Source organism: Cyprinus carpio, chromosome B12 (assembly GCF_018340385.1).
Source record: "Cyprinus carpio isolate SPL01 chromosome B12, ASM1834038v1, whole genome shotgun sequence".
Taxonomy (NCBI): Eukaryota; Metazoa; Chordata; class Actinopteri; order Cypriniformes; family Cyprinidae; genus Cyprinus; species Cyprinus carpio.
In genome coordinates, this window is record NC_056608.1 from 11,551,370 (window position 1) to 11,673,784 (window position 122,415).

General features: G+C 37.3%; 12 protein-coding genes across 17 annotated transcripts in view; 6 read left to right on the forward strand and 6 right to left on the reverse strand.

The window, feature by feature from the left end:
- Positions 1 to 23,319, reverse strand: part of LOC109053226 (trinucleotide repeat-containing gene 6B protein-like) — a 34,875-nt gene extending 11,556 nt beyond the window's left edge. Inside the window, exons 1-10 of the mRNA XM_042735356.1 lie at positions 23,039 to 23,319; positions 21,832 to 21,919; positions 17,204 to 17,225; positions 13,717 to 14,067; positions 8,770 to 8,796; positions 5,824 to 8,631; positions 4,254 to 4,418; positions 3,963 to 4,132; positions 3,792 to 3,863; positions 1 to 91 (exon numbers count right to left, since the gene is read on the reverse strand). The exon at positions 1 to 91 is cut by the window's left edge and continues 116 nt beyond it. Coding sequence (XP_042591290.1) covers positions 1 to 91; positions 3,792 to 3,863; positions 3,963 to 4,132; positions 4,254 to 4,418; positions 5,824 to 8,631; positions 8,770 to 8,796; positions 13,717 to 14,067; positions 17,204 to 17,225; positions 21,832 to 21,888 — 3,763 coding nt within the window. The 5' untranslated portion in view covers positions 21,889 to 21,919; positions 23,039 to 23,319. The remainder of the gene's footprint in view (positions 92 to 3,791; positions 3,864 to 3,962; positions 4,133 to 4,253; positions 4,419 to 5,823; positions 8,632 to 8,769; positions 8,797 to 13,716; positions 14,068 to 17,203; positions 17,226 to 21,831; positions 21,920 to 23,038) is intronic.
- On the forward strand, positions 22,194 to 26,737 carry si:ch211-141o9.10 (probable endonuclease 4). Of its 2 annotated transcripts, none has more exons than XM_042735357.1 (8): positions 22,194 to 22,334; positions 24,080 to 24,263; positions 24,336 to 24,545; positions 24,723 to 24,902; positions 25,022 to 25,153; positions 25,845 to 25,949; positions 26,372 to 26,501; positions 26,593 to 26,737. In XM_042735357.1, the coding sequence occupies exons 1-8, from the start codon at positions 22,209 to 22,211 to the stop codon at positions 26,660 to 26,662; spliced, it is 1,137 nt and encodes a 378-aa protein (XP_042591291.1). In that variant the 5' UTR covers positions 22,194 to 22,208; the 3' UTR covers positions 26,663 to 26,737. The 2 variants fall into 2 exon arrangements, with proteins under 2 accessions (XP_042591291.1, XP_042591292.1); XM_042735358.1 differs by having other exon boundaries at positions 22,264 to 22,611.
- A 15,840-nt stretch (positions 26,738 to 42,577) lies between these two features.
- On the forward strand, positions 42,578 to 51,318 carry cdc42ep1a (CDC42 effector protein (Rho GTPase binding) 1a). Of its 2 annotated transcripts, XM_019066589.2 has the most exons (4): positions 42,578 to 42,770; positions 45,102 to 45,534; positions 46,484 to 47,296; positions 49,278 to 51,318. In XM_019066589.2, the coding sequence occupies exons 3-4, from the start codon at positions 46,843 to 46,845 to the stop codon at positions 49,886 to 49,888; spliced, it is 1,065 nt and encodes a 354-aa protein (XP_018922134.1). In that variant the 5' UTR covers positions 42,578 to 42,770; positions 45,102 to 45,534; positions 46,484 to 46,842; the 3' UTR covers positions 49,889 to 51,318. The 2 variants fall into 2 exon arrangements, with proteins under 2 accessions (XP_018922134.1, XP_018922135.1); XM_019066590.2 differs by lacking the exon at positions 45,102 to 45,534.
- A 746-nt stretch (positions 51,319 to 52,064) lies between these two features.
- On the reverse strand, positions 52,065 to 61,417 carry sh3bp1 (SH3-domain binding protein 1). The gene is made up of 18 exons (XM_042735359.1): positions 61,141 to 61,417; positions 58,986 to 59,028; positions 58,737 to 58,841; positions 57,993 to 58,069; positions 57,780 to 57,891; positions 57,631 to 57,707; positions 57,408 to 57,495; positions 56,437 to 56,505; positions 55,840 to 55,930; positions 55,619 to 55,755; positions 55,374 to 55,485; positions 54,883 to 54,964; positions 54,709 to 54,789; positions 54,509 to 54,622; positions 54,313 to 54,410; positions 52,858 to 52,963; positions 52,481 to 52,749; positions 52,065 to 52,405 (listed from the first exon to the last, which is right to left on the reverse strand). Exons 1-18 carry the CDS (start codon positions 61,185 to 61,187, stop codon positions 52,119 to 52,121), a joined length of 1,995 nt encoding a protein of 664 aa, XP_042591293.1. The 5' UTR covers positions 61,188 to 61,417; the 3' UTR covers positions 52,065 to 52,118.
- A 3,047-nt stretch (positions 61,418 to 64,464) lies between these two features.
- Positions 64,465 to 67,795, reverse strand: LOC109048935 (28 kDa heat- and acid-stable phosphoprotein-like). Its single transcript, XM_042735360.1, has 6 exons — positions 67,560 to 67,795; positions 67,115 to 67,197; positions 66,923 to 66,991; positions 65,578 to 65,699; positions 65,344 to 65,495; positions 64,465 to 64,576 (listed from the first exon to the last, which is right to left on the reverse strand). The coding sequence occupies exons 1-6, from the start codon at positions 67,570 to 67,572 to the stop codon at positions 64,542 to 64,544; spliced, it is 474 nt and encodes a 157-aa protein (XP_042591294.1). The 5' UTR covers positions 67,573 to 67,795; the 3' UTR covers positions 64,465 to 64,541.
- A 598-nt stretch (positions 67,796 to 68,393) lies between these two features.
- On the reverse strand, positions 68,394 to 71,612 carry slc16a8 (solute carrier family 16 member 8). Its single transcript, XM_019066586.2, has 4 exons — positions 70,860 to 71,612; positions 70,617 to 70,760; positions 68,910 to 69,740; positions 68,394 to 68,793 (listed from the first exon to the last, which is right to left on the reverse strand). The coding sequence occupies exons 1-4, from the start codon at positions 71,074 to 71,076 to the stop codon at positions 68,618 to 68,620; spliced, it is 1,368 nt and encodes a 455-aa protein (XP_018922131.1). The 5' UTR covers positions 71,077 to 71,612; the 3' UTR covers positions 68,394 to 68,617.
- A 723-nt stretch (positions 71,613 to 72,335) lies between these two features.
- On the reverse strand, positions 72,336 to 74,311 carry LOC109049495 (protein chibby homolog 1-like). 2 transcript variants are annotated; one of them, XM_019067176.2, is made up of 5 exons: positions 74,194 to 74,311; positions 73,753 to 73,858; positions 73,560 to 73,665; positions 73,368 to 73,480; positions 72,336 to 73,258 (listed from the first exon to the last, which is right to left on the reverse strand). In XM_019067176.2, exons 2-5 carry the CDS (start codon positions 73,828 to 73,830, stop codon positions 73,235 to 73,237), a joined length of 321 nt encoding a protein of 106 aa, XP_018922721.1. In that variant the 5' UTR covers positions 73,831 to 73,858; positions 74,194 to 74,311; the 3' UTR covers positions 72,336 to 73,234. The 2 variants fall into 2 exon arrangements, with proteins under 2 accessions (XP_018922721.1, XP_018922720.1); XM_019067175.2 differs by having other exon boundaries at positions 72,336 to 73,265.
- A 2,710-nt stretch (positions 74,312 to 77,021) lies between these two features.
- On the forward strand, positions 77,022 to 92,540 carry zc3h7bb (zinc finger CCCH-type containing 7Bb). Its single transcript, XM_042735361.1, has 23 exons — positions 77,022 to 77,269; positions 78,237 to 78,297; positions 78,405 to 78,441; positions 78,555 to 78,752; positions 78,868 to 79,026; positions 79,119 to 79,128; positions 79,209 to 79,279; positions 79,370 to 79,429; positions 79,536 to 79,578; positions 79,703 to 79,953; positions 80,054 to 80,354; positions 82,163 to 82,221; positions 82,337 to 82,436; positions 82,545 to 82,706; positions 85,227 to 85,432; positions 85,538 to 85,638; positions 85,768 to 85,949; positions 87,233 to 87,309; positions 87,467 to 87,705; positions 87,915 to 88,020; positions 89,154 to 89,262; positions 89,383 to 89,516; positions 89,620 to 92,540. The coding sequence occupies exons 2-23, from the start codon at positions 78,239 to 78,241 to the stop codon at positions 89,656 to 89,658; spliced, it is 2,703 nt and encodes a 900-aa protein (XP_042591295.1). The 5' UTR covers positions 77,022 to 77,269; positions 78,237 to 78,238; the 3' UTR covers positions 89,659 to 92,540.
- Positions 92,541 to 93,369: 829 nt separating this feature from the next.
- Positions 93,370 to 98,321, forward strand: tefa (TEF transcription factor, PAR bZIP family member a). Of its 3 annotated transcripts, none has more exons than XM_019066584.2 (5): positions 93,370 to 93,629; positions 95,796 to 96,152; positions 96,357 to 96,565; positions 97,893 to 98,104; positions 98,235 to 98,321. In XM_019066584.2, the coding sequence occupies exons 1-5, from the start codon at positions 93,554 to 93,556 to the stop codon at positions 98,254 to 98,256; spliced, it is 876 nt and encodes a 291-aa protein (XP_018922129.1). In that variant the 5' UTR covers positions 93,370 to 93,553; the 3' UTR covers positions 98,257 to 98,321. The 3 variants fall into 3 exon arrangements, with proteins under 3 accessions (XP_018922129.1, XP_018922127.1, XP_018922128.1); XM_019066582.2 differs by lacking the exon at positions 93,370 to 93,629 and adding an exon at positions 94,899 to 95,300; XM_019066583.2 differs by lacking the exons at positions 93,370 to 93,629; positions 98,235 to 98,321 and adding an exon at positions 94,899 to 95,300 and having other exon boundaries at positions 97,893 to 98,108.
- Positions 98,322 to 100,542: 2,221 nt separating this feature from the next.
- On the reverse strand, positions 100,543 to 107,272 carry phf5a (PHD finger protein 5A). Its single transcript, XM_019066581.2, has 5 exons — positions 107,137 to 107,272; positions 103,197 to 103,363; positions 102,783 to 102,806; positions 102,520 to 102,686; positions 100,543 to 100,731 (listed from the first exon to the last, which is right to left on the reverse strand). The coding sequence occupies exons 2-5, from the start codon at positions 103,246 to 103,248 to the stop codon at positions 100,642 to 100,644; spliced, it is 333 nt and encodes a 110-aa protein (XP_018922126.1). The 5' UTR covers positions 103,249 to 103,363; positions 107,137 to 107,272; the 3' UTR covers positions 100,543 to 100,641.
- A 535-nt stretch (positions 107,273 to 107,807) lies between these two features.
- aco2 (aconitase 2, mitochondrial) lies at positions 107,808 to 117,777 on the forward strand. The gene is made up of 17 exons (XM_042735362.1): positions 107,808 to 107,930; positions 108,923 to 109,065; positions 109,257 to 109,515; positions 109,692 to 109,784; positions 110,144 to 110,302; positions 110,408 to 110,558; positions 111,420 to 111,524; positions 111,614 to 111,705; positions 111,791 to 111,896; positions 112,011 to 112,168; positions 112,272 to 112,345; positions 113,085 to 113,196; positions 113,314 to 113,592; positions 113,666 to 113,857; positions 115,192 to 115,324; positions 115,407 to 115,528; positions 116,388 to 117,777. The coding sequence occupies exons 1-17, from the start codon at positions 107,895 to 107,897 to the stop codon at positions 116,520 to 116,522; spliced, it is 2,349 nt and encodes a 782-aa protein (XP_042591296.1). The 5' UTR covers positions 107,808 to 107,894; the 3' UTR covers positions 116,523 to 117,777.
- Positions 117,778 to 118,144: 367 nt separating this feature from the next.
- On the forward strand, positions 118,145 to 121,080 carry LOC109048930 (cold shock domain-containing protein C2-like). Its single transcript, XM_019066580.2, has 5 exons — positions 118,145 to 118,364; positions 118,454 to 118,483; positions 118,971 to 119,185; positions 119,968 to 120,090; positions 120,346 to 121,080. The coding sequence occupies exons 3-5, from the start codon at positions 119,010 to 119,012 to the stop codon at positions 120,506 to 120,508; spliced, it is 462 nt and encodes a 153-aa protein (XP_018922125.2). The 5' UTR covers positions 118,145 to 118,364; positions 118,454 to 118,483; positions 118,971 to 119,009; the 3' UTR covers positions 120,509 to 121,080.
- Positions 121,081 to 122,415: the final 1,335 nt, after the last annotated feature.

Here is a 122,415-nt window from a genome sequence, read left to right on the forward strand (position 1 = left end):
TTAAGCCCATGCCACGCTTTTCTCCTTCTATCTTTTTGTCCTGTGGAGGACCAGGGGCCAGATCCAAAGAACGACCACTGGGGTCCTCTCCCTATTAACAAACCACTACATTGGTAAACCTTATTCAAACTCAAACTTTATTCAAACACGTTAACCCTCTGGGGTCTAAGCCAGGGGTCTGTGTGGTCTGTCTCGTATTTTCTTGATGACCACAAAAAGAACTAAAAATTCTCCTTCATTTTTGATCGTATAGATAAGAACAAGGTATCCTTTGAAACTGCAAAGGGTCTACTTATATTTGTGTATAGTAATAGGGTGCTTTCACACCTGGCCCGTTGTTTCGGAACCTGGCGTGTTTCCCCCCTTAGCTCTGTCCGTTTGGGCATATGTGAACACGGCAATCGCGCTTGGATCCACGCCAAAATAATCGGTCCGAGATCGCCTGAACAACAAACCAGGCTGTATACAATATATAATGGGTAATTTTGTAAGTTCCGTGAAAAGCATTAACTTTGTTGTTTTGCTAATACTTCAAAATGAACCTGTTAATGTCTGTGGGTGAGCACGTCTTCGCTAGGGCTGGGCAAGATGTCAAAAATATCTTAGCGATAATCACCTTTAAAAATATCGCGATATCTGATATAATCATCTGCCCCACCTCCACCATGCCCCACCTCCGCTGAGACAACATTGCCGACATGCACCATAAACACACACAATGTTCAGTTTGGTCTTAATTATTGCCACAAAGTTTGGTTTTACTTTTCTTAGTTTGTGCTTAAACTAACAGAAAACATTAGCTTTGCTGTTATTTTGGTGTTGCTAATAATTTCCACTCTGATCTTATCAAATTTGTGTTTCAGTTTGTGAGGAGAAATGCTGAGGAAAAATAATAGAACCCAATTTTAAGTTCATCATGGTGAAGTTGGACATTCTGGCAGTGATTGTAATAATGCTAAATGCAGGTTGATGTCATATAATAATGTCTTGAATAAAATATGCCTCTTTTCCAATGTTTCTCTATTTTTGGCATTATTGCCTGTGTAGACACATTTCATGATGGTAAGTTTAAATTTCTTAATTATAACTATTGCAGCATTAATTATAACAATTGCAGCTGGTAAAATAATGTGTAGGCTGAACTCACTGTAAGTCGCTTTGGATAAAAGCCTCTGCTAAATGCATAAACGTAAATGTAGGCCTATGACTAAAATCATGCAGGGATTAAAAACTAATTTTGAGCAAAAACGTTAAGGTTCTGAACCCTCCTACTAAATTATGTCATTCTTGCATGCACCATTCTTGCATGGTGACTATGGTGCAATGTAAAAATTGTTTTTGCAATTTACTAGGTTTATAATTTGTCTTTTTTTTTAATGTCGATAATCGTCTGTTACCTGACTGTTGACATCGACATCGTGATAGTTATGAGACATTGTTGTTATATACGATAATATGATCATATCGCCCAGCCCTAGTCTTTGCCATTCAAAATCAAAGTGCACTTTTTCATTTTATAATGCTGTATTATTGTTCTTCTTCCTAATAGGTGCATTTTAAAAATGTTTTCCCGATGAATCCTGCACTGCTGCTCAAAATTAAAAATTAATATAACGACAGCTACAAAAAAAAAAAACAATAAGCCCGCAAAGCTGTTATCGTTCTATATCCTTACGGATGACAGCCGTGACAGCTTTGTGGAATCCCGGAAAATAAACCGTGGAACTCTGACCAATGAGAGAACAAATTTGGTCAGTTTAAAAACTTTGCTGTGAATAAAAAGCAACATTGTAAAACCTTAAATCCCTGTTTCAGAACAAAGCACTCAATCTACAGGTGTGAAAGCACCCATTATAACAACAAAACAATGTGCTTTTGTAAAATAAAGAAAATAAACAGGGAGCTCTCTCTGCAGTCTCGGTCTCCATCACCTCTCTTCACAGACACGTAAATAAAACAACCTGATCTCAGTGAATACTTGCCTCAAAGACATGAGAAATATATGTATACAAAGTTTGAAATGTCTACTTTTAAATGAAGCAAGTCGCGTCACATCCAAAACAAATATTCTATGATAAAATAAACCATACAAAACCAGCATGATGTCCAGTTTTTCCCCATTTCAACTCATTATGTCTAAAGCGATCACGCCCACAAGCCGTTCGCGGTTTTCAAATTCTAAAGATCCATACATGCACATGTAAATGCCCCCGTCACCGCCATAAACAAACATGAAGATTTCATCCTAGCTACTTTTTGTTTCTGGAAGACGCACTGAGAGGAATACCCCAAAATTTACGATGTGTTGGGCAGCTGGATCCAGTGGAGGATATCATTCTGATGAGTGGCCTAAGATTACTTGCATCTGTTGTTATTGTGTTATTGTGGCATAACTTGTACACATAAATTGTAACGTGTGTCATTTCATTGTCTAAATGTCTCAGAACGCCAGGATGTTTCTAAGATATTAAACTACAAGCTATAAAAGTAGTAGTGTTAACAATGAATGTTTGGCACAAAGGTGTGTTACTGTTCAAGTCTCTGTTCAGAGTAGTATGTTCAATCATGTGTCCTTGACCTTCACGGTGTATAATTTTATTATACTGTATTTTAAATAAAATACAAATAATACAAATTACAATACAAATACAAATTAAATACTAAACATAAGCACTAAATATTCATAGCCATTGTCACTCCCTCGCCTACACCTTTCTAACACAAATCATGTCTTAGAAAAGTTAAACCCATATATTGTTTTCTGTGAAAGATTGGACAGGATGATTTTCTCGTCATTTTGTAGCAAAAACCACGTGATTATCACATCCAGTTCTCAAAAATCTTGTGAACAAATGCTCTGTATGTGTTTTAGGGCCTTATTTCGGTGATTTAAACATTTTAAGTTTTTCACTAACCACGCACAGACAATGTTTTCTCAAAAATACAAACATGTACATTCATGCTGCTCACATATTATTGCAGCCCAGTCAGTTTTATCAGACTTTAGCCATTAATATGTTTTTAAGATACTGAAAAAAAGCATAAATGTCAGGGCATATCAAAACTTCTCAAGGGGCCCTAAACCCCCTCATACCCCAGAGGGTTAAAGTGACCTATTATGGATTTTTGAAAATTACTCTGAATCATTAAAACGAGTTGTTTTTAAAACGAATCCCAAGCCGTTTCATGTTGATGTCAACATGAAACATTAGCATATTGCCTACGCACATGTTGGTCTTTTCGTGTTGGTCTGAATGAAAATGCAAAGTCATTCTTTGCCACTAGGTACAGCTTTTGGAGCTGTAAAAATAGCGGTTTCCCCAGTAACACTACACAAAACAGCACTGTGCGCACAAACACTGCTTTATCAGGCATTACAGGCATGACAAAATAAAAAAAAAATGAAAATGAGACCAATCACCGCAGATTAGCCTCATGCAAAGGAGGGGTTTGGAAAAGTGAATTGTTGAGCTAATCATTTAGGAGTCGCTGAGCAAGTAAGGTAAAAATAAATGCGTATTATAATTTAATGAAAGTGTTTTTTGACCTTGCATGCATGTCAACCTGTTGTTGGGGACTCCCAAAACCAAAATATGAACCTTTCATTACCCATAATAGGGGCACTTTAATATGGATGCATGATATATTAGTGAGCAATATACTATTTTTGCCTATAACTAGGAAAAATTTAATGGTTATTAAAGCTACTTAATGGAATTAACTGATTACTGTGATTACATTAAAAAAAGTCTAAATTCCATATCTAAGACAATTCTTTCATAATTTCTTACCAGAATCCCCATGTTTGAAAACTGTCTTGTCATTGGGTTCATCCAAGAGTCTCCTGCACCCTTCAAGGAACCCTGAAGAAAATTAGACAGAAAGCTCAGTAAGTAGTAATCAGGAGTAACTTAGGTTTCAGATTTGCATGAATATTGACCCTATCCTGACCACTGGCATACCTTGTTGCCCTTCTTGGCTCCCCAGCCTCCAGAGTTGTAGGAGGAGCTGCTGCCTTGAGAACCAGCGCTGTTCCATACACAACTCTCATCCTCCTCCTCCCAGCTGGAGTGACGTGAAGCACTGACTGATCCATCTCCTTCCCCCCAACCTTCTTGCATAGACTTTGAACCTGTAAAAATAAAAAAATACTTTAAAACACTTAGTATAAATCCGTCAAAAGTATAAATTTGGGAACAGTTTAATTCCAAAGACATTTCCATTATTGGTAGAGCAAAATTATCCAGACTCACCAGACTTCACTGGATTGGGAGAGGGATCCCCCCAACCTGGTGCCTTGCCAGTGTCATCAGGGTCGCACCAACTAGTGGGTGCTTCAGTAGGTTTACCCCAGGCTGCAGTACCGTTGTCCACACATGGACTGGAAGGAGAGCTACTACCTCCCCATCCAGAAGAAGCTAATAGATAAACAAAGGAAATGCTATAATCAATATGGTTCTATGGAATGCAACAGTGTTGTCAAAAGTACCGACTTCTTAGCGGGAAATGGATGGTTTTAAAATTGCAGTACTGACTGGTACCGAAGTCGGAACTTTTGACAACACTACTATGCAACATGAAAGCAAAGCGAAGAGCAAGAGTCAAAAATATCTAATGTTGTACTCTTTACTCTTTAAATATAAAACCAAATAACTTTTCAAGTTTGGGCTTCTGTTGCAATGACAATGATTTAATGCTAAAACAAAAATAACCATGAGGTAAATAAAAATTGTGCCTTTTAGAGTTTGATAAAGTTTTCATGTTTCACAAAGGGTTAAAAAAAGCAGCAGTGAATTCCCATTAAAACAGACATTTCAAAGTAGGGGTGTGCGATATGACGATTTTTGATCATGGACGATAAATATGTCTCCACGATCTGCTTTTGAAAAAATATTGTATTATCGTGCTATAGTGCATATTCTATCAGCTGCAGTTATGGCACCTCCATCTCAATATACTGTTCAAGACAGTACTAAACATGTAGCCGACTGTCATTAAAGGGATACCTCACCTTAAAATTTAATTTCTGTCATTATTTACTCACTCACACATTGTCCCAAACCTGTATTAATTTCTTTCTTGTGCTGAACACAAAAGAAGATATTTTGAAGTATGTGAGCAACCAAACAGTTGCTGGTCCACATTAAATTTGATAGTAGGAAAAATAAAATAGTATGGAAAGTCACTGTGGACCAGGATGTTTTTGGTTTTATTCGTTCTTCAAAAAAGCATTTATTTTCAGCAGAAGAAATAAACTCCTTCAGGTTTAAAACAACTTTTGAGTGAGTAAATGATGGTATAAAAATAAAACACTATGACAATTGACAGACAGATGACAATTTTATTTTGAGTGAACTATTCCTTTAACGATAAAACAAAATGCAAAGAGAAAAATCACCCAATATTCTTGACTGAAGATCTTAAAAACAGTTTTCAGTTAGGAATCAGTCTATATAGTGTTTTATTTTTATATTTGTTCATTCAATTTCTTGAATGCTACTACTACATACACCTAGTGTACCTGAAAATAAAGCACTGTTTGTTTTATTTGCATATTATGTGTAGTTCTAATGTGTATCTTTGTTCTTATTTTTTAATAACAAAGATAAAATAATGACAAACATTTATCTTCGCCCACTTTGGACTAAATATCTGCCTTTTTTATTTTGTAACCTTGAAAGGCTGTCTTTATAATAGGGTAATTAGTTTGGCTGTTATGCTCAGACAAATTGCAAAATAAACCAACATGACAAAGAATCGTGATAAAACCGTGAATCGTGATATACGCCCACCCCTACTTCAAAGGAAAGCACATGTTCTTACCTATTCCTGGCCCCTTGTTTGTTGAATGTGGAAGGTTCATGTCCCTATTCCCAAGGCCAGTTGGCATTCTTCCAGGTGGCTGCTGCTGTAGGGTTGGGGGTCCTTGCTGAGGGGACACTGATTGTGCCTGGCCAGATGGGGCATTGTTCTTATCCCACACACTTTTGTTGTTGTATTTGCTGGGGTCACCCCAAGCAGATGTTCCATCATCAATCTCCATTTTCCTGCTGATGGACTGTGGAGAAGGCTCCTCCCAACCACTGGGCTCTGATGTGTTTCCAGAGCCACTGGAAACTTGGGGTATGGGCCCTGAAGTCCACCCTGAACTTTGGCTCTGGGCTGAAGGACCTGCTGGTCTTCCCCAGCCCCCTTGCATGGCCCCTGTGTCCGCCGACTGACACTGCTGAGGCTGTGATTGTTGTTGCTGCTGCTGTTGTGCCGGGCCTTTCTGTGAGGCCGATTGGCTGTTTGGCATCTGTGACGGGTGCATCTTCCCACCCCAGCCTTGGTGAGATTTGCCACCCATGTCTCCACCCGCCCCTGTACCTCCAGTTCCCCATGCCCCTCTAGGAGCTCCCTCATCCCAATTACTCCATGTACCCACTTCTGAGTCCCCACTAGTACCTCTACCGCTCTTCCCATCCCCCCAACCCCCACTGCTTGATTTGGGCTCATTCTCTCCCCAGTCGCTGCTACCTCTCGTTCCCCAATTGCCCGCATCCCCCCGTCCCATTTCTTTCCAACCGCCTGTTCGTTTCTCCTCCTGACTGTCTCCCCAGCCACTTCCTCCAGTTGATGGAGTACCCTGTGTTTGGAAATCTCCCCACCTGCCTGATGAGCTTCCTGCTTTACATTCTCGCCACTCATGTCCTTCGCTGTCCCAACCTTTCCCTTGGCCTTCTGATGAAGCAGTCCTTCCCCAACCCCCTGATGGCTTGCCTTGTCCACCGACTGAACTACCTACACCACCTACAGATTGTGAGACGCCAGGATTTTGGATATTGACACCCGAGGGTGGAGGGCCTCTGGCATGCAAAGAAGAACTGCTGTTGCTACTACTGTTATCCCAACCTTCACCAGGTGAAACAGCTGGTGGCCCGAGGGTGGAATTTGAGTTCAAGTTGGCATTTAGAGCTGCACCTTGCAGCAGAGAGGAGGAAGATGGATCAGTAGTTGTGGTGGCAGATGAACCAGAGTACGGTTGAGAGTGGGCAGGTGCACTCATTGTAGATGAGGATTCTGCTCCACCTGGTGCCGCTGTTCCACCACCTCCCTCCAAATCCCATGCCACATTCTGACGGATTTGTGTCTGACCCCAACCAGAGTTGGACAGCACTCTGGGGTCCAGGTCAGACCGGCTAAGCAGATTCTGTAAGGTCACTTCAGGGTTGGGAGGTTGATGAGCGCGGTGGTGGCCATGGTGCTGAATGCCACTTCTAGAGTTTCCTCCACCACTAGAGGATGAGGTACCTCCCCCACCTCTGCTACCCTGGCCTCCCCACTCACTCGAGTCTCCTGCTCCTACATCCCCAACTCCTTTCTGATTGTCCCAAGCTCTTGTCATAGTTGAAGGTGTGGAGGAGGAAGTCGTCGGGTTACCGACACTGCCACCGCTGCTGCTGTTACTGCTCGAACCATCTTTCCCACCTGGATTGCTGACACCCCCAACACCACTGGACGCCCCCCACTCCCCAACCAACATATGGTCCCCACCCCACGCTCCCTGAGATACCCCGGGGGTCTGACCCCCACTTCCAGTTCCCCACGCACTTGCCCCCGTCAAATCTCCTCGATCATCCTGACTGGCATAACCCCACCCTTTCCTGCCTTCAGCAGACACGGAGCTCCCTCCTGCTCCATCCTCCCAAGATTCAGTCCTTGAGGCACCCGTTTTGGAGTTTGCAGGGAAAGGCTGAGCTCTCCACAATGATGAGCTGGTGGAGGAGGAAGACGAAGTGGAGCCATCCCCTCCACCTGTGCTTCCAGAGTCCATATCAGCCCCCTCTGTCACCCCTGTGTTTTTTGGTCCTGTTCCTGCTTCCAGTGCTGCACCACCCCACTCTCCACAGGATGGCTCTCTGTCTCTGGATTGCATTTGGTGAAGTTGGTGCTGATGAGAGGCTTGATTCACAGAAAGAGGGTTGCTGGCAGACAAAGATGAGCTTTGGAGGGAAGAGGAGACACCCTCTGTTGCAACTGTCCCAGCCCCTTCCTGTACCAGGGCTGGCCAAGCAGAGGGATTGGCATTAGGGGTAAAATTGGCACCTGGAATCCCACAGCTGACACCAAGGGAGCTGTCGGAGCTCCCTGGGAGAGGGGCAGCTTTGGATATGGGGGGCAATGAGCCTGCTGCTACTGCATTCCCCCCTATGAGTTCATGGGAGGACGAAGCCCAAACACTACCAGACTGCATACATTCATTGGGTGAACCGGAGGATGTGGGTGGGGAGGGGCTGTCAGAATTCACTGCTTTCCTCCCGTTTCCTCCTCCCACAACTTTCGCTTGCTGCTGGAGATGCCTCTCACCCCATGAGGTGCTGCAGTTCAGAATTCCGCTACTGTCCGCACCTCCGGTACCTGATGTATCCCCTGCCTTTGACCCATCTCCAGCAGCAATACTGGGCCATTCCTCCAGGTCTGACCGGTCCACTATCACCTTTTCCCTGCCCTGAGAGAGGGGTTGGCTGCCAGAGCTGTTCCCCCACATGGTATTTGCATAATTTGAAGAAGAAGAAGCAGCGATTGATGAGGATGACGACGTATGGGGCAGTGAGGGAGCAGCTGGACCCACGAGGCCCTGGCTTGGATCTGGAAACAAAATACCAAACTCTTCATGAACCTCCAAGATTCTTTTCTTATGACACACAACCTATATGTATATAAACTAAGCCAATATGATACAAACAAGTCTCAAAGTCTTAAAGGGATGATTCATCATTTACTCACCTATGCCATTCCAAACCTGCATGACTTCTGTGAAACACAAAATAAGGTATTTTGAAGAACTGCTTTTGTCCATACAATTACATAAGTTCACTTTCAAATGAAAATTTCCTGATAATTTACTCACCCCCATGTCATCCAAGATGTTTACGTCTTTCTTTTTTCAGTCAAAAAGGAATTAAGGTTTTGGATGAACAAGTCGAAAATGTGCTGAATGTTTCATTCCAGGATTATTCTCCTTACAGTGGACTTCAACGGCTACTAAATGGTTGAAGGTCAAAATTACAGTTTCAGTGCACCTTCAAAGGGCTCTACACGATACCAGACGAGGAACAAGGGTCTTTATTTAAATTAAATTAAATTTATATGCTTTAAAAACACAAATGCTCAACCTTGCACTGCTCTGCGATGCACATCCATGACTTCACGTAATACGTAATCAAAACTTTTTTTTTGTAAATGGCGTCTGACTTAGTCTTTGCACGTTCGACTTGTAAACACTGAGTTGGTACTTCCGACCTATGCCACACATGAACATTTCAATGTCATTTTGTATTACGTGAAGTCATGGAAGCGTATCACAGAGCAGTGCAAGGTTGAGCATTTGTGTTTATAAAGCACATACATTTTTTTTTTTTTTTTTTTTAGAAAATGACCAATCATTTCGCTAAATAAGACCCTTATTCATTGTCTGGTATCGTGTCAAATAGCCCTTTGAAGCTGCACTGAAACTGTAATTTTGACCTTCAACTGTTTAGTAGCCGTTGAAGTCCACTATAAGGAGAATAATCCTGGAATGTTTTCATCAAAAACCTTAATTTCTTTTCGACTGAAGAAAGAAAGACGTAAACATCTTGGATGACATGGGGGTGAGTAAATTATCAGGAAATTTTCATTTGAAAGTATACTTATCCTTTGTCATTGAGTTTCAAAACAATACTGGACTTGCAACACTTGGGACGTGGACTTTCATTGTACTGACAAAAACACAGATATTTATCAAAATATCTTTATAGAGTGTTTCGCAGAAAAAAAAGTGCATTTTTATGAACTTTCATTTTTGCAGTAAGCTGTAACCTCCCTCCAAAGAAATGTGTACACTACAGCGTGCAAGTTTACAGGATAGGGCTGTGCGATTTGGGGAAAATATCTAATTGCGATTTTTTTGACAGATATTGTGATTTGATTTGCGATTTTAATTTTGCAAAGTCAAGCTTCAGCTTAATATTGTCAATAGTTTGCGGCACAGTAACTTATGGGTATCGTTACCCTGCTGAAAAAAAAAAATAATTGAAATAGTAATAGATATTATTATTTTTTATGTTTTAAATTATTTCAATTTTCCTTTTTGTAGTGTGTTTTGGGCATTATTCCATTAGGAATTACTGTTGTTCTATTGTTTCCCATCTCCTATATTACATCCCACCAATATAATCCATCAAATACCAGTAGACACCATTATAGTTTACATTAAACACCATTATAGTTTACATTACACACCATTATAGTTTACATTAAAGCTATTATAATTCCCATTACAACCCTTAAATCCATTAAATGTTCTATTGTGTTTTAGGAGGGGTTCTATTGTTTTTTTTTTATTTTTATTATTATCAGTGAATATTATAATTGTATTACTACTTTTACATAATTTACTTAATTATTGAATTTCACAGAAAAGATTAGTTTATTTTGTGGATATAAAGAACTGTATTACTTATTATTAATTATTAAATTATTAAAGTATTACATAGGGTAATGATTTATTAATTTTTAAGTATTTGGGATTTTATGAACAAGTCGAAAATGTGCTGAATGTTTCATTTCATCCAAGTGAAATTAGCAAAGCAGTTAGACTGAATTTACACTCGTTTTAAATGCGGAGTTTGTTTGCACAAAAGTTGACACAGGTTGTGCACGTGCGTCAAGCCTCGTCCATGTTGCCAGATGCGCTCATGGAGACGTGCTATGCAGAGCTGCGCGAGAGTATAAACGAGCATTACGAGACAGGCTGCGCGCGTGCGGCAAGTGTAACGTTAAACGGCTCCTCCGTGAGACGCGGCAGAGAGGAGCGAGTATGAGAAGCATAGTGTGCGGTCTTCTGAATAGGGAATAGCGAACATGCATTATAAACTTCTTTCAAATTAGAATCTGTTGGAGAGATAAAATGTGCAAGATAATGTTCATGTACTAATAAAAACATCCAAGAATAAATCTTTTATTCTCCAGTACTGAAAGCAGAACAGATAAGGGAGCTCTTGGTATGTGTTGTGACACAGCTTTTGCAAATTAACATAACCTTTTTTTTTTGTTTGATATGCCATTTCGAAGCCGAAATAATCTCATATTAGGCTTCATAAGTTTTTCTTTAGTATTAATTTGCCTAAGTATAGATCTGACCCTGTAGACGCCATAATTACACACACACACACACACACACACACACACACACTCTCTCCCATTTTCTTTTTCTTTTCTTTTTTTAATTGTGGGCGTTTATGCAGTTTGTTAGAGCAGAGCTGATTGGGGAGAACGGAGGTGTGCTCACTCTATTGATTAGTAAGACTGCCACTCAGTCATGCATGTGCTCTGGAACAGAGTAATATCTAGGGATCGACCGATATGCATTTTTCAGGGCCGATGCCGATACCGATTATTACAGATCAAGGAGACCGATAACCGATATTTTGAACCGATATGTGTCTTGTGTAAAAACGAAAATTAATGTCAAAATTAAGAATAAAAAGGCCTCTGACAAAGACTCTCTTTAAATTATTTTAACACATCTTTAATTCTGAGAACTGTTCATAATAACAACATTAATATTAATAATAACAACAAACATAAAAAGTGCTGGGACCATCCATCAGCAGCATTCTGTAAACTAAGTACAACTTGCATCCAGCAGCAGCATCCTATAAACAAAGTAAGACTTAAAGCAAATTTAAACAGCAACAAATGAACAAATAATGGAAAATAAATGTAATCTCTATATATATGTATATGTGTGTGTGTGTGTGTGTGTGTTATATTTAGCATTTTATTTGCAACCCAGAATTGCATTAAAATCACACACAACCCATATTGTAAGAGTTTTTTTTTTGATGTGTAAAATGTTTGTTTGACTGTTTATCACGGCGATACAAACTAGGAAGTATACAGGACAGCGTCATCCAGAAACGTGCAATGTGATATTATTGACAATTTACGTTTTTAGCATAGGGTTATTAGCAGGGTGCGATTTGTGAAATAAACAAAGGGGGGGATGCTTTTGAAAAATTTTATGAAATGTTTTTTAATACGACGGAAATTGTATTTAGTGTGATCTCAGTTTAATAAAACAAAAACATTGTAAGCCTACGTTAGGCCTATTAATTGTAATGATTTAATGTCCACGGTTATTCAAACAACAAATTACATCGAGAAAGCGAGCAAAGAACACAACGGAGCTTTCGGAACTCCGAATCAGTTAAACCATTGCGTCGCAAAATGATTCACTGTTTCGATGCGCTTCAATCGGATCGCGTATCGCGAATCATTTGATTCAGATCTGGACGTCAGAGCGGGTTTGCATGATGTTTTTATCCCCACCGGGATAAAATTATTCAAAAGTTATTCAGCAGAGGCAGGGATGCATAGACCAGAAGGGGGGGAAATCCCCCCATCCCCCCCGGCAAATCGCACCCTGGTTATTAGTCAAATGAGAGAGCGCGGCTGAGGAGATAACTAAATCAGGAATAGGGAGCTCGCGTCGCGTCAGGGCGTCAGAGCTCGCGCTTGATGCCCTTTCAGCTCTTCAAAATTGCATAATGGTAATTCTGAATCTGTATGATAAATTATTTTGCAATCATATTAGAATAAAGCAACATTTCTCCAAATATGCGCAATTTATTTGACTAAGAGCCCTAACGGAACGGACGCTGTTCAGTGAAGCTATGTGAACAACACACTATAAAAAACCGCAGCAGACGTGAGTGAATTCATTCGTGTTGATAATCTATTCACAATATAACGTTAAGTTGGCCGAATGGTGAGAGAAGTAGGTTTTAGTTTCACTATCTCAGCACTGATGTGATGATCCGTTAGAGGCATATCACTGCAATGACGGACATTGACCGGGAATTCACGGTATAATAACTGAACGGGGCTTGTCATCATAAATCGATTATATTTAGGTGTTTTGCAACTTCAGTGTAGTGATTTATTGCAACTTCAGGAACGTTTACTGCATTCTTACCTTCGAGAGATAACTTATTGATGTGTGATGATGATCACTGAAGCAGCTCCTGTGATTTCGGTGTGAGAGCGGAACATTTTCCAGCCGCGCCAGCCGTATTGATTGGCCAGGCTCGTGACCATAGACAGTAACTATGACTCGTGACTCCCAACAAATCAGACGGACGATGGGCGGGGCTTAGTCTAGGCCACAGAGCAGTGCGCTCTGACTGAGGTGGCTGGATCAGTGCCAGATCGCGCATTTCAAAATAAAATGGTTTTATCGGCAAATCGGTTTTGAAAATGGCCGATGCCGATAACAATAAAAATGCTTAATATCGGCGCCGATAATCGGCCACGCCGATAATCGGTCGACCCCTAGTAATATTGCGTCCTCATCACAGGCTTTGCGATCAGCAAAATCGCAACGTCTCAAAACGCGATTGCGATTCGATTTCGATTAATCGCACAGCCCTAATACAGGACACTATGAGTATTCTAAAATTTGATGCAGAGTTGTACAATACCTTGCATTGTGTTTGAAGCTGAGCAACATTTACATCATTTATTAACATTTACATTTTAAAAAGACAAGTTACTGTTTTAGTCTAACTGAAATCAAACCTGTATAATGCATGTGAAGAACTTGTTTGTGATCTCTTTCCCATATTTCTCTAATTAAAAACAAAGTTTCACTTTTTCCGTTAGTCAAATGATTCAGTTGATGATTCTTACCTGAGGCAGAAGCCACTGTTTCATTGGGGCTGTCTCCCCCGCTGTTTCCTCCCCCCAGCAGCATGGAGGACAGTGGTGGCTGGCCCCTCTTCAGTAGCACTTTATGGTCCTGCTGGCAACGGAATCGAGGGGGCACTTCACGGGGCATGTAGCGCTGAGAATTCTGTGTGCCGGGTGAGGGCGTTCCGTTGGCCACCGCCGGCCGCTTAGCATTGTTCCCACCCTGAGGGAGGGCGCCAGCAGCCGGGGTGGCAGCGGATGGGGTTGAAGAGGGGACGGGGCCAGGGCTGGGGGAAGCTGAGTTGGGGGTGGCAGGAGACTGTGCAGATGGAGGCTTGGTCAATTCTGGCACTGTGTAGTGGAAAATTTAGGAGCAAATGAGAGCAGAACTGCAGAAAAGCTACATTCAGGTAAAAGAAAGAATAAATAGATTACGCACATTAACACACCTTTTCATGTGCCTGTCAACACAATGACACACTATCTTTGTAACTTTCAGGATATCAGTAGGGCTGAATTTATTCCTCGAGTCCCTTAAGTAACTTGATTAAAAAAAATAATAATTGAGGCAAACAATTTGCCTCGAGGCTTCGTTTAGTCCATTTACTGTAACTATACATGGAACACTGGGTTCTCCCCGGACCATTATCACTGACGCACAAACCGATAAATGCTGGACATATTTAAGACCGCACATCAATATATGGTGGCTAATTATGATGTCCCTAAGTTAACATTAGCTATGTTTTGTGAAAGAATAAGCGCCATTCATGTTGTTTCATTCTCTCTCTAGGGCTGGGCGATATAGCGAACGATATGATCATGCACATCTTGTCAGTAAAGCCGGTGATTACCGCTAAATTGCCATCACCTGCTTTCAAATGGAGCGGCATTTAATAGACAGAGCCGTAGATCACTGACAAGCTACACGATATCGTGTTTATTATCGCAGATGAATCACCTTCGATAATGAACGTGATATTGCGTAGCTTGTGCAGGTGATGGCGATTTAGCGGTAATCAGGGAACCGACTTTACCGATGAAATGCGCATGACTATCGCATGCGATATATCGCCCAGCCCTATCTCTCTCTATGAAACACACACAGACAAACTGCCCATACAGTTATGCATAAAAATACCACAAAAATTTGTTAATTTTAAAAAAAGGAGTGCCAGTTTTCACCTATTCAGCATGATTACAAATGTTGTATTGTGTTTATGTTAGTGTTTATTAAACAAGAAGTTAATATTAAGAGACTTACGTTTTAGACACCGTACTACCTGTTTTTGTTCTATGTCGCCACCAAAAAATAATTCTAACCACAGCCACAGTACTGTTTTGCGTCTCTGAGCAACATGACTGTGTTTCATTCCTAAATGAATCAACCGTTTAAATGATTGAGTTCAATCGCAATGAATCACTTATTAACAGTGACTTGCTGCCACCTACTGGTGGTTTTAATTTCACATTTAAAGCATCTTTTAATTTTTTAAGTAACTGTAAATATCAGTATTCAATGTTTTAGGTTTAAAATAACAAAACAGTGTATAAATAAGCCTTCATCTAAATGCCTCTTCAGATGCAGCTTCTGTGTTTCCTCTGCATTGTAGGACTAGCCCAAATATCATTTTTTGAGCTTCGAAGCTCCGGTATATTCAAAGCTTCATAAGGAGGGGGCTGAACATATTCTACTCTCAACACCGTGTCTACACCAGATGCCAGCACTGCGACAAAATACTACAGAACCTATAATGCTGTCTACCATGGATGCTGCGCAGCGTGGTGCAACAAATTATGGGCTTATATGCTTCGAGAACGGACACTGCACTAGTGATACAAAAACACACAGGTCTTTTTAGAGGAATAGTTTTAATATAGACAAATTATTATTAGGCTGGGCTACTGTACGTTTTATTATGACTGCCATATTTGCAAGTATTTTCCAAGCAAATTAAGTGCACGTTTTTATCAAGTGCAAAATAACATGCCGGATAAAAGGAGCTCGTTTCTTTTACACCAACAATATACTATAGGCGTACTACCTACAGAACTGGGGTGATTTTTTAAACTAGATGTCCTGTTGTGGTAGGCCAGTTTCAAATCATATCTGGCACAGTGCCTTTGTCTTGTCCTCACTCAATTTAAAGTGCTCCCACACAGCTAAGGTCTTCAGCATTTTTGTCTTTCCTTCCAGATGAACTGAATCATTACGTTCACTCGTGGGCGATTCATATTCAAGCGTGAATGAAAACCGTTTCACGGCGGATGCCAGGTGTTTGAAAAAAGAAAAAAAAGAAAAAAAAAGAAAAAATTGACAATCGAATGCCAACCCACCGAATGAATAGTCGAATAATCAAATATTCTGGTCCAGCCCTACTGCATTGTAAAGATGAACTTTGTTGATACTGATTTCATTTGTTTGGTAACAGCCCTGATGTCTTATTATTCTAACCGACTGATTAAAATGTAAGAATTTGACTCAAATGATGCACACTTTTACAAAATAATGGCTTTATAAAGGTAAAAAAGCCCATAAAATGTAAAAATCTATTTAAACTTACTGGAAAATAATTGATTTCTATCACTGCTGTGAACTGACCAGCACAAAGAATATGAAGGATATCAAAAACAAGTTTTACACACACACACACACACACACACACACACACAAGTACATAGAGAAACATTTAAGAGGGTTTATTCTCCAAATAACTCTAATTTCATGTTGCAGAAAAACGTGTTTAGAAATTGTGTATGGACTCTTGTTCTTGTTCCAAGGCACCTTCCTGTCCAATGATTTTTGCCTCTTACAAAAGCCACAAAGCCTTCCAATAAGACAGCAAAGGCTTCTGTCATGTTTGAGCTTTGATTAGGCTGAAACTTGAAAGTTAAGTTGCACGACATAAATGCAATATTTAGGTATTGTTATTATTTATTATCAGTTTTGATTTATGCCTTAGCTTTAGTTTGTAAAGGTTTTGCTTACCTTTTTTAAAGTAATGTGAAATTTATTTTTATATTTCTTGTTGTATGCCTTAGTTTTAGACTGTAATGATTACCTTTTTTAAATGTGAAATTTATTTTTGTATTTTTATTTATTTTATTTTTTATTTATATTTTATTGATATTTGTATTTTGAATGTAATTTGGCAATTAAATGCATTAAATGGGTATAGTTTTTACAGTTATTAATGTATGCAATTTCAGCAATAAACATTTTCATTTTTCTATAAAGAAAACGAATTAAGAGACCTATTTTATTTTCTCTTGTATATTTAGTATTGCTCTTTAATAAAGAAAAATTACTTCTTATTCGATTACTCAATTAATCGATGGAATAATTGCTAGAATACTCGATTATTGAAATAATCGATAGCTACAGCCCTAGATATCAGCAGATAGTACAAAAAGGAAAGACGAAAAACACAATTAAAAATGCAAAAACTATTATAAAACACTTCACAAGACAACAGATTGTAGTTACCTTTATTTTTTTGCTCTGCAACCTGAAACAAGGAAAAAAATAGTCAGTATGGATATTTAAAATTACTCAAAGTACAGAATAATGTTTGCTAGGACAATGCCTGAGTTTTATTCCCCCATAGATTTGTGCCATGCATGACTTGTTCCCGTCGCTTCATATAACCCAGATTGCACATCCGATGGCAGATGGAGTTTTCAGACGACGACTTTGATACCTTTTATGAACCTTGACACTCTTATTTACTTGGTAGTCTATGGAACAGTCACAGGCCTCCCGGTTTTCATCCAAAATATCTTAAATTGTGTACCAAGGATGAACTGAGCTTTTACGGGTTTGGAACGACATGGGGGTAAGTGATTAATGACAATTTTCATTTTAGGGTGGAGTATCCCTTTAAGGAAACTTGTCTCGTCTCCCGAGGCCACAGGAGGGCACAATGAGTAAAATAATGCAGTGCATTTAAATTGTAAACATAAGGAAGTAACTCTATAAATACCGTGCATTACGTCTAAATTAATTCATAAAAATCAAAAATAATTTCATAAATTGCATAAACTATGAACATAACAGCATCATGTATTTATGCATTGCTTAATACAAACCGAATCGCCCATCACACAGATTGCATTTAAAAAACTTACAAGACGCAGTCAAAAGGAATAAACCTCCACAAATGTGTGACGTGTTTTCTAAAAGTTTAAACCGTTTTAACTCTTCATGGCTTTCTATACATATCTTGCGTGAGATGCAAGTGCAGCGGTCTATCTGTCTAAAAAATGCGCTGAATATGCGTTCTGTGTGAATGGCTTGGTTTTGGTTTTAACCTAATCAAGATCTTCTCCGCATTGAGCTTCTATATTTCTCTAAAATTTTAAACGAATAACACAGCAGCGGTGCATCTCGTGGGCTAGACTAACAAAACATTAAAATGCAACAACGTCACTTACAACATCACCGCATCTCGTGCGGCACTGATGACAGTCCCTGACACACACCTAACATTTAAATGCAAACGTTTATTTTTAATTCAACTAATATTCATTCTTTATTCACAATCTCCTCATCACAGGCAGGCACAGCACTCAATTCAGCATGTTCTTGTTTGTGTGTGCTTTCTGCGTCACTCATAGCACGTTCCTATATCGTGCACTATATCAAACATTTTTTATACCGTTATCGAAGGTGTACCGTCGATAAATATCAATACCGTTTTATCGCCCAGGCCTAGTCTACCCACAGCAAAAGAACGAGAAAAACACAGACAATGGCTAAGCAAAAAAATTCTAGAAAAATAGAACAAGATGACAAACCACTTTATATCCAATATTACTTTTAGTATCTCTAGTTCTAAAATAACACTTTGACAAACTAGTAACAGTGGCTTGGATGTCTTTCAGAATATTAAAGGGGTCATCTTGGTGCATAAAGAAGATCTGTAAAGTTGCAAAGACTAAATTCTCAAACCTCAAATTCTCAAAAAAGAGACTTAATAAAAGTTCAGAGTCAACCACACCCACCTAAAATGGCTGGTTCTAATACGCCCCCACGATTATGTCACTATGTGGGAAGATTTGCATAACGCCACACAAATGTTCACGCAAAGAAATAAGGCATAACTTTGATTCTTGCTTTTGCCGCCGGTGCCATGTTGAGGAGATGCTGTTTCATTATGAAATCGAAAATACTTTGTTTGGCCTTCCAAAAGAGGACACAACTAGAAATCAGTGGTTAAGTTGTATTTACAACACTGTTCCATAGGGCTGCACAATATATCGAAATGATTGAAATATCGCAAATGTAAATATCGCAATATGCATATTGCAAGGGCATGCGATATCTGAATAATTTTAATAATAGGCTACTTAAAACATTGCAAAATGTCAAAATTTCAGTTCGATGCATATAGCAGAGAATAGCTAGACGTTAAAAAAAAGAGTTAAGTGCAATAAGTTGCAGAAAACTACTCTTGCTGTCTGACTCGCACCTGAAGTGCACGCACAAGCCACATCTTGCACAGCGTCTCTTCAGTACTACCACACACATGCAAAGCGCACGGATACACAAAGAGAGAGACACGTTTCAGACGAAGCACAAACACTGAGCTGATTCATCTTTCGTGTCTTCTCCTCATGTTTGAACAGACACATACACACAGAATTGTCAATAGTAACCGTCTCGACGATTGTTCTTGGAAACGCAGACAGTTATGTTTTAAATGAATGTAAACAGCTGAGAAATAAATCGGATGTGTATCATTATACTGGATCCGTGCTGTCGGTTTTAAAGGGACAGCAGCCTATAAATACCTGCTGCTGAATATGTTACTAATGTTAATCAAACAACAAAACAGCTATAACAAAGATTAATCTAAATTTAATTCATACAGTGAACACAATACAGTGTTATTTTACACTTAATCATTAAATTTCTGTACCTGAATACAACTGTTTATTTTATTTATGCTTTTAAATTGTACTTTATTTTTCTTTCTTTTTTTTTTTTTTACTGTCTGTTCACTTGCCTTTAATCATGTTTGAACTTTCTCAGACTATAGTTTTTTTGTGGTATATGAAGAAGTATTTAAAGTGTATGGAAAGCAAAGTTGCAATGATATGAAATTAGTGTCATTTTTTTGTTTGTATGTTTACACTTATGTTAAAATGACATTTTCTGATTTGTGACATTACTTTTTATGTAATACTGTTGGTCACTTTCAGAAGTTATAATGATTCTTTCTTTTCCAGGAAAGGAAGTGAAACAAATTGGTTACATAATTTTCATTTTTAAATATTTTAAAATATAATTGAAATTGATTTTACACACTTTAATCAATATTGTATCGCATATCGCATTTAACAAGGTATCGCATATCGCATTTTCTTCAATATTGCACAGCCCTACTGTTCCAGAACAGTTCAACCCAAATATTTAGTGTGCAGTACATTTTATGGAGGACTGTTTCCTGATCCTGGGAGAGAAGACTACAATGCCAGCTGTTCTGACCGAGCGGCAACCTCCCGCTCTCTCTCGTGAAGCCAATGAGGAAGTGAATAAAACTGCAATTCATCGACTGGCTGCTTGAGTTTAATGAGTTTTCTTGTTTGTGTCTTGTCTCTGGCCAATCAGATCACACCTCTCTTATCAGACCGATGAGCTTTGAATAAAACAACGCGTTTCAGAAAGGCAGGGCATAGAGGAGAAACAATAATGTACAGGATGTGGAAAATAATGTGTTTTTTGAACCTTAAACCACATAAACACAATTACACCAAATACACAAAATAATGTTATTTTTAGCAACATCATATGACCCATTTAACAAGATGCTAAATCAATAATACACACATAAGCCGAAAAAGTGACTCCAGAATGCACACCTGCTAGGGTTGGGTGATGTCTACAAATTTGGCATCGGACCACGTCTACAATGATAAATCATGATGGACAATGACATTGGCGGGGTGGGGTTGGGTCTGGATGGGGGATCGGTTGTGCCTGAAGCGTGAATTATAAGAGAAAACAACTAACGATTACTAACACCGTGTCTACACTAAATGCAAGCAGCACGACAAAATACTATAGAACCATTGATCTATAATAGAGATTCATAAGGGCCTCTCGCACCGCAGGAACCTTTTCATAGTACAAGAACTAATTGTGGAACCACCGACTTTTTGGCATTTTCGCACCGCCGGAACTGGGTACGATTTCCAAACACATACGAAAACGCCCTCACCCACCATGATTTAAAAAGCCGTGTACACATGCTGTAAACATTGTGTCAACTTATTTCGCAAGTATGGAGAACAGCGATAGATGGACGAACACTGAAGTGCAGGCACTTGTAGCAAATGTAGCACTGTCAGTTGTCGTTGGAGAATCTTAGTCCTCCTTTCCGTTCTTTCAATCGCTTTACATATACATTGAAGTTCCATGTCCATTATTGTAAAACCCGCGAGACACAACAAAAACACAGCTCCGATCACAACGTCCCCCATCCTCCTGTTGTAAACGTTGTTCTTCTTTGTTTTTTGTTGTTGAACGCCGTGCACAAATGAAGTCACTGTCGACCGGCTTACGTCACTTCCTAGTACACACTGTCGGTGCAAATGCAACCCTTTAAATGGTACTGGGAAATAGTTTGCGAAAACTCATCCCAGTAGTTTAGTACCGTACATTTAGTTCTGGAACTAAAGCGGTGCGAAAGGCCCTATATAGAGATCAGTCAATAGAACTCATTATAATCAGTGACGCTGTCTACACTGGATGCGGTGCGACACCACAAATCCCCCGAAAGTAAACTGCTGCTGTGTTCTACTTATGACTTGCTGACACAAATTTTAAATGATTTTCAACAGTCACGTTTTATATGCAATTCCAAATCTCGAAAGTGAAAGTGAAACTAAAAAGTGCATTCAAAAAAAAGGGCGGGGTGGGGGGGGGGTGATCCCGATGCCAGCTGAACACCGTGATGTCTATCAGCCATCGGCAATGGACGATGGCATCATCTATCGGCCCAACCCTAACACCTACTTTGTAGCCGCATGTATTACCACAACAGGATGTGCATTCATTTACTATAATTTAACAGTCCAACATAATTAAATCATACCTAATATAACAATTACCTTCTGTGAGGTTTCCCGTTTCCTTTTATCTTCCTTTTTCCTTTTCTTGTCTTCCATGAACTGCTGTTCCCTTTCCTGATGCTCCTTTCTACAAAAATCATTAATTACTGTTTAAAAAAAACAATTTTTGTCAAAACAAACATGCTGAACTGAAAAAGCTTCTCAAAAATATATATAGGCCTATTTTTTGTCTATGTAAGCACAATCAAATATCTGAAAAAAACAGTTTCGTTGAGTATCACCTTCAACCAGTCCAGTTGGCTGTTACCAAACCAAATGCTTAAGTGCGGGAACAAACACATTATCACTAAATCACAAATCACTGGTATGCTGTTTTAGGCTCAGCCTGAGTTTGCATATGCCATGCATTAAAAGGGATGCCGATTAAAATCAAACATGATCTTCATAATGGGAGAAACTCCTGCTGCTATCCGTCTGTGAGCCTGCAGTTGGCAGGGCAGAGTTGTCGGACAGGGGCTCCCTTCACCCGCCCATTTCCTCCGGTGCAGTATTTGATATGATATTAACGTTACATACATTCCATACGTCAGCTATTCGAACGATTCGTGCAAAAACAAGTATCAAAACGAATTTAACGGCAAAAACTTCGTATGTCGTATGCTTTTGTGGTCCTGCCAAACTCGGAACACGTTACCGAGTTAGCTAGTTTGTTAGCAAGATAAAACCGACACATACGAAACGTAAATTTCAGGTAGTTTTGTTAATTCCCGTCAGAAGCCGCCGGCTATTTGCATACGGATCACAAGAAAAATCAAAAGGGTAAGCAACTGTCAAAACCAGACATGCATAACGCATTTGGTCAGATATTGGAAGCAGTAGCGAGCCAGGACTATAAATCGAGGATACACTGCTTACCAAATCATAAAGCCACCTCATATTTGTTTACATCTAATGCCAACATTGTCTAGATTAATTAGTAAGGTACTAAATACGCACGGGTATGTTTTTACGATCGACCGGCGGAAAGCTAAACTTGCTTTCCAGACCAGACAGATGCTAACTAGCTGGCTAGCTAACGTTAGTTAAACTAGCAACCGAGCTAGTGGCTAACAGATGTCGACGAGGAAAAACTGTATCACGCATAAACGCTTTCACGCTACTGCGGTTTTTCAAATGCATGCGACTGTCAATAGTAATAAACAACATGTTATATAATTTTCTCTTTAAAACAAAGGTCTTAACTTACCTCAGGAATTACATCCACCGCAGCTAGTCTTCTAGCTACAGCTAAAGTGCTTAAGTGCGAATTTCTGGGGTTTGAGGCAACGTGAAATACAACACTCCATCAAAATCTAGTAGCTAGTCATGAAAACACTCCTTCTATAGTCTTTAAATATGAAATACGATAATGTAAACGAATGAGACGGAATCTATGTTTAAAGCGATGTGAATTCAGTTGGTTGTCGGTCGGCCATCTTACTGCTCGGTGTGAATGTGTTGTGTGTCTGGACAGATCTGACGGAAGGGGGGCAGCCGAGGGAGATTTTTGACCTTCAATATTAAAAGTCCAGTAACTCTTTAATTGGCAGTTTCTATAATAATAAAAAAATTAACCGTTTATTTTGAAGTCTAGCACTTTTTGCATGGTTGTTCATTGCGCATAAAGTACACAAGGCACATAATTTTCATGCATCATGCATGGCTACCTTCGTCTATTTACCTTTTTTTTGTTGCAAAAACATCCATTTGATGCGGTACAATAAAAAAAAAATTAAGTACAACAGATTTACAAGCACATTTAAAAAAATAGATTTTTATTTTGACATTGTAATAAAAATATTAAAGACAAAAAGAAAAAAATACTTATTTAATCTTTTGCCTACCCACTGTATAAAACTGTCCACTGTATAAAACAATCATGATTAATTCATGGTTTCCAGTCATGTTTTATAACGCAGAATGAAACAATAATAAGGCCACAATCAGTGTTGTTGGTTTTTTTTTTTTTTTTTGGTTTTTTTAGACTTTTATTTCAGCTGATTTTTATGCTCTTGTGGTGTCTTGGGGGTCCCTGGATCCAAGTTTCAGCATCATTTTAAGCATAAAATGTTGTTTGAAATATGATTTTAGTGCACTTTAAATATCTGAGTTAAAAAAACGCAAACCAAGTTTTGGTACATCATTAGTAATGTTTTCATCAGTACAGATTACATTGTTTTCATGAGTATAGTTTATTTTCCATAGTGTTCAACAAGAATGTTTAACCACATGTTTATTCTTGACTCAGAAAAATATGGCCCCAAGAAAAAAAGGCGAGAAGAAAGGGAATACAGAGGAGGTTATGGAAACAAAGGAGCCACAACATTCTGGTGCAGGACCATCAGATGGCAGCAGCAGAGAAGAAAAAACGTCACGGAAAAGGAAGATAAAGCCAAAGAAAAAATACATAGGTGCTCACGTCTCAATATCAGGTGAGCATACAAGCTTTTTTTCTAAATACGGTGTTTGTGCTGAACGCATATCAATTTTAAAAATATTCTTAGGAGGAATATGGAAGGCAGTCGAATCAAGTGTGGCCATAGGAGGTCATGCTTTTGCCCTTTTCTTGGGCTCCCAGCGCTCCTGGACGAGACCAGCCCTTGATACAGCAGCTGCAGTTAAATTTCAAGAAGCCTGTGCTCAACATGGCTTTGATCCGATACACATCCTTCCACATGGATCTTATTTGATGAACTGCGGTTCCCCCAAAGAAGGTTTGTGCGCTGACTGTACCCAATGTGTGGTTCTGTGCATGCGCCAAATACTGAAGCCACATATTCAAAAACAGCTCAGTTGATTAATCAATTTTCAGTCCTATAATAAGTACTCTAGGCTGCATATGTTTTGTATATAAGACTGTATGTCAGATGACTCTGCGTTTTTTAATCCAGACGTGTTCAGTAAGAGCCAGACCATGCTTGTGGATGAACTGAGTCGCTGCAGTGCACTGGGCCTCAGCCAGTTTAACTTTCACCCTGGAGCTTCTCTAGACTCCACCCCTGAGAAATGCATGGAGAAAATTGCCCAAGCTATTAACCACGCACACCAGCAAACCCCTGCTGTCATTACAGGTCAACTATACAATCCTGATGATTTCTAGAGAATGTGCAATTGTGCACATGCTTTCTGGTAAATTTAGCTGGATAATGTTCTTTCTTTCTTTCTCTTGTGCTTAATTTTCCTTCAATAGTACTTGAGAACATGAGTGGTCAGGGCAGCACTATAGGTGGACAGTACAGTGAACTGAGAAGTATAATAGACCGGGTACGAGACAAGACACGTGTTGGGGTGTGTCTGGACACTTGCCATGCTTTTGCAGCAGGTATGATACGAAGTCCCATCGATATAGCTACAAATTATTTGGGAAAAGATATATTACATCAGATATTTTACATAAACAATGTTTACATGTTCACAAGAAAAAATAATAGCTGAATTCCTAAAAATGACCCCGTTCAAAAGTTTACATATACTTGATTTTCAATACTGTGTCTATCAATTTTGTCAAAATCATCCAGGTCCTGCAAATTCTTTGGTTTCCTAGCATCCTTTGCATATTTGAACTCTTCCCAGCAGTGACTGTATGATTTTGAAATCCATTTTTTTTACACTAATGACAGCTGATGGACTCATATGCAACTACTACAAAAGGTTTAAACATTCACTGATGCTCCAGTAGAAAAAGTGATGCGTTAAGAGCCAGGGGTGAAAACCTTTGAGCATGACGAAGATGTGTGCATTTTTCTTAATTTGTTGAAATATTCTATTTTTTCCGTTTAGTACTGCCCTTCAGAAGTTACAGAAGATGTTGTTTCCCAGAAGACAAAAAAAATAAAATAAAATACAAGTTCAATTTACCCTGATCTTCAAATTAAAAAGTTTTCACGCATCATGTTTCCCTCTTGAGCATTTGCATATGAGTCCTTCACTTGTCATCTGTGTGACCTCTTATTTTGGTAAAATAATAAAAATATATATATATTTGGGATTTGAGATGATTCTCTTCTGTATAGGCTACGACATTTCACCACCTGGAGGGGTGAAGAATATACTTGATGAGTTTGATAGTGTGGTCGGGTTGCAATATTTGAGAGCCATTCACTTAAATGACTCCAAAGGTATGCAACTCATTTGAACTTATCAATATAGAGTGCTGCTGGAATTTGTAGGCCAAACCCAGAAACAAGTTAGCACTTTAGGATGTTCCCCTCCCCCTTTTTTAATAGGTTTTTGATTAAATGCCTGAAATAAGGTCTGTGGTTAACACAAACTCAATATATTTTCACATTTCTACATCATGAAATAAATCAGTAATGCACCCCTATGATTTTTTAAGGTAAAGCCAACAGAAAAATCCTATTGGATTTTTGTCGAGGAGAACTTCTTGGTTGGCCTACAAACATAAAAAGTCTTCACCACAGCACTCTATTGCTGTAATTGTTTGTGGAGTGACTTAATTTATATATAAGTTTAGCTATATATACAATATTTAAGTAGTTTTGTTACTTCTTTTGAGATTGCGTAATTTTTCTTTAAAAAGGAAAATTAGGCTGCCATCTGGACCGCCATGAAGACATTGGATGTGGCCAAATAGGCATTACTGCTTTCCGAGAAATTGTTAATGAGCCTCGACTGGATAATATCCCTCTGATTCTAGAAACACCTGGTCGGTAAGTTTCAGGTTGGATAAACAACATTTTGTTGTAAATTAAATAAAAAGGCACCACTGACATGCATTTAATCTGCATCCTCTCTTTATAGACCAGGTTTTGAGTATGCCGAACAGATAGAGCTCCTTTACTCCCTTTGTGAAAAAAAGACGAAGAATTGAACATCTGCTTGGTGCCAGCTTCCATGGTGGAGTTATTATTGGTGAAGCATAATAAAGGCTGCATCTTTAATTATCGAGCATTTTTAATGAGCTTATCTTTATTGCTGTTCAAATACTGATTTATTTTTATTTTTGGTCACAGATGTGTTTATGACAAAGTTTCATTTTTTTTCTGTTAATTAAATAAGTGATTTAATTTAGAGTATTTTAAACATTTCATAAGACTACATTTTGACCATAAGAGGGAGCCAGAAGCCAGAATATGGACACATATGTCAGAAGCTGCAACTGTAAGCCTGTTCATTACGCGGCATGATTTTTCAATGTTGTACATATTTTGCTCATTCTCCCTCATATCTTTCTTGTAAGTTAGAGGGAACTACTTTAATTTGTTGACCAGTTGCTGAGTCCCACCTCAGTACAGAGGGTACAGCTCTGCACATTCACAGCCCATCATTAGCTGGACCACACAAGAATACCACATGCAGTCTTGCAAGAACACATTTTTAGTAAAGCTGCCATCTGTAAGTATGAAAATGCCATTAATGTGATGACATTGGCAACGGTAGGATTTTGGGAAGTTTAACATGCCAACGCCTATAGAAGTTGTTTTAGACTTTTAAAGTAGCAGTAGGAAGGATGTGAATTTCAAAGTGTGAATTTATACAGGAAGACAGAAATGCCTTGCACTGGAATCTGCTACTCCTGTGCCAGCCAACAAGAAATATCATTCAGGGAGATAATAAACCACAGGGCATAGCAGAGGTTTTGAAACATAATCATAAGAAGTATGTGAATGAATATGTATTCATATCTAATGTTTTGGCCCTGTTCTGTGTTGTTTTGGTTCCTCTTTGTTTCATCCAGACGATAACTGGAACACATGTGGCACGAAAAATGTTTCCAGGTCTCATTTTTACCACATAGGCTTTACCTGAAATGAACTTGGCATTGTTAAAGTTAATTAATAGAGCCTGAGGTTTAAAACTCAGAGTCTGTTATACTTAGTGTTAAATACTCGATTCTATATAAAAAGGGCTATAATGTTCTGTAATACCTCATTTTTTAGACATGCACAATTCAGCTTATGTTAAAAACAGCTAAAGACAAAGTCAAAGAAGAACAAACTGTTTCGAGGCTGCAGGACTCCTGCTAAGCAAGGGTTGGGCCTTCACATAATATCAGATGTTACTGTTTGAACAGTAGTTTACCCCATGTTGCACATTTGTTAAGATCTGTCAGAACAAATATTTCACATGTTGGCTGTGTGAAATGAACAGCACAGTTTCTGAGTGTCCTTAAGAACTGCAAATGCCAATGTTTTGGTAAGCGCATGTAACATCAGGCTTAGCAAAGCCTCAAATCAACAGACTGAGAGCCTTGTGAGCCAGATGACGCAGTGCCAGATCATGAGCAAAATCCACGGACCACACAGACCTTTTCTGCTGAGTTTCTCACAAAGCACAAACCAACTGCAATTTCTCTAATTTAGTTTTAGTGTAATGTTTGTCAGCACGAAAAGACAAATGTAAGGTTTATTCATATTTATGTCGAACCACATGAATGTGCAGCCTTTTTGACTTGCATTCTTCAGCAAACACATTTAATGAGGTAACCATTTAATGGTGCAGTTAGTGAAATGGCTGTATATGGCTTTGACTGCGTCTCCGCTGCTGATCCTTACCAAGGAATTTTCCGGAGTGGTGGCTGGGCATAGAGCCACAGAGCGACAGGACTTCACACACAGCGGCCCAGCGGCCACAGGCTCCAGCCTGGTCCTCCAAGAGTCCTGTTGCTCCGGTAACCACATAACAACCATATAGTCTGTGCCTGCCAGTGAATATTTATTTTCCTGAAATTTAGCTGAATGATGCAGATGGATATTTTGATGCAGTGCTAATGAGATGATAGATCTGTAATAGACTTGAGACTCAAACTCTGTCAACCTTTTAAATTTGGGGTGCTTGTATATCAAATTCATTAAACATTCAATAAAGGGATAGTTCACCCAAAAATGAAAATTTGATGTTTATCTGCTTACCCCCAGGGCATCCAAGATGTAGGTGACTTTGTTTCTTCAGTAGAACACAAATTATGATTTTTAACTCCAGCCGTTGCAGTCTCTCAGCTGTATAATACATGGCAATGGTAACAAAATCTATGAGAGTTAAAAAAACATGCACAGACAAATCCAAATTAAACCCTGTGGCTTGTGACATTGATGTGTAAAGATACAAAATGATCAGTCTGTGCAAGAAACTGAACAGTATTTATATAGTTTTTTACTTCTGATTCACGCAATGTCCGATCTGTTAGAACTCTTATGAACGGGCATTCACAGCAGCAGGCACCTGAGGCATCTTCTTCTTCTTCTTGCTTTATGGTGGATCGCAGACTTATACATGCATTACCGCCACATATCTCTCAAATGGAATATTGACACTCCTAATTGAGATTGTAGATAGAGTGTCAATAATTTCGTAATTTTTTTACTCTCATTGATTTTGTTACCATTGCCATGCATTATACGGCCTAAAAATCATAATTTATGTTCTTGGATGCCCTGGGGGTAAGCAGATAAACATAAATTTTACATTTTTAAGTGAACTATCCCTTTAAGCTATTGTGTGGTCCCCTGTTCTTTTTATTTATTTATTTTACTTTTTTGTGCACAAATCCCCATTGCGTTAAAATGATTTGAGCAGTAGGAATTTACACCTGAAAAGACTAAATCATATGAAAGTCAATCTTAGATTACTTCTAAGCAAAGCAAAATACTGAGTGTTAACTTTCCCCCAATTTTTTTTTACTTTTGAACACATCTATTCTCACTACAGTAATGTACAGAGAAAAATAAATAATTAATTTATCCATCACACTAGCTTGCACTTTAAAATGCTACTACTGTATAAAAACACAAATGACTAAAAGTGCCACGCTTTATGCCCTCCTTGACACACTCTACCATTAAGATCCCACCCTTACCACAAGTGTAATTACACTGAGATATGTGCACACACTTCAAATGCACAGGCGAAAGGATCCAAGAGAAACAGACTGGAAACCCCAAGTTTGCTCAGACAGACACAAACATTTATTGGCAATACACACACACTGACTATGCTAACTGCAAAAAAAAAAAAACGACGGATACATGCAACACAATGGTCCATTTGTTTGTTTTAGGAAGCGTACACTTTCATGTGTTTTTCTTTTACTATGTGTCTAGTCTTTGTCAAAGGCCAAAGGTAAAGATTTCAGATCTTTTAAAGCGTGTGTGTGTGTGTGCACGAGTGGAGACAAGCAAGGTGTGGACACACAAACACACAGAGGGGTCAGAGGTCAGACTACAACATTCCTCACAGCTCTGGACACACACTCTCACACACACACACACTAGACCTGTGTTTTTGTCCTTGGACATACTCTAAAAACAGGCTAAACACACACACACAGTTATATAAGCTGTCCTCCTCTAAGTGTTATCACATCAATCAGACAGATTCAGGATTAGGGAATGGGATGACATTTTCCATGAGATCCACAGCAGTCTTTTCATATCACATACAAACAGGGCTCTTAATAGTGCTTGTAGACTGGTAAAAGAGAAAAAGTATAGTTTTGAATCAGCTACTTTGGCATCAGGGGACTAATTTAAGTCACTAAAGTTGATTCTGACACTATGGGCATCTATGTGTGTGTGTGTGTGTGTGTGTGTGTGTGTGTGTGTGTGTGTGTGTTTCTTGCTAGCTGAGGTCCAGCCTCACAATTGCCTATTGTCTGGGCCGAGTCACACTTCCTGACAGGGCAGAATTCACGGAAGCAGGGACATAGTCCAAACAAATTCTTAGGGCTACACCTCCACCCCGGTTTCATCGCACCCGCTATTCCAAGGAGCTGTGTGCCAAGAAAAGGCATGTTCCCAACAGGATGTTAATTAGCGTCAAGCTCCTCGGGAAAGGTGGGGGGAAGCAGGTGGAGTCAGGAATATGACTGGCTTCTCGTGTACTTACTGAAAAAAATATGGATGTGTTTATCCTAATTATGTGTTCATTTAGTCTGTAAGGTCATAAAGATGCTTTGTCTTTAGTTTCTAGGTTAATTTTAAATGCTAAAAATTCTCTAATAGTCCCCGACCCACACATTGAACACCCCATCCTCCATCCAACCCGACACCCACCCACAAGAAAAAAACGCTTTCCTTTTCAGACGGCAACATCTGGCTTTCATAATCCAAGTCAATGCTCCTTTCCAGCTACTAATGGACTTTAAATAGGAGATCTGACCACTGGGATCTGTGTCTGTGCCTTGGCGCAACAATTAAACAAATATTTGCTTTTAGGGGAAAATTGGATGGAGAAATATAAGAAAAATATGTTAGAATTTGTGAGCATGACATGTAATGGCAGATGCTTGTGTAATTGAGAGTTTCTGAACCCCTCCATTGTTCTTGTCAGTCACTTAATATCCATGCACACACAGTATCCCACATAGTGTATTCTCCAGAAATGGAAAGGAAGGTGCAGATCAGGAAACAAACCATTAAAACAAGACAAGACAAGAGTAACGTTCGGCAAGTTAATCATTCACTACATGGATTCCAAAATCCTAAATTTAAAGCTCCAAAATAACAAAAAGACATTGAACACGTTCTCATCTTCTTGGTGACTTAGAGATGGAAACTTCAGTTATACTAACTCAAATCTATTTAGTCTGATCAAGAAAAAGAAACTTCACAAGCTCAATCAAAACAAACCTTATGTGGTTTGCAGTTTGATTAAAATCTGATTTTCACACGTAAGAAAAAAAACATACTTTTTGACATAAAAAGTAATAATTATGAGAGAAAAGTTGAAATGAGATATTATGAGATACTAAGTCATAATTAAAAGATAAAAACTCAAACTTATGACATACAAAGTTTTAATTATGAGATACTAAGTCATAATTAAAAGATAAAAATTTAACTTATAGGGAAAAAGCCAAAATTATTAAATAAAAACATAAAAACTAACATTTAAAAAAAAATTAATAATTAAAAACTGTAAATTTTTATCTCACAATTTTGAGTTTTTATGTCATAGTTATGACTTTCATGACATAATACATCATTGTAATTATGTCATAATTATGATATTATAATAATGACTTTTAATTTCATAATTCTGACATTTATTGGCTACTTTGACTTCAGGTGACTGTTTTAAGTCGCTAAAGTTGATTCTGACACTAAACCTTTTCACATGCCACCTTTTCCCATTTTTTCCTCTGAATATGTTCAGATTTCAGACTGTATTCATGAAAAACATAAACAATGGTAAAATATATATTGCTAAAGTCTCCCACAGTGAACTTACGTAAGTTTGCGTTATCACTATAATAAACAAGGACACGCTAAACAAAAGCGAATGCAGTCCCCCCCAAAAAAAGATCTGGCCATATCTTGTAGTTTAAACAGCTGATCTAAAAAATGGATTTTAGGATTTTTTTATTTACTTACTTGACCAAATTGGAAACTTCTGTATAACAAAATATAAAATGGATTGCTCTTTAGTAAGGTTTATATAACTAACTTGCACTCTCAGAAAAAAAGGTACAAAAGCTGTCACTGGTGTAGAAACGCTTTCAAGAGGTACATCTTTGTACCTTATTTAGAGACATATTAGTACTTTTTGAAAGGCTACAACAGCAGCGACAACTTTTGTAACATTTTTTAAAGTGTGTAGAGTATAGAAAATATTACCAAAAAGCAGATGATACTTGAATTGGATTTGTCCTTGAAAGACTTGAATTGGACACTACCTCAGAGAATTATAAACATGCCTGTCATTGCCTAACAGCATAGAGCCGAGAAAGAGCAAGACTGTGTTGCTTTGTAGGACTGAAGGAATTTTATTTCACACCCAGACAGGAGTAGTCTAACTAAATAGGTCACTACACTTTTGGTTTTCTGTTTTTCTAAGTTTACTATGTGGATTAAATAGTTTAAACATTTTAAAAAAAAATGAAACGCTGACAGAGTTTAAATCCTTGGCAGGCTTTGTAACCTATGTGAAAGTAATTTCCTGAGGAGACATCTTTTTTCACTGGGAAAAATGTATCCTGTTTTACTGGCCCCCTTTCCTCAGCCTCCATCTCCCTTCCTCTACCCCCACTATTTTAAAAGTGCTCTTGATCCTTATCCCTTACACTGCATTATCCACCTGTTTCTTGAAACCTGAAACATCTGTTTTCTAGTGATATCACTGTCTGTCTTGTCTTTCAAATGCATATTTGTAGGATTTAACCAAAGCCCTGTTACACTGATCCAGCCAGATAACATTATTGACATCTAATGGCCTAATGGTATTTTGCCGTAAGCAAAAAACACAGTTCCAGTCACACTGACAAAACACTGGACAAAGTGATCCACCCATGTGAGAACACAAATGTGTCTACCTAAAGGAATAGTTCACCTAAAATGTACTCACCCTCAGGCCATCAATGATGTAGATAAGTTTGTTTCTTCATCAGAACATTGTTGTGGATTATTATTATGATTTTAACAGCTGTTTGGACTCTCATTTTGACGGCACCCATTCACTGCAGAGGATCCACTGGTGAGTAATTGATGTAATTTTCTCTACATTTATTCTGATTAAGAAACTAACTCACCTTGGATAGCCTGGGGGCAAGTAAATTCTCAGCAAATGTTAATTTTGGGGTTAACTATTCCCTTAAGGACATGCCCTGCAGAATCTCTGTGGATTGGGGTAATTAGTCTCTCATCAAGCTCTCATCATGGAAAATACAGGATGATCAGTATCACTACAAAGAGATGATGGCCCCTAGACTAAACAGAGAAGAGTGATATTGTAAAAGAAGCGGATGCAAGAAGGCACACTTTTAAAACAGTGCAACTCAAGAACAGGATGAGACTGAAGTGAGTTTTGAGTACAAACATGTCTGAAGTCAAAAAGGAAATAAACCAAAAGCCCAAAGCAGAAAATAACTCAACGCACAGGAGAGCGGAAACTCTGATAACATTAGACTTGCAACAATGTGTACACTACACTCAATTACAAGCTTATCTTACATTTCTTAATAATCACCTCACTATCAAGAATAAGCATCAAGTGTGGGAAAGAAAGAATCACATTGTTTTCTCAAAGGCATTTGTCATCATCAGATCATGTGTGAAAATAACTCAGCGCATGTTTAAATGCCTTTGTGGACTGTTTGAAGCTTTTGAAGCGAAAGAAGATATTCCGAACTTCAACACTCGCTATTTGTTAACCATGAGTTCATTACGAGGTAGCATACGTAGAGAAAAGCCAGCCGTAGGACATCGCTCAAATCTGAGCTCCGTAAACATTGCCACGATAAGCTAAGAATTCTCTGCTGGATCCGTTCCCTTTTTGGAACTGATCTCAAGACAGGAATCACAGTTAACGGGTCTGAACACCAGCAGTTTCTACACAATCATGGGAGACTGCAGAAAGAACGCAGGAAGACAAAACACATGGATATGGTAGACACAAATAGCTATGTATTTCTTTGAATTTACTTTTTTTTTTATTGGAAGAGTTATGTAAGGCTGTACAGACAAAAAGCTTTAAGACATGGGACAGGATTGGTGCAATGAGGATTGTTTTATAGTTTATACACTTTACAATTAGTGCATTAACATTATTTTTTTTTTTACCGTATTTATTTGTTTTTATGTTAATAAAATACAACTGCTTATTGTTAGTTCAAGTAAGCTTGTCCATTAAATAATATTAACAGATACATTTTATTTTAATCATGTGTTACCTTAAGTGTTCAAATTTATATTTTTACATTAATAAATACTTTAGAAGTATTTGAATTTTTAAAAAATAAAACCTTAAAGTGTTACCATTTTGTTATTATTTTGAATTAGCTTTTATTTTTAGATTTCATTTGAATCCTTTCTTTTAAAAAGTAAGTTTTAATGTGCTTTTGTCATTTTTATTAGTTTTTAATTTAATGTTTAATTAAAAATAAAATAGCTATTTTTGTTCAGTTTATTTTTATTTGAGTTTTAGATTTAGTTTTTATTTCCAGTTCTTCATTTTAGTGCTTCGGCTTAAACTTCAGTTTCATTTAGTTGCCCATGCAATTTTTTCATTTTTGTTTACATTTCACAACTGAACACTTATATTATTTATATTCTATAAATGCTTTAACAGTATCTGGAAATGTTTAATAAAGTGTGTTTTTTGTTTCATTATTGCATTTGTATTATACAATATAATAATAATAATAAAGTCTATTGGACTTATGTGAAAAGAAGAGGAGGGAAATGGGGGGAAACAGATTGAGAGAGAGACTTAAGGTAAAAAGGAAAAGACAGACTGTTTTTCTGACAAAAAGGGGAGAGAAAAAAAACTAAAATTATATCCCTGCCTCCCTTTTGGGACCAGCATCTGAAAAGTATCCAAAGGCTCCATGTTATTCACAGCAAATAGCTGGCATGCTTGAGCAGAGGGGATTGTTTACTCTAGGAAGAGCAAGATAGAGCAGCTGATGGGACAATGAAGGAGCAGAGAGAAAAACAGAGAATAAAGATGAAAAGATAGAAAAGATCAGACAAATAGACAGACAAAAACACATTTATAATCCATGATGACTATAGAAACTTCATCTCCCCAAATGGCCTTTTTTTTTTTTACCAATCCATATTTCATTTCAAACAGCAGCAGCAGTGTTTTTGAATGGATCAGCGTGTTTTCCAGGCTATTTTCCCTCTCAATAGAGGGACTGTACTGAATCACAATCAATTTCCAACTGATGCTCATGCATAGCTCTTGGATACAAACTGCAGGACTCTCATTGATCTACTGATCTGCTTACATCAACAACACTGCTCTGGGTTATGAATTATTTTGACCCAGTGGTGACACCAACATTAAAGCCATCTAGACTTTGATCACAGGCTTTTTGTAGTTTATGCAATCCCTGCTGAAAGCAAACATCCTCAAACAGGGTTGCATTATTTACATTTGAAAACGGAAGACTTTATAATTACAATTCCTGAGCACAACACATGCTTCGATAAAAAAAACGCACGGATACTTAAAATGGAATCTTGTTGCTGAGCTGAACAATTCACCTTTAAAATGTATTTTTCTATAACTATTTAACGTTTTATTACTAAATTAATTACTAAATTAATACTGTTAGTTATTGCTGTTACTTATTCTAATTAATGATGTATTATTATGACCAGTGTTGGGCAGTAAATAGTTACTAGTAATACATTACAGTACTAATTACTAATAAAATTTAAGTAATAATATTACAGTTACCATACAAAATAATGACTAGTTACTTTTTTTATCACAATCGCTAATGATTTGAAATTCAAAAATTCAGTCATCCCTATCAGTTTTCAAAATCATTGACACCAACGCAGGAAGCTAGATTCATCGGAAGATGGAGAAGGCCACATCATAGCAGCTGGAAATATAGCCATTATTTTAATTTTGTAGGAAGAAAGGATGACATAAACATCAATGTCATATGTAAATAGTGCAATGGTACTAAGACTTTGTCTACTGCGAATCCCAACATGTTTGGTTGGTTCTACCTGCTTGAGCCCTGTTGTATATTTCATATTGTTGCTTTATTAAGTAACAGAAGTTGTTTAAAATATTGTGGCTTGTCATACCAGTTTGAGCCAGATGTACTCTTCATTTGTCTGTAACGTTCATGGATTCTGTTGTATTGTGGCTTGTCATACCAGTTTGAGCCAAATGTACTCTTCATTTATCTGTAACGTTCATGGATTCCAAAATTACTGTTGGCTGGAAGTAATGTAATAATATTACTTTTCAAAGAAGTAACCAGTAATGAGTAATATATTAAATATTTTAAGTTACTAGCCCAATGCCGATTATGACTATAATGTATTATATGTTTGAAAATCATCTCGGTTATGTATGTAACCACGGTTCCCTGAACTGGTGTGACAAATGTCTGAAGCCCTGTACCATCCCACCAATCCTATTAGCCAAATATCACTTGGCACCGCCTTACGCATGCGTAAGAATAGTATACCTGCGTGTCGTGCACTATTTCGCTCAGATTTCATGTAATAAGGAAACGCTATCAAATGTATGGAACGGCCTGAACAGCAGCATCTTGTTTCCTATTCAGGAAACCGTGGTTATATACGTAACCAAAATGTTCCTTTTCATAGGTTACTTCAATGCTTCAGTGACGTCACCATATGGGAACGCTATACCATCACACCTGACGTACCTGAGATAGCTGGGATCCGAGAAAAGCATCTGCTCAAGTGGAAAGAGTCCTCACATCCAGGCTGTAAAATTTTACAAAAGTGCTTGGTGAGGACCATCCTGCTGCAGCACATATATTGTCCATAGAAGATCCACTAAGGAAGGCTTTCGCCGAAACCACCTCCCTCGTGGAATGAGCTTGGATTCCTAAAGGCGAAGTGAGCCCACGCGCCTCATAGGCTAAGGATATAGCCTCCACCAGCCAATGGGACATGCGTTGCTTTGTGACAGCACAACCTTTATTTTTACTCCCAAAACAGACGAACAGCTGGTCGGACTCACGCCATCGGGCTGTACGACCAACATAGATCTTCAGCGCACCTCACAGGACAAAGGCATAGACCTTCTAACCCCACCTCCATGGGGGAGAAAGCCTCCAAGATCACCTGCTGGAAGCGAAAAGGATTTGAAGTGACTTTAGGAACATAATCAGGCTTTGGTCGCAGCAAAACCTTCACCAATCCTGGTGCGAAGTCCATGCACGAAGGTGAGATACAAAGAGCTTGTAAATCCCCAACTCTTTTGAGGGAGGATAAAGCTAACAGTAGGACTGTTTTTAGAGTACGAATTTATTCAGTCACAGTTTCCAAGGGCTCAAAAGGATGTCCTGATAGCCCTTGTAATACAATGGACAGATCCCATGATGGAACTTGCGCAGGGCGGAAAGGCCACAGCCATCGCAAACCCTACTTTAAGAGTGGCTGGCTTACTCCCTCTGAAAAACGGTCTTGAAGAAACTCCAGTACTGAAGCGACGGGGCAGTAAGCTGGATCCATATCACGATGACTACACCAGGTAGTAAACAGTTTCCATTTGAAGGCATATAAACATCTCGTATAAACTGTTCTAGAATTAATTATAGTCTTGGTGGCCTCCGCTGAAAGACCGGGACATATTAACTCACTCCGCTCAGAGGCCATGCCCACAGTTTCCATAAATCTGGCCATGGGTGCCAGATCATTCCCCGTGCTTGCGATAGCAAGTCCTGTCTGAGGGGAATCTCCCAAGGAAAGCCCGCTAACAGACTGATCATTTCCACAAACCACAGCTGAGTGGGCCACCACAGAGCTACCAACAATAGTCATTCCACTCTGTCCGACCATATTCTGGATAGCACCGCTGGAATTAGCCGAATCTGAGAAAAAGCATACAAACTGGTTCTGGGCCATTCTTGGGCTAGAGCATCCAGTCCCAGGGGCGATTGGGGGATAGGGAGAACCATACCGGGCAATGCGTAGTCATGCCCAACACGAATAAGTCCACTTCCGCTTCTTCAAACACCTGCCACATATAGCTCACCGTTTGGGGGTGCAACATCCATTCCCCTTTCCCACGCTCTGTCTCGAGAGCGTATCTGCTCCGAAGTTCAAGTGTCCGGGGAGATGAACTGCTCGGATTGACAGAAATGTGTTCTGAGACCACAGAAGGACATTCCTTGCCAGCCGGCATAGGGATCTTGTATTTGGAGAGAGTAAATTCAAGATGTTGACGGTGAAATCTATTCTGTCTCAGATTCAACCAAATGGCTGGTTTGTCACGATCTTCCTGAAGGATGCATACTTTCGTATTCAGATCATCAAGAGACAAAGGAAGTTCCTCAGATTCGCTTTAGAGGGCAAAGCGTATCAGTACTGTGTTCTTCCTTTTGGATTAGCCCTGGCTCCAAGAATCTTTACGAAATGCATGGACGCAGTTCTTGCCCCGTTGTGGCTCCAGGGCATTCGTGTGCTAAATCGCTTTAGAGGGCAAAGCCCTGAATTTCTCCACCCCTTGGAGATCAGGGCATCCATAAGAAAAGACTTGTCTTTTTCTTTTATATTGGTGAGGTTGAGACAAAAGTGGTGCTCAACTGCCACCATAGCCGCCATCGAATGGCCGACTGCTCGGACAGTGTGCTTGGTGGCATGTAATGCCAAGTCCGTTGCCTGCCGCAGTTCTTTCACAGCCTCTGGGGTGATGCCTTCCCCTTCATTGAGCTCTTTCAATAGCTCCGCCTGGTAGGCCTGAAGCACCACCATCGAGGGTAGTGTGGCCACCGCCTGACCTGAAGCCAAGTATGATTTCCCACCGAGGTTAGACGTGACTCGACACGCCTTCGATGGAAGGAGAGGGCGAGACTTCCAGGCCGCAGCCGAATTCGGCGCAAGATGTTCGGCTAGAGTCTGTTCCACAGGCGGCATCATTGCATAACCATGGTCCACCATGTCAACTATGGTGGCAAAATCCGCGGCCGCAGCTTTGTGATGCGTGCCAAATATGGCTGCTTCCAGGACCTACGGGGCTGAGCAGGTGCACGACTAGTTAGGAAACGGTCGTACAGCTTAGACTGAGATTGGGCCTGGGCCACGTTTGCTTCCCAATCCAGACCCAGCTTATCCACCGCGCAGGTGACCACATCTAACAGCTCGCTGTAGGAAGGGGAGATGTGTCTCTCCTGTCCGCCAGGAGGGAGAGATCCGCATGTGTCGGCCAGTAAATCCTCCGAGTCCGAAGCCACGGTGGACAAAACATCTTCGTCATATATGCAAAGGAAATTGCATTGCAGGCCTCCAGGGTGGGTCTTAGATCCTCGTCGGTAAAAGCAACGGGCTCCACAAAGTTTCTGCCAACTTCTTGCACTCGAGTGAAGGAGAGCAAGCAAAATGGAAAACTCCAGCGCAGAACTGTCCTCATGGTCCAGGTCGCAGACGTCACCCCAAGCCATCGCCTCTTGCGGCGCCTCGAAAACCGCAGAAGCGACACGGCGGGGGTGACCTTTGAGAAAACTTCTGCCCCCGAGCGCAGAACTTTCAGCCGCAGGCTTTCACAGTGAGGACATGTCGCCAGGCTGCTAAGCGCCGCTAAGCACCGACTGCATGTGATGCAGGCCCAGGCACACAACGCACCTTTCATGAGTGTCCAAGTGCTATTTGGCCAATAGGAATGGCGGATGATACAGGGCTTCAGACATTCGTCACACCAAATGGTGTTCCCATACGGTGAAGTCACCGCAGCATTGAAGTGACCTATGAAAGGGAACAATATCATAGACATTTGACAAGGCTGGTCATGTGATTGCACCCATGAGGGATTAACCTGTTTAATGTAAAATAAAAAGCTTTTTCTGCAAGACTATTATGTTAAGAGACTTATATAGGTGCACAACATTATATTATATACATTATGTATACAGGTGCTGGTCATATAATTAGAATATCATCAAAAAGTTTATTTATTTCACTAATTCCATTCAAAAAGTGAAACTTGTATATTATATTCATTCATTACACACAGACTGATATATTTGAAATGTTTATTTCTTTTAATTTTGATGATTATAACTGACAACTAAGGAAAATCCCAAATTCAGTATCTCAGAAAATTAGAATATTACTTAAGACCAATACAGAGAAAGGATTTTTAGAAATCTTGGCCAACTGAAAAGTATGTACATGAAAAGTATGAGCATGTACAGCACTTAATACTTAGTTGGGGCTCCTTTTGCCTGAATTACTGCAGCAATGCGGCGTGGCATGGAGTCGATCAGTCTGTGGCACTGCTCAGGTGTTATGAGAGCCCAGGTTGCTCTGATAGTGGCCTTTAGCTCTTCTGCATTCTTGGGTCTGGCATATCGCATCTTCCTCTTCACAAAACCCCATAGATTTTCTATGGGGTTAAGGTCAGGCGAGTTTGCTGGCCATTTAAGAACAGGGATACCATGGTCCTTAAACCAGGTACTAGTAGCTTTGGCACTGTGTGCAGGTGCCAAGTCCTGTTGGAAAATGAAATCTGCATCTCCATACATTTCGTGAGCAGCAGGAAGCATGAAGTGCTCTAAAACTTCCTGGTATACGGCTGCATTGACCTTGGACCTCAGAAAACACAGTGGACCAACACCAGCAGATGACATGGCACCCCAAACCATGTTGGACCTCAGAAAACACAGTGGACCAACACCAGCAGGTGGATTGTGTGCCTATACTATGTTATTGTAGTCTCTGGGACCATGATATCCAAAGGAAATGCAAAATTTACTTTCATCAGAGAACATAACTTTGGACCACTCAGCAGCAGTCGAGTCCTTTTTGTCTTTAGCCCAGGTGAGACGCTTCTGACGCTGTCTGTTGTTCAAGAGTGGCTTGACACAAGGAATGTGACAGCTGAAACCCATGTCTTGCATACGTCTGTGCGTAGTGGTTCTTGAAGCACTGACTCCAGCTTCAGTCCACTCTTTGTGAATCTCCCCCACATTTTGAATGGGTTTTGTTTCACAATCCTCTCCAGTGTGCGGTTATCCCTATTGCTTTTATCTCATCTATCAGTCTGTCTTCTGTGAAACTGCTTCACTGTGGTCTCACTGCAACAAGAGTGCAGTTTTGGGGCAGGAATTGTGGGTGGGGGGAGTGCATGTACAGCTCTCTCTCCACCTTCAATACCACGACTTAGGTGCCCTTGAGCAAGGCATCGAACCCCCAACTGCTCCCCGGGCGCCGCAGCATAAAATGGCTGCCCACCTGCTCCGGGTGTGTGTTCAAAGTGTGTGTGTGTGTTTACTGCTCTGTGTGTGTGCACTTCGGATGGGTTAAATGCAGAGCACTAATTCTGAGTATGGGTCACCATACTTGGCTGAATGTCACGTCACATTGATGGGTTTGTTTGTTAGCACTAATTCTTTTTATTGGTTGCGATTCTCTATTAATGTGCTTGGACACAGAGCTCTGTGAACAGCCAAGCTTCTTTTGCAATGACCTTTTGTGTCTTGCCCTCCTTGTGCAAGGTGTCAATGGTCGTCTTTTGGACAACTGTCAAGTCAGCAGTCTTCCCCATGATTGTGTAGCCTACAGAACTAGACTGAGACACCATTTAAAGGCCTTTGCAGGTGTTTTGAGTTAATTAGCTGATTAGAGTATGGCACCAGGTGTCTTCAATATTGAATCTTTTCACAATATGCTAATTTTCTGAGATACTGAATTTGGGATTTTCCTTAGTTGTCAGTTATAATCATCAAAATTAAAAGAAATAAACACTGAAATATATCAGTCTGTGTGTAATGAATGAATATAAAATACAAGTTTCACTTTTTGAATGGAATTAGTGAAATAAATCAACTTTTTGATGATATTCTAATTATATGACCAGCACCTGTATATGCCCTATAGTTAAAAATACTTTAAATATCTTGCATATATTATTCAACGATCATACAGTCCTCATCAATAGGGATATTAAAACACATTTTATGCTTAATATTAAGAAATGTGCATTGGGCACAAGTATAACCTAATTCAAATAAAGTTTAATTAGCATATAATGTTATCAGTAAGTCTCAAAGTGATATGTATAGATTTTATAAATATGAATAGATTTAAACTAGCCTATACTTAGTAAGAACTACCTGTATTTTAAATATATTACTGTTTTACTAGGGATGGCATGCCCACAAAGTGCTATTCAAAAATACATAAATAGACCTAAATAAACACAGCTTTAAACGTCCGATATGTAACATTTCAACACATAGCACGCGATAAGCAAGTTTAAACGTCGGAAAACTGAAAACGAGAGATATACAGACTCGTGGCACTGAACACACTGGGAATATGGAACTTGTCCAGTAGAGTTGGAAATGCCCGCCCCCCGTTTCTCCCCCGGACCAAACGCGCGACACTGACACGGAGCTTCACACTGACCGCTGCCTCTCAAACTGAAGACTGTACAAAAGAGAAAAGTTTTATGGTGGACTGCAGGATCTTACTATATGTGGAGATAAATCTCATTCAGCGCTATTTTAGGGCATGGTAAACTTGTATTCATCAACCCACGAGGTGAGTGGTAGGCTACTGGTTTTCTCAATTGTCACTTTAACGACAAATTATTTTTGTCTCAACATGTTGAACTGTGTGTGTCGAGTTATTTAAAATCATACCATATTAAGTATGCTAAATTCGCGTTTTGTTTAGTGCGTACTATTAACAGCATAACTAATGTTACTTTAGTCAGCAAGTAGGCTACCCTATGGTATATAGAGAGACTAGTCGTCTGTTATTGTGTGCATGACGGATGAAACCTAATCTGTGCTGCTGTAAAATTAGTATGCGCGCTCAGCTGCATACTCACAGTTCATGCCCGTTATGATCAGAGGATTTTGGTTCATTTTATTCTTTATGATAAATTAATTTAACTAGATGTTGGAATGTAAGGTTTATACACTTGTTAATGAAGTTGATCAAGATTTGGCTTTGGTAACTGATCAGGAAAGCATGCATTTTCTTACAAATCTACTTTTATATGTTAACTGTACCTTTAAAAAGCGAATAAACTGGGATGACATTTCTATGAAGCAATGAAATCCAAAGTTCACACATGACTAGATCAGTTTACTGTAGGGAAAACTGCTCCAGTAATATTTTAGTTCAGCAATATTGGTCTGTCCTTGTCCTATTTAGTTACTCAGATTTGTCAATGTCATTTTTTTTAACTGAAAATTAAAATGTACTTTGCATTACAGGGTATTGGAGGCCTGTTAACTAGTATTCATTGTGCCACTGTGCTTTTTTAGATTAGTTTAGATGACGTAGCTGTTCGGTAGATAGCAATTAGATTGCTAATCAAAGATAAAAAAAAATATGTAAATAAGATAATGAAAGGAGTAAAGACAAGAGTAAAGCAGACAGAGCCAGCTGCTGTATATTTTCACACAAACCCACTGAGATTGTGTTTCATCTGTGGTATTTTCCATAAAGGACTCACTCTGCCAGACGGTCATGCTGAGTGCTTTGAGTAAAAATAGGATATGTTCAGATGATGAAATGAGTATATTTGTAATCATGATTTACGCCTTGGCAGCCCCTTTTCTTCTTTAGACTGCATGAGATGAGAGAAAAAAAGTGTAGGTCATTGGGTGAAAAGGAAAAATGAGGCCTTATCTTGAATGTTTGTTCACCTAGTTAGTTAAGTTATACAGTAGTGTATCCTAGCTGATCAAGCTGTAGTTTCAGTGGAATGAGAGAAATATTTTAAGAAACACCTTTTGAACCATTTTTTAGTTTAAAAGAACAAATGATCAGTCAGTGTGACTGATGTTCAAATCACTTATTTTAATGACATCATGTGAATCTGCACTGGACAGCTGCAAAGACCAAGTGCTATTAAGATCAGACAGATCAACTTTTCTGCCCACATGAAGGAAAGCCGACATTGCCGCAGAGGGAAAGAAGAGAAAAACCCTAAACATGTTTCCAATCTGGTATGTGGGTACTGTACTGGATGTCTGTAATTGACAGAGATGTTTCCCCAGGAATGCATTCACACACACGGGATCTATTAGACTGCGGTTTATGAGTTGACGTGCGCATCTCCTCTCAAACAATGCACAGACATAATTGTTTGCATCCACTAAAAACTGCTGCAAGAATTATTAGACGGTGTGTTTTGGTTTATTGCTGTTTGTGATGTCAAGAGGCAGCAGCAGCCCTGCTAAATGTCAGTTTATTAGTAAGTTATGTTTTGTTTGGCACATTACACGACATATGCCACCATTCATTCCCATTTCTCAGAAGATGTTGGAAAAAACAGTTATGTTTGAGGACAATGTTCCCAAAATACCCTTTGGACAATAGATCTTAATATGGACACATGTGATTCTATGTTTCACCAGTACTTACTAAACATACTAAATATTAATACTTTGAAAATGTTATAACAATGTTATGTAATATTATATATACTACCATTCTAATAATTTAGTACTTTAGCAGCCTTTGTGAACATAAGAGATGTAATTATTAATTATTAATTATTCCAAACTTTTGACTTGCAGTGTTATTATTATATTATTTAAAATTTATATTATGTAAAACAAAGCCATATAAATAATAACTTAAAAATAGACAATAAATTATCAATATAAGATTTTATACACTATTTCTAGGTCATTCAAAATTGTGTTACTGATCATGACACCTGAAAATCATATCATTTCGTATTTCAAATCATTCTAATTTAAGTCAAATTGTTATGCTAATAATATCATTTGTACTGCAAATATGTATTAAATTAGAAACTTATTTTCACTAGTGGTCTTAGACTTTTGGACTTTTGGTCTGCTTTGATGGTGATCTGTGTTACACATCCACCTGTTTCACTCTCTCATACAGGACCCTTGTTGATTTTACAAGAACCCCTTCAAACTGGGATGCCTGAGTGGAATAAGCCAGCAGAGGGGGATTCGGGGTGAAGGAAGAGAAGAGGGATTAGGGCCTTATCCCGGACATGACAAATCCTTAAGGAGCCTCCGTCAAGCTGTACTATTGCCCAGATTATTACATTTAATTTATTGCCTTTTAAAGACCCTTTATCTCCCCTGGGAGATTCCTGGCGAGTGGGCCGCTGGATTTGAGTATCTTAAAAAAAAAAAAGGATCAGGAGCAGAGGCCGGTGGAAGTGGAGGAGCATGGGAAGATACATGCAGGGATAAAGCAACAAGCCTCCCTGCCGCCTTACACTTCAGCAGGGTGCAGGTCAAGGGTCACTGAATGAACTTGGATTAGGAAAGCATGCGATCACATTGATTACACAAATTTGATTAAGGTATGCGGCTTTTGTACATTTTCAGCAGTATAAAATTAAATATTTTAGTGTTTTTTCCTAGGTCCAAACTGCAGAATGTATATGATTTATGACCTGACAGTTATCAGGTAAAGGGTTTGGCTAAATAAATTCTGCTTATCACACATGGTAAGTCTTTACTGGTAATTTAGCATGAAATGTGCAACAAGTGTGTTGTGGTTTGATGGAATGAGACATCGCTCCGTTTAAAATGATTCTTATGACTTTAACTACAGTCAAACACAAATGAAAAGTCTGAGCTGACCCAAGATCAAATAAACTACTAATAAAATCAGACTTAGTGTTGTTATGCTAATTTTTATTAGCTTAACTGTTCGTTACTAATAGTTTATTTATTAATTAAAAATATTAACAAATTATTAAGAAAACTTATTTTAATAAAAAATAGGGCTACTTTTTTCAAACTTACTGTCATTGTAAAATGTAGCCTTAGCACTTCTTTGCATTTACAGTCTGACAGTGGAAAAATTCTCTGATAAATGCACATACTTTGGTAACAGGATACCCTTAAAGTGAATGACTTTACAGTTGAATGACTGAGGAATCTTAGATTGATTTTGGATTTTTGAGGGAACTACACTCAATAATTCAATACAAGACTCATTAAAAATTTATTAATAAAATTGGCTGAGTTTTACAGAACATGTCATTTTAAAAATACATACACATCTTTACAGCAAAAGTTGATTATTAGTGTAGCATGTCTGTGCCTATGTCTCATACTATATTACTTTTTAGCAACTGAATTGTTTACAGATATTTTGTTAATATTTGCATCTTCCAAAGCATGTAGCAGCAGTCTCTCTGGACCTTACTAAAGAAGGAGCACATGGTTTTAGTCCTAAACCACAAAGATATCTGCAGCCCAAGCTGAATTTATTTCTGAACTGATTTTTTTTTTTTTTTTCAGAAGCACAAACACAGAACAACTGTGAAGCCCAGAATCTTTGACCACATATGCAGCAGAGGTTTTCAGGAATTGGAGTCATGCATATTTTCAGCTCACATTTATCTTCACAGAATCTTCCTGGATACGAACAAAGACCGATGGCCAAAATGGGACATAGCTGAATGCGTCTGCCTTTTGAGAAACTGTGCAAAAGAAACTTTCCACTAAACTGCGGTTGTTATTCTGCCGAGATATTTTAAAGCTTGAAGGGTTATAGGTGTATAGTTTGCTTTCTTATGGTGTTCTCACCATTTTTTTGAAAACAATTTTTGTGGATATTTTCTTTCTGACTCAATTTACAGTTTATACCCAGAGAAACCATGAACTTGGGCAAGCTCGCTGGCCTGAAGGGCCTGGTTTCCCACTCCTCAGGAAAGCGTCGATTTAAGGGTGACATCACCCCGGACATGATCAGCCCCCCATTGGGTGACTTCCGCCACACCATGCATGTGGGCCGTGGAGGGGACGTGTTTGGGGACACCTCGTTCCTCAGCAACCATGGTGGAGCAGGAAATAACGCAGATGGAGACTCCTCCTCCACTTCAGAGAAGAATGAGGGATTCTTCTCCCGCACGCTTCGTCATGTCCGCAAGACCCCCGACAGGCCCCGCGGCGGCTCCAAGGACCTTTCGCCACCACCTCCACCCATTTCTCCAATCATTAAGAATGCCATTTCCCTCCCCCGGCTGGACGTGGACTCACCCAACGGCTGTCCTGTGAAAGTGCTTTTCCCTAGTCCACCCAAAACACCGGAGAGCTCCACGTACTTGTATGGTGAGTCCATTAGTGTTCACCTTTGTCAGATTCAGATGTAGAAGTGAAGTTATGGGCATTTTGTGTGTGCACAGAAGTCACTCCAGAAGGCAGGGCTAATGGAAGATACTACAGTCACTACAGTGTGAGATATCTAGGCTTCAAAAGATCATGACAATGAATGAAATCCTTATAAAGCTTGGAAAAATCATAAAATGTTTCCATGATGAACATCATATTGTGCAATTTTTTTTGTAGCACAACATCTGAAAGAACATCATGAAAGAACAGCATCGGAAAGGATACTTGCATCACTGCATTAACTAATTAATTCAGTTCAGTTCAGTTGTGAATGTGCAGTTTTGTAAGCAAATTCTTTTGTAGAATGCAGTAAAAGAAAAAAGAAAACAAAATGTTACTAACTAAAATGTGTGTGTACCAGACAGGATTAACCAATATAAGAAATTGTTCAGCAAGGACATATATTAAATTGATCAAACGTAACTATCGCCGCTGATTGGGACAGGCGTCCCAGGTTTGAGTCCCAGCTCATGGACCTTTCCTGATCCCGCTCCCTCGCTCTTTCTCCCACTTCGCTTCCTGTCGTCACTCAAAGTAAAAGCAAAAAAAGTTACTGTTAAAGATATTTTATGACGTTACAAAAGATATTTTATTCACCAAAATATGCTAAAATAATGCTAAAATATAAAAAAAAATTGTGATAAATAAATGTATAAATATTAATTGATAAGTGTTTTAATAAAATTTTACTTGAGCACCAAATTAGCATATTAGAAAGATTTCAGAAACAATCATGTGACATTGAAGACTGGAGTAATTGCTGCTGAAAATACAGCTTAGTAATCACAAAATAAAGAATATTTTAAAATAGAAATTTGTTATTTATAAATTATAATATTTCATAATTTTACTGTTGTATTTTTTGGTCAAGCATGTTGATCATAAGAGACTTCTTTCAAAAACCGTTTTTAGGTGTAGTGTAAATAGCAACTGTATCTCATGCATGTTTTGTCTAATTTAAATATGTTTGTTTGCTATTTTTTCTGTCCTTCTGGGAATCATGAGGAAGATCAAACAGAAATAGTTTGATAAGCCATCTAAACACCTGTGGCAATCCCAGACTCCTTAGAGCCAGACATTACAGTTCAGTGATCAGCGTCTGCCTCACCCATTCAAATACCTCAAACATGCCTCACTGGCTGCTCTACAGGAGAGCCTTTTCAAAAACAAACCCCCTGCACACTCCCCAAAAAAAACACCAAACGCAAACCCAAACAGTCTGATTAGTTTGATTATCAATATATGGAAAGTTTTAGTTAGCAAACCTATGTGTTAAAATCAGCTGACTGAATGACTCACTGAAGACTGAAGGCTATAATGTTGTTCTGACCGGGAGCTATGAATGAGATGTTTCAGTGCTGAGCGCACATCCCATCTTAGAGCCATGTTTTCAATCATGTGAAGAGTTTCTGTATCCACAGTTTTCCTGTAATTTGTAATCGCTGCCCTTTCTGTGCCAAGTGTGCACTGTTACAGAGCTCTGCGGTCAGAATCACAAATCCTAAAAGGACAGTTCACCTAAAATTAAAATCCTGTCATCATTTGCTCACATTCTTTGTGTTGTTCCAAACCTGTATGACTTTCTTTCTTCAGTGTAACACAAAAAAAAAAAAAAGATATTCTGAAGATAGTTTCATCTGTTTTCATCCATATAATGAAAGTCAGTGGGATCCATAATTGGACCCCATTGACTTTTGTTATATGGACAAAAACAGCAAGACATAAAGGTGACTAAATAATGATCAAATTTTCTTTCTTGGGGGAACTATCCCTTTAAGGGCATCCAACCATATGGCAGAAATTATTTGCTGCTTATGCTGCAGTACAGGAAGTGCTAAATGCAATGTACTGGTTCTCACTGCCCTCTGTTGGTCAAACTCACAAGCAAGAACAATTTCGTTCTGCTTTCTTTGTTTTGCAGGTTTGGAGTCTGGCTTTGTAACCTTGCCGAGACTGTCCCGCACTGAGCGTCCAGCCCAGGGCAGTTCTCCCTCTGCCTGCCCGCCTGAAATCCACAGAGGCTCGCTCACGGACATGGTTATCCCGTCCATCCCATGTTCAGACTCCATCAGTCCTTCTGACTCCATGAACTCATTCACTCTTGATCTGGGCCCATCCCTCATGTCTGAAGTCTTTGCCATAATTGACAGCCCTGTGTGTGAAAAGGCCGATCCCATCAGTAAAAAAACACAGTCCACCGATGATAACTCTGAGGTGGACTCGGACGCAACCACGTCCTTGGTGGACTCTCTCCTGAGAGAAGACGATGACGGTAGGACACGGTTGTATGGAGGAGAGTGGAAGCATTCAGACTTTGTAAATGGTGAGTCACCCAAAAAATCCATGCTGGGGGATCAGATGCGTTCCTTCTCCATTGAGGATCATGGTATGGAGCCGGAGAGTTTCCAGAGGGCTGCTGATGTGCTGGCACGTCATTATGGGAGTGGAGGACTCAGGAATACAAACACCAACAACTCTCATAGGAGAGGACCATACAGCTATCCTGATGAAGAAGAAGAAATCAAAGTCTAACACTATAGTCCAAATCGTACAGCACCTTTAAATAGAGAGTTCAGCCAAAAATGAATGTTCTTTCATAATTTCTTCAGCCTCATGTTGTTCCAAACCTGATTCTTTCCTTGGCGATATAATGAAAGGAGTTGCACAGAATGCCACTTTTTTCTTTATAATGTAACTGAATGAGGGTTGGGCCTATCAAGCTTCATAATCATAAAAAAATAAAACACCATGAAAGTATTATAAATGTAGTCCATAGTTTTCTGAAACCATTTTAGTGTACAGTGAGGAACAGACCAAAATTCCCAAAAGTTATTATTGACTTATGATATTCTGTTCTTGTCACTGACAGTCACTCGAGCACCAAATCAGTTCTGGTTCAAATTTTTAAACGAATCATCCGGACTGTTTTTTGTTTTTGTACTGGATAAACATGGAATAGATAAAGATAACACTGAAAAGATAAAGACAATTTTTTTCAGGAACATGACATTGCTATTTCTCCCACGAACATGCCACAGAAAACTAGGACAGATGTCAATGAATAACAAAAATAATGAATAATTTAAAGGGATATTCCACCCAAAAATGAAACTTCTGTCAACATTCATTCACCCTCATGTCAATCCAAAAACTGACTTTCTTTCTTCTGTAGAACAAAAGAAGATATTTTGAAGAACGTTTCATTTGTATTTCAGTGCTCTTCAGAATACCTTAGTTCTGCAGAAGACAGAAATGCTTGGAAGGGTTAGAATGACATGAGTGTGAGTAAATGATATCAAGATTTTACCGTCTCATCCCTAAAACATTAGTTTTGATCCAGGGAAATAAAACCTGCCACAGTTGCTCTGTAATGCACAATAAACACAGCTAGCTATATAATGGTAATATAGCAATAAAATATACAATATTTTAGTTTACAATATTTAGATTTCAAGTAAACCTCTGTCATATGTAATGTACAGTGATACCATGTGAAATACAGACATTTACCTGCTAGCTATCTTGTATTTACTAGCTCATATTCCCATTGTGAACATTGTGTTGCAGTTTAATTATTTTTTTGAGAAACCAGCGAACAAGACAAAGACCTTCTGGTCACTGTGTTTTCACATTAGTACAAACAACTCATAAAAAAACAACAAACTTACTGGCATTTTTCTTTCCTTTATTACATGATAAATATCTTAAGATCAACACAGTATACAGTAATATTATATGATGTCCACCAGCTTTTATCAATGTATTATGAAATTATGAATTTTGTTTGAATTTAAGTTTTGTTTGTTATGACAAAGGAGTTGACCTCTCCGTTCCCTTAATCACAATATAATATGTACATACTGTACGTATGTGCGGCTTTGCACAAGAATTTTTCAAAATAGCAATGTATGTTACCTATAAATGACAACAATAAAGATTTCATTAAAAGAAGCTATGAACAACATCAGCCTTAACAATGCTTTAACAAGTGTGAGCATGCTTTTATTGTTATGGCACTTCAAATGTCAAACCTCAGAATAAGCTTAGATGTAAATAGCTAATGTGAAGCGTGTCAGGGCGCCCTAAACTAAAACCAAAGGAAGTCAGATTATGCTATGTTGTTTTTGTGTTTGACAGTTATTAAACCTTTATCTCTAAAGCAGACATACAATACACTTTTGTTCAAAGGTTTTTTTTTTTTTTTTTTTTTTTTTATGAAATTAATACTTTTATTCAGGATGCATTAAACTCATCAAAAGTGACAGTAAACATATTTATAAATATATAACAAATGTTTTTATATTGAACTTTAATTCATCAAAGGAACAAATGTATCACTGCTTATCCACAAAAAATATTAAACAGCACAACTGTTTTCAAAATTGATAATAAAAAATGTTTCTTGAGCACCAAATCCAAATATTAAAATGACTTCTGCAGTATCATGTGACACTGAAGATTGAAGTAATGGCTGCTGAGAAGTCAGCATGGGAATAAATTACATTTAGAAATATATTAAAATAGAAAATGTTATTTAAATTGTAATACTATTTATAATATAACTGTTTTTACTGTATTTTGTACAAATAAATGCAGTCTTGATAAGCATAAGAGACTTCTTTCAAAAACATTTAAAAAATCTTACAGACTTCAAACTTTTGAACACTAGTGTGTTTTATTAATGAGGTTAAGAGATTTACTTGAAGATAATTTAATTGATATTGTAGGTCATTACAAACCAGTCGACTTTCCTTTCCAGAACTCACTGTGCTGGAGAGGAGAGCTGCTTGTTCAGTGCTTGGGGTGGTTGTGGAGGAGGAACTTTAGGTCTTCTGCCTTGTGGTTTCTTTTGTGGTTCTCCTTCAGGCAACGTGGGCAATGGAGCTTGGGTGGTTTCGGGCTTGGGTGAAGGTGGTGGTTTTATTTCAGAGCCTCTCGGCAGAGGAACAGAGGACGTTCTCATCTGGGCTGCTGGGAAAGAGCATGTCTGGCTCAGAGGAGGGCCTTTGGCAAACTTTGGTGCCTTATGCTGGATAAAAGACCTCCTTGCTGCAGAAAAAAATTGGAAATGTAGTTTCTACCACAGTAAGACAGCACAAAAAGCATCTATGATTACCAACATACGTTTATATGGAGCAGTGATTTTCAGCATGGGCTCCTGGGACTGGGAGGGCAGCTCCTGAATCGGCTCTGATTGGCTGGAGCTCTGCGTCTTAGCCTGCGATTGGCTGTGGGCTTGTACCGGAGTGTAAACAGGAAGTGCTGAAGGCATGTGATTCTGTGTAGGCGGTTGAGCAATTGGATTAGAATCGATGTTGTCCCACACAACAGCATCACGGTTCACCTGAGATTTCACAACGGCTGTCACCCCAAGGTCCTCAGATGATGCTGAGCTGAAATAAGAAGCACAAGAAGCCAAAACAAAATAAGACTTTTGTAACTTAATTAGTCTCATTTAGAAGAAAGTCTTGATCTCAAAAACTACAAAGGTGGTTGGCTACCTGTCAGTTTTTGATAGGGATGGTCGACCAGATGAGAAAGGGGGAGAGAGTAAGATGCTGTCAGAAAGAGGTCTTTCGGGCAGCTCTGGGACCTCAAAATCAGCCTCTAAAAAGAAATTAAGGAACTTTGGGTTAAAATATTTTTATTTAGAATTTCACAAAATTAAACACTTTGCACTTCAGTATTTTAATTATTTTTTTTAATACCTAATACTTAAATATTTAAGCAAAAATAAAAACATAAAACTTCCTTATTACATAGAATAAAGCAAGATGTCCCCAAAGGGGGTTCATGAGTTGATGAAAAGCTACAAATTAATCATATCCAATGAAATTGAAAATAAAGGAACAGGGAGGCACAATAATCACAATATAGTGATTATCAAAACAAATTAAAGATTTAATTAAATACCTAAATAGTCTGATGCTCTGCGCGTTTCAAAGCGAGCGCTTCTTGATTCACAGCAAATGAACTCTGTGCATGTGCTGTGAGTTTAACATGCATTTGGGAACACTAATGTGTGTTAAAGGGATACTCCACCCCAAAATGAAAAATTTGTCATTAGTCACTTACCCCCATGTCGTTCCAAACCAGTAAAAGCTCTGTTCGTCTTCGAAACACAATTTAAGATATTTTGGATGAAAACCTGGAGGCCTGTGCCTCCAGACTGCCAAGTAAATAACAGTGTCATGGTCCATAAAAGGTATGAAAGTCGTCATCAGAATACTCCATCTGCCATCAGATGTGCAATCTGGGTTATATGAAGCGACAGGAATACTTTTTGTAAGCGAAGAAAACAAAAATAACGACTTTATTCAATTCCTTTATCAGTGGTCTCCTCTGTGTCTCTCCATATCACTGTATTCTGTGTATGACAGTCACAGGCCTCCCGGTTTTCATCGAAAATATTTAAAATTGTGTTCCGAAGACAAACAGAGCTTTTACGGGTTTGGAACGATATGGGGGTAAGTGATTAATGACAAAATTTTCATTTTGGGGTGGAGTATCACTTTAAGTTAATGTTTTTTATTTATTTTTGTGGTGTAGTATAAATTTAAGTTTTGAATTAGAAGTGTTGAGTTTCAATAGAACCTATTATGCTAATTATACCTATTATACACTGGATGTGGAGCAGTGCGACATGACCAATCCCCGACATAAAACTGCGGCTGCATTCTATTTATGATGTATTGACACAAATTTCTAATGATTTTCAATGGTCGCTTTGTCGCGTCCAGTGGAGACAGATTTTAGCTGTTGGGGCACGACACGACAACTGTCGCGTCCAGTGTAGACACCGTTTAAGAGGTTTGGCTGACAAAAAAAAAAGTTTGAGAACCCCTGCATTAAAGGATGAACAGAAATAAAATTCTGGATGTAATAAGGTAATTTATTGCTGTTTTTTACCTCATTAATAACAACAGTGAACCATTACTTATGTAATGTTCCTGTACCTTCAGGGAAGAGGATCTTGGAATACTGTATAAGTGGCTCTATGACCGTCACAACTTGCACCGAAGACGCAGATGCCATGTCCAACAATGACGTCTCTCTGAAAAAAAGAAAGACAGATTGACAAACAAATTTTAGAAGATTACATATTAAATGCATAATTTAGTCTAGATTTGTGGTTGTGTGTGCTATACTGACCCCTCACAGCGAGGCCACAGTAGATTAGGCCCAAGCACTATGGCAATATTACTGGGTGTCATCCTGTTCACCGCTTGCTGCTCTGACAAGTGTGACAGGAACTGGACAAGGTATCTGATGGAGAGAGTAATAAGTCAAAGATAGACACACATAGTGAATGTGAGGTGTGAAAATGTGCATAGTTTGACACTCTAACATACCTGAGGTTGTTATAGTTTTCTGTGGGAAGTTTTTGCAACACTGTCCGTAACTGTTTTAATTTTTCATCTGTTTCTTTTTCTCTAAAAAACAAAAATTAAAAATAATATAAATTATTTCAAATGGTTCTTTAACACCATTGATACAGAAATAAACAAGTGAATAGACAGGCTTACGCTGCAGCTTTGAACCAGTCTGTATATAGCTCAAATGTCATGAGCGGTTCAGGCAACTCTCTCAGGTAACACTTAAGAGCACCTGCAAAGACAGTACAAACAAAACAAAATTAAATATTGGTATATCAATATAGCATTGGCTGATTTAATCATTTTTAGATAGTCCCCATTTACTATTAGTGAATGAAAAGAGCAGCTTGGACATTCTGCTGAAGTTCTTCCTTTGTTTTCCACAGAAGAAAATCATACAAGTTTGAAACGACATGAATAAATGATGGCAGAAATGTTCCTGTAATAGACAATGACGCCCTAGCAACACTTCTGGGGGATTTTATATGCTGTAGTTTGTCACCTAAACCACATATGCAACCACATTCAGAGCAACATAAAGCACTTTTCCCATTACTGTCAGTTAAGGCATCAACTAATACTAAACTCATACAAACAAAGTTACCGTCACATAAAACATACAAAACGTTACTCTGGCTCACCTGCGACAGCATGCGGGTCATAGCTGAACTCATTCTGGTCAACAGTCCCTGAATCCAGACAGCTTTTCAGTTTTTTTACAACAGATGCAGCAGCTGCTAGCCTGAACAAACCCTAGATGACAGTTGTAAAGATAGATAGTGAGAGATTGTTAAGATGAGATAGGAGAAGTGAAACACTGATGATACTGGGCATGCAGTTATGTGGAAGTGCAGTAGCTTTTAAATATGCATGTCTGAGTTCTCACCTCTTCCCTGAGTCCTGTACGTAGCAGCATGCTGACACACTCCTCAATAGGGACAGCAATCTTTCTTCCACAGCTCTCAAGGTGAGACAGCAGAGGCTCTCCAAAAACCTTTTTCTCTGATGAACTCATTTGGGGCTCTCAAATAGACAAATATACATTTCAAAGTCATTATAATGCTGCTGTCAAATGTTTTAATCACTTTTAATCACCCTTTTCCTCACCTGTGTGGGTGTGACTCTCTTTGAGCTCGATTATGTTTTTCTCCAGGAATTCATATGAGACCTTGTGATATTCAGCTTGTAGCTCGAGAAGCTGTCAGAAGGGCAAAAAAACTAGCTTAAACATATTTTTTCAGTTTTCTGACTGAAAACATCCTATGGGGTCATCCCGGGACAACTGAATGGCAATAGTAAGACAAGATATTTATTTATAAATAAATTACAATAGTTAAAAAAAAAAAATTATACATACATATAATACAAATAACATAAAATGTCAGTTATATACACTAAGTCTACTGAAAAATAAACCAAAATAAAAGGGACAAAATATATGAATAAATAAATATGTATTTTCAAAATTACAGATAAAGATAACTCAACTTTTTTTCAGTATTGACTACTGATGATTAAAATCTAATCACTGTAATAATGGACATTTTTATAATGTTAATGATGATAACGATCAATGAGATCTTGTGTAATATGAGTAAAAAAGGAACACAATTCTGACATGGTATTGTTGAAAAAGGGCATTACAGATGGGCCTGCGATGCTGCAAATAGTTGAGCAACACTGAGTAGTGACATAGGTACTCACACGGATGAAGTAGCTGGCGTACTCATCTTCTTTAGTGGCAAAATGATAAAGGTCTGCAGAGTACTGATCCTGAGAAAAAGAAAATGTGTTGTTTTATTGATTTCCTTGCTGTGCATTCCTTGAAAATTCAGAGATCTCTTCTGATGAAACCCCACATTTCATGTTGACTCGCCAACCCACAAATATGTTTACTGACTTTATATTTTGACAATATAAACAGCAGAGAAAAGAAATGAGATAATAAAGTGATGTAAATTAGATTTGAACAAGCGGTAAAATTTCATGGTAGCCAAATGTTATTTTATCATAACAACTTGTAAAAGGACCCTAGGTTAGAACATTCGAAAGAGAACCTCTTTCATGGTTCTGGTATGAGATCAGCAGGAAGTAGCAGGTTATAGAGTGAGAATGACAAAATATAGTCCAACCATGACAGCTCTCAGAAAAGTTTTAGCACGTTTTATATATACATATATATATATATATATATAAATATATATATATATATATATATATATATATATATATATATATATATATATATATATATATATATATATATATACATATATATATATATATATATATATATATATATATATATATATATATATATATACATCATTGCTAATGTATCTGTTCAAGTAGGATTGCTACTGCCAGTAGATACACAAACATGCTACTGTAAACATGTAAAAAATGCTGCTGCATGAATAGGCATACATAAATCGCATAGCAGATCTAGACAGGCGGAGCTGGGGAAGGTGGAGGGTTCAGAGGAACTCAGCAAACATTGAACCAAACTATTTAAATGTTGAACAAACTGGTTAATTAGGTGCAGAAACAGGCCAGTCAGCATGCACCATGTAGTAAATCATGTGATCGCGCCATTTAGAGTTTCATGAGTGAACTAGATATTAAATTGGCCACAACAGTATATACTGAGGAAACTGTCTTTATCCAAGCATAACCTTTATAGACTCCAGTCTTTTCCAGGCCTCCTCTACATCCTCTCGTAGTCCGTCTTGCTTGGCCTGTGGGCCTGTGCTGGCCTGAGATCTAAAAGTTAGACACAGATTGCATAAATGTTCATGACACAATCTTCATAAAAGAGGATCGTAAAGATATGAAGGTGTGATTTACACTGAAGGAGAAGTTGAATCATATTTTGGTCATAATGTTAAAAAAAATCACCTGACGCGAGCATTATTCCAGTCTGTTGTAAGTTTAGCAAATTGTTTCTTGTTTTTCAAGATCTCTGGCAGGTCTTCCTGCATGGATAACATCGGTCATGAATACTGCCTGTTTCAGTTCATATAGTTTGGTAGTAAGAAAAAAACTACCTCACTGAGCTTATTCAGAGGCACAAGAACTGCTTTTTCCAACTTCATCTCAAAGTCAGCCAGAGTCCGTGCCAGGAAATTTTGCATAAAGCAGCACATTTCCAGAACTTTTCTGCACAAAAGTTCAGGTGTTTAAAAGGTGTATTTCCAAGGCAACTCTGCTGTACTGTTTATTCACACAATATTAAAACAGTAAAATATTAAAATATTCACCTTATGGAGGAATCGCCATCAAAATCCTTAAAGCTCTCAGCCATACTGACAGACAGCATCATGAGGGGTAACTTTTTCTGTAAATAATCAAAGTATGAATGAGTTGTGTGAGGAACTCAGGAAGTATTGCATGGTATGAATTTTGATAGTTCTGCTTTAGAACTATCTACTTACATTCGTTTACATGGGTATCACATTTAAGGGGCAATATAAAGTTGTGCAAATTCATGGCACAAGACAAGATCCAAAGGAAGAAGAAAAGAGGGCTAAACTGAGCAACCTGTGTAGATTTTCCACACTGAATCTTGTTTTACAAAGAAGGAAAAAACAAAGAATAATGTTCTTGAGGAAAAAGAAACTGAAGGCCTGTACTTAGCACTTATGAGCAGCTGCCACACATTCAAAGCATATCCAAAACTTTTCGATCCAGAAATAATCATCCACATATACAGACAAAACGAAAACCGCAGAAGACAGATTCAGGGACTCTCCATCAGCAAATTGCGATTAGGTTTCTTAACAAAATGGTAGGCTAAGATTAACTATTGATAGAAATCCCACCTCCATCCAGTGTGATGGTGGTCCATGTAGATGATCTTCACAGCCACAGCATTTCATCATATGACCATTTCATTTGTCCTTTTGAACGTTACTAATTTTTCATATACAGCAGCTGCTTAATCTGCTTCAAAATTTCGTCCAACACACTTACAAAACACATGATTGAATAGGGGCTCAGCTTACCATCCGTCTCTCTGGTTCCAGTCCCTGCTGACTCTGCAGGCAGCCTACCAACTTCTTGTAGATGATCTGGGCAGCTTTCTTTGCTGGCTCCACACGCTGTTCAACCTTGTTGCAACCAAATGAAGCATTCATTTACAAGGCCTTGTATTCATATTCTGTTAGCACAGCTTGTGTGTATGTAGACTTCTCAAAAACTGTGCCATATGCAGATTTATAAGTTAAGGTCTAATAGTGGTGGAAATGGCTCACCAAAACAAGATCCTCTGAGAGAAGATCAGTTGCATCCTGTGACCTGCATTAAAGAAACAATTACCTTGAACATTACTTACTGTACATAATACAAATGGCATGGTATATGATGCTGCAGCTGTGTTGATATTTTGACCAACAGCATGACTGTAAATGTAATATTGCTTAATTGGTATGAACTGGTTGAGTGAATGATTCAATGACTCACTCGTTCCTTAAAGAATCAGTGTTTTCGAACAATTGACTCACTCATAAAGACAGTGGCTGCATCTGAATATGATTCCCTATTTTTAGTAGGTAAAAAACAGTACGTGAAAAGTGTAGAATGTCCGAATTCACAATATCCATTAAACAATAGGCAAAAAGTACACAGACAACCAGCTTCTTCAACCAAGATTGAAGACACTTTACTATCCAATAAGTCCACGGGAGAGTATTAGTGAATGGCAGTGATGCTAATGTTGATAGGTTACATGAGGATAATAACATAACTATTGTGCTACATTGGGATTTCATTCCTACTACACATATTCATATAAAGAGTTTATTTACTTTTTTAATGGTCACAAAGTACTATGTGATTTTTGATGCAGCTGAATCAGTGTTTAAACAAATCCATTGAATTAATGATTCAATGACTAACTTATAAAGAAAGACACTTTTAACCAGCTACTGCTAATCACAGACTGACAGTGATGCAAATAGTGAAAAATCCCAGTTTTGTTGGACAGCAAAAATACTGCATCCTCTATGCTATCACTTTTCCTTATTTCTTCCTTGTTCTACATTGTACTTTTCTGAACGATGGCAGAAACATTGTATTATTAGCACTTCTCGTGTTTATTGCATCTGCTAAATTAATAAATGCAAAGAAAATCACAAGATATTCAACAGTTTTTTTATTTTTTCTAGCAAAAGTTGCCAACCGCTGTGACCCAAAGCAGCTAAAATTAACATTAGAGAGCCAAGGCTGCTGTAGAAAACAGGCCAAAGTGGGTAGAGGGGAAGTGGACTGTAGGCTGAAGCACAAACCATTTTACTCTCTCGCTTTTAACCACAATCTATTGTGCAGTAGATACACAGAACACAAATTCTAGCCTGAAATATCATCAGAGACAGATGAACTATGTCATTTCCTACATTTGCAACAGCATCCAAGAACACAAAAAACTTGAGAAGACATTTTGTTTCGTGGGTTACACTGCGATTGCATCAGATATTCTTGTTATCTCTGTGTTTTTAAGTCTTATCAGTCTGTGAAAGGGATATGACGTTACGAATAAAAGTATTATTTCTTTAAAAAAATCTTACTGACCCTCAATTTTTGAACACTAGTGTACATTCAGTATGTGAATTACAAAACACTTGTCATTTAATCACTGCCTTTATTGTATTGCGGATTGTATTGGCTGTTCCATAGGACCAAAACAAGCACATGTAGTATGTGGTATACGTTTTCAGCTTCAAAGTTCACACAAACAATTTTATAAGCGTGGTATTGTCTCTGCTTTGAGTCTGGGGTTAAATTTTTTTTATTAATATCCTTTTAACGTCACATCAGTGCAGACTGCAAGACTAGCATCTTGTTCTGTGCAACCTGCAGATGTGCTCTCCACCATCACAAACTAAAAATTGACACCTTTTATCATGAGCTCTTTCAACACAATCACCTAATCACTGTCATGTTAGTTAGACTCTACATTATAATAAACACATGTGAAATATGTGTCAAATTATATTAGAGCGTAAATGTCAATGAAATCGAAAAATCTAATATTGTTTGTAATAATTGTTGTACACATTGTTTACATGACATTTTATTTTAAGGCTTGAACCGATATAAATTTACCAGTCAATGTAAGAAAGAAGTGCTAAAGTTATATTAATGAACAATTGTACTGTTATCAAATTCATGTTTTCACCACAACATATGATGAAACAAACCACCTTCTTCATTTCAGACTACCTTACACCACAAATGCTTATATTAGGAGAAATAAAACAGCTATCAATAATATTAATATTTTGTTTTGTTACAAAAGATAAACAAGTCTACTGCATAAAACAGTCACTTGGTCACATGTAGTGTCATTCACTGTCACATAAAACACCATAAAAAAAACAAAGTCTGAAAGCAACAAATGAAAGTACTTACTTCCCCCCATTTCCAAACTGTTTTAAGATGTTAAACTGCTTTAGCATGATTGTGAAGAATCCGTCGCCTTCAAGTCCTTGTCTCGTACATGCAGGTCAAGAGTATATTCGTTTCATTTGATAAAGAATATTGCTCTCTGAAGTCAGTAAACAGGCATGTCATTCAGACTTGTGTCAGCAACAGTCTCAACTTGACTGTTTCACATTTGTGCACACACCTCATTGACTCTGAGAAAGAGGAAGTTACCAAATGCATAAGAGGAAAGACATTTTCATATCATGCTGTGAAAGTCATGCAGTCCTCTCTGAGCCACAGAGAACACTGAAGTAGATTTGCACAGCACAGAGAATTCATTTGCTATGTATTGTCTATATCCAACGGCCAGGAGTGCGGTGGATGGAGGTTTTATATACAAGAAAGAATATGAATTAAAAATGGACATATTTACTTCTATATACATCTGTGTTAATCACTGTGTAAACTGGGTATAGTTGCTTCACCATAGTTAACTTTGTGGCATTAATTAATGTTCCTTTCATTACCTCACCTTTGGCGACCAAGTGTCCATCACATTACAACCATCAAAAATGCACTGTTTATGTGTGCCAACAGCAGGATGTGAAAGATAGTTGAAAAAGGAACTGTTTTAATTTTTGATTTATAACATTTATGATGGAGTGAAATCATACATTATCACCTTGGGAAACACTGTGGTTATGACAATGAACTGAAAGCAGTGGAATGTGTCAAGTAAACATGCTATGGGGGAAATGGAGCCTCCTACAGGGGACCCGCTGCAACAGAAAAATACAACATCGTTTCTAATGTATGCATGTATGTATAAATAAATAAATAATTCATGTCATACTGGCTAGTTAGTGATTCGTTTCGGCTAACTAACGTTTTTGTTTCGCCAGCATCAGAACATTGTATATAAAACGTATTATTTTAAATACTTAAATGCCAAGGAATGATCTCCGATATTTACATGAAAAAGCTATTGGTTCACTATAGAATAATAAACTATTGCTCAGTTATTATACACAATGTTGAAAACTGGAAAACATCTATTCGTGTACTGTAACAACAGACGCATATAGTTGGTCTTTACATCACCGGTGAGAAAAGCAACGGGGACACGTGACATTTGCTGTTCGGCTTCAGGATGTGAGGTAACTTATGCTACACCGAAGCAATAAGCATTTTTTTAATGATCTCTAAGAATATGTAAATAATCGATTATAAATGTTTTTAACATGCGGGTCTAATCCTCTCAACCATTTTCCCAGCCTCTGGATTCTGAGCCTCAAGATCATAGCCTTAGAATAAATATGCTATAATTGAACTTTTCAGTGAATGAAAAAAAGAAAAGAAAAATAAATTTATATTCGACTAGTTAGATTCATATATATATATATATATATATATATATATATATATATATATATATATATATTCAAAATCTCAGCTGTCACTGCCTTAATAATGTGAATTCAATATCCCTGTGCTGAATTGTAAAAGCATTGACTGACAAAGAGAAAACACTTATTTATTAATTTGTTTATTTGTATACAACAAAGTTTCAAATAAGGAATTCCACTGATTTCATATCAATACCCCATGTAAATACTTATTTCATTACTGGTGAATGCTTTACAAATGTTAAAATATTTTGTAAATAATTGTGTTTAAGAACTGGAAAAAAATGTTGCACCATGAGCATCATCAATGTAATATTGCTTTCCTTAAATGGTCAAGGCAAGACAGGTCCCAGCAATGGGCTAAAGCATAAAACTCTTCAAAATACTAAGAGGACAGACCAATGAGTCTGGTAGTGACCAAAAACAATGGTCCCACCTCAAGAGAAATGGAAAACCCCTGAGTAAAGGGGCATTACAGAAGATGATGTGGTGAATGCAGAGACATGCAACAGCTACATCAGCTGTGCTGAAGCAGCTGCTTTAATACTGTCCTGTTGATAGCTATGCCTTTTTCTGTGAGATTGCAATATATTGTGTTTAAGTACAATAACATTTTAAATGATGTAACCTGCAGCATTAGGTTCCAGCATGCCCTGATTTCACAAGGTAAGGACCAAAATATCCTTCTGTTAACCTTTAAATAACTACAGATGCATTTTGCACTTAAACAGGATGAGGCCACACTGATTGACAAAAGGCAAAGTGTGCACGATAAATATCGGCCGATAATTAATGCGCATCTCGTCAGAAAAGCTTGTTCTCTAATCAGCGGTAAATTCCATCAAGTGCATGATTTCACATAGAGCAGCTGTTACTACACAGAGCCGTTGTTAACTGACTGAAGCTGCGCAAATCCACGTTCATTATCAGTGTCATTATCGGCCGATATTTATCGTGCACCCCTACAAAAGGCAGTACAGTAGAAGGGCTGATGTTGTTCTTTACACAATAAGACAAAATGTCTAGTTAGTGTTTGACTGTTCCACACTACAACCTGCTTCATTCTTCCCTATCAGCTAACGTGAGCACACCTGCAACCCTGCCTCACTCTTCCATAACCTCCCAATCTAATGTAATGGTGATAACATCATAGAAATGTAGAAATTGAGAGTAAATTCCAGCAGCTTTAGAGTCTGAGCACAGTGAATGTGTCAGGGGAGGAATAGTTTGATGGTACTGAAAATTAAAAACTCAAACTCCAAAACCATACATCACATCCCATTTGACTTCCTATAAAAGTCCAAATCTTCCAACATTGGATGTAGGGCTGGGCGATATATCTAACGATATGATCATGCGCATCTAGTCAGTAAATCTGGTTCCTTGATTACCGCTAAATCGCCATCACCTGCTTTCAAATGGAGCGGCATTTAATAGACAGAGCCGTAGATCACTGACAAGGTACGCAATATCACGTTGATTATCGAAGGCGATTCATCTGGGGATAATGAACGCGATATTGCGTAGCTTGTCAGTGATCTACGGCTCTGTCTATTAAATGCCGCTCCATTTGAAAGCAGGTGATGGCAATTTAACGGTAATCAAGGAACCAGATTTACTGACTAGATGCGCATGATCATATCGTTAGATATATCGCCCAGCCCTACTTGGATGGATGGAAGGATGACATGTACAGATTCCCCTGAGCTGTGTCCTCTAAATGAGTGGTTCAACCACATTCCTGGAGGACCCCCATCACTGCACATTTTGCATGTCTCCTAAATCAAACACACCTATTCACGTCACCTGCTCATTAGTAGAGACTCACAGACTTGAAATGGATGTGTCAGACAAAGGAGACATGCAAAATGTGCAGTGTTGGGGGTCCTCCAGGAATGTGGTTGAGAACCACTGCTCTAAATAACTAGTCCCCTTCCCTCCCTCCCCAGAAAAGCCCTGTCCTGTGTGATGATGCTTGGACTAGCGTTTCGACTTTGCCTCTTCTGCTTCTTTTTCTGAAAAAAAAAAGAAAAAAAAAAAAAAGATTAGAAACAGACAAGATCAGTGTCATTATTAGTTATTAGAGGGATAGATCACCCAAAAATAAGGAGTTTTTGGATGGACCATCTGTTTAACTAGTCCATCAGTATTATCTTGAGGCGGCATACCCAAGCTTTTTACTATGAAAAGCCAATCTTGACTGAGGGACATGGCCCAGAAGTATATGCATTATATTTTATTATATTAAATGTACATAAAAAGTACAAATTCACTTATACTCTCTACATTTATAATAGTGAGTTTGATTGAAACAAAAAAAAAGTTAAAAAGAAAGTAAGATATACTTCACTGTTTTTTGTAGGGCAGGCCATAAATCCATTTTAATCCCTATCGCATATATATATATATATATAAAAATCAAACACTGAATGGAAATACCAAGATATGCATAAATTCTAAAAATGCTCAAAAAATGTATGCACTCAATTGAGTCGGTTAATTTTTTTTTTAAACGATAAGAAAGCATGCCCATAAACTACAATAGAAACACATTTACCTAATAAATTCCTTGATGCACATCAAAAAAGAAGATGTCATGTGACCATGGGAGGGCATAACTGGGCCAACCAGCCCAACCAGTCTCGCTGGATGGAAACGGTGCTTTATTCGCAAATGTTTTTTGTGATATTCCAGTTTTGTGCTTAAGTTAAATTCGCAACTTTGGGCTGAAGCATATCTATTGGTTGATCTCTCATTAGAAACCATAATGCTATCAGCTCACCTTTCCTTAGCTCGTCTCGCTTTCTTGCTGCATCCTCCCTCTGCTTTTTTATAATGGCCAGCCTGGCCAGGTCTGCCCTGGCCTGATCCGTCTTCCCCTCCAGATGCAGCTTCATGTATCGCTCTTTAGCCTTCTGCTTTTCAATCTCCTCTCTACACAAGAAAACACATAAATATAGTAATAAAACGAGTTTATTTGAATCGGAGGTTCTCAAGTATATGTTGTCCCACATACCTTTCCCGACGTGAGAGCTCTTTAGGTGCATTGACATCTATTTCCACAACCTTCTTACTCTTTTGGGAGACCCTGTTCGGATTCTCGATTTCAATCAGTCCTTCAATACCCTTCTTTTTAGGCTGCATCAAGAGAGAACAAATCAGAAACAGCCTCTGCAACACTATCACCATCTTTTATGAAAATATTTCCCTTATAATAAATTATCATAATAACTAGGGCTGTCAAATGATTAATCACGATTAATCACATCCAAAATAAAAGTTTTGTTTACATAATATATGTATGTGTACAGGGTATATTTATTATGTATATATAAATACACACACATAAATTATATATTTAGAAAATATTTACATGTATATACATTTATATATTTATATTCTTATATATTTTATATTATATATAAATATATTTAATATATAAACATAACATATTCTTCTTAAATATATACATGCATGTGTGTGTATTTATATCTACATAATAAATATACACAGTATACACACATATATTATGTAAACAAAACTTTTATTTTGGATGTGATTAATCGTGATTAATCATTTGACAGCCCTAATAATAACGTATGGTTAATTCATTAAAAAATGAAAATTCTCTCATCAATTACCCACCCTCATGCCATTCAAAACCTATATGACTTATATTCATATTTGGAAAACAAATGAAGATATTTTTAATATTCTCTCATCGTTTTTGTCCATCCATTAAAAGTCATAATTGTAACCAAATAGCATTAAAAAGTCCAAAAAAGACATTGTAAAAGTAATGCATATGAATTCATGTGAAAAAGTGGTTCCAGGTTTTCTGAAGAGACGTGATCACTTAATATAATGAACAGATTTTAGACCTTTATTCATAAATACATTGATCAACACACAAACACATCAAAATATTATAAACAGCAGCTCAACTGTAACTGCTTAGGCTAATACACTAGAATAAACCTCTTTGGTTCTCATGTAAAGCCAGTTTGAGCTTGTGTTTATCATATTTGATGTGCTGTATGTATGTGGGTTGATCAATGTTTCTAGGTGAATCAAAACCTCAATTGAATCTGTTCATCAACTGTGTCTCTTCCAAATACTTTGATTAAAACACTTGTTTCATACGGATTACATTTACAATGTCTTTAAAAATATTTTGAAACATTTTGGTTGTGTAGAATTTCAGTGGAGGAGCAGAAATGTCCAAGGTTTCATAAAAAAAAAAAAAACTTTATTTATGCATCAAAGATTAACCAACATCTTATGGGTTTGAAACAAGGGTGAGTAAATGCAATTTTTCCTTTCTGGGTGAACACTTCAAGTGAATTTAATTAATTTCATACTTCATCATCACTGCTGCTCTCCTCTTCGGATTCTGATGAACTTCCACGTTCAGCCCCTTCATTTTCTTCCTGGACACAAATGAATCAACGACGGAGTTTCCATTATACAAATTGATGCTCAGCAAACATCCCCTCCACTGTATCACTTTGAGGAGTGTGTGCGTGACAGAAGATGAACACTAGTACACTCACCTTTTCTCTCTGAGCTTTCATCTGCCGATCAATCTCCTCAGGGTTGCTGAACTGCTTCCCACGGCCCTTATGGCTTCTTTTGCCTAAGGTGGCGGGCAAGGTAAAATAAAAATTAAATACATTTAAAAGATTTTAAAAAGAGAGATAATAACACTACATGCAGCTAGGTGCTACCATAATTAGGCTAAGGCTGAATAAGAAAGGTCGATGAGGCTGTAACACTTCTCCATGTGGCTGCAGTGGCCCAGCATGGCCTGAGGTTTGTACGTTACTAGGGTACATCGTGATTTAGCCATTATAGAAAAGCTCTAAACATTAGTACACTCTAGAACCATAAATTCACCTTCACTCCCAATTTCCATTTCATTAGTTTTTTTTACTACAATATTAGCTCTCGCGGTGTAAGTCACTGGAAGACATTAGAAAGCGATCACACGACACTCACCTCCTCTCGGCATTGTTGAAACACTCTGTGAGACGATGAAAACCCTCAGGGGAGAAAAAAAGATGATGTTTGGTCCTAAGATTAAATATACCCGAAAAGACTGGCTAACTTTACTGTGTTCTGTGAGCTTTAAAATGGGCTATTTTAAAGTTAAATATCTCGCGACCTCGCCGACTCAAACTGTGATACTGCTGAAAGCACTATTTTGCCGCTTCCTGAGAGTGACGTCAGGCGACCGTGCTGTTGATGATTGAGTGCTGGGCTGGCCAATCAAAATTCCAAATAGGTTCTACGACAACGGAAGTTAGCCAATGCGATGGCATGATCATGATTCTATTCATATGACGTATTACATTTCTCATTATATGCAGCGTTTTAATAGTTAATGTATCATTGTAGAATTATATAATGATATAGCCTATTATATTACATTTTTTATTTAATAGTTTATATATAATTATATAATGATATATTATATTATATACTATAGTTGCAGTTTTCGTTTTAATTTTATCGTTTTAGTCATGCATGTCATTTTTAATAGTTCTATTATCTTTCTTTTTATTTAAGATTTAGTTGTACAATATTGAGTATTTTAACTATTTCAACTGCCAAGGTAACATTTCTATTTCCCTCTTTTTACGTTTAAGACATTCATCCATATCCAATATTTTAATTCTTTCGTCTTCATTTTAATTACATTTTTTTAAAATCGTTTCAATGAACAAACACTGATTCTATGTAGATTCAATTAAAAGGTAAACATTTTGTGTACTTATATAGGCCTACAGCACATAAAACCAACATAAATATAAAATAACATTTCTAAGAACATGGCACTCAAAATCCTTTTTATTGTCTCAGACATCCTTATTTCACATTGACCCAAATGTTCAAAAGTGGTTTTGCTGATTGTGCAATTATTTTTATGTAAATTATATGCAAGAGTAAGAAATCTAAAAACACACACAAAATAAGAAAATATTCATAATACACCTAAGTAAACAAAATATCATTAATTGAACATAAATGTCCTAAACTTCAGCTTTCTCCACTGTTTATCCTTCAGGATTGATTGCCACATCACCAAGATGTTTCTGCTGTGTGTCTTTGTGTTTCTTTCGTCTAATAAAGAAGAATGAAGCAAGGGCAAGAAATATTCCAGCAGTGATCAGCTCTCCTCCAGCCATGTAAAAAATCAGTTCATAGTTCTTGTACTTATCCACCAAATAACCTGTGGGAAAAAAAGACATGAAAGAAAACATAATTTATTAAATTTACCAATTTATCATAAAATGACCATTTCATAACGGACGATTCAATGTAATACATGTTTTCATCATAACTCACCAGCGGAGGGAGGTCCAATCAGCACAGCCACTGCCTCAATAAGAAGCACTAGGCCAAGTGCACTGGAAAATCCACTTTTTCCCACAATACCCATTAGCACTTCAAACTGCAGAGCACCCACCATGCCATAAGACAGCCCGAAGAACACACAGAAGATAACTAGCCCCTTATAGTCTGTGCTTGTAGCTGAACAAACATCTGTTAGGCCATTGAAGAGCAAGGCAAGGCTGAAGAAATAAGGCATTTTGGGTCGGATCCATTTTAAACCGGCCACTATGCCACATGTGGGACGAGCAAAGATGTCAATAAATCCTATAATAGACAACAAAAAGGCAGCATCGTGGTCAGGCACTCCTTGGTCCTTAGCGTAGTTGACTAGTAGAATAGTTGGAACAAATAGACCAAGGACAACTATAAATTTTGCAATAATATAGATAATAAGCCCTAAGTCAGCAAGTACACTGAAGTCCAAAAGCTTCTTTTTACTGGGCTTTTTATCATTATTGTTTTCACAAACGTTATTCTCTTGTCCAGCCTCAGGAGGCAGCATGTCCTTGAGCTCTTGGGAACAGGCTATCGCTTTCCTTTCTTTGCATTTCAGGGGTCTCATAATTGCTCCACAGGCGCAACAATTGAGCAGAAGACCACCAGTGATGAGAAAGCCTCCTCTCCACCCATAGTGGTTGAGCAGCAGTTGACCTAATGGAGAAAGAACTGACAAAAATACAGGGCTTCCAGCTGCTGCCAGTCCATTGGCAAGTGGTCTGCGTTTGTCAAAATAAGACCCCAGCATAATCAGTGAAGGCTGGAAGTTCAAAGCCAGTCCAAGACCTTTAAAGAGACAAAGGCATCATTCATTCAAAATATGGAATTTAACAACTCTGTCATTTACAACTTAAGGACTCGGTTTTATAATAGTATTTTCTGGTTTACAAAACAAAGCTTTGTGTTGTGTATACTATAGTAATATTAATACCCCCAATGTTCGATTCCCCTTTTTGAAAAATGTAAACTAGTCAATTTTTTTAAATCAAAATATAAGTGTCATGTAGTTGGTCTGAATATCAACAATATCTTTTCTTTCACAGAACATAAAATAAGATATTTTGAGAAACATCTCAGAAACCAAAACTGCTTGATTAGGAGAATTATTCAAAATATCTTCTTTTATGTCCCATGGAATAAAGAAAATCTTAAAGATCTGGAACAACATGAGAGTGAGTAAACGATAACAGAATTTTAATTTTGTGGTGAACTATCCCTTTAACTAGTATTGCATGTGCTCATATTCAGACTAACAGCACAGTTGTGAGTGTGATATTTCTTATAACATTTTGATGAAAATAAGTTACCCGATATTAAGGTTGTTTTTTTATAAACATACTTAAAGATATATGACAGTTACTACTATGAAAATATTTAATTGAAAGCAGACTCAGTGTAGTTCCCAACTGAATCAGAGTATTTGAACGAATTGGATGAACGACAGATTCAATGACTCACTCATAAAGACAGTCACACATCGCCACCTACTGGCATAACAATGTAACATACTGTCACTAAAAACTCTCCACATTTCATAGCCAGACTGAAACTACAGTCTGTCTGGAATGCACAAATAAGGACAAGCAAAAGTCAGTTTGAGCACTGAAACTAACTGTTTATAGATTCATACATTTTTTTTTATATGAAATGTATTTTAGTTACCTGTAATGACACCTGCAGTGAGATAAAGCTGGATAATGTTAGTAGTGACAGATGCGATTATCATCCCTCCTGAGGCCAGCAATCCTCCAACCAACATCACAGGCCGGCATCCAAATTTATTAACCATGATGCTGGAGATTGGACCTGGATTAAATGAACATAAATATATTGAGCATTAAGAAGAAGAAAAAAGATTTTTCTAAAACATGTAAAGGTTTTAGAATTCAATTTATAGTATCTTACCTGAACCATACAGCATTGCTAATATTATAGATGAAATCCAGGCTGTGTCACTGTATCCACAGCCAAAGTCCTTCATCAGTTCTTTGAAATATACACTTATAGCTTTCGGGAAGGCATATGAGAAGCCAGTAACGACAAAAGACCCAAGCAGAACGATCCAGCCCCAGCCACCATCTGGGGCACCTACTGTCTCTCGATCCTCTACAATAATTCCCATAGCTGCTCAGGCCTCCAAAAGAGAAGACATAAAAGGTTTTTGATATACTTATAAGTAGAATAAAAAAAAAACTTGATCAGACAGAACAATTTCTATTCGGCTGATGCAATACCGAACATGTGCCGCTGTTCAAGAACCTGTATCACATTTGCAGAGGAAGTTAGTATGAGTACAAGGCACATGTGGCCCTTCTCCTCCAGGAAGTACAGTCATAGCCCAACCTACTCATTACCTGACTGACACATGATGTATCATACTGAGTAAATATCAGAAACAGATTTTTTTTTTTTTTCCAGTGACTTGTGTTATAGTTGATTGAGTCTTCACTGCTCTCAAATGCCAAGTCCCTGGTACACCTCACATTTTATTCTTGCTTGTATGTTGCATCATAAAATGTATGGAAATGTGATTAATTTAACAGCATGCATCATTTGTACGAAGATAAGGCAATACATTCAGGGTGTGGATACTTTTACTCTACTTTTGTGCATTACTGTAAAATAATCTGATTTAAAATGTCTGGCTTTTGATGTAACCAGACATCTTACAGATTACAATTGGCACAAAGGTTTAAAGTTACTACTTTAAAACTTTACATTACTGCATTTCATCAATATCCTATTCTAAAATTCTGATTTGAATCTAGACATAAACCTCTATACAATAATATGCTTTTCACTCCACTAAATGTAAATGTGTAGAGCTCACATTATTTAAAATCATTTCTATTCATTTTGTATTAGTGCTCATAACACTACATTGTCTTACTTAAACCCAGATGCTCTTTTACCTGGAAGATTTGAAATCTTCATAGATAAATAAACATAAATATCATATTGAGAACAATCATTATTATTATTTTTTAAAGATACTTGAAACCCAAGTAATTGTCTTACCTGGCTTTTGAAATGGCAGAAAATTTCTTCAAGTAGGTGTATGATCTACCTGGCCTTCTTAGTAGACATAATGTATATAATCTAGCTACATAAGGCACTAAGCCTTGTCATCAAGCAAGCCCGATTGCACTGTACATATGAATTATTTTAAAGCATAATCTGCTAAATAAACCTGCTGGTGCACCTCCTTCCCTGTCTTGTACTCCCTGCTAATAATCTGTAATTAATCTGCTCACAAAGTCTCTTATTTATAGGTAATGAGGTGAAATTCCCGGACAGTACAAGAAGTGGTATTACAGAATTATTGTTTGGTTGTTCACTTGTTTTGTCAGTGAAGTAACGTGTAAAGTCATTACACTGATGCGAGAGGTTTGGATCTGTATTGAAAACCAAATGTGATACAATAACAAGTGTTCTTTTATTGTTTCGGAAATCTGGAGTTTAACAGTTTGACAGGTCCACTTTTGAAAGGTCAAATTACATAGTAGAAAAACTTTGCCATAAAATTGGTACAATTATTATAATTCAAAATGTATTTGGTTTATTATTATTAAAAAAGAAGAAGAAGAAGAAGAAAAAAGCCAGATCTGGAATTTTCTACTTTAGGCGTGTAATACGTGCCTCACACTCCATATGAAAATCCTCTTAAATCAGCATGTACATGTTTAAACCTTTACAGCTCTTGGATAATCTTACTGTTGAACCAAAGAAAGAGTGTAATTGTTTTCTGTTACTTGAATGCACATTCAGACCTACACATGCAGAAAGGTTTTGGGACTGTCATGTAAGAGCACTTACTGGGGCCAAAGGAATGAGGATTTGGTATAACTGGCTATAAGACAAGTTATTGTATTCTAAACACATTATAAATGAGCTTCAGCTGATTTTATGTAATCTGAAAACACTGTTGAATTCAGTTTTTTTCTTTTTTTTTAGTTTTGAGTGTATTTCCCATGCAGTTATTTTAATGCAAAATAAATAAACAGAAAATGCAAAAATTAGACTACCTGAAATTATTAATTAAAAAAACTAAACAAAAATTAACCTATTTTTTCCCCACATAATTGGCAATGAAACAGTAAAAATGTAAAAAAAAAAAAAAAGAAATATACAAAGTGATATAAAGAATAAAAAAAATCAATTGCGTAATATGTAAGTGATATTTAAATATTGTCTTGCAATAGTTGACTGAATCCCCTTTATTTCCTTTCATCACTTCTTTCTCCGAGCATTAGTCCTCACATCTTCAAGTTCCTTCTGTATTAGATGTGTTTCTGCTGTTGACTCTGAAAGCAAAGGAAAAAAGTTTAATCACTTTGCAGTTTGCGCAGTGTAATTTATAACTGTATACAGATATTGCCTACATATTTTTCAAGCTATCGTGGCTTCACTCACCATATCAAGAAGAACCTCGATCTTTAGCCTAAGGAGATTATTCTCCTCTTCTAACTGTAGATTCCTTTTCTTCAGTCGCTGTACCTCTTTTCCTGATACATTACCTCCTGACTCTGTGATTGAGAAAGACATTCATTAAGCAGGCTAGCTATCATTACATTTAATTGATCTTTTAATAGCAGGAGGCTATACCTGAAATCCATTGGCCATCTTCAAATTTCAAGCTCTGGCCGCCAATATTCATCACCGGAGATCCATATTCCAGACCTAACTCAATCTCCCGTGTTGACCGATCCAGCTGATAAAAACAATGAATGATGATTTGGCTTCCAAATGCATATTATTTGATTTAAAATGCATCTTACTAACAGAAAATTATACTTACTGTATGTAGATTGGAAAGGGATGCAGACTTCCGTGGTGGTGTTTTTTTGGGACTGAAAATGTTGCCAAACAAGGGCATTTTGAGGTAAACAGTCAGACTTTCCAACCTGCATCAACATAACATAATTCAATACATGGCCTTTTAAGCAGTAATAGCTGTAGCCAACATATAATGACAGACAGTGTCAACATCAATTACAGTTGTCCAGTTAAGAAAGCCAAAGGTAATTCTTCTTGATTTCAAAGTGGCAATTAAATAAGGTATAAATAAAATAAGATAAAACAATAATAAAAAGATGACTACCGTTATCTTCGAGAGACTAGTTACTAGCAAGCAGCTAGTTATAAATACATATTCTTCAATACATCGATCGAGCACAATTTTTTTTAAAATAAATGCATGTACAACGTAAAAGAATAAAAATAAAAATAAAAAACTTACGCTGCTGCTTTAGTTTCTCCTCACGACTGCTTCAACGCTGCCCTGAAAGCCAAACAAACGGCTGATTCAGGGGGAGCCTAGCAACGGCGGAAGTTCAGTTTTATAAGTTAAAAGTACCTTTACAAATAATATCCTACATTTAATTATGAGACATTTCTAAGACTATTTAAATTTGGTGGTGAATTTATGAGAGAAAATGCACAGGTTGCACCACTTTTATGATTAAGTATATTATACTTTGTCTTTCTTGAGAAGCCTTCCTAGTTAACCATAAGGCTGAAATCTAGACATATTCATGCCAGGACCACTGATCTATAATATAGATATATAGATATATATGGATCAGTGGCCAGGACAGACCTCTGACTATAGATATGTAAATATATATATATGTATATATATGTGCCCCTGAAACTCTCTAAAATTGCAAATAATAATATTAATAACAATAACAAGAAGAAGAAAAAGAATTCTGTTGTATTCCTCAGATATCTTGTAATGTACAAAGAAATGCACATTTAGAGGCATAAAGTGCTGCTGCTTTGTCCACTTCTACTTTCATTAGGCTGTTAAAATAATTTTTAATACTTACTGACATGCTGAATGAGCTCCATTGTGTGAATAATATTATAATAGTTGACCACCGATGCCCTGTTTCATTTTTACTACACAAGATAATTTTGGAGATGTAATCGTTTTAAATCACTTAACATGTTGGGAGAATATATATTACAAACACGTGCACAATAACTAAATATTAGCTAAGATAGACAGCTATGAAAATCACTATGGATTTATTTCATTCTGTTGACATGACACAATCTCAGCAACTGTTAATTGTAGGCTAAATAATAAAAAATAGTCAAAAAATATTTAAATTTAATTATTTGATGCATGCTTTCCTACAAACTAAAAGGTAAATGATATGAATATATAATAATGCTATAATATCTATATAAACAATCGACCTCTAAACCAGAGACTGACATTTGTACCTGAATTAAATGAACTATATATATATATATATACATATATATATATATATATATATATATATATATATATATATATATATATATATATATAAATAAAGGTCCTTCTCAAAAAATTAGCATATTGTGAAAAAGTTCATTATTTTCCATAATGTAGTGATAAAAATTAAACTTTCATATATTTTAGATTCATTGCACACCAACTGAAATATTTCAGGTCTTTTATTGTTTTAATACTGATGATTTTGGCATACAGCTCATGAAAACCCAAAATTCCTATCTCAAAAAATTAGCATATCATGAAAAGGTTCTCTAAACGAGCTATTAACCTAATCATCTGAATCAACTAATTAACTCTAAACACCTGCAAAAGATTCCTGAGGCTTTAAAAACTCCCAGCCTGGTTCATTACTCAAAACCGCAATCATGGGTAAGACTGCCGACCTGACTGCTGTCCAGAAGGCCATCATTGACACCCTCAAGCAAGAGGGTAAGACACAGAAAGAAATTTCTGAACGAATAGGCTGTTCTTAGAGTGCTGTATCAAGGCACCTCAGTGGGAAGTCTGTGGGAAGGAAAAAAGTGTGGAAAAAAAACGCTGCACAATGAGAAGAGGTGACCGGACCCTGAGGAAGATTGTGGAGAAGGACAGTATTCCAGACCTGGGGGACCTGCGGAAGCAGTGGACTGAGTCTGGAGTAGAAACATCCAGAGCCACCGTGCACAGGCGTGTGCTTTTTGAACCAGAAACAGCGGCAGAAGCACCTGACCTGGGCTACAGAGAAGCAGCACTGGACTGTTGCTCAGTGGTCCAAAGTACTTTTTTCGGATGAAAGCAAATTTTGCATGTCATTCGGAAATCAAGGTGCCAGAGTCTGGAGGAAGACTGGGTAGAAGGAAATGCCAAAATGCCTGAAGTCCAGTGTCAAGTACCCACAGTCAGTGATGGTCTGGGGTGCCATGTCAGCTGCTGGTGTTGGTCCACTGTGTTTTATCAAGGGCAGGGTCAATGCAGCTAGCTATCAGGAGATTTTGGAGCACTTCATGCTTCCATCTGCTGAAAAGCTTTATGGAGATGAAGATTTCGTTTTTCAGCACGACCTGGCACCTGCTCACAGTGCCAAAACCACTGGTAAATGGTTTACTGACCATGGTATTACTGTGCTCAATTGGCCTGCCAACTCTCCTGACCTGAACCCCATAGAGAATCTGTGGGATATTGTGAAGAGAAAGTTGAGAGACGCAAGAGACCCAACACTCTGGATGAGCTTAAGGCCGCTATCAAAGCATCCTGGGCCTCCATAACACCTCAGCAGTGCCACAGGCTGATTGCCTCCATGCTACGTTAATTAATTCTAAACACCTGCAAAAGATTCCTGAGGCTTTTAAAAATTAGTGCATAACTGAACATAATTATTTGAAGGTTGACTTTTTTTGTATTAAAAACACTTTTCTTTTATTGGTCGGATGAAATATGCTAATTCTTTGAGAGTTTTCATGAGCTGTATGCCAAAATCATCAGTATTAAAACAATAAAAGACCTGAAATATTTCAGTTGGTGTGCAATGAATCTAAAATATATGAAAGTTTAATTTTTATCATTACACTATGGAAAATAATGAACTTTTTCACAATATGCTAATTTTCTGAGAAGGACCTGTATATATATATATATATAGATATATATATATATATATATATATATATATATATATATATATATAGCGAGGTTTTTGGCCTTTGCTTTATGAAAGAGCTGGCAAGTTTTTGCAACGACAGGGGCTTCTCAGTTTTATTAAAGAAAATCACCCAAGCCCCTAGTGGCTGAATGCGTCACTTTGAACAAAAAAGGCTGCATCTCTCTGCCTTGAGGACCTCACAGTCTGGACTCTTTAGTTAAACTTGGGCGCAACTTGGGAAACCGACGCAAGTGGCACATGTTCTGCCCGTTGATTTGGGGGAGCCGAATGAATTAAAAGTATGATTTTGAAGGAATAAAACATCCAAACCTTTTGCCTGCTAGTTAAAGGGATTTACTGCTTTAACAAACAGTTCCTGTTGGAAGAGAAGATCTAAAATCTTAGGTGGGTTGAATGTCCTCCTAGCTACATAGCTGACTTTTGCAATGTAGACTAATTTGTATATAACATTTTAATAATCAAACCGCTCTTGTGTTTACTTTATCCTCTGATGTTTTATGCCAGTTATTATTAAGGTGAAAAAATCTTAAACGCGTCCTCGCTGCAGCAGTTCACGAAATGTAGCTTGCTAATTGGCTACCAGGAGAATTTAAAAGAGATTGTATACGATACTGTGTAGAAAAGGTCCGTTAGAATTTAATTATAAAATATTAGAGTCTAGGAAAAATGTTTTGGATGCCTGTTGGAACTGTTCTGTGTCGGCATGTAAAACTCATCATTGATATTGATGTAAACAAACCTGAAGTTGACAGCATTAGCAGGCTAGCTAGCATTAAAGCTAATGCTAACCCGAAGCCCGTGCAAGTTAACTTTCTCATTAGTGTGTTCCGCAGACACTACCCTTTAACGTTAAGTCGGTAAAATATGTTATATATTCTAAATTATATTGAAGAGTGTTTCAAGTACGACTATAGGATTGCTGGTATTTGTTTTTGATTTCAGAAGTCCGGAGAGAGTTGCATTAGCGGGTGTTTTTTTCTAGGCGAGTACGGGGACGAGTTGCTTATCTCGAATTTTAGGCCTTAGAGATGATATATCTGTAATATCTACTTTTTGTGCATATAATTATTTGTTAAATTACTTTATTGTGCTCAGTTATGTCTAGAAAAGTTTGAATCATTAATAGTTTCCTGATTAATTACCTCAACTATATTTTCTACACCAGTATATCAGTTTTAATGTTTGCTAGAATATTAAACACACACATAACTGAAATGTTTTACGTAACAGTTTGTGCTTTTATCTTTTAAAAAAAAAAAAAACACTTTTCATGTTTTGTCCCTACAAGGTGTATTTTCATTTTTACGTCAGAGTTTATAAAAAGTTGCTTATTGTTTGTGATATGTTGCAGCTATGGATCTAGAACGACAGAAGCGTAAAGAAGAAATTCAGAAAGCTCTGGGATTCATTCAGTAAGTGTGTAGACTTATGTGTTGCATTCCCATAATGCATTTATAATAGTAACTTCTTCCCCTCTACTCTGTTGAAATTTTGCTAAAAGTATTTTTCTTTTTGGCAGGTCATCTTTGCCTTTCCCTGAACCTGAAGGTTATGAGGTAGGATTTATATGTAATATCTCTGGAGAAAAATGGCCCCACCTAGATAATCCGTATTTATTGTATTTCATGATTTTAATTCAAATAGAAGCTCTCTTGCTTTCTGTTCTCAGGCATTCCTGACTCAGCTAGTATGTAATTTGCTGGATGAAGGTAACACAGTGTATCGTGATGGAGAGTGGAGACAGGCAGCGGTCCATTACAGCGAGGGTGTGAATGTAGCTCGCTATGCTCAGTCTGAAGCACTGGTCATTCCCCCTGAGCTGTTAGAGAGCCTTTATGTGAACCGGGCAGCTGCACATTATAGTCTGGTAAGTTCCATCAGCTGAGGATTTAATTAAATATAGTATGTGCAAATTATGTAGTGATTCAATAGTGTTGCAGGCAATTTCTGCAAATCTGCCTTCTCTTGTATTTTTTATTTAGGGGGAGTATGAGCGGGGCGTGCAGGACTGTGATAGCGCACTGTGTGTGTCGGAAGGCAGTCGCAGGGCACTCTACAGGAAGGCACTTTGTCTGAGGGAGCTGGGCAGACTCAGAGAAGCTTATGAGTGTGGCACCGGATGCCTATTAACTGCCCCTCACGTATGTTATAATATGCAGAATAAATAGTACATTAATCTGTAATTTGTGTTATTATTTATACAATCAAAAGTTTGAAATCAGAAGGTTTTTAGAAATCAGAAGGTTTTTTTTTTTTTTTTTTTTTTTTTTGTATATTTTTGTTTGTATTTTTTTTTTTCTTTTTTTTTTTCTGGGGAGGGGAGTGTGTGGTGTTGTTGATGATCTAGCTAACAAACTGGGTTTGAAAATCCGCAAAGCATACGTCAGCCCCCAGGTTTGTTTTTTAGATTGTTAGGTTTAAATATTAATCATTTGCAGTTCATATAGTTGTATTCATTCCAACATGCCACACTTTTTATTCCAGCTCGATTCTACAACATCTCCCACCGACAGCAATGGAGAAACTAATCCTCCCACAGGGGAGGCAAGTTTTACAAATAAAATGGTTCTATAAAATTAAAGCTGTTTTGTAAATTTGAGAAATGCATGGTTTTGATTACTTTAACAAATCTCCTTGTTTTTCTTTTCAGACCTCCTCAAATGGTCTTGAGTCTTTGAATGATATTGGATCAGGTATGTTATTTTAGATATACATACACCAGTATTTAAAAATCTAATTAAAATATGAGTACGTTTATGGATATTCATTAAGACAAAATGAATTGGGTGGTTCAGTGTTCTCATCTTTATCCCACAGATTTAACAAGTGCCCAGTGCATCCCCGCTCCTCTGGCAACACCAATCCCAGTAAGTGATGACCCACAGATGCCCTCACTGAGCCCAGTTGTGCCCCAAGATATGCCAGAAAGCCCAAGCCAGGAGCCATCGGGGCGGGTGCCATACTCTGTGCCTGTATCTGAACACATGGATGAATGTGTGATGAATGAGGACACCTCATGTCTGGACACGTTGCTGGAAAGTATTCCCAAAGGAGCTGAGGTCAGCGTGGTGAGTGAAATAGAGAGCTGTAGGGAGGGACAGCAGGACATAGTTGCTCAGTACTGGATTGATCAATGTAAAAGTACTGATTTTCTTATCTATCCATCAGAACTCAGTTCAAGGGGCCATTCCCACTAACCTACCAAACACTGCTGTGGGTTTGAGGCCTCCATACTCTCCAGGTCTCCCAGCATCCTCTGCTCAGCTCGCTACTCAATATTTAAACTCTGCTGTCAGTCCGCTCCCCCCACTGGAGTCCTCCTCAGTTCTAGGTCAAAGCGAAGCCTCTTCCCAGACGATGGACTCCCTCGGCTCCTATAGCTCTGGAGCTGGAGACGCTGCTGGGAAGGGGTGGTCTGGATCACTAATCACAGGAGGACTGGATTCCCTTTCTGAGTACACACTTCCTGGTGAGTGTTTTAATTTGAAATGTGATACACACTACTAGGGGTGTGCGATATGACTATTTTTGATCGTGGACGATAAAAATGTCTCCACAAAAATTTGCTTTTGAAGAAATATCGTAGTATCGTGCTACAGCACACATTCTATCAGCTGCAGTTCTGGCGCCTCCATCATATACTGTATGATGCCACATGCATTCACATCAGTGTTGACTCAGCGGTAGAGTTACTCTCACAGGAGTTACGCTCTCATTATTTGAATGTGCTTTTAAATGTTTCAGTCGTGTGCTGGTCTGACCTGTGCTTTTTCTGAGCGCCGCATACACCCGAAGCGCTCGCGCTAAAGCCTGTCAAACAGCGCCTGATTATTGAACTAAGTTATCTTTTGCGCTAATACTGTCAAAACACACAAGGTTTACATGTAGGTTGGTCATGTCTGAAATTGAAGTTAACAGCTGAGAGAAAAACATATAAGTGCCTGTATATTAGATGCGTGCAGGTTTTAAAGGGACAGTAGGACTATTAAACATGCGGCTTTAATTGTCTGTTGGATTTTTAGTTGTGCGGAATGTTTTTTTATTCTTTTCTTGTGCTGAACACAAAAGAAGATATTTTGAAGAATGTGGGTAAACAAACAGTTGCTGGTCCACATTTAATAGTAGAAATATCAATAAATACTATGGAAGTCACTGTGAAACAGCAACTGTTCCGTTTTCCACGTTCCTCAAAATAGCATTTATGTTCAGAAGAAGAAAGAAACTCATTCAGGTTTAAAACAACTTTTGAGTGAGTAAATGGTGGTATAAAAATAAAACACTGACAGAATTGACAGACAGATGACAGAATTTTTATTTTTGGGTGAACTATTCTTTGAACGATAATAAAACAACAAAACACAAAGAGAAAAATCACTCGCTGCTCTTGACTGAAGAAATTTAATACAGTTGAAGTGTTTTATTTTTATATATATGCTATATACACCTATTGTACCTGAAAATAAAGCACTGTTTGTTTTATTTGTATATTATGTGTAGTTGTAATGTGTATCTTTGTCATTCTTTTACCTTTGTTATTAAAAATAAGAACAAAGATTTTTATCTTCGCCCTATTTGGCCTAAATATCTGCCATTCTTTTTTTTTTGTTACCTTGGAAGACTTTGTCATTATAATAGGGAAATTAGTTTGGCTGTAATGCTCAGACAACTTGCAAAATACTAAAACCAACATGACAATGAATCGTGATAAAATCGTGAATTATGAAATTATGATATTTTTTCTATATCGCCCACCCCTACACGCTACCATTCAAACGTTTGGTGTTTTGGAAAGAAATTTGTCTGACCTGTACTTTTTTGTACTTTTATTTAGCAAGGAAGGATTAATTTCATGACATTCAAAATGCTACAAAAATAAATTCAGTTCCCACAAAAATATTACACACCACATCTGTATTCAACATTAATAAGAATCAGAAATCAGTAGAATGATTTCTGAAGGGTCATGTGACATTGAAGAATGGAGTAAAATATAGTAAAAAAAATCTGTGGTTGCTATTATAGGAGAATTTCTTTTGAAAATATATTAATATAAGAAACAATTTTTACATTGTAATAATATTTTACAATATTACTGTATTTTGATCAAGTAAATTCAGCCTAGGTGAGCATGAGAGACTACTTTGAAAAACAATAAAACTTTACTGATTTCATACCTGTAGTTAAATAATATATAAAAAGTCTTGACATGACAATAGTTCAATATTGATAAATCAAGTATTTTTATTCCATTCATTTTACTTTCTTTATTAATCTTAGGTGGACGAATCTCTCACAGTTTCATCCCCAGTTTACGGAATCATAATGCCTCCAATGCAGTGAGTACAAACTGTTCTGTATTTGTAAACTGCTCAGTCTTAATCAATATGTCTTCTTTGTATGCAACTTTAAATGGTTTGCTATCTATCACCTACTTGTTCTTGCTTCCAGCAGAATGGACCAGTTGGTACCAATCTTTCTCTGCTGTCACGAAACCCTCTGGCTGCCACACATGAGTTCAGACAGGCCTGCAATGCTTGCTACAGTCGCATAGGTATTGTACCTCTTAACTGTGTGAAATGAAAAATAAGATGCATATAAAAACTATTCCTAAACATGTTGTAGCTGTCTGAAAGAAGTTAATTTTTTTTTTCTGTATAAGGGCCAAGGGTCATGGACTACCATTATCAACCTGATGCAGCGCATCGCTGTAAGAGAGATGTGCTGCTCTGTCGCCTCAGATCCTCAGATGACCCCACCTGGAAGAGGGTGCGACCCCGTCCTGCTCGTAATAACTTCCTTGGGGCCTTTGTTCTCTGCAAAGGTATGGCTAAGTGTTTATTGAAGAATTGTGGAAATGATGTACTGAATAGATGTTTGGGATGTACATTATTCTAAGGCCCTGTTTACACTAGTGCATTTTCGTTTTAAATCGGCATTTTAGAATGGAAACAATCCTCGTCTACACTGGCATTTCCACTGCGTTTTAGAAACAATCTCAGTTTACACTACACAACCTAAAACGCATGTCACATGACCTTCATGCAGGTACAGCCATAGATGTGAATAGGTAGATTCCCTGTTATTTAGATCGCGGACACGTCTACGTGCTTGGAGCGATCGAATGGGGAATCTACCTATACATCTATGGATACAACAATGTGCATGATGTTATCGTTTACACAGTTGTCAAGGATACACAGAGCGAATGTGGGCCACGCCATCGTTTTCAAAAGTCTCTGTTTTGGTCTGTTTACACTGAAACACAACCCTGGAGTTTTCAAACGAAAACGGGGTCTATAGTGTTTTCAAAAGTCTCCGTTTTCGAGGGTCGTGTAAAGATTGTAAATGATGGGCGTAACTGTAGCAAAAGTTATGTGTTTTAAAACGAAAACGAACTAGTGTAAATGGGGCCTAAAATGGGTGTGGCCAGTGTTAAAGTCGGCTAGTGATCTAACGATTCACTTGAAATCCTGCTGATGCATGTGCATTGATCTTGAAACATGAATTTTCGAATCTTGCATTGTTTTGGCCAATAATCATTTAAAAATATTAAAAATCAAATGACTCTTGATTCAGAAAAGTGTATATAGTCAATATTTTAAAAAAATTCTAAGAATCGGCCAATACCGATCCAACACCAGCACAATTTTTTTTCATTTACACCAATATATAGAATATCAATACTGTGTTTGTGGAACTAATGGTCACTTTTTTTTTTTTTTTTTTTTTTTTTTTAAACCTTTGTTAAACATAATCCACTAAATACTCACTTCCTCATTACAGAGAAAAAGTACATTTGAATAAAAATACATAAGCTATGAACTTAAACTAGCTGACTGTATAATTTAGCAGCAAAAACAATATCTTGAAAAAAAATCTTTGGTGCATATTATGCAATTTAAACATGTTTATTCTGTTAACTATTTGAATTCTTAAAAAATACATGCATGAAAATAAGAGAAATCATAAGAAAAATAAAAGCTTCTAATAATCTTTCTGTGTGCAAAACTTTGATAATGTTAAACGCTTGAAACAGAGCGGCACAAAGCTCTTATGCACATCTAGGGTGCAGAATGATGTGCTTGAAGCAACATGCACTGCACTCCACACGCTACAAACAAAGATCAGAAAAAAATGAGAGCGCAATGAAGGTTGTCATTTTATGCGAATCCCTAGACCTTTATCTACACATCAAGTATTATAATGGAAATATATCATCTTGGAGAGAGTTTTTCCGTGCTGACTGTCATAACTGAACGTGACGTGCTGTTTGAATGCTGAGCGGATAATGACTGACAGCTGCAGCAGAAGGAAGATCAATTTCTGTAAATATAATTCTGTCCCTCACATTAAGATATAGAATGGCTTCAGATGATATAGGCTATACAGTACATGAAAACCAAACTGGTGCTCTTCTGTTTCTTTTGGTGTATGACTCCCCCTTGTGCCCTATAAAAAGCACAATAATTGCGGTTGTCTGAAACAACAATTATGACTCCCCCTTGTGCCGTATAAAAAGCACAATAATTGCGGTTGTCTGAAACAACAATTAGATCAAATAATCGCTATTAGACGGTTACTCTCATTGACTCTCTCTGCAGAGCAGCTGTGAGCACACACTTTTACTCGCATAGTCAGTACCAGAAAATGGCTGTACAATAGTGCTGTGGTGGAGTCAAGAAAGCTACCAGTTCATTAAAAGGCCACTACTAAAAAAATACTATAAAAATATTTTCCTGTAAGAATAAAGTGGTATAATTTTTATTCGAAGACATCTAGGATATAGGGAAAAACTGGAAAATGATAGGGAATTTTGGTTCAGCAGTACCAGAACATGGTACTCATGGAAAGAAAATTTAAAGGGTGGAATATTTTCCAGGTTTGTTCCTAAAATATTTTAGCACTGCACTTTTTGGGTATACATCCAAAATAGTGTGTCATTTGTTTGGCTCTAAAATATTTTATCAGCACATTGCACTCTTTGGTATACATCCAAATAACCTTTATGTACATTTTTGTTAATCTTATGAATGCACTAAAAATATAGAATCAAATCTGTAATTGAATTGAATTCATTGTGAACAGCAATAAATCAAATTATTCTGAATTTGTGAAATCAAAATGTGCAAATCAAAAACATGTGAATTGTGGATTGATCAATTTGCTGTTTGCCCAACGCTTAACACCTCTAGAATCTACTCATGCTGGAAACAGATATCAAGATCTCTCTTTCTTTTTGTTTAAAAACTACTTATATGTACATATGTTATATTATGTTAATTTATAATTTCATAATGATAAAATTTAATAATTAAGCTCATTGATCCTTCTCTCTTTCCAGAGGTACAAGAGCGTCAGGAGTGCCAGTATGGTGAAAACTGCACTTTTGCCTATTGCCAAGAGGAGATCGATGTTTGGACTCAAGAGAGGAAGGGAGCTCTAAGTCGTGAGCTTCTGTTTGACCCTCTGGGCACCAATGAACGACGGGCCCTCAGTGTCACCCGTCTCCTTCAGCTCCATATGGGCATGTTTATGTTCCTCTGTGAGGTAATGTGCACCTTTATATTTAATGCCTGTCTCATAGCTAGATATGTTAGATTCTTGCTTTGATATGTTGTTTAAGTGATTATTCCGGCCTCTGGCTTCCTGTAGGAATGTTTTGACAGTAAGCCTCGTATCATTAGCAAGAGAAGCAAGGAGAATCTTGCTGTGTGTTCCAACCTCACTGCAAGACATCCCTTTGATGATAACAAGTGAGTCTTTTTTTTTTTTTTTTTTAGCTTTATTGAGACTTGGATCGCTAATATGATTTTGCAGCACATAAACAGCCATCACATCATATCCTCTCTCATATGTTTGTGTGTTATGATGCTGTTTAACAGGTGCCTGGTGCACGTGGTTCGCTCAGCAAACGTGCGCTACAGTAAAGTCCGCCCTCTTCACCCACTCTGCCAGTTTGACGTGTGCCGCCATGAGGTGCGATATGGCTGCCAGCGAGAGGACAGTTGCTCCTTTGCACATTCAGTTATAGAACTCAAGTGTTGGGTGCTTCAGCAGGACACAGGTACATAAAACATGCTATAATAATGTTTGTATGCATGCACACTTCAATCTGCTATTTTGATGTATAATCCATAAGCTCATGTATATGTGTTTAAGCTTTTTATGTTTTGAATGTTTAGTCCATTTAAGAAACCTTTTGATTAATTTGAAAAACAGTTGATTTCATCTTTTTTTTTTTTCAGTAAGTTTTTTTTTTTCAAGAAATTAATACTCAGTATGCATTAAATTAAAGTGACAGTAAATACATTTGTAGGATTTCTAATAATTGCTGTTGTTTTAAAATTTTCTATTTTTCAAAAATCAGTTTTTTACAAAAATATAAAGCAGCACAACTGTTTTCAATAGGGATGCATCAATCTTAAATTATTATTTTTTTTTTTTATAAGTTTTTTTTTTTAATATAATGTAGAGCAGCTGTTAGGCCCACGAAAGGCACAAAAAACATTATAAAGCACCATAAAGTTTTTCGTGCACTATATTTTAAGCATTCTGAAGTGCTAATGTGAGTATCTGAATATTTAAGTCAAGTTCACGTAAACTCTTCTCCCCGCTGTGTTGGTGTCTGTCATCCTCCATTCAGCATTCAAACTGCGTGTCGCATTCGGTTACTACAAGTTCACGTAACACAATAACTCTGTTTTTTTAAAAGAAAACGCTCAATAAATTATAGCACACATATAATACACTACGCATCAGTATCTCTTCTCTTTTTTATGTGGAGCTCTGCGCGCTGTGATTCTGTTTTGCTTCAAGTGGATCTATGAGTTATTTGATTCTTTTTTTATTCTAGTGTTTAATTCTACACTCGGGATATTTGTTATGTTTTTAAAAGAAATGTCTTTTAATTTTATAGTATATATTTTATATATATATTTAGGCTAATTGTTTTTTATGAATGCTTTTTACAACAATACAAAGAGCAATGTGTAACATTTTAGCAGATTTAGTCCTACACCGCAACTTTTATTTGTTGCCCACTAAATAATGTTGTTTCACTAAATGTTTAGTTTAGTTTAATGTTTTTATAAAATTATTGTGCACCCATGATTTTTCTAGAATATCTTTTACTGTTGAATTATCTACTAACCTAGTTTATAATAGTATTTTTTGTCATAGATTATGATTAAGACTAAATAAAATTAATTAATTAAATAATATTAAAATAGGAAGGAAATGACTGTCACTTGTGCCTTTTTTGCTCCGCACTCTGGTTCATTATTGTGTGTTTGACAGGACAATTGAAAGCAACTGATGGTTTTTGTTTGTGCTTATGTGTTGGGTCAGGTATTACCCATGAGGAGATGGTGCAAGAGTCTAAGAGACACTGGCACAGATTGGAACAGAATGCACAGAGACAGAAGGTGAGGTCGAACAACAACACTGTGCTGTCTCACAAATGCTCATCTTTGATGGGAATCTTGTCTTTTTATTGGATTGCTTCTGCCGCAGATTTGATTTTACGTCAGTTTTGTTGATTCAAGTCTAGTAAGTCTGTCTTTTTTCACTTGCCATCTTCAGCCCATGCTCGGGCCCCACCAGCCCAGTGGGAGCAGCAGTAACAGCAGTGCTGTGGTCTCCGGAGGAGGAGACGGCGGCCTCGGGGGCGGAAGCACAGGAGGAGGTGGACTTGTAGGATGCGGTCGAGGGCGAGGCTTGAATCTGAAGATGAAGTTTGTATGTGGACAGTGTTGGAGGGAGGGCCAGGTCAATGAGCCAGACAAGTCCCTGAAGTACTGCACTGCCAAAGCCAGGCACAGGTTAGCTTCACTTATTCAAGCAGGCATCATCTTACCACCAGGATGCACATTATGTGCTCATTAAAAATGAATGTATCTTTAATGTTTACTGGAACACATGTAATATGACTGCTTTTATTGGACACAGTAGGCAGCAGCTTTGCCTGAGGTCAATAACAATGGTAATTGGTGTAATTATGGTATAATGCTTTGTCTATTCTTCTTTCCAGCTGGACAAAAGAGCGCAGAGTGTTGCTAGTGAAATCATTTGAAAAGAAAAAGTGGGTGGTAGTGCGACCGCTGCCTTTTTCCCGTACCTACCCCCAACAATATGATGTAAGTCAGTCCTTTGTTGATTAAATTATTGTGACCGTAAACAGAAACTGTTCTGTCAGGTTCTTCAGACAAGCAGGTTTTAGTGTTGACACCGAGCTGCGGTGCTGTTTTCACATCTGTTAAACATCATACAATACAATATTTATGGTAATAGAAGTTATGTCTATTGTTAATTATACAGAAATATTTATTTTCTAAAGTTTCTATCAATAACAATTTCGTATCATTCTTTTTATACACATGACGGGTTGAATACACATTTCTAGCAAATATCTTAATACTATTGTAATTATTAGGGTTTGGTATTGGTATAGATTTCTCCATTTGATTTGTATTCACAAGTTATTAATTTGATTTGTGAATATTTCAGGTACATGACAGTTTTTAAAGGTAAAAAGTGTTTAATAACTAATCCTGTTAACTATACAGGGAACTTTCTCATTACTATTATATTAAATGTTAAAATGAATAACGGCACCAAAACATTTCTTCAAAACGTATCTGAACTGTTTATTTGTAGATATAATCATCAATTTTTGATAAAAACTGAACAAACATTTAAATGAAACATAAGGCAGTTTTTTTTATTAACTCTATAATCATGTTTCTACTCCAATTTGTACTGAATTATAATCATTTAGACAGCTATCACAAGAGATTTCTTCAAACTTACATTAAATGATTAAAACATCACTAACAGGTAACGGTACATGTTATATATAATAGAGTACATATATTCAGCTTTATGATCCCTATAGAGGTTTTTTTTTTTTTTTTTTTTTCAGCTATCTTACGAGTTACTAGCGAATGTTTTAAAAAAGTTATGTTTTTTTTAATCAAGCATATCTTCTGATATTCATTAACTAGTATTAAAGTGGAATAGGTCATTGCGTCACTCGCTTTCTAAGTTGCCACTTGAACCGCGATGACCTCAGTGATCTGTCACAATAAAGTGTCAGAATTTCATGAAAAAATTGACATTTTCAAAGCTGAGACTTTTTTCTTTTTATCAAAGTTTAAGTCATGCAAGTCTTTCACATTTATTAGAAATTAAGTATTATTACATAATTCCTGTGCATTTTTGGCTCATACGTTTTTGCATTTTTTTTTTGACTATCCATTTGTGCTTGCAGATGTGTGTTCATGTCATGAAACAGAAGAAGTGCCACTATATTGGGAACTGTTCTTTTGCACACAGTTTGGAGGAGCGGGATGTGTGGACCTATATGAAAAACAACAGCTGTGAGAATCCATTTCTTTTAACTGAATGATTTAAAGCTTGGTGGGTGTGATTCACTGAGGTTTTCATAATCCATTAATGCGTTTTAATACAAGCTGTGGATCTCTCTGTGCTCTCTTAAGTGAGAGACATGCAGCAGATGTACGAGATGTGGCTTTCACTGACCAATCAGAACCGGCGTACAGACAGCAACTTAATGACTCCACCTCCAGAGGAAAAACAGATCGCCATGCCAACTGATTATTCTGAGTCAATGGTGAGTGGTTGCAGAAGAAAGTGGTTTGTTAGTGTGAAAAACTGGAAAGCTCTTATTTTTTTTTTAACTGCTTTATCAGATCTATCTGTGCTCTTTTTGACAGGTCGGGCGACGGATGTCTGGTGGTGGAGGGGATCTGTGATCTGGGCCCGAAAGTGTGTGGTTGCAGGCGGTCTGGATGAGTCTTCCTGTTCAGATGTCAGCTTCTAAGGCCCTTTCCCACTCTTTCAGTGCCACTCTGGGAAGTACTAGGCTCTGATGCCCTTCAGGGCAGAGCGCCTGACTATAGGACTAACATTGTGATCGTTGCCACATACACACCCCCCACATGCTTCTTGACCCATTATCAAACACATTCGCCCACTCACTGACATGACACTTGGCACAGGCTCATAGGGTGTCATGTGAGTGCACACTGGCACTACTTTTACAGCTAACTCAAGTAAGGGCAGTTTGTTTTTACGTTCCCTAAACACATTTCTGAGGAGTTGAAGATCTATTCCCACAGTGCTTTTTAAACTCAAAACCAAAACAGACTGGTTGCCCCCGTATTAAATCAAAGCACCTGTCATGAAGGCCACTCATGTTTCAGTCAAGTATGTAGTGACAGATATCAGATTGAAGTTATGAAGTGGTGCTCAACTCTGTGTTCCTGCCATATTGGTAGAAGAGTTTGAATGTACAGCCATAAGTGGCCATTTTCAAGAAATTTGAGATTTGTTCGGATGTCGAATGTATTTGATAAACAAAGGCAATTAATAATGGACTAACTAAGTAAAAGCCACCCCAAATTGTATAATGCCAGTCACAGGTCTTGCACTGACATGCACACATTTCCTCATTCTTACCATTTGCACTGAGTGACAGTTTGGCAGTGCTTGATGAAGAAGGGCTGTTTGTAGTCTTGAGTGATCTGACAATTTGGATTGAAAATACACTTTGTATTAATTTTTTTTTTTTTTGATCGAGTGTTTGGAGGTTGGAAGATGCTTCCGTGTTTGTTCATTCAAGATATTAGATTGGGATTTGAAGTGCATAATCTGTAACACCCATAAACATGCTACTAGGAGACTCTCGTTCGCCACAGTTCAGTAATAGCTCATTAGTTCTCCATATGTACCATCTATTGATTTCATATTAAGAGCATAAACGGAGACGCATTACAAGAATATAGGCAGAAGAGCTGTACTTGCCCTGCCTATGTGTAGTTATATTCATAATATACTGTCAAGACATGCAGTGCACCTTGTCCTTACTTTCAGTGGACATTATATATATATATATAAATATATACACAAAAACACAAATATATCTACTATATTGGCATACTACTAATGATTATTGATAACTTAGCAGTTAAGCTTAATTAAGTATAACCTTACCTTGTATTGATTACATAGAACTTCTTGTTATTGAGCTATGCTATATGACATGTATTGCTGATTAGATGGTTAGTGATTTTTTTTTTTTTTTTTTTTTATGAGTCATTCCAGAAGTGTCCGATTTGTGAGGTCTACATGAGAATTTGCTGCCCCAAACTGCCTATAAATGCTATAGAATGGTAATCAAAGCACCCCGAGATTGGTTTGTTTTAGAAAATAGAATCAAGTTTGTACTTTGCATTGAATTTCAGGGTTTAAATGACATGTGAAGGAGCAGATTTGGCCTGGTAACAGATTCCAGTTTGTGGAGATTGAGAGGGACGTTCTGGAGTGACCTAGTACGCTTTACCGAGGGATCATATTATTACTACTGCTATTATTATGATGATGACAGTGATGATAATGATTGCCATTATGACTACTTCTATCTTCCTATATGCTATTGATATATGTATATGTTAATTGCTATGTATAACACTTTAAATATATGTATCCATGTATGAATATGATACTTAACGGTGAATTATGTCTATGTATGCTTAGTGAGATGTCCAGAATAGAGGAATTGAGATCCTAGGGTAGTTATCTGTCTGTTTTCTTTCAACCTAAACAATGAAAAGCAAGTGACACCATTAACATTTAGAGTGTCAAGCTTTTGTGATGTGTGTTAGTTACTGTCAGTTTTCTGAAACCTGGGATCTCTTTTCAGAGGGTTTACAGAGTGGTTGTAGTGAAAAGACATCACGCCTTAGCTACTGTCCTCTGCACCACGTTCTTGATTGTTTTGATTCGATCCTCAGAGTGCTATACTGTGACGGGACACAAAGCATACATGGATATTTATGTTTGTCTGCATAGCGGCTTATATAATACATTTATATACGATTATAAATACCTTAACAAATAATCCTACTCTTTCAGTATAATGAGATATACACCGTTAGACAACTTGTTTAAAGAAATAGGGGAGGGAAGTGTATCGTTAATGTTCTCTGGATTTGCAATGGAGACTGGTTTTGCACATAACTCTCATCTGAAATTTTCTGAGGAACGTGATCATGCGGAGATGGTAGAGTTGAGGTAGTGAGCATAACCACTGAGAGAGAACACACCCTGAGAGCAGAGAAGCTCAGTTAACAGTCTCTGTTGATCAAACATGGGATGAAGTTTGCAATCATTCATATTCTCTGGAGGCTGCAGTAATTGTCATTTACTCATTCTCATTCGAGTTTATTTTATCACAGAACTGGAATGTTCTGGGCTCTCTGGACTTTGAAACTAAGAATGGTTGGCCATTTTAAAATGACCTTTATGTTGCACACTTTCTAGACGAAGTGTAAAGCAGAAATATGTTCATAATAATTCATGTTCTGCCTGAAAAGACAATGTGGGATTTAGCAAATGTTGGATTATATCAGTTGAGATGTTTCTGTTGGGTTCATTTTTCACCTGCTTAGATAACCAGTAAAAATCAGGGTTTTGAAAAAATGAAAAGGAAAAACAACAATGCCTCTTTTTGTACTGTATTTTTACATTTGTTTGTTTTGTTTCTCCTTTTTCTCCCTGGTTGGAAGTGAAATATTGATCACAGTGGACCAAATCTCATGAAAGCGTTCAACAATAAATAGACTGTTTTAGAAAATGTGTCTGAATTTATTCATGTTGATTCAGCTGTTAGCCTTGAGGCCATCTCTGTTCTAGCATAGTTCTAGTGTCTACTCTCAACAATAACAAAATACACTTTAAGAAATGCGTTTCAAGTTTGTAGTGTGTATGTTATATTGATCACTCTGCACTACGTATATTTTCTCCAATCAAATGCTTTCTAGAATGAGAAGTCACCTCCCTTGAAACCTGACTAGCATGTAGACTACTAAATAGTATGCAAAAAAGCAGTATGGCAAATAAATAGTCTGTACAATTAGGCTGTATTCATTGAACAGTGAGTGAACAATACCTAGATAGCCTTTTTAACTAATTTATTTTTGCCTCTGCGGTTAATAAGTCGTAGGTCAAAGATGGTAGATAAATGCTTGGAAACATGCTGATACTACATACCTATGAAGAATGCAATTCATCAATAGTCAGTTAATACCTGAATACAGTACATATTCTGAAATATTTCAAACCTAGCTAGGGTTTAATTTTCTTTTCGTTTTCATTAAATCTTTTATTCCGAAATCTTAATCCTACTAATTATTAACACTTTAAAAACAAGACATAAGGTCTCAGTCGCTGGAAAGTGAGTGACACTGATAGCGCAACCGAACTGTATCTCTACTCTCAATTTCATAACACTGATGTTTCAGACTTAGATAACTTGACTTCATTCTTATTGGCTCGCGAAGTGAATGCACGCGGCTAGTATGACCAATAAACTACCGCGCCTCATTGACTATTAAACAACTTGCACACTGAAACGATATCCATTGGTCAAAATGGTCATCCCTATGGAAGTAAGGCGATTTGAGGCGGGACTGGTTAAGTAACTTCGTGGATACGACTGACCTTGTGACCGCAATAAAAAGTTTGAGAATTCTGTGTGCATCAATCTACTCTTAATGTGAGAGAGAGTTTGAATAAGTGGAAGCTCTGATTAAGCGTCTCCTGCATCCAGCTTTTCCCCAGGTCTTGAGAAACTAAAACTGGTTTGAGATGTCTTCAGAAATTCCGGAAATATTCAAAACCTTGCTTGAGTTGCCCTTCTCTGTCCCTTCGCTTGATGACAACGGTAAGATTTTTCACTATTGGCTCAATAGAGGATTGGAACACACCTAATTCCCACTACAGAGTGTGCAATACATTTGGTGTACTGCAGGATTGTAGTTGTGATGTTGAATACAACGTACGCCATGCATGAAGTAGACGTGTTCAAAACAAGACGTGCATTGACTGTATTTCCTGTTTTATAATACTAAGTAATGCATTATTTTAGATGAACATCATTGAGAAATAGTTTGCTAACACAAGGTTTTGGATGCATTATTAAGTGGCAAAATTGACTGCATTTGCAATTAAACTACGTAGTGTCTGTTCTAATTTATATCTTAATTTAGCAGAATTATCTTATTCATAGTCTTATTGATTAATGACAGCATGCGGACTGTATTATAAGAGTTTTTGTAAAGATATTGTTTTTGTAAGTAATTTGCTAAATCTTGTGCAGAAATGTACAACTTTTTATTAAGTTATAAAATTATGAAAAAAAATCATCTTCTGGATAGTATGTTTTTGTAAATTGGCATAAAGACGAAAAAAAAAACAAATATTAAAGTATGCAACCGTAAATGAAATGTGCAAAACTACATGCATAACACACAAAGAACGTGTAATGCAAGCGCTGACTGTTAATTTATAACAAAATATAGAGCATGAAGTGTGACCGGATAACATAAATTGCACATCATCTGTCGTAAACCCAAGGGTAAGGTGTTTGCATCCTAGTTTTACACGTGAAATATTTTTCCTATACCTTTGCTGCCTCGTGATTGGTCTGTATGCACACTGTGCGTGCCAGGAGTGCGCGTGCGAGGCCATGTGGCAAACCTTTTAAACTGGTTAAGATATTGGGTACACAGACAGTTCTCCTGCGGGGCATGATCTAATTAGGTGCAATGACGAAGCATATTATCGTTTTAATCCCTGACACTGTTGTTATTAGTGCTGATTAAGTTAATGCTTAATAAAAAGTGACCTCAAAGGTCACTCGTACAATGAAAGCGAGTTTATATGGAATAAATTGGTAAAAGGCATGTGATTTTAAAGTTTTATATGGTATGTACGCCCACAATTTAAACCCAACTGTGTCATCCATATGGGTCTCGTGACACGGTGTTCTAACACATTTGTGAAAATATATTTAACCGTTTTGACCTGTTTTTATACAGCCTATGGTTTTGACAGACTGATGGGGGGGGGGGGGGGGGGGGTTGGTTTTTTTGACCATAGGCTTTTGACGTCAACGACACACTGACACATTTCCGTGTCATCGCGCCTATTTAATTATTCATGAGAAGAGAGCGCAACCAACCTATGCGCATCCAAAAACACAGTGTATGTGAATATTAAAACACACTCTCCTGTAGCTAACTGCGGAATCGGGGCAAACACAGAAGAAAAGAAAGGGTGCAAACCGGCGAGCTGATTTCAGATTAGATTTTTATTAGTACATAAGTCATTGAAAACATTATAATTTTCCTGAATAAACTAAGTTAGGAATTTTTACGTTATCTTTAAAGTCACGCTATTCTCACGCGCGGCACGACAGCGTCGGTCAAAATGGACGTGGACCCTGTTTCCGTCTCGATAGACGCGGGCTCTGATGCTCCTTCTCCTGCCTTCCCAGTAGTTTTAAGGAAAATCATGGAAATTCCGCCGCCGAATCTTCTCGAAGGTGAAGACGGTAAGTGCCTCTGCACCAGTCGGCGCTTGCGGTCTGTGCGCGCTCTGTCGCCGAATTATTGTCGAATGCATCGTGTACGTTAACACAAAAACAGCCCAGGACACTTTTCTCAGTGTGTAAATATAGACCGTGTTTGTTTGTGTTATTTATAACAATTTTCACGGACCTTAATGTTTTGCATTGTCGAAAAACTGGATCGAACTAGTGATGTCCGCCTCGTGAATGAAGTTTTTTGTTTTGTTTTGTTTTGTTTTTTGGGGGGGTATTTGAACGACACTCAAGAACAGATTAATCCAGTCACAAGATGAAACTGAATACAAATTTTTTTCTTTTTCCAAATGTGCACTTTTAAATCTTTATTATTGATAGAATGTACCATTCATATTGTTAACTTGATTTTTTTTAAGCTGAATTTATTTTGTTGACCCTTGCCTAATGTAAATAACGTGTAGATTTGGAATTTGAACAAAACATTACTGTGTTTTTATATGACAGAAAATGATAAAGAGAAAATCTTTGAGGATGTGGACTCTGGAGGGGTCAGTGGAATGGGACCATCAGCTGCCTTAACACCTGCCATCTGGGAAAAGACCATTCCTTATGATGGCGAGACATTCCACCTGGAATACATGGATCTGGAGGAGTTCCTCATGGAGAATGGCATTTCTGACGCAGAGGATGAGGGTCTGCAAAAGAGTCTTGCGAAAGAAAACGCACAACTGACAACTGAAAAATCGTCCACAACCTCTACAAGCAAGACAGACCCAGCAATCTCTCTTATGCCAGTCCTGGAACTGGATCAGTGTGAGGAGGAAGTGGTCTCCAGCTCTAGCTCAACAGACACCAAATCAGGTCAGCAGAGAAAACAGAACATAGTGTACTTTCTGTCACAACACACTTAATCCATTACACAGTCAAGCTGTTTATCATGAAGATCTCAACAGCAATTAATTGATATTTAAACATATTCAGTTGAAATAGCAAAAATGTCTGAAACTAATGAAACTACTAGAATTTGATTTAATTTCATAACTGGAATTCACTGATTCACCACAGATGAGGAGCGTGTGACGCCAGAGCCCATTAATCCAGATGATATTGAGGTAGAGGTCCCCTATGAGCCAGATCCCACAGACCTTGTGCTGTCCAGCATACCCGGAGGTGAACTGTTCAACCCTCGCAAACACCGCTTCTCCGAGGAGGAGCTGAAGCCTCAGCCTATGATCAAGAAAGCAAAGAAAGTGTTTGTGCCTGAGGAACAGAAGGTAAACACACAGTCGAACCTTCCTCAGGGTTATTATACTGTATTTAACTAAAACCATTTAATTAAATTGATGTACTAAAATAAATGAAAAATGAATAAATACTGTATACACATTTAAAAAAGAACTGGTAAAAATGACAACAACAAAAATTTTTACCATAAAAGTATAAACTGAAAAAAATTAAAACTTATTTCAAATATTAATATAAACTATATTCACATCTCAAAAACACTAAAAAAGCCCTGACTTTAATATGACCATAATAATGAATAACATTATACTTAAAGGGTTAGTTTTCCTAAAAATGAAAATTGTCATTAAATACTAACCCTCATGCCATTCCAAACCCATAAGACCTTTGTTCATTTTCAAAACAAAAAATATATTCTTGATGAAATCCGAGAGCTTTCTGTCTCTGCATAGACAGCAATGCAACTGGCACGTTCAAGGCCCAGAAAGGTAGTACGGATATCATTGAAACAGTCCATGTGACATCAGTGGTTCAACCATAATTTTATGAAGCTATGAGAATACTTGTTGTGCGCAAAGAAAACTAAATAACGACTTTATTCAACAATTTCTTCTCTACGGTATCAGTCTTCGATGTGCGTTCACGAAAGTACCACGACGCATGCGTGTGGTGCTTCTGACGCAGGAGCCAGTGTTCTGATGTAGAATCTGGATGGGCTGCCCCTTGTTTACGAGCTGAGGAATGCACATGCATGCATTGTGGTACTCTTGTGAACGCGCATCGAAGACTGACACCGTAGAAAAGACATTGTTGAGTAAAATCTTTATTTTGTTTTCTTTGCGCAAAAAAAGTATTCGCGTAGCTTCATAAAATTATGGTTGAACCACTGATGTCACATGGACTACGTCAACAATGTCCTTACTAACTTTCTGGGCCTTGAACGTGTCAGTTGCGTTGCTGTCTATGCAGAGACAGAAAGCTCTCGGATTTCAGCAAAATATCTTAATTTGTGTTTCAAAGATAAAAAAAAAGGTCGTACAGGTTTAGAAAAACATAAGGGTGAGTAATTAATGATGGAATAAATTTTTTTTTTGGTGAATACAATCTGGATGGGCTGCCCCTTGTTTACGAGCTGAGGAATGCACATGCATGTGTCGTGGTATTATACAGTTACACCCTAAGCGTAAAAACACAATGAGATGTTCTGAATTCTTTGTCAACAAATATGTGAACGTGTGTTATGTAAAAAGATAATAACAGTTGTATTTTCTAACAACACAGGGTTCATTATCAAAATAGAGCGAGAAAAAAATCTTGTTCCCCAACATTTGATTTTATGTCCACTCACTATTTCAGGACGAGAAATACTGGCAGCGGAGGAATAAGAACAACATTGCAGCCAAACGTTCACGAGATGCCAGGCGCCTAAAAGAGAATCAGATCACAGTACGAGCAGCCTTTCTGGAGCGAGAGAACTCTGCTTTGAGACAGGAAGTGGCAGAGTTGCGCAAGGACTTTGGGCGCTGCAAGAACGTTGTGGCACGCTATGAAGCCAAATACGGACCGCTGTAAGGGACAAATGTGCACGCATATAAACATAATCAAAACAGCCCCACTCAGAGTTAAAACACAGCAACTCTTATGAAGTAGTACTGTAAATAATGTGGTGATTAACAACCTTTTCTGTTCTTTTTCAAGTGCACCGGCTGAAGACTTCTAAACAATTATTGATTTATTTGCATTTATGAAAGGCAATAAATTAATAATGGTGTGGAATGAAGAGGAGAAAACAGGAGATGAATGAATATATGATTCAAACTGTACAGCTGAGAGATATTCATGTTCTTAAAAAATCCTGTCAACCACTATTATCAACATATCCCCTTCATTTTAATCTTACTTCAGTTTAAAAGCACACTCGTCTATCTCCAATAGTCTTTTTTTTGTAATGCACCAAGGTTAAAGAGGTCTTCCCTCTCTTGTTCTTGTTTTATGACAAGTTTTATAATATCAAAGTAGTTTTAGTTTTTTTTTTAAAGCACACTCTTTATTTTTTATGATTTAATGGTATTGACTTCAATATACTTTCTTATATATACCTTTAGCATGTTTATCTTCGACTACTCTGAAAAATTACATTAATTCTAAGAATTCCTTTGGCAAATTTGGTACAGGGTACCAAGTGGTGCATTTTGCCTGCAAAAGTAGAAACAAGATGCCATTATTGAAATTCGGGGAGAATGTATCACATTAATAATGTATCATTACAGAAAACGGTTAAAATGGAAACAAAACTGTTAGCAAGAATTGTAAATTTATCATGTTTTGTGCTGCAAAATACATAGTTTTTTGTCTTACTGTCAGCAAGTGCTGGAATTATGTGCTCTGTATATCTGCGAAACTTAAAAAATATTTAGATTTGGTTTAGTGTCTTTCATAATAACTGAGTAGATCCTCTAAAATCCTACCTTGTTTACTTCATCATGGTCATTTGCCCTTTATGGGACTCGTGGAGGTCAGTTTATGTACAGAAATAACACTGACTGTTCTTGTATCTGCTTAGAACTTAGAAAAACAAATGAAGTGCTGTTATTGTTTTTCATATGTATCATATGATGTATATTTTTTCAGATAACTTCAAATATTTTACAAAAAATGGCTTTGCAGTGTGAACCACACCATTCATAGCTCACACTCAATATGAATCCGTGACTTCAGCAGAGCGCCTGTTTATGAAGGCTGCCTAGTGTTACATATCAGAAAAACACAGAACCACTCCAAATAAATCATTTGCATATTTGTGGTCTGTAGGCGCTTTTTAAAAGTGTGCCTACTGTTTGTCATTTCTCCTTGAGCTTTCTTTCTGATGAACTAGAAGAAAACTCAGTTGCATGAGTTTGAGATGCCAATTTTGTTGCAGTAAGAAATCTTTGTTTTGTCAGATTTGAATGTTTTTCAAATTGTCACTGTTCTTTTGGGAGGAATGAATTCTCTTTGTAAGTCTTATAAACGTTTTTATTTTCTGACTTGTAGATGTTGTCTCTGCGTCTTGTCAGATGTTTTGTGTTGTACATATTATTAAAGAATTTAAAAATGTGCCTTGCTTGCATGTCTTGCATTTCTAACAATATGTAACAGTGTATTTGATCAAAAAATGCCTCAGAGAATTATGACTAACTGAATCTCAAATTTCAGATGAGAGGAGCGTTGTGTAACAGACATGCCAAAAAAAAAAAAAAAAGGGTGGAGCTAAAGAAGGCAGTGCAATATGCAGATATACTAAACTGAACCAAAAAGTCTGAAAAAGAATGCTGCCATTCATGGTGGTTTTCTTAAGAAGTGATCACATTTCATTTAAGATTACCAAAGATTTATTGAATTACAATTCCCAAAAGATTTTGACCAGTATATGCCTAGAAAGCTCAAATCACATATCACAGATTCCTTTACTTAAATGGGCCAAGGCACACATTTAGAAGCAAATCAAGGCAAATGCAAGCTAAAAAAAGTTTTATTCAATATATACATATGTTGGAGCTGGTTTATGTTGATGCATATTAATTTGACGATTGATCAATATTGGATTTTGTTGATACGATAATGTGTTTAAAGAAAGGCAGTAAGAAGATTGTGTTTATACTGGTAAAATCTATATTTAGAATGTCTTTCCTTCCTGTGACATTGTGTTCCTGAGAGAAGCCACAAGAGCTACATCAAATTAAATACCGGATATAGTTTGTGTAACCAAAAGACCAATAATACCCAGAACAATGTGATGCATAATGCTGGACTTTTAATTATAAATAAGCCCAGGTCTCTCATCTTGAAATGTCTATAATACTTCCAGCTGCTAAGTCCAAAAGTTGATAGAGATAAAATATTCATTCTTACAAGCATCTAATCATTAAAAAAATGTAAAGGTTGTCAATAGCCAGGTAAATACTAAAAGCCTGCAGGTTATAAGTATGTAATATTATGAGTATCAAAATAAAACAGAACAGCATAATCAACATCACAGCATTAAAAAGTTTATTGTAACAACATGATAACAAAATGGAAAACTCTTGCATGGAAAAACTGTGGCAAAGGAAATCCCTTCATTTCTTCACCTCTTCTTGAAGCCATATTTTTTTCTCTCATAGAAAAGGTCAGTCTTCGAGCTGCCGAGGTTCACAATCTTGGGGCAGCCATCCCTCTGTGTATCAATGAAACAGACAATTCATCAGAAACTTAACATAGTACAGTCGGGGCCAAAAGTTTTGAGAATTACATAAATATTAGTTTTCAAAAAGTTTGCTGCTAAACTGCTTTTAGATCTTTGTTTCAGTTGTTTCTGTGATGTACTGAAATATAATTACAAGCACTTCATACGTTTCAAAGGCTTTTATCGACAATTACATGACATTTATGCAAAGAGTCAGTATTTGCAGTGTTGGCCCTTCTTTTTCAGGACCCCTGCAATTCGACTGGGCATGCTCTCAATCAACTTCTGGGCCAAATCCTGACCGATAGCAACCCAATCTTTCATAATAACTTCTTGGAGTTTGTCAGAATTAGTGTGTTTTTGTTTGTCACCCGCCTCTTGAGGATTGACCACAAGTTCTCAATGGGATTAAGATCTGGGAGAGTTTCCAGGCTATGGACCCAAAATTTCAACATTCTGGTCCCCGAGCCACTTAGTTATCACTTTTGCCTTATGGCACGGTGCTCCATCGTGCTGGAAAATGCATTGTTCTTCACCAAACTGTTGTTGGGTTGTTGGAAGAAGTTGCTGTTGGAGGGTGTTTTGGTACCATTCTTTATTCATGGCTGTGTTTTTGGGCAGAATTGTGAGTGAGCCCACTGCCTTGGATGAGAAGCAACCCCACACATGAATGGTGTCAGGATGCTTTACTGTTGGCATGACACAGGACACAGGACAGCGCTCACCTTTTCTTCTCCGGACAAGCCTTTTTCCAGATGCCCCAAACAATCGGAAAGGGGCTTCATCGGAGAATATGACTTTGCCCCAGTCCTCAGCAGTCCATTCACTATACTTTCTGGAGAAGATCAATCTGTCCCTGATGTTTTTTTGGGAGAGAAGTGGCTTCTTTGCTGCCCCTTCTTGACACCAGGCCATCTTCCAAAAGTCTTGGCCTCACTGTGCGTGCAGATGCACTCACACCTGCCTGCTGCCATTCCTGAGCAAGCTCTGCACTGGTGGCACTCCGATCCCGCAGCTGAATCCTCTTTAGGAGACGATCCTGGCGCTTGCTGGACTTTCTTGGACGCCCTGAAGCCTTCTTTACAAGAATTGAACCTCTTTCCTTGAAGTTCTTGATGAACCTATAAATTGTTGATTTAGGTCCAATCTTAGTAGCCACAATATTCTTTCCTGTGAAGCCATTTTTATGCAACGCAATGATGGCTGCACGCGTTTCTTTGCAGGTCACCATGGTTAACAATGGAAGAACAATGATTTCAAGCATCACCCTCCTTTTAACATGTCAAGTCTGCCATTCTAACCCAATCAGCCTGACATAATGATCTCCAGCCTTGTGCTCGTCAACATTCTCACCTGAGTTAACAAGATGATTACTGAAATGATCTCAGCAGGTCCTTTAATGACAGCAATGAATTGCAGTGGAAAGGTTTTTTTGGGATTAAGTTAATTTTCATGGCAAAGAAGGACTATGCAATTCATCTGATCACTCTTCATAACATTCTGGAGTATATGCAAATTGCTATTATAAAAACTTAAGCAGCAACTTTTCCAATTTCCAATATTTATGTAATTCTCAAAACTTTTGGCCACAACTGTAGAAAGCATGCTTGTAAAAACACAATTACATTTGACGTTTCATTCAACATGAAATTACACAGCAACCCAAGTAGTGAAAAAGGAAAATACAGTTACACATCACTGATACTGAGCAATGTAAGCTTATCATCAGCCAGTCAAAGAATACTCTAGCAGAGCCAAATGTAGAGCAGATTGACTCACATCTTTCTCCTGGATGGTGCACTCTTTGCAGTAGTAGGCATCAGATACTCCAGGACCTCCACAAATGACACAGCGCCCTTGGTAAGACCCATAGTTGCATTCGTCACAAATACGAACTAGTGTACAAGGCCTGACATAAGAGTCACAGATAACGCATTTGCCATCACCTTGAAAATAAAATTAACACATTTGTTGAGTTAAAGAGCGCAACAACAAAGAAGAACCTCTCTCCAAGCTTCAAACCAGTAAAGTTAAAAACTTACATTTTTCACATAGTCTTCCAATGGCTGCAACGAAAAGAAAGATCAAATTAGATTCAACGTATCAAACTGAAACATTGCAAATGAACAAAACAGCAAAAGGTTTTTTTTTTTAAACGCTCGCGATACTGTCCTCCAACTGCTGAGGCGCTGTAAACAAACGACCAAGCACGTTTCCATCTGCTGCTACAATACCAGCTTCTTCTCAAAATAAATATATGGTTAAGCTGTTAGCTGTAACCTAAACCATAAATTAATCTCCTCCAATTTTATTTTTAATTTGACTATTCATTCATCTGATTAGAGCTAGCAAACATTCTCACTGTATTGTTAGCTATAAATGTGTTCGTTAAACAGGTATATTAAATAGGTATTAAACTCTAAATCTAACGTAGATCTAATAAACAGAAACCTTACCAACTCCAGCCTGTTTTCTGCAAAAAATCAAATCTGGGTGATGTTTGGCCATTATAAAAGCACGAACGCAGACGGCTCTCCACACACTAACGGCGACGCAGCGATGACCTCCGAACTTCCTCCTTCTGATGTTTTGGATTGAAGGCTCCGCGACGTCTTACTGCCACCTACCGGACGCAATAAAACATGACCATAAGTTACAAAACTTACATTTTTAGAGTAGAGGTTTTTTTTAAAGGCAAGTATGTATGTATTAGACCAAATGTGTACTTCTAAAGATATCAGACATGTGTTTCATGGCGAAATCTTATCCAAACATGGCCAATAAAATTGCATTCTCAATAATATAAACCGGGAAAGGTCTGGAAACCCTATAATATATTTTCCTTCTAGGCTTTTGTACAGCTTGTACAGTATGGTTACATTTTATAGGAAAGGGAGAGCTAAATAAACTTATCACTGCATCTAAACCAACAACATGTTTATTAGATCCTGTACTCACTAAATTACTGAAAGAGTTGTTACCTGTAGCAGAAGAACCACTTCTCAATATTATTAACTCGTCGTTATCTTTAGGTTCACGTCCCAAAACCATTCAAGCTGGCGGTTATTAAGCCTCTTATTAAGAAACCACAACTAGTGAACTGGCAAATTACAGACCCATTTCAAATCTTCCATTTATGTCAAAAAAATTTGAAAAAGTTGTGTCTGCTCAATTGTGCTCCTTCCTGAAAAAAAGATCTTTATGAAGAATCGGGTTTCAGGCCCCACCATAGCACAGAAACTGCACTTGTTAAAATTACAAATGACTTGCTTCTTGCGTTAGACCAAGGCTGCATCTCATTGCTAGTTTTACTGCTGTGTTACTTTGCTGTGTTCAACACCATAGATCATGACATACTCATAGATCGATTACAAAACTATACAGGTATTTAAGGGCAGACTTTAGATGGTTTAGATCCTACCTGCCCGACCGGTACCACTTTGTTTATTTAAATGGGGAGTCATCTCATTTATAACCAGTAAAATATGGAGTGCCACAAGGATCTGTCCTAGGTCCTCTGCTATTTTCAATATGCATGTTGCCCCTTGGTAATATTATTAGAAAATACCGGATTAGTTTCCACTGTTATGCTGATGATACTCAACTATATATCTTAACGAGACCAGATGAAACTTCTAAATTATCTAAGCTAACAGAGTGTGTTAAATATGTAAAAGATTGGATGACCAATAATTTTCTCCTATTAAATTCGGATATGACAGAGAAATTACTTATTGGACCAAAAAACATTACACAGAATCTCGTAGATTACAATTTGCAATTAGATGGATGTACTGTTATTCCCTCTACTGTCAAAAATCTGGGTGTTATATAAGACAGTAATTTGTCTTTTGAAAATCATATTTCCCATGTTACAAAAACAGCATTCTTCCATCTTAGAAACATTGCCAAGCTACGAAACATGTTACCTGTTCCTGATGCAGAAAAGCTAGTTCATGCATTCATGACCTCTAGATTATTGTAATGCACTTCTAGGTGGTTGTCCTGCATCATCAATAACAAGCTACAGGTAGTCCAAAATGCAGCGGCTAGAGTCCTTACCAGGTCAAGAAAATATGATCATATTACTCCAATTTTACAGTCTCTGCACTGGCTACCTATTAAGTTCTGTATCAGTTACAAAATATTATTACTTACTTATAAGGCCCTTAATGGTTTAGTTCCTGTGTACCTAACTAGTCTTCTACCATGCTACAATCCATCACGCTCCCTAAGGTCACAAAACGCTGGACTTTTGGTAGTACCTAGGATAGCAAATCCACTAAAGGAGGTAGAGCTTTTTCGAATTTGGCTCCCAAACTCTGGAATAGCCTTCCTGATAACGTTTGGGGTTCAGGCACACTCTCTTTGTTTAAATCTAGATTAAAGACACACCTCTTTGGCCAAGCATTCAAATAATGCATCTCATAATCTTAGACTGCAGTTATTTCTGATCAAATGTGCATTATTATTCTTTAGCTTGGGTTAAACAAATTAATTTTACTTGGTTGGAACATCAGCTACGCTGATTATGTCTCTATTTGTTTCTCTGTAACTAGGATTTACACAAGCTCCAGTCTGGATCCAGAACACCTGAGAAGAGATGATGTCAACCCCTCAGAGGACCTCAGATGATGCTAACCCAGAGACAACATACAGAACTACCACATTTTGCTATAAGTTTCATTGCACTCACGTTGCGCTAAGTTTTAATGTTCTGTTTGTTTACGTCTTTTATTGATTTTTTTTTAACATTTCTGCCGTGTGCACATAAACTGACAGTCACCACTGATAAGCTACTAAATATTGTAGAAACTTAATTTTCTGTAAAGTTGCTTTGCAATGATTTGTATCATAAAAATGAAAACTTGAATTGAATTGAATTTTACAGTAAGGTTCCATTCGTTAAGCCAAAGTTGTGCATTGTTAATTTATTGTCCAAAAAGTAATATTAATGGATATAACTTTTTATTGTAAAAATGTATCTGTAAATGTTGAAATTAAAATTAATAAATATTTTAGATGTATTTTCATTACTTTCTCATGTTAAGTACGTTAAGCTTCGCGTTGTGCATTTAAAATCCTTATCCCGCTTATTCCGTGGTCTTTGACAAGTTAAAACAAGCATTGCTCGTAGCGGCGCATTTGACCGAATGGGTAAAAATGACACCAAGATCAAGATTTCCTGACAAACATTTCAAAAGTTATATCCGTTATTAGGATCGTGACCTGTAGATGGCACTGTTCCCAAATTTGGCTCAGATCATCGATGAACTACCGAGTTTTGTTCATATGAATCAAAGTAGCCTACTGCTGAGATATAACTTCTCATCTAATTTTGGGTCAATATGGTTAAATTCACATTATCATACAAAAATAAGTATCACAATTCTGTTAAATTTTGGACAAAATTGGGCAAGATTTACAAATCTTTTGAAAATGATAAATCATTCAAATCAGCATAATGATGGAATGTAATAACACAGAGAAAAAAATTCTGGACAATGTTTTCAAAGTGTTTGTTGAAAAAAAAAAAATAATAATAATAATAATAATTCAAACTTCTCAGGTACCTTCAGGACATGTTCTCAGTGAACCCTACCAAACTGTGCTGATATGTCCAGTTGTTTAAGAGCTATTTTAAAGGTAGTCAGAGGAATCCAGACATAAATCTGAGTTCTGCTGATACACAGCCTCTGATCCAAATTTTGGTCAATATTGTTAAGTTTGCATCATCATAACTTTTGATGATCAATATCAACATTGTGTTCAGTCATTTCTGTGCTCTGTCCAGTGATCATCTGTTCCAGTTTTGGTAATAACTGGACAATCTTATAAGAAGGAGGGGCGGAAAGTGCTGATTATTTAATGGGCAGAGTCTTAACCTAAGATCTGGATTGTGATCACCATGAGGAAAGTAATTTGGTGCACTAGTGAACCTCTTTTCTCCAGGAAAAAGTGTCTAAAGTGATATCCATTTGAAAAGTGAGTTTTTGGCTTTGTGGTGGCTCTGTGGGGGGTATTGTAGAGATCAGATTACTAATCAGGACCACCTGCATCAGTGTACCAGTTTTATTCATTTCCATGTATGGTTTATAGAGCTGCCACAGACTGCCAGTGACGAGGAAGAATAATTAGAAAACCAATAGATACAACACCTTCAGTGCTTGGCCCCTTAAAACAAAACAGCAGAAGGTCAAAAAATATATAATGACAATACTGCCTTCCAATTACAGAGGACACCAAGCGTGTTTCCATCTGGTGCTATAAAACTTCACCAGGTTTTTCTCAGAGTAAATCTGTTTAACTAATGAGGACTATGAATCTGTTTGTTAAACAAATGTATCAAATAGGTATAGATTTAGAGATTAATACATAATAGATAGAAAGTCTTACCAACTCCAGCCTGCGTCTTTCAAAAAATCAAATCTGGTTGATGTTTTGCCATTATTATAAAAGAACGAACGCAGCCAGTTAGTGAGACTGGGGCAAATTCCAAACAAACATCCCAGTCATAAAGAAGTCATGCATGTCATAAAGAAGACGTTTGTAAAATAATTGGCAAAGGGAGCAGTCAAAGACAATGTCATTTTCATAGATATAATACATAGGCCTACCTAGGCCTAACTATTAGCCTAGTTGAAACACTTGTATAATTTTTTTTAGGATAGACGATTAAATAAATAAATAAATAAATAAATAAATAGATAGATAAATAATTATGTTAACAAATGGACACTAATATTATGAATTTATGTTTAACGTTATATTTTTAATACTTTTAAATAAATGTATAACGTATAAAGACTATGTTGTCTGCTATTGTATTGCTTTTATGGTTATGTTAAATAAACAAACAAGTTGGCACATAAAAATAAATTTAGAAATGTTCGTGTAATTTTAGACAAGGTCCTAAAAGCAAGAGATGAACACCTGGACTATATATTACTAGAACTGACCACTAATGTTATTCTCCCTGTCTGTTGACATATTTTGTGTTAAAAAATACTGAGGAAAAAAATGAACATCTTAAATTGCTGGTCTTTCAAAACTAGACACAATTAGATCCAAATATTTCAACATCCTTCCAAGACAATGAGATCTTTTATACCCGCACGTCATCTTCTAGCGTCACATCTTTGTCAGTGAACAAAATGGCAACCTACTGCTTAACCGTCGCCCGGCTTCAGGTACGTGAAAACTTACTTTTTATATTGCCAGCACGCATGGTTTGCATTTGCTAATTCGTTAATTAATGCCTTTAATTGATGCGCTTGACAGACAGAGGTGCATAGATGGAGTGAACTGATTGTTTTCGTGCTGAATCTGCACACGAAGTGTTCATAGGTCATTGTGGCCAAGGATGTCATAGCCGCTGCGTATAATCTTTATTTCTAGCTGTTTAATACAAGACAGCCAAAGCACGAAACCAGACATACTTACAGCAGTTTTATCGATTCAGCTGTTGTGCATTTTTCGTGTCTGGCTGTTTGTTTGTAGTCGCAAGGTGAACACAAGGTTAAAACAGCGCGGAGAGGATAACGGCGCAGGCGATGCAGATTAACAACACGACAACGCGCTATATAAAACAAATGTTAATATTTTAGCTATGTCGCGTTATTATATTTATTTCATAATTATCGTAGTAGCTTCACACCTGAGGTTTGATCATATTGAGCAAAATGAGCAACTGTGATTACACATTATGAAAAACACTTGTAATCCGCATTGATGTCTTATATATACACACACACACACACACACACGAGTTTAAAAGACATATAAGCAGTACAAACAATTCAGGAGATAATCTGATGCTATCATAGTTTTATTAAGGCATCACAGGAATGACAATATCTTGGTCAGGATTGACTAACGTTGTTTAATTGCTTTGTATATCATCAACTCAAATGTATTTAAAGAACTCTGATAATATACTCTCACATGGAAACTGAAAATATTAGGGAACTTCACAACTAATTTCCAGACTTGAAGGGATGGGGATCTCCCCAGAAGTCGTAATCAGTGCAACTAATAATAAGCAATGTCTATTTAAAATAATAATAATAATGGATGTTGGGTCAAATGTACTGGGACCCTGTTTGTGATAGTTGTTTACTATGTGATTTCCCAGTTTGTGTTCCAAGTCTTTGTGTAATGATTCCCTGTTGGTTTATTTCAGCTCGCTCTGGGTCAGGGAGCCCGGCGCTTTCATGTGGCGGCAGCTCTCAACGCAAAGGCCAAAGTGTCCATGAGCCGCTTTGAGCCAAACTCTTACATCAACTATGACATGCTTCGCTCAAATATTGACATTGTGCGCAAAAGGTCAGATGGCATTACAGTATTTTACACTCAATATTATTTGCTTCTGCCCTCCTTATCTTTTATAGGGGGACTGTTTTATTCTTACAGACAAAATATACTCGTAACTTTTTTTCTGGCGCTTGGTTAGTTTTTAAAAATGTATGGCTTGTGAGTTTTTCCCAAGTGTTAACATGTGAAATCACATCCTACAGACTCAATCGGCCACTCACTCTGTCAGAAAAGATTGTCTATGGCCATCTGGATGACCCGGCTGGACAGGAAATTGTTCGAGGACGAACATATTTGCGCCTGCGACCCGATCGAGTTGCTATGCAGGATGCAACAGCACAGATGGCCATGCTGCAGTTCATCAGCAGTGGACTCCCAAAAGTGGCAGTGCCGTCCACCATCCACTGTGACCATCTTATTGAGGCCCAGATCGGAGGAGCCCAGGATCTACAGAGGGCAAAGGTGAACAATGCTGTATAGTGATGCTAAAAGGATAATACAATGTGTATGTGATTGCTCTGGATATGTGTCATTATGCTCAAATTTAACTTAAAGATGACATTTGTACTGTATGAACAAAAGTCACTTTCATTCTTCACGGATGCATTATTGAATTAATTTTCTCTTCTGTGAACCAGGAAGTGAATCATGAGGTTTACAACTTCCTGGCTAGCGCTGGGGCTAAATATGGTGTTGGCTTTTGGAAACCTGGCTCTGGTATCATCCATCAGGTACTGGACATAAAACTTTGACTCCTTGTCAACCAGTATGGGTTTGGTTTTGGATGCTTGGTCCATGACTATTGTTATGCATATATTATATTATATTATATTATATTATATTATATTATATTATATTATATTATATTATATTATTATTTATGGTACAGTAGTATTATTGCAAAATAATATATATATTTTTAATATAATTTAAATAATTAAAAACTCAATAAGGGCAGTCATATTACTTTGGGGGGGGGGGGGTATTATTAAGTCATATTACTTGGGGTAGATTTTTCCTTTTAATATGGTCACTCACACTGTATATATATAATTTTTTTTTTTTTTTTTTTTTTTTTTTTTTTTTTCAGATTATCTTGGAGAACTATGCGTACCCTGGAGTGATGTTGATTGGTACAGACTCTCACACCCCTAATGGTGGTGGTCTGGGCTGCATCTGCATTGGAGTTGGTGGAGCTGATGCTGTTGATGTCATGGCAGGAATCCCCTGGGAGCTGAAGTGTCCAAACGTGAGTTGCCATTATTACGAACATGTTTGTGTATTATTAAAAAAAAAACTACCTATCTAAAGTTAGGCAAATGGAAGTGTTTCTAGGTTGTATCTTGTTTTCCAGGTCATCGGTGTGAAATTGACAGGCACATTATCTGGTTGGACCTCACCAAAGGATGTCATCCTTAAAGTGGCTGGTATTTTGACTGTGAAGGGTGGCACTGGTGCCATTGTGGAGTACCACGGCCCTGGTGTGGACTCTATCTCCTGCACAGGTGAAAACTGGCTTAAGCAATATTTAGACTGGTTTAAATGATAATGTCATCATATCATTTAATACATCATCATTCATATCAGCATCATGAAACCCATTGATGTAAACTAATTGTTAAGGATAACACCTAGTATTTTGAGCTATTTTACTTTAAGAACTTTTTTTTCTTTATTTTGGTCAATGCTAGCAGTACTTAAACTACCAACTGTAGTAGACTAAATGTCTACATCCGTAATGAACGGTCTAAATACATAATTACAGAGCACCAGGGCGTGCAATGATAAATTTAGCTTTAGTTATGGTATTCAAAGAAGGTCATAATGAATGAGACGTTTTCAGACATTATTGTCCGGATGGAATTAGATTTCTCAGAGGATGGTAGTTAGCTGACAGTACATAATTTGCTTCGTAATTTTTAGTCAAGAAAAACAACAATGTTGAATACAGATGGGATTAAAATCGCTTGTAAATCTGTGAAACACTTGTGCAAAGTCCAGTTGAACTGTTTATAGTTATAGTGTGACTCTATATTGTGTATAGTTGACCTTTAAATTGCTGTTCTTTTAATGCTTCAGTGTTGTTAGGGATGTCAGTTTCAGTCAAAATACATTTCACCTAACAGGACTTGAAAAAGTTGACAGGTTAGGATATTTAATCTGCTTAATATCTCTTGGCATTGCCAGTTCTCTCAGATCACATGTCTTAGATAATGCAAACATAGCAATCGTCAGCATGTGAAAAATCAAGGCTAAAATTTTGTGTGTGAGCGGCATATGGAGGTACACTTTTCATGCAGTCGTGACATGGGTGTGTTATGTCAGTCATTTTAAAAACTGAAACTTCTTTTGGTTTTTCTAATTAGGAATGGCCACCATCTGTAATATGGGTGCTGAAATTGGAGCTACCACTTCTGTATTCCCTTTCAACCACCGTATGAAGACATACTTAGAGAAGACGGGTCGTGGAGGCAAGCGGCAGTGATAGACTCCAATCATTTGATAATTTTTAGCTCATGCTGAAAAAAGTTTGGCCTCTCATTTCATTTATCCCTCACAGAAATCGCTGCTTTAGCAAATGAGAACCAAGATCTGCTGGTACCTGACTCGGGCTGTCATTACGACCAGATAATTGAGATTAATCTAAGTGAGGTAAGAGCAGGTCAATTAGGGTAAGCAAGCTGAATGTATCTTACAGCTACAATAAAGTGTTATTGATTAATACACTCCCTTACAGCTGAAGCCTCACATCAATGGCCCATTTACTCCTGACCTGGCTCACCCTGTTTCAGACATCGGCTCTGTTGCTGAGAAGAATGGCTGGCCCCTGGATGTTAAAGTTGGTCAGTAAATTTAGAGCCCACTTAATTTTAATGGTCATATATAGATTTTTATGATCATTATTCATTAAAACAGCTCCCTTTCATAAACATACTCTCTCTACCTGAACATTACAGGTCTGATTGGAAGCTGTACCAACTCCAGTTATGAGGACATGGGCAGAGCTGCCTCTTTGGCCAAACAAGCACTTGACAAAGGACTCAAATGCAAAGCCCAGTTCACAGTCACCCCTGGGTCCGAGCAGATTCGTGCCACAATCGAGCGAGATGGCTATGTGAGTCTGAGTTAGAGAGCCCTGGAATTTTATTATTCAGTGTTTCAGTGTTTAGGTCCAGATGTCTTTATTGTTCTGCATTGAATGTGTTTCTCACCTGCAGGCTAAATTGTTGAGGGATGTTGGTGGGGTGGTCCTGGCTAATGCCTGTGGACCCTGCATCGGTCAGTGGGACAGGTAAAGTATTTGCCATTGTAGATGGTTTTTGTACGGACTTAATTCAATATTGCAGATTTTCTTGAATGTTTTTGAAAAGTATTTTATGCTCGCCAAGGCTGCATTTATTTGATCAAAATACAATAAAAACAGTAATAGTATTACAGTTTAAAATAACCCTTTATTCATGTGGTTGCAGAGCTGAATTTTCAGCATCATTACTCCAGTCTTCAATGTCACCTGATCCTTCAGAAATCATTCTAATATGCTGATATGGTGCTGGAAAAACATTTCTTCTTATGATCAATGATAGTGTGTTGGTTATATTTCTGCGGGAACTGTGATGCTTTAATTTCTTTAAATATTAGAAAACTCTAATTTTAAAATTGAATGTAACATCTGCACTGTCTCTTTTATCCATCAAGCATATGTTGAATTTATCAAAATTATGAATTATTCCTAATTTACTGACCCCAAAGTCTTAGTAATGTGTAAGGAAAAGTACAGTCAGAATTGTACTGAAATGTACAGCTGACATTTTCCCAGTTAATAAAGGGTTAAATGGGTATGAAATTGATTTGTGTGAAGAGAAAAAGTGTGCTGAGTCATACGAGAGACATGAAACTAGGTCTGGGACAACGGTCATACAGTTTTATAAAAAAATATTTTACCTCAATTCCATGATTGACCAATCAGGATCAAGTATTCAAAGAACTGTGTAATAAAACCATATCATAAACCAAGAAAATCTTTCTTGCAGACGTGACGTTAAGAAAGGAGAAAAGAACACCATTGTTACGTCATTCAACAGAAACTTTACAGCCAGAAACGATGCTAACCCAGCCACTCATGCTTTTGTCACTTCCCCAGAGGTACATTCACCTGTTTTTAAATGTGCCACACTCAATGTTTTTCCAAAACCCTTTCCTTTTTGCAGTCTTGCAAATTGATTTATTCTCTCCCTTTTTCATATAAATTTTGCCTTGTAGATCGTCACAGCCCTTGCCATCGCAGGCACACTGAAGTTCAACCCTGAGACTGATTTCCTCACAGCCCCCAACGGAGAGAAGTTTAAACTGGTGCCGCCCACAGGAGATGAACTACCTGCCCGTGACTTTGACCCAGGTCAGGACACCTACCAGCACCCACCACCTGATGGGTCAGGCCTGAAAGTAGATGTCAACCCTCAGAGCAACCGACTGCAGCTGCTTGAGCCCTTCGACAGATGGAGTGGAAACGACCTTGAGGACCTCCGAGTGCTCATCAAGGTAGGTTTTAGTCATAGATGTTTGAAATTTGGGATTTCAATATAACTCTGAATAATGTAACTCTATTTGTCAGGTGAAAGGAAAGTGCACCACCGACCACATCAGCGCTGCCGGACCTTGGTTGAAGTTCCGTGGGCACCTTGATAACATTTCCAATAACCTGCTCATTGGTGCCGTTAATATTGAGAACGATGCTGTCAATAAAATTCGCAACCTTCTCACTGGAGAGTTTGGTGGTGTTCCTGATGTTGCCCGCCATTACAAAGTAAGAGCTGTTTTAGCGCTCCTTCTATTCTTTGTTTTTGTGCACCATATCATAGGGCTGCATGATAAATCACAATCACGATTAGAATAGTTATGTGCATCTTGTCAGTGAAGCGGGGCTAGAGGGCACTCTTGCACGGAAACTCCAAATACGCTCCGCAGAAGAAAACCAGAAATTCCTATTAATAGCTTTCAGTCACATGACCGACTCGAAGACCTGGAGGGCAAAACATCCATAGAACTGCAGCACAAGTCTGTCATCTGCTTCACAGCCGCAAATATTTAGATCACCTCTCAAAAGAATAAAACAAAGTGAACAAAATGCAAGTTTTGCCTATTTGCAATCCATATTAAGCACCCGCGGCAATATTTCAATCATTAAACAGTGCGACGAAATCTCCAATCCAATGCTTTCCATTGACTTTCTATTGTGGGAATCTGCCTCCTTGTCATTTCTGACTTATAACAAAAAACAGAGCAATGCTTAAAGCTCCTAGGTGACAAGGTGTACAGCAAACAAGCTAAAAAACCCAGAATTACGTTTTTATAAGTTGTCGACCCAAAAAACGCAAATAGTTGTAGATGTCGGGGTATTTCATGTTGGGCCGTTCATTTGTATCATTTCTCAAACAAAGGGAGGTTAGGAAAAGGGACACTGACATATACCAATAAAATATAGTTTCTTAATATATCTCCTCCTCTCAGCTTCACATAAGGGTGGTAAAATAATCCTTTGACATGGTTAAAAATAATGAATGTTTCCTGTCGCCGATTATGGGCGTGACCTAAATGCACTCTGTCTCTATAACAACAACTGAACAAACAGAAGATTTAACTGCTTTCGTTGATTCAGTATGACTAATAAACACAGGACTGCGACAATATATGATTAATCTGAGTTCTTATTATAATTATTATTATAATTTTTATTATAATAAAGTATATAATAATGCAATGCTAATCGACATAGCCTTCATCACTGCTTAGAATACCATGAGATATGTAGCGTGCCTTATTCTGTGTAAGAAGCCACATCATCTCACAGAAGGATTTCAAACACTCAACTAGCATTATGAAGTGAGGTGTTTTCAGATGAAACAGTATTTACTACACAGCTGTAGTTCACTGGGAAGCTCTGTGTAGTAAATGCTGCTCCATCTGAAAGCATGGGATGGAGGTTTACTACTGACTACAGAACCGGCTTTACTGACAAGATGCGCATGATAATCGCATTCGATTAATCCTGCAGCTCTACCGTATCATGATTTGTTCTGCCTACAGTAAGCGTTTATATTCTTAACGGTTTCTGAATGTCCTGTAATATCCCGCTTGCAGAAGCACAATGTTTCTTGGGTAGTTGTGGGAGATGAGAACTATGGTGAGGGTTCCAGCAGAGAGCACGCTGCTCTGGAGCCCAGACATTTAGGAGGGAGGGCCATTATTGTGAAGAGCTTTGCTAGAATCCATGGTGAGTATGAAATATTCCTCCCCCTTGAAGCTAAGCGTCATTTAGTAATTGATTTCAATTCTTCTGTCTGGTCTGTCAACAGAAACAAACTTGAAGAAACAGGGCCTGCTGCCCCTCACCTTCTCCAACCCTGCTGATTATGACAAAATCCGCCCAGATGATAAAATCTCCATTGTAGGGCTTAAGAGCTTTGCCCCTGGAAAGGTAAGAATGATTCTGTTAATTCATGATTCTAGTTGATATACACTGGGGAAAATATTTTTTTGATCCGCTGCTGATTTTGTAAGTTTGCCCACTTACAAAGAAATGAAGGGTCTGTAATTTTTATGGTAGGATTATTTTAACAGATGGTGACAGAATATCAAACTAAAAATCCTCTGATTGTTATTCAGAGGCCTGAGCAAAAATATGCAATTCGGTGCAGTCGCTGATATTTATGACCAAAAAGTAAGATGAAATTCTGATGGCTTATCATAGATAGTGTATACCAATTATCAATATAACAGCCAACTTGCATAATATGCATAAATATATCAGTTCTCACTCTGAATTTCTTAATATGACTTAGTAAGATGATAATTACATAGTGAGTTTTATATCTGTATTTTTTTCATTATGGGGAATGAAACATAATGCAGTGAAATACAGTGAAGATTGCAAATAAATGTTTCTCAAAAGCCTGATTTCACAGCAAAAAATACTTGTACTATAATCTAAATGTGGAGATTTTTCAAAATAATTCTAAAAGGCCAATTGCTTGCTAAAAAAAAGTATATACTATATATTCCCCCTGTTGTCTGATTCACCGTGTACTTAATGTTTTTCAAAGTTTTGATCATATTGATATTTTAGAGGCCTTAGAAATATATTTTTCGCATGTTCATGGTCAGGAGTTTGTTTGTTAATGGTCACATGACATGCAAGTAAACAAATTAAATTGCTTTAAAAATTAAAGTAATAAAAGAACACTTAATTAAAGAAAGATGAAAATGTTTACTTGGTAATTTCCTTTCCTAATATTCCTGGTAATTTCCATTATAATTTTATTTTATTATTCCGTTAGCCCCTAAAGGCCGTCATCAAGCACAGTGATGGGAGCTCAGAAACCATCGAGTTGAACCACACCTTCAATGAAACCCAGATTGAATGGTTCCAGGCTGGCTCCGCCCTCAACAGAATGAAGGCGCTGCAGAAATGAGCGTGGTTGGCTATAAATATACATCTATTTGGGAGGGGAAGGGGTTATGCTTCAAACAGGAGGATATGGTATGTGTATGAAAGGTTTAAATACTGATGTAATTATGAACTGAATTATACACAATACATAAAATACATTTTAAAACTGTGTTGCATAGACAAGTCATGTCAATACTGTTCAAAGCTATATAATACATTGCAGAGCAGATAAAAGGTATTAAGCTTAACAACTGTGATGCTTATAAATTACAAGCTGGGTCAGTGTGTATTACAGATTGGTTTATAAAAAAAAAGATTAGACTGCAAAAAATGGTAGGCGCATTTTTGTTAGTGGGAGAAATCAGTTTAATTCATAAAATCATCCAAATATCTGTGTTCAGGCAACTGTTGATTATTAATTTCTGCTGTTTGTAATATTACACTGAACTGTAATGAGAGCTGTTTGTGAATTTTGTGTCCTATAATCAGCTTTATTAATGGATTATCTTTTACTTCACATGGTTCTGTTAGCAGAGATGATCAACCGTACATAATAATTGTTCTTATTCATGCAAGCTTGAAACTTGACCGGTTATTGTTCATGTAGCTATTCTTCCTGTGAGTCAGAGTGACTTGTCTATGCATGTTCTTCAAGACCCTGGCAGATCTTGACATCACACCACCACTATCAAATGTGTCTGGTACTGAGTGCACCGCAGGTCAAGTTTATGAACGTTTTAAACTGAATGCTTATTTATAAACATGTGCAAAGAATCTCCAATGTGCATTATCTTAAGTGTTTTGGAAGCGTTATTGAGTAATGGATCAGTAATTAGACCTCCAATCTCTTGAGCACTTTTCCTGTATATTTGAGTGCCCCTTTTTGTAGGGTTGTGTTTTTTCCCCCTTTCAAACAGATTCATGCTTTCATACCCATGTCAAAGCAGTGACGTCAATCACTCTGATCAGATGACTATAGCAGCTGCTGTCAACATACAAAGTAATAAATGACTGGCTTTGTCTGACTCAACAAGTTCATCCTCATCAGTTGAACTTTTACTGTTATATGAATTCAAGCCAGTGCAGTAAATGTAAAAAATACTGTCTTGGGTGTATTTTTAGCTCTGTGAAAGGAATAATGGCTTTCGTGCTGCCTGCAACACCCCACAAACACATCCTCTTGATTATAACTCCATTCTTTTTTTTTTCCTTCGTTCTTGAGGAAATTAATCCTGATTGGTCACAGTGGATTATAAAATAAAAGTCATTTAAAATAATTTTTGTCTTTTTTGTGTGTATAAAGATTAAATCTATACTGTGAATTATTATTATTATTATTATTTAGAAATGTGTAAAATATTATTTGGAAAATATTTAGCTTGTATTACATTACGTTATGTTTTCTACTCCCTATAGCACTGAACTGTTTGAATTATTTAAATCATTTTTATTTAGTTTAATTATTTAATGTTTCATGTATATTTTTTACGCACTCTCCCATGGGGACGCCTGGCCCTAGTTTAAAAACCCCTGAGGTACACAATGTGTAGTTACGTACTTATTATATGCGTTAAAATTCTTCTTAATCCCTCTATTACAGTATTTTAAACATGAATAACAAGCACCGCATCTACACTGCGTCGCGTGAAAACCTTGAACTCGACCTGTATTACATTATGAGCGCTCTGATTGGTCGACTGTAGACTGACGTCAGGATTCTGTCGCTTGCAGTGTAGTGTAGTTGATTATAACTGGAGCGTTTTTGTTTTGTCGCGTCTCTAGCGTTCAATTTTGATGGGGTGTCCCTCCCTCTCCTCCGGTTTTCCTCATTTATTGTGTGCTACATAGGGGTCCCTTGAATTGAGTATGTGCACCACGAATGATAGTATTCAGGCATTTAATACTGGACTGTAACGTAGCTATGTAGAAATATTTGTATATTTGTATCCGCAGCACAAGAGATATCAACCGACAGACAGTACGGTAAGAATACCACCGTTGTCCTATTATATTTTTCTGTCTGTATATATTACCGTTGATTGAATCCGCCTTTACTGTCATGGTGTCGCATACTGTGGACTCCGTTTGTCAGCAACCATTGTGGAGCGCAGGTTGATAATATGATAATAAACACACGTACTCATAGTTTAATCTCAGTCCCTATCGATAAGGCTTTCTTAGACTACAGGGAAGAAACCTTTGGCGCATTGGAATACAATGAAAGGGAAACAATATGAAGAGGGAAAACAGTCACCTCTAGTGAGAAGATCCGATGTGGTCCTGATGCAGCTGCTGCATCTAGATTTGAGTGCAGAGATATCAACACAACACAAAAAACATCTCTTCAGTAAAAGCAGCTCAAGTCAGGCATGATGGATATTTCAAAGCAACTGTTTAATGTTTCATAACAAATATAATTCAAATGTTTTTGTTTTTTTGTGTTTTTCAAAACCATTTTTGCAAACCACAGAGGCCTCATCTCATCTCATCTCCAGTGAACTTCACACCAATGGCTGATTCAGACAGCACGTCTACATCTGATCGAAAGCCGCACTGCCCACATACACCTCTCTCACTTTCGTTGCCTTTCCTGAGAGAGGGCAGTAATGTCTTGGAGAGGAAACCGCCCCTAACAGGGGAACCTCTTAGTCCTCTGCCAACCAAACGCACACGCACCTATTCAGCGTGAGTACATGTGTTAACAGAGTAAAAGCATTCCAAGAAATGATACAAGAATTTGGACTTTTTTATTCTTTAGTCTAACTTTACAGTAGCTGATGCATTTTTTATTTCAGATATTGTTCTTCAATATTGGAGATACCGATAAGTGCCAAAGAGAGTGAAAAAGACAGCAATTTAAGACAAAATTTCAGAGCAAATAAATAAAATAAAATCAATAAATAATGAAACAAAAACAAAAAAAAATTAATTTGTGTCAAAATTATGACATGATACTGATAAGTGCTATATATATATATATATATATATATATATATATGTACACACACACACACACACACACACACACATTAATCAACATCTGAAGTGGATTAAAACCTTTCATTCTCAGTTGTCCTAAAACGAAAATGTGTTCTTGTCTTACCACATCTTTGATTAACTTTTTTGATCCACTTCAAATATTGACTTATATATATATATATATATATATATATGAAGTGGTATATAATATATATATATATATATATATATTTTGATCCACTTCAAATATTGACTTATATATATATATATATATATATAGTAAATATGAATTATGTTTGATGTGTTATTTTTATATAATAAAAATAATAGATGCATTGGTAAAAACTATTGGTTATTCTCAATTAGAAACGATGAACCATGTGCTGTTGTGTTAATTTCAGTGAAACCTAAAGAGAAGTTTTGCACTTCTTACCAAAAAGAAGTGTTATAAGTTGATCTAGTGCCTCTTTGCTCTGGTATTTTTTCAGATCCGTAAGAGCCAAATCTGGACCTGTCTTCAAGGGCATTTGCAAGAACTTCTCAAGGTCACAAGGTCATGGATTCATTCGGCCCTCCCATGGAGGAGAAGACATATTTGTTCACATCTCAGAGTTAGTGTAAAAATATAAAATAATGTTTTTAAAATATAACATAGAGAATTTTTATTATGTTTTAAATTATTATATTATATTATATTATATTATATTATATTATATTATATTATATTATTTAAAATATAACATAGATATATTATATTATATTATATTTATATTATATTATATTATATTATATTAAATTATTATATTATATTATATTATATTATATTATATTATATTATATTATATTATTATACTCTTTCTTTTTAGTATTGAGGGGGAATATGTGCCAATGGAAGGGGATGAGGTGACCTACAAAGTGTGTCCTGTTCCTCCCAAGAACTTAAAGTTCCAAGCCGTTGAGGTGGTCATCACCAACCTGTCTTCCGGAAGGAAGCATGAGACCTGGTCTGGGCAAGTTATCAGCTCCTAGCTCACACATTCAGAGCCCAACAGAAGAATAAAGACAGAGAGATAAAGGAAGGGGTTTAACTTGAGGTGCTCATGTTGGCGTAAAATGGTGTTGTGTGTAAGTAGGATAGGGATGGAATAGCAATTAGGGTTATGCAACTGTTGTTTTCTCCGGTCTGGCAAATAAGCAACAGGAAGTTGGTGAGAAGTCTGCTTGGAAAAATCTTTTGAGATGCAAGTATGAGCTTTAATATAGCATTGGCAGAACATAACATAACTGTGAAACAAAAAGCAGCAGTGTTTCCCTTGTTTGTTTGAAATGTTGTCCTTTATATGTAATTAATTATGTATTTATTTTCACTTTATGTACAGAGACATTTGAGGTCATTGTGATGTGTATGTCCAAGTCATTTATGTAAAACCGATTTCCTAAAATAAATTAATGCACATCAATGAAAACTTCCATTTCTTTAATTGTGATTGAGAGGACTGATATTAGTTTTCTGTAAGAAAGCTACAAATTCCAAAATCACAGTAGTTCATTTTGTCAAGAACAATGCTTCTTTTGATAATTCTAATAAAAATTAAACAACATGATGCCGTGTTTTTTCTTGACATCTCTTATCCATTAAAACAAAATTTAAGTTATGACTTTATTCTATTTTCAGGTTTTCCGATTTTTAAAAATGTTTTTTTTTTTTTTTTATATTCCGTAAATGTTATGTCAATGAAGTGCTTGTAAAATTCAACTGTGAAAATATGGAGACTGCCAAAGTAAATGCGTAATCAGGAATTAAAATAAATATTAAAGTATGATATGTTTAATTTTAATTACTGTATGTATAGCAACAAATATACTTAATTATACATGACATAGGAAAAGAAATACACATATACAGTATTATCCAGTGTCAAAAACTTAAAACTTTCACCAATGTCAAAGCACAGCCGTTCAATAAATGTGTTATGTATGGCAAGCCATTTTATCTTAAAATATTCCCAGCGTTACTCATCATAATTTCATTTTTACATTACATTACACTTATCTAACTAGTAATAATTGAATTAGAGAGTTCTCTAATTATAATTATTACTAGTAAGAATTTAACTAGAGAGCTCTGTAATTGGCATTGTTACTAGAATTTAATAACATAAAAAATGCAATTACGATGAGTAAAGGCCTTTCCACACTGAACGCGAAAAAGCAAAACAAATATTGGACGTGATGACACGCTGGAATAAAACAACAGATTCCTATAGATGCTTCCACATAGATTGCGAACATTTGCGCACTGAAAATGCAAATGTTTTTTTCCGAACCATTCTGACGAATCTTTTCAGTTTCGCAAAGCGAAAACACGGGCCATCCAATAAGATTTTAGCAGTACATCACATGGCCAGAGGAACTCCTGTTACCCAATAGGTCGATGTGATGTGGATGAGGTGTCGGTAGACTGTATTGAGCACGAGCGTAAAAACACAGAAGTAGAGGACTTTCAACCAACATGGATGTCAAGATGTTGTTGTCGTTGTTGTCTGAACATAGAGATATTTTTGAGCGTTTTAAAAAATCGAGTGAAACATTTTTGTACACTTGACATACAAAAGCAAATAGACATATGATTATAACAATATTTTTTCGGTATGCGTTTTGTATGCAGCTCATGGTATTTTTGTAACAATAAAGGATGTTGATGTTTATATTTTACGGGATATTCTTGTAAGCATTAAAGATATTTGTGTTTCTGGTGTAGAACCAAACTTTATTTAATTTAATGCTGTATATTGAGCAGCGAACCATATAGAAGATACATATCTGAGGGAAAAATACATTGTTGGTCAGGGTCACCTAGCATGCAGCCGTGAATTAGCAGAAGGCAAACAATCGTTTCGCGGGCTCGTTTGTCTGTGATTCGCCTCTTTTTCGCA

Coding starts and splice junctions, on each gene's coding strand:
- si:ch211-141o9.10 (XM_042735357.1), top strand. CDS start 22,209: ATGCCGATTAAAATCAAACATGATCTTCATAATGGGAGAAACTCCTGC. Junction 22,335..24,079: donor TCACCCGCCCATTTCCTCCG/GTGCAGTATTTG, acceptor TTCTTGACTCAG/AAAAATATGGCCCCAAGAAA. Junction 24,903..25,021: donor AACCCCTGCTGTCATTACAG/GTCAACTATACA, acceptor TTCCTTCAATAG/TACTTGAGAACATGAGTGGT.
- cdc42ep1a (XM_019066589.2), top strand. CDS start 46,843: ATGAACTTGGGCAAGCTCGCTGGCCTGAAGGGCCTGGTTTCCCACTCC. Junction 47,297..49,277: donor GAGCTCCACGTACTTGTATG/GTGAGTCCATTA, acceptor TTTGTTTTGCAG/GTTTGGAGTCTGGCTTTGTA.
- sh3bp1 (XM_042735359.1), bottom strand. CDS start 61,187: ATGCTAAAGCAGTTTAACATCTTAAAACAGTTTGGAAATGGGGGGAA. Junction 57,496..57,630: donor TGGAATAATGCTCGCGTCAG/GTGATTTTTTTT, acceptor TCTAACTTTTAG/ATCTCAGGCCAGCACAGGCC. Junction 55,756..55,839: donor AGAGAGTCACACCCACACAG/GTGAGGAAAAGG, acceptor TGTCTATTTGAG/AGCCCCAAATGAGTTCATCA.
- LOC109048935 (XM_042735360.1), bottom strand. Junction 65,700..66,922: donor AGAGCAGCAGTGATGATGAA/GTATGAAATTAA, acceptor CTCTTGATGCAG/CCTAAAAAGAAGGGTATTGA. Junction 64,577..65,343: donor GCGAGACGAGCTAAGGAAAG/GTGAGCTGATAG, acceptor TTTTTTTTTCAG/AAAAAGAAGCAGAAGAGGCA.
- slc16a8 (XM_019066586.2), bottom strand. CDS start 71,076: ATGGGAATTATTGTAGAGGATCGAGAGACAGTAGGTGCCCCAGATGGT. Junction 69,741..70,616: donor CACTGCAGGTGTCATTACAG/GTAACTAAAATA, acceptor GTCTCTTTAAAG/GTCTTGGACTGGCTTTGAAC. Junction 68,794..68,909: donor GATTGGACCTCCCTCCGCTG/GTGAGTTATGAT, acceptor TTTTTCCCACAG/GTTATTTGGTGGATAAGTAC.
- LOC109049495 (XM_019067175.2), bottom strand. CDS start 73,830: ATGCCCTTGTTTGGCAACATTTTCAGTCCCAAAAAAACACCACCACGG. Junction 73,666..73,752: donor CCCTTTCCAATCTACATACA/GTAAGTATAATT, acceptor TGTTTTTATCAG/CTGGATCGGTCAACACGGGA. Junction 73,266..73,367: donor TCGAGGTTCTTCTTGATATG/GTGAGTGAAGCC, acceptor TTTTTTCCTTTG/CTTTCAGAGTCAACAGCAGA.
- zc3h7bb (XM_042735361.1), top strand. CDS start 78,239: ATGGATCTAGAACGACAGAAGCGTAAAGAAGAAATTCAGAAAGCTCTG. Junction 79,280..79,369: donor AAGCATACGTCAGCCCCCAG/GTTTGTTTTTTA, acceptor TTTTTATTCCAG/CTCGATTCTACAACATCTCC. Junction 85,433..85,537: donor TGTTTATGTTCCTCTGTGAG/GTAATGTGCACC, acceptor GGCTTCCTGTAG/GAATGTTTTGACAGTAAGCC.
- tefa (XM_019066582.2), top strand. CDS start 95,177: ATGGACGTGGACCCTGTTTCCGTCTCGATAGACGCGGGCTCTGATGCT. Junction 96,153..96,356: donor CTCAACAGACACCAAATCAG/GTCAGCAGAGAA, acceptor GATTCACCACAG/ATGAGGAGCGTGTGACGCCA. Junction 96,566..97,892: donor TTGTGCCTGAGGAACAGAAG/GTAAACACACAG, acceptor TCACTATTTCAG/GACGAGAAATACTGGCAGCG.
- phf5a (XM_019066581.2), bottom strand. CDS start 103,248: ATGGCCAAACATCACCCAGATTTGATTTTTTGCAGAAAACAGGCTGGA. Junction 102,807..103,196: donor CAGAAAACAGGCTGGAGTTG/GTAAGGTTTCTG, acceptor TTTTCGTTGCAG/CCATTGGAAGACTATGTGAA. Junction 100,732..102,519: donor GCACCATCCAGGAGAAAGAT/GTGAGTCAATCT, acceptor ATTGATACACAG/AGGGATGGCTGCCCCAAGAT.
- aco2 (XM_042735362.1), top strand. CDS start 107,895: ATGGCAACCTACTGCTTAACCGTCGCCCGGCTTCAG. Junction 107,931..108,922: donor TAACCGTCGCCCGGCTTCAG/GTACGTGAAAAC, acceptor GGTTTATTTCAG/CTCGCTCTGGGTCAGGGAGC. Junction 112,346..113,084: donor TGCATCGGTCAGTGGGACAG/GTAAAGTATTTG, acceptor TCTTTCTTGCAG/ACGTGACGTTAAGAAAGGAG.
- LOC109048930 (XM_019066580.2), top strand. CDS start 119,010: ATGGCTGATTCAGACAGCACGTCTACATCTGATCGAAAGCCGCACTGC. Junction 119,186..119,967: donor CGCACACGCACCTATTCAGC/GTGAGTACATGT, acceptor GTATTTTTTCAG/ATCCGTAAGAGCCAAATCTG. Junction 120,091..120,345: donor ATATTTGTTCACATCTCAGA/GTTAGTGTAAAA, acceptor CTTTCTTTTTAG/TATTGAGGGGGAATATGTGC.